Raw genomic sequence first — 135078 nt, forward strand, 5'->3', positions numbered from 1 at the left:
ACAGTAAAGAGTATAAAGCTATACAATGAATATGCATAGCCGCTGAGATCATTTGATGATAAATATTTGAGTTCATATTGATGCCTTTTGATAACAGACTTTTATATTGACAATTCTGAACACAGTTTGAGACGTCGAGAAGCATGTGAGATTACTGGGGTCTTACATCAGTTTGCATTTCATTTTATTGCAGTCTATGAGAAACAACTGAGATATTAAAGCAATCTTGCACTTTTTCTTTTCGATGAAATGATTCAGCAAAATGCAGTAAAGGTCAATTTTATTTAAAGTATATGGGACTCTGTCAGTTTAGTCCACAAATGAAGCAGAGTTGATGCCTTTGACGGTTAAAAAGTCCAACTTTAAACATCAGTCACTTTAATCCTTAAATGAACAGCTTAGAGAATTATTGCAGACATTATTTGAAGCTAAAATTCACTAAAAGACATTTACACCGTCCCGAGACGGCACACTTAAATATGTCTGAATGTTAATGCATTAGAATATCAAAGCAAGTGTCATCAAATGCTGCTCAAGTGTTTCTCTATTCTGAGCCGGGCCATGAAAATGATTTGCTGTAGAAATCTAGTCTAAAAATCCCATCGGTTGAACATCTCAGCTGGCCTTTAGAAAATAGTTTATGGCTTGATTTTATGTGTGGGCTGCCCTGTCTGTTTGGAAACAGTTTACTGTGCGCTGAGTGTTGTATATTGTCAGGAAGGATGTTTAGAGTGGTTTTGTGGATGTGCATGAAGTTATCTGCAGAGTATCCTTCTGCTGTCTTGAATGGATCCCAAATCTCGACTACACAATCTGTACGATATTTTGCTCATCTGTTATGAAAGTGTCAGTAGCTTAGTATATTTAATTTGAATGTGGTGTAGCTGTGAAAGCTTATATGCTACTGCTTCACTCTATGCATATTGTGTGAAGCACAATGACTTACTGCATTTGCAGAAATGTGCAGTAACCACAGCAGTCTGTGTGAAATACTGTAGGCCTTTGGAAGGCATTGCATTTCCAAAGACGAATGAAGTGGAATTGACATCACCCGCAATTTTTTAACATAAACTGGATTTTAATCCAATTTTGTGTACCTATCTGTCAAGATTAATCTCATAAGATTAGTACAGTATGCTTATATGCAGTTCAGAATTCATGCATCTTCTTGACTCATTAGCCTATTTGATCAGAAGGTCTTTTCACAATTTAAATAATTAACACTGAAGAAGAAGAAACCCAGGGTAAACCGAATCCTGGATGATTTTGCTCATACTTTACCCAGGGTTAACAGTTAATAATTCATAAGATGATGTTTTGCACTGTATATGGATCCTTTTACATTTCTGGGGTTTTCAGAAGTGAAAGTAAATTTTTAGACAAGACAACAGGTTACTTCTGGTATGAAACATGGCCTCAGCTTTCAAATTTTGTCATTTAAAAAAAAATAAATCTAACAGTAAATACAGTTTTATGGCTTTTTAATGTGTTGTGAAAGATCGCTGATCAAGCGGCACGTGAACCAATCATCTCTTCCGCTTTACTAGTTATAGCACGAAATAAATGTGACTGAACATCAGAAGGTATTTTATAACCGAGGAAAGACATCAGTGCACACCATTTTTCAAGTTCAAGTCCACCGAAGTTAATTTACTCTCCTGTCTGGTTTGTTTGTCAGACAAGATAGTGGATTCGGCGTTATGATTGGTCAGAACGCATGTCAATCAAACTCCTGGTGAAGGGTCAATTACATGTACAATCATTTAGCAGACGCTTTTATCCAAAGCGACTTACAAATGAGGATAATAGAAGCAATCAAAACCAACAAAAGAGCAATGATATGTAAGTGCTGCTGTTAGGGTTAGTCCTGGTTAGTCTAACGCAGTCCACGAAGCAAGTTTAAAAAAATAAATAAGAAGAAAACAAGTAGATAGAACAGAAAAAGAACAGAAACGCTGGTTTTAGACGCTGGGTCAATTTCTTTCTTTCTTTTTTATAAATAAAAAATAAAACAAGTCAAAAGAATAAGCCTAGAAAAAGAATAGAGAACACTAGTATTAGTGTGTCATTTTTTTTTTAAATAAATAAAAAGAAAACAAGTAGATAGAACAGAAAAAGAATAGAAAAGGCAATTATGAGTGGGAAACACTGAAACAATGAGCTCAGAGTTTCCGAGTTGGGGGCGTTTGTGAGAAAACATGTTGGATGGAATGGATGTATGTATGCGTCCACATTTGTTGAAATTAATGAAATATTTTTTTGTCATTGACAATAAAGCTATTTAAGTATTGTTGTAATCAAAAGATGATAGTATTTGATTATTTGATGATTTACTACACTGTAAGTTGAATAAAAACAAAAAGCAAAAACCCGGTTAGCAGTGCTAACCCCACATCTAAATTATAAGCATGAAAAGTTCCTTTATCCAGGGTTAAAAGCAGGTTTAGGACAGCAATAACCAGGATTAAGCTTAATGTGAAAAATCATGACAATCATTCATTCATTCAAAAAAGTTGATAACTGAATATCACTTGATGAATTAAACAAGCATGTGACGTCAGCATAGCATGCTGTATTACTGATATATTATATAGCCTACTGTAAAAACAGAAGCCTATATACTGTGCAGTATGCAATAAGCAGTAAGATACTTTGCAAATCATACATTTTAAGGGTTTAAAAACAAAGCATTTTCAGTCTGGCATGGAAAGTGTCATATGGATCAGACTGACTATGGAGAATCCTGAGCACATGAGCACAGCCCACGTCTGAGAAGCTGGCATCGCTGGTTGATGATGGATGGATTTGTGCCCTGAGCAGCAGACTGCCTTACAAGGAGAACTGGACCTGTTTGTACACAGGTACATCGATCCAACATTGTCAGTGTAAATTTATGTCAGTGATCTTGACGGTATTTTTCCACTAATATAAACTGTGCATGTGCTAGTCTCCATGTCAAGAACATTTCCAGGGGCCACAATCACAAAGAAAAAAAAGTGCAATTCTTAAAAAAAAACCTCACTATATTCTCGTAAAAACATTTTTTTTCCCTTACAAAAATTACAAGCATTGGTGTTGCAAAATGCAAAATATTCTTAAAATTTTTCTTAAGTTCTTAAGTAGTTAAGGAAATACTTTTTTTCTTAATGAATTCATGCAGGTCATATTTTACAATATTTCTCATTTGCACATGATGGATGGATGGATTTTTTTCATTTTATATTTCTTTCCAAAAATATAAAATGAAATCTATTTTTATACATATGTGCATGTTGTGCAAATATATTCATAAATATGCACAATATATGTTGGCACAGTGACTGACAGGTTCAGTGTAAATCTGTGCTCTCTCTCCGTTCCACTCCACAGTTTCTCACTCTGGTCAGTTTACATTGTTGCCATGACATTGACGAGACACCAAAGGATTCCTCTGTCTCTCTGAGCGCTTTAACATTTACACTGAGAAGCAGAGAGTGATGTTCTCATAACACTCCTGTCCTTATTTCACCACTCAGCCCGGAGAGCTGCAGGACTTTAAAGGGCACTGGAGGCCACACTGGAAAATGAAACCGCGTTTATGAGCTAATGACTTTATACCAGGAACCACCGCACGCATCCCAGGACGTTTACAAAGATCGAATGAAAACAGCCAAGACCAAATATTTGAGGTGACACTCTCACCTAGCAATACAATACGGTGTTTTTAAAAATGCCATGGCACATGATTATGATTATCATATTCCGTACCACATAAAAGTACCATTGCACTACAATTGCTGTACCAGTACAGAGTTTCTGTGATGCTTTGGAAGGAGAATATAAATGTTTCTGAATGAGCTTCAGGGTTGCCTCAAGAGCAGAATTGCAAATATAATAACCCATATAAGCGAGAGTGAATTCGAGAAGAGCGACAGACTGCAGCTAAAAAAAGAAAAGAAGAGGAAAGTGGAACATGCTGCAACACAGCCTACAAATTGCCCGTCACAAATGACAAACGTCTTTCCAGTCCCACACAGCCAATCAGCAGCAATTACAGCAGAAGAGTTTCCAAGAGAGTGGAAAAAGATCAAAAACAATGCATTCACATTTACTGTCATTTCCTTTGAGCGCCATGGAGGTATCTGACACATGCATAAATATATATGGCGCTATCATTCAGTCCAAATGACGTATGATTGAGGCTTTCATAATGATCTGTCATAAAAACAGTTTCTATTTTTAAAAAATGCAATTTTTTTAAGTTTCTATTTTCTAATCCTGCAAAAGTATCAAGATTTCTGCAAACATATTGGCCAGCACAACTGTTTTTAACATTAATAATAATCAGAAATGTTTCTTGAGCAGCAAATCAGCATATTATAATGATTTCTGAAGGATCATGTGACACTGAAGACTGCAGTAATGATGCTGAAAATTCTGTTTGATCACAGAAATAAACTACATTTTAACAGATATTCAAATAGAAAGCAGCTATTTTAAATTATAATAATATTTCACAATTTTACTGTTTTTCTGATCAAATAAATGCAGCCTTGGTGAGCAGAAGCTAATATAGAGATGCATGAAATAAAAACAATTTAATATGTACATATGCAAGATGAAGCAAATGATATTATAACATATTAAATTTATTAATATTATTTATAATTTATTTATTTTTAAAAACAAAAGTACTGGACCATGACATCACATCTTGTTGCCCATATTCCTTCTAAAATATTTCTGTAATAATATTGCATGCTTATTATCTAGTGTGACCACTCTTTAATCAGTTGGTTAACCACATAACTAAATTTTTCACTCAACAACCCAGTCAATAACACAGTCTTACACCAATCATAATTCAGTACGCAAATTAATAAAAAAATAACAAAGACCAACTGCTATTCAGTTTGACATCAACAGTCATTTTCAGTGGTGAACAGTGTCAAAAGAACAGTTTCAATCTTAATTTTCTTACAAAGTATAAACTTTACAAAACCCACATACACAAGCACTCTCAAGACTGTAAAGATCTAGAAAATAAAGTTTCAATGGACTGAATTAATGGCAGTTTAACACTGAGAAAAACGAGGTTGAAAACAAATACACACCAGAATGTTTGCTGAGCACAAACACTGTGAATATCCACTATCTCTCATGTGGGAGATTCACAGGAGCTTTTTTTTTTGTCCTAGCACTGTTAACTGATAGCTTCAGGAGTGGAGACAAAGAGCCTCAGACGCAGACAAAGCAGAAAAAGGTCAGCCGATGCCCTTGAGGCGTCACTGAAGAGGAAAGTGCTTGTTCTGGGGGTCTCTTGGCCCTAATGCACAGCATTGAGTTTCAGCTCTACTTGTTCCGTGATGCAGCGTTGGAGGTGGAGAACGGAGGGCCGAGCTGTTAGCGGAGCTTCAAGACCAGGCCCAAGGCACAGATTCAACCTAAGCAAACCCTGACCTTCGTGTGACTCAGACTAACCCCTCTGTAGGGGTCAATGAGTCGAAATTTCATCAGATCGAGGGGCGGCCACACTAGAAACTAGCTTTCATTCATACTCATGTTATCACGGGGTGTGTGAGAATGGGATTAGGACTTTCATCTTTCTCAAATTGGGTGGGTTTGCAAAATAGACATTTACCAGTTAGGGACATTAATGGCACTGATTCACCTCCTGGCTGAACATCAAATGCTCATTTTCACATCAGTACATGTTTACAAGAATCTGAACTTGGACTAAAAGAGAAACTTTGATGTTAGCTTGACAAAGGTTAAAGGTCGTTACAAGCAGACTAGGTTTGCTCTGGTGTTGCTAGGGTATTTTAGGTGGTTTCCATAGCATTCTGGGTGGTTATGATGTTCAAAGTGGTGCTAGGACGTATCTAGGCAGTTGCTAAGATGTTCTAAGTGATTGCTACATTGTAGCTGTTGCTAGGGTGCTCCTGGTGTTTGTGTTTTAGGTAGTTGCTAGGGCATTTCTATGCAGTTGCTAGGATGCTCTTGGTCTTTGCTACTGTAGATTGTTGTAAGTAGTTGCTATGATGTTCAAAGCGGTTTCTAGGCTGTTTCTAGGATGTTCTTGGTCTATGCTACATAATATTGTTGAGGGTAGTTGCCAGGGCGTTTCTATACAGTTGCTATGTTGTTCTGGGTGGTTGCTACAATGTTCAAAGTGGTTTCTAGGCTGTTTCTAGACTGTTCTTGGTCTTCTTTGCTTCAGTAGATTGTTGTAGTTAGTTGCTATGGTGTTTCTATGCCGTTGCTAAGGTGATCTGGGTGGTTGTTACAATATTTAAAGTAGTTACTGAGTTGTTGCTAGGATGCATTTGGTGTTTGTTATTTAGGTATTTGCTAGGATGCTCTTGGTCTTTGCTAGAGTATATTGTTGTAGGTAGTTGCTAGGGCATTTCTATGCAGTTGCTAACTTGCCACAGTGGATGGTTGCTAAGATGTTTAAAGTGGTCTCTAGGCTGTTTCTAGGATGCTCTTGGTTTTTGTTAATATTTAAGGTAGTTGCCAGGGCGTTTCTATGCAGTTGCTAGGATGCTCTTACCTATTGGTCTTTGCTACAGTAGATTGTTGTAGGTAGTTGCTAGGGCATTTCTATGCAATTGTTGGGATATTCTTAGTCTTTGCAACAGCAGATCGTTTTAGGTAGTTGCTAAGGTGTTTCTATGCAAATAGGATCCTGTTGGTGTTTGCTTGTGTTTTAGGTAGTTGCTAGGGCATTTCTATACAACTGTTTGGATGTTCTTGGTCTTTGCTATAGCAGAATGTTTTAGGTAGATGCTAAGGCGTATCTATGCAGTTGCTAGGATGTTGTTGGTGTTTGCTAGTGTTTAAAGGCGTTTCTTGGGTATTTCTATGTAATTGCTTGGATGTTCTTGGTCTTTGCTACAGCAGATTGTTTTAGGTAGTTGCAAAGGCATTTCTATGCAGTTGCAAGGATGCTCTTGGTGTTTGTGTCTTATGTAGTTCCTAGGGCGTTCCTATGCTAAGATGTTCTTTGTCTTTGCAGCAGCAAATTGTGGTAGCTGCTATGCAGTTGCTTTGGTGTTTTGGGTGGTTGCTATGATGTTAAGGGTGATATAGGTAGTTTATGCAGCTGCTAGGATGTTCTAGATCTTTGTCACAGTAGATTGTTGTAGGTAGTTGCTAGGGTGTTTCTATGCAGTTGCTAGGATTCTCTTGATGTTTGTGCTTTAGGTCATTGCTAGAGTATTTCTATGTAGTTGCTAGGATGCTTTTGGTTTTTGCTACAGCAGAGGGTTTTATGTAGTTGCTAGGATGCTCTTGGTCTTTGCTACAGTAGATTGTTGGTAGGTAGTTGCTAGGGTGTTTCTGTGTAGTTGCTATGGTGTTCTGGGTGAACACTTATTTTTAAGCTGTTGCTAGGATGCGCTTGTGTTTCTAATTGTCATGGTACTTTGGTTGGTTGCTATGATGGTCAATGTGCTTCCTAGAATGTGAAGTGAAGTGACGTGTGGCCAAGTATGGTGACCCATACTCTGATTTTGTGCTCTGCATTTAACCCATCCAGGTGCACACACGTGTGAACACACACACACACACACCCGGAGCAGTGGGCGGCCCGGGGAACAGTTGAGGTTTTGGTGGCTTGCTAAAGGGTCTCACCTCAGTCGTGGTATTGAGGGTTATTCACTCCCCCCACCCCAGAGACTCGAACCCACAACCTTCGGGTTACAAATCCGACTCTCTAACCATTAGGTCACGACTGCCCCAATGTTGCTAGATAGTTGTAACAATTTTAAAGTTATTGCTACAGAACTGCTGATCAATTCCTAGAATGTTTCTAAACAGTTGTTAAGGAGTTCTGGATGGTTGTTCTAGGGTGTTACTAGGGTGTTGCTAGTTGGCTAAACAGATGTGTTAACCCAATACATGGGTAGTATTGTCATTGGACACTGGAGAAGATTATATATTTTAACATTAGAAATTAATTATTTAATAAAAAAATACTACTTATTCAAAAAACTATTTTTTCAAACATCATATATTCAAATCTAGTGTGACCGCCCATTGGATTAAAGTCAACCAGTTGATAATGGTTGACTAGTTAGCTTTTAGGGGGATGGGTTGGTCAGAGCTGGTAAACTCTGGATGGGATGGAGAACAAAACTGAATGGTACATACATTACAGCACAGAATCACAGATAAAACGTCATCTTTCACATTGTAACATGGGTTCAGCTCCTCCCATGTCTTGTAAAAAGAGAGTAGCACCAAACTCAGAAGAATCATGGTAGAAACGAGTTTCTTTAAACCCTGATCTGGAAGCAGAAGGTCTCTTTGGAGCTTGATGTAGAGTAATATAATCCTTCAATCTATCTCAGATGCTTGGATCTCGTCAGGTATCTCTTCTTGTTTCAATGATGAAACGTTCATAAATCCAACAAAATGTGCACCCAGCTGATATAAGAATGTGATTAGTGCAATTTTTGAGTAATTCACCCTGGCCGTTGACTCTGATTCAGTAGTTTTTTCCTCTGAGATTGTAGTTTCTCCTTCCAGGTGGTGCATAACATCACGGGACGCGTCCCAGCATTCATCAGTTGTCACCACGCCGTCCAGTTCGGCAGGGGACAACTGTACTGTCTTTGTCAATCCATCTCCAGCTCCATGAGTTTGTTGCGAGAGCGTGGAGTAGTTGTGGTGGTTTTACAGCAGCAGTGAGCACAGACCAGGCCCAGGACGAGAGAAACGACGCCTACAGTCACTGAAGCACAGACGCCGTACAGCAAAGGCAACTTCATTGAGTCCCACACTGAAAGAGAACAAAAATATACACATTTACACAAAAAGTTAGTGTTTATTCATAAAATAATTCAAAAATTATGGTATAAACTCTTTTTTAAAGTTTTAGAACAGAATTAATATAATCAATTATATAAATACCTAATAAAGAAATGATTATTTAAATGCATAAAGGCGTAAATAAGTAAAATAAGTAAATACATAAATAACTAATGCATTAATGTATATATAGTAAATGCATAAATAATACATGCATTAAGTAAATGCACAAATAAATGCATTAAAAATGACATATAATAAAGCATACATAAATAAATATGTAAATGCACAAATAAAAAAATGCATAAACAAATAAATATTTTGTACAGGCACAAAGAGGCACAAAGTTATTAAAGCACATTTCATAGCTTTGATAGACAGGACATTTTCTGTGAAAAATTACTTAATTTTCAGTCTTCTATCATATTTTCAGTCTTCATATTCATAAGACTTTAAAAAAGTCACATGGATTGAAGTTATGACTTATGGTGTTTTTTGGTCTTGTTGGAGCTTGACAGATTCACTATGCATTACTATAACGAGAACTGCGTGAACAATTTTCTTCTCCAATTTATCTTCTATGGAAGAAAGAAAATTCTACAGGTTTTGAAAGATTTCCTGAAAGATGACAATTACATATTTTGCTAGACTATTTCAAGCAAATGCACAAAATTTCTTAATATTATATATGCATGCTCCAACACGCATTGAGAAGTTTCGGATGAACGCAATTTTGTCGTGGGAACGACTGTCAAATGCTGGCAGCCTCCCATTAACGAATTAAAGCTTGTGAAACTTGCATGACTTGGTTTGAGGGAAACATTTAGCAATTCTGTGCACTTCTTTATTACTCACATGCAAACTTCACATTGAGGAAGACTCTCTGTGAGGAGACCTCCAGCACTTTGCTCCAGACCCCGGTGGCTGTCGAGCGGATCCAGGGCGTAGCGGTGCAGTAATAGTCACCAGCGTCACTGTCCTGTGTGCTGTGGACGTTCAGGGCAAATTTTCTGGGTCCCAGGCGCTCCAGGCTGCAGTCGCTGCTGTCGTTGCGAGGAGCCTTGTACACAACGCCCCAGCGGTCCATACTGGCTAGCAGGGACATGCTGTTTGAGCCCCTCAGACGACTCAGAAACCACTTCATCTCGTACGCTACATCATCTGATGGCAAGAAATCACAAAATTATGATTAATATGCAGTGCAAATAAAAGCAGTAAATCAAAAAGAAATAAATGCATAAATCATGCATTTAATAAACTCCTTTAAAAAAAATGCATGAATACGTAAATTAATTCATAAATAAAAAAAAATGTTTAAATGTGTAAATAAATGCATAAATAATGCATTTAATGCACTCTAATAAATGCATAGATAAATAAATGAGTAATCAAATGTGAAAATAAAGCAGAAATAAATACATGTATCAATGCATGAATGTATAAATATGTACATATGCATAAATGCGTAAATAAATGCATGCATAAATCCATGTATAAATGTATGTGTGAAGTGCATAAATAAATAAATGTATAAATGTGTAAATAAATGCATAAATAAACAAATGCATAAATAAAGCAAGCTTAACTTGCACTACTTTGTGTACAGGGAGTAGTGAACACTGCTTATGGACCCTGTGACTTTAGTTATGCTTTTTCCCCTCTCAATGTAATACAATAACAGTGTGTCATAAGAAGATATTAAGTTTCTAATCTACCTCCATATGGAGCATAAAAAGCACAGAAAAATGCCTCTACCAGTACCAATGAGGACATATTTTTAGGACTGCAAATCTCCAAAAAACCCTTTCCTTTGAGATGCATTTATTTAAAGATCCTCTACCACTTTTTTTCTAGCATAGCTTATTATTATGGAGGTCGTGCCAAGATCTCATCAAATTGCAAATCTTTCAGCTCCATTTCTTGCAGACGTCTTTTTCCCTCACTAACACACACTGGTTCAAAGAACTAAAGATCAATTAGAAGATGTGGCATGTCCTATAAAAATAACGCTTTCTGTCTCCCATCACTGGAACGGCAATGAAATGCACATCTATGCGCAGAGAAAGAGTGAAAGAGACGACTAGAAAGCCACGATGGTCCAAACTAGCAATTAGACTGACTGTACGACGACCCACTGCTGTCAAACCCACGCGCTGACTCAAAGACCTGAACACAACGGCCCTCTCCCCATTACACAGGCCGAGACAATGAATGTGGGGAAGAGGAGGAACACAGAGAAAATAAGAAAAAGCAACCAAAACATTGTAGGACATTAGCCTTGATGAAATCGTTATCGCTCTTTCATAGTTCAGGAAATCAAATAAACAAATAAATGGCCAAATTCAGAAATAAATGCATAAATACATAAATGCACAAATATAGAAATGAATGAATAAATGAGGGCACACATTTAGGTATAAATAAATGCACAAACAAATAGATAGATACAATATAAATAATTAAAGAGATCCATGTGTGCTTCTTTCAAAAATCAACTTCTCACACTGAAAAAAAAAGGTTTAATTGAATTTACTTTTTTTTTTTTTAAGGTAAGTGTTTGCTATCAATTTATTTTAGCTACATTTACATAAACAAACTTAGTTGACTAACTTTCAACAAAATTAGTTTATTAAAATGTAGCTAAAATAAATTGATTGCAACCACTTACCTTAATTTTATTTTTTTGTAAATTCAATTAATCTTTTTTTTTTTTTGTGCATGTATTTCTCCCTAACATAATAAAAAACAGACATAACTTATGTCAATAATGGACAAAGTAAGTATACAGAGCTTATAAAATGAATGCGAGTACTCTGAGGAGATATATACGATATGACTTGAGTCTTCAGAGAAGCAGGAGACTCTCCATTTAATCTCAGTGCTGTATGAGAGACAGAGGAGTTACTACAGACCTCACTGGGGATTTTTCAATCCGGTGGGGAAGATATAAAGAGAACAAAAGTGCACTGACCTGGAGCGCAATAGATTTGAGTCATATTTGATATGCAACTAATTACAGTTATTCTGTGGAGTCGTCAGAGGATTGTGGGTAATGTGGTTAATTATAAGCCCAGCGTTCATGTTTGAGCAGGCTGCTATTGTGCAAAAAGGAATCCTTGGATGCCAAACAGTCTCATTTATAGCGATGACCATTTTGCATGTTCAAATGATTTTTTTTTTGTGAAAATAATAAATCCGATAGTGTTTTTTGAGTGTGAACACTAGTAACAATGATGCTCGCATCTAATCTGTGGACAATATTGGTAATGGTAAAACGGTAATGGCAGTGCTTTATCTTCATGACGTATCGAGTCGTTTGAGATAGCGAGACGCTCTCAAGCAGAAATGATAAGGCTCTATTATTCCTCCCACAATCTCCTCGATCCCGTGTCCATCCTGAGCTAATGTGTGTGGAGCTTGACTTACAGTAATGAGGAAGGGTCAGGGGCTGGAGCGGAGCAGACCTCGTGAGATACGAGCTGACGGACGAGCACACATCTGGCCTGAGGGACGCAAAGCCATTCGATTTAATGTGCTTAACCCCAATGATTTGCGCAAGGGTCACGGATTTTAGTGGATCCCTTAAATACACATGGCAGTCCTCTGAGTGTAAAGGCCTATTCAAGCTCATTTCTGCTGTGACGCAATTTTGAAGTCAATGTGAAATGAACATTTTCATTATTCAGTTTGTCTTCGTAATCTTTATTAGGACGTGTTTTTTTTTTTTTTTTCCAGCTGAGGAGAAACAAAACTCACTGACCAATAGATAAATAGATTTTTTTAAATTACATAATATTAATAATACATATATAATATTTAGAAATATATAAACATTTATATATAAAATATAAAAAATATATATGAAATATACAAATAAATGTATAACAGGAAATGATGTATGTATGGGTGTAATAATATTAAATAATTACTGAATTTCTAAATAAATAATTATTATAAATTATGTTATTTGTGACCCTGGAGCACAAAACCAGTCTTAAGTCGCTGGGGTATATTTATAGCAATAGCCAAAAATACATTGTATGGGTCAGAATTATTGATTTTTCTTTTATGCCAAAAATCATTAGGATATTAAGTAAAGATCATGTTCCATGAAGATATTTAGTAAATTTCCTACCGTAAATATATCAAAACTTCATTTTTGATTAGTAATATGCATTGCTAAGAACTTCATTTGAACAACTTTAAAGGTGATTTTCTCAATATTTTGACTTTTTTGCACCCTCAGATTCCAGATTTTCAAATAGTTGTATCTCAGACAAATATTGTCATATCCTAACAAACCATACATCAATGATTATTTATTCAATTCAATTTCGAAAAATTGACATTTAAGACATTAAGACATTTAAGTCCAGGGTCACATTTTATAAATTAAATTATAATATTTTATTATTTTTATTATATTTAATTTTTATTATAAAAGATTATATAAAAAATATTAAAAACACAATATATTAATGTAAAATATTTAAAAAATATTTTAAGTATAAATATTGGAAATGTATGCAAATTTCATACATATTTACAGTTATTTATATAGCACTTTTTACAATGTAGAGTGTCAAAGCAGCTTTACAGTATTAAAAAAAATGGAAATAGTGTGTCGCAACAAACATTTGTTTGTATAAAACATACAACGATAAAATATATACAATTAAAATGAATTATACAACTAAAATATATGAATAAATAATAAAAAAAAAAGTAAAAAAAGTAAAAAAAGTTTTTTTTTACAATTTTAAAGTTACATTTTTATACTATAAAAAATACAATTACAATTTGAGGGGAAAAACCTGAAAAAGGTTGATTTTCAATACTTGAAGCCTGATAATCATGATCTCCAGCATGATTTGAGATCTTCCAAATAGCTTCTTGAGCCTCAACGTAAATCAGAAAATCTGTCCGACTGTACAAAGAGTCACATGATCAATAGAGAAAGTTCCAAATTGAAAGCTGATTTTGCACCTTTTATTTTCAGTGTGCTGTCAGACATTTAAACCGTATATCAGGAAGATGTCTGGAGGAAGAACTAAAGGCACATCAAGGTGATGCAGATGCAGAAGCTTGACTCGAACCTGCTCTTTTCTGGGACAACAGACATCCAGAACCTTACATAAAAGACAGAAGATGGTTATGAAGCGCCGCAGCCGAGGGGAAGTACATGCTGTTCATCCCCTGAGATTACAGTGTTACTGATGTGGCAAGACTTTGGCCTTAGGAGGAAATAAAGCAGCGGAGAATGAGATCTATTAGAGGAATGATAGATTACAACGAGCTAAAGCATCCGTACAGATAAAACAACACGGCAGGATCTGTCTCCAGGAAAAGTTGTTCATATTACAGCTGACACAATCTGATCTAATGCTGTAATACTCACAAACTCACAACTAAACACATACAAAGTTATAAACACACGGATTGAAAAGAAAACTCACAAATGAGTGTTGTTTTTGTTAACTAATTAAAAAATAATGCTGAAATAAAATAAAATACAAATATTAAACGAAAAACATTAAACTTACAAGATTAAAAACTAGATAAAATGTCAGAATTGAAAGTGAAAATTAGAAATTTTGTAAAAATGTGAGATAATTGCTTGAAAAATGTCAGAATTCCAAAGGAAAACAATTGCAAGGGGAAAATATGAATTATGAATTATGAGATAGAAATTTAGAATTGTTAGAAAAAAATTGCGAGATAAAACAGAATGTGATAAAAATGTCAGAATCACATGAAAAAGGTCAGAATTACAAAATTAAAGTAAAAACTAAGAATTTGAGAAAAGAGTCAGAACAGCATGAAAAGTCAGAATTGTGAGTTGTGTAAAAAAAAATAAAAAAGGAATAAAAGTCAATAAAAGATTGTATTTTAGTTTTTATTCTATACATAAATAAGCTTTTTGTTTTGTTACTGGCTTATGCAAACAGAATGCTTGTGATATTAATCTAAACTAGGAGCTGCGTATATTTTGAAAGGATCTTATGAAGCGACCTAAACTAAGACTCATAAATAAGAAGTTATGCAGAAGTATAAACACACCTGAGGCGAAGCGCTGAAATAAATGGCTTGTGTTTGTGCACGTTACCTTGTGCGGTTCTCAAACAGTTTTAATCAAACAACAGAAATCACATAATACAGTATATTGAGCTGCGTCTACATTATAAATGATAATACATGACGGCTTGATCTTGACATGTTGCTGCACGCTGAAAAACACACACAGCGTGACCCAGTTTCACATGACATCAGTTTATGAAGTATTTTCCCAACATTAGACATTCATTTCCATGTTTGTGCTGCAATGAAGGCAAGCGCAGACACATCTGAACCCAAGTGCACCAACATCCTCCTAAAGACTCGTTTATTGCCTCATTCTGACCAACATTTAACTTCGAACAGGTTATATTTCCAGAGAAAACCGTCATCTTAAAGGTGAACATAAAGACTCTATTTTTATTTAAAACCTATATTTTGTTTTTAATAAAAAATAAATAAATATCAATTATATACAACAAAATATATAAAATAAATGTAAAAATAAAAACTAATCATTTAAAAAAAAATTATAATAATGAGTAAAAGACAATGTGCAACCAACTACAAAACAAATGCTTAAGGACCCGGAATGAATGAGTTTAATTTGCAACAATGAAGTACAGTATTTTATTGACATTTGCAAAGGTAACGTCTCAAAACAGCCCTATTTGATATTCAATTGCATTTATGCACTGACCTGTGAGCGACAGCGGCAGATGGTATAAATGGATCAAATTAAACATGTCACAAGTTCATTAAAGTACGTGAATTAGTGAAGTCGAATGACTGCTCACAAATCACTGTGAAATACAATAAAGACTTCATATTTCAGTATGTCATAAAATGAAAACTTATGCTTTTGAAATTGTTTAAATTATTTTTGGATATCACCATGCTATCATTTCAGTTTTGGCTAATATAATGTATATTATCTAATCAATTATATATATATATATACAGCTGTTTGGACTCTCATTCTGGCGGCACCCATTCACTGCAGAGCATCCATTGCCGAGACATTAATGCAATGCTACATTTCTCCAAATCTGATGAAGAAACAAACTCATCTACATCTTGAATGGTTTTAGGGTGAAGACATTTTTAGCAAACTTTCATTGTTTTTGGTGAACTATTTCTTAAAAAAAAAGATCAATTTACCTAAAAAGCTAAATTAAATAAGATGAAAATAATGTGAATCTTGAATTTTTTTTTATTTTCATTTTCTTATGTTTTAAACATGAATCTAACATGATTTACTTTACTGATAAATAAAACTGATAAATAACTTGCACCAGCAGTTTAAAGTTATTCATAATTAGCATTCATCTGTGTTGTTTATTTCATTTGTGTGTTGATCAGAAAGAAAGGTGTAACTCGCCTGTAGTTGGAGACGTGCCGCTAACACTGACGTCACACTCCATCTTCACAGTTTCCCAGGGGAAAACACTCGCTGTGTCTGAACTGATGGACACATCAAACGTGGGTCCTTGTAAGAAATGATAAAACAGGACAAAAATAACATCATTTAAGTCTTAAAAGATAGACATTAAAGCATACTGTATATTGAGCATTGTGTGTATTATTTGCACTACTGTTCAAAAGCTTATAAGATTTGTTTTTGGAAGAAGTCTCTTCTGTTCATCAAGGCAGCATTTATATGATCAAAAATAAGAGTAACAAATTTGAAATATTATTACAATTTAAAATAACTCTTTTCTATTTACATTTACATTTATTCATTTAGCTGACGCTTTTATCCAAAGCGACTTACAATTGCTATATATGTCAGAGGTCGCACGCCTCTGGAGCAACTAGGGGTTAAGTGTCTTGCTCAGGGACACATTGGTGTCTCACAGTGGATTCGAACCCGGGTCTCTCACACCAAAGGCATGTGTTTTATCCACTGCGCCATCACCACCCCCTATTCTATGTGAATATATTTTAAAAAGCTGAATTTTAAGTATCATTACTCCAGTCTTCAGTGTCACATGATCCTTCAGAAATCATGAACTGTAATCGTGAACTGTACAGCGCCATCAGCGAACAACAGACAAATAACCCTGACGGCTTTTTCCTCATAGCCGGTGACTTCAACCATGCAAACCTAAAGACAGTTTTACCAAAGTTCTACCAACATGTGAACTTTGCAACAAGGGGAAACAACACACTGGACTTTGTTTATACAACAGTAAAGAACTCTTACAAAGCTGAACCCCGTCCCCACCTCGGGTACTCGGACCACATCTCTGTTATGCTAATACCAGCATATAGACCACTTCTCAAACTCGCCAAACCGGTTGAAAAGCAGATCACAGTATGGCCAGACAATGCCACCTCAGCACTGCAGGACAGCTTCCAGGACACAGACTGGAACATGTTTAAAGAGGCAGCCACTTACAACAACCACACAGACCTGAATGAGTACACCGAAACTGTGACTGCTTACATCAAAAAGTGCATAGATTATGTGACAGTCACCAAGACCATTACCACACGTGCCAACCAGAAGCAATGGATGACAGCAGAGGTTCGTGGGCTGCTAAAGACCAGAGATGAAGCATTCAGATCAGGAGATAAAGCAGCCCTCAAAACAGCAAGAGCCAATCTGTCTCATGGCATAAAGAAGGCAAAACATCAATATGCTAAAAAAAAACTGCCAATGTTTTCATCTTTCTTTTTAAAATATAACTGGAATTCATTTAAAAGCTCTTCAGCCTCACAACATACAAAGAAGAAAATAAAACAGAGTCAGGGCTTGGTATCGCCAACTACCTCACAATATGATTTACTTTCAGGGTAAAATCTGATATAAATAATAATTTTACTAATAACAGTAGCCATAATAATAATATTAATAATAAATAATGTCATTATTATTATTATTATTAATGATTTTAATTTGTAAAAGCACTTTTCCCAAGCCCAAAGTACTATAAGCCAAATAAACGGCAAAAAATAAAATAAAATAGAATAAAATACAATATAAAATAAAATACAATATAAAATATAAAATAAAATAAATACAATAAAATAATAAGATAAAATAAAAAAAATACATTAATAAAATGAATTAAAAAAACAAACAAACAATTTAACTGATTTTTTTATTTCGTCACAAAATGTGAACTACATTATTGCCCTGCTCTCCATTTTCTGTAAATAATAACAACAATACAAATAATAATAATATCAGTATTACTGGTAATATTATTTTATTATTAACAGCAATTTTAATAATTTTATCTAATAATAATAACAACAACAACAATAATAATAATACTGGGATTATTATTCGTAGTATTTTATTATTAACAATATTAATTTTAATAATTTTATTTGTAAATGCACTTTTCTCAAACCCAAAGTGCTACAAGCAAAATAAACATGAAATACTAACACAAAATAAAATTCAATAAAATAACAAACACAGGTTATATAAACAACAACAAATTCTAATCGAAAAATATTTCTAGACATGTTTTTGTGAGATTCCTCCAAATATATCTTGCATTCTGTACCTTTGTGTATGAAATCGATCTGAACCTTATTGGACACTCCCTTGGCCATCTCAACCCAGTCTTCCCCAGGCAGCTTCGTCCAGGCCTTCATCTCACACCAGTAAAAGCCACGATCGGTCACCTGCACTGTCGGGATCCGGAACTGGAACTCCCTCTTCCCGGTCTTCACCAGCATCAGGTCCCGGTCTTGCTCCAGCTGCAGAACCATCTCAGGGCCCAGAGAGGCCAGTTTGCGGCTGGGTGACCCAACAGCCTCCTCGGACAAGACGAGGATGGAGAAGGTGGTTCCTGGCGGGAGGTTCTGGACGTGAGCCTGGCAGCTCATCTCAAACTTGGAGCCGGCAGCCACAGCTTCACGGAGACGCCGGGCCGCGACACTGAGAACAGGACCTGAGGGAGACACACGAGGAGAACAAAACGCATCTCTATTAATAGTGTCTTTAAGACAGCAGTGAGAATGCTAAAAGCACATAGCTTAATTACAAAATAAAACAAATAAGTAAAATGATTTTAATCTAACATAAAATGTTCATATTTTTTATTTATTTCATATTTGTATTTGTATTATTTAATATTTAATATAATATTCATATTCAAATATACAAATATTAATAAAAATGTAGTATTATGTAATATTAAAACACTGAAATTATTGCAATCTCAGCCGCTATCCTCATTATATTGAATATAATAACAACAACAATAATAAATGCTTCAATAAATGCACCTTTGTCTCTGCGTTTATTTCTCCTAATTAATTTTCAGCTACAGATAAATGTAAAACTTAAATAAAACATAGCTGAGAACTCTGAATGATCGACATCAAAATATTATGCAGAAATATAGTCATGATGCAACACACTGCATTAAATTTTTATGCAGCTACAGAGAGCCAAGTCTTCTCTCTGAAAGTTATTGGTCTTGAATTGCATAAGACAATGGATTGGCAAGTCTCTTGGAATATTAAAAAAAAGTGTCCCAATATAAGAGCCACAATATTAGATAATGGCAAAATTATGCCAAATGTTTTTAGATGTCATTATAGCTGCAATTGCAGCTGTGTAACTTGATGCAGCAACAGTTTTGAACACAAGCGTTCAGCACGTCAGAATAAACTGCACCCTGTGGAGAAATGCATCAGTCCAGCAGCTCACAAAACACATCAGAATATAATACAAATGCATCATTTATACTTCCTCGTGAAACGGAGAATTCCCCATTACAGAGATGGCACTGGTTGAAGTCAACCGGTGCAAATGCTTCCATGCATATGGTTATTCCATTTAGGTAATTATAGAAATGATGCTAGAAATCAATGAGCTGAGATGTCATGTGTCAGACCAGAATAGAAGCGTGAACATTTGAGCTGCAGTACTCACAGGTGTCTGAAACACACTAGACACCTTTGATATTTCACATACAGTGCAAACTAAACAGGGAAATGTAGTTTACTAGTCTTGCTTAAACTTGTTGCATGGTCTTGTAATTTTCTTCTTTGGGTGAACTAACTTTCTAAGATTACGTAGTCATCCAAATGCATACTTACACTACTTCAGAATACGACTGGTTTCAGTTTTAACCTTTTGATTGTGGAAAAATGGCTGATTATAGTAATATTAATACTGTGATTATTAATAATAATACATTTGTATTATATAGACCAAAATGCAACAAACAGACACACACACACACATACACACACACATATATATATATATATATATATATATATATATATATATATAGATAGATAGATAGATAGATATCAACACAAAATAAAATAATTACTAAAAATAAAATTAATAATAAAAATATAAAACTAAACTAAATAAAAATACGTAACCTTCAAAATACTTTAATTACCTCACAATATGATTTGATTCACGTTTGTCCTTTTGATTTTGAAAAAACAACAATAACAATAATATGATTTTTACATTATTAATAGCGTTATTATTATTATTAATAGCATTATTATTATTATTATTACTACTACTACTACTACTATCATCATCATCATTAGTGTTGTTGTTCTTCTTTATGTCATTGTTGTTAATACCTTTTGAATAAAAAAAAGTTAAATAAAAATTATAATAATAAAATAAAATACTATTTCCAAGTGCATACTATACGTACCTCATTATATTATTTGATTCACTTTTGCCCTTTGGATTTTGGAATAAAATATAGTTTATATTGATATAATAATATAATATTTATACAAGCAAAATAAACATAAAATACTGCAATTCAATGATACACCAAACACAATAAAATAAAAAGGTTAAATAAACAATAAACTAACCGTAAAAAAATTACCATCTAAATGGATGCACACTTACGCTTGTTAGCAAAGCTGACTTTCAGCGCTGGGGTCACATGCTCAGCAACCTTTGTCCAGTTCCCATGTCGCAACGGTACCCATGCGGTTACAGCACACGTGTATTCACCGGCGTCGGTGTCCGTCGTGCGAAGGAGGCGGAGCTTGAACACGGAAGGTTCTGTTCGTGTCACTGTAATAAGCCCCGCCTCCACACGGCTCTTGTATGTCTTGCCTGGCACAAGGTACCCGTTCTCATCCAGTGAGGCGATAGTGTGAGTGGATACCGGGACGTCACCGGGCTGAACGTTTCTGTACAGCCACGACACTCCCAGCCGCCCGCTACGAAGGTTCGACACGTTTGTGACTTTGCATTCCAGCTCCGTCGGGTCACCGGAGAACTTTGCATTCACAGATGAACTCAGAACAACAGTGTAGTCTGGATCTGAGAGAGAAAGAAAAAATACTCAAAGTTAAACTACATTTTTGTGTTGCACATCTATTTCAGATAAATAAAAAACACAAATAAGGAATGAATAAATAAGCTTTCTTTTCTTGCGCTTTTAAGGAATGCTGTGCATTTTAGGTATTAATTCAAGTTTTGTTCTAAAGTTTTGTGTCCACATTGTGTTCTAATTTTGGTAATTTTCATGATTAGAAGTCAACATTCAAGCCCATTTTTGACTGGCGAAACAACTCAAACCATGTATGTTCAGGAAAAAACAAACAAACAAAAAAAACATCAGAACTCACAAAACAAAAAAATAAGCAAAATTCTGAACAAAATAAAACATAAAAACAAACCTAAAAAGAAATAATAAAACACACAAAGTTAGCAAAAAAGAAAAACAAAGCAAAACAAAGACAAAACACACAAAAAAACCTAAGAAGGCCCTGAAAAAAAAAAAAACATAAAAATCTAAAAAGCAAAATAAAAAACAAAACATTAACAAGTTAACAAAAATGACAAAAAAATTAAGCAAAAAACAAAGAAACAAATAACATCAAAACACACAAAACAAAAAGCAAAGCAAGGGCAACCAGACAAAACAAAACACACAAAAGCCTTAACAAAAATAACACAAAAAAGATGAAAAGCAAAAAAGGCCATAAACAAACTCAAATAAAAAGCCCTAATTAATCACACAAAACAAAAAAAAGCTAAAAAAAAAACAAACTAAAAACAAAATACTTAAAAATTACACAAAACAAGAATAAAAATCAAACAAACAATAACAAAGGCTACAAAATAAAATAAAGCAGAACACACATATAAAAATAAAAAGCCCTAAATCACACAAAGCAAAAATGTGAAAAAGTGAGAAAAAACAAACAAAAAAACCCATAAAAAAGCTAAAAAGCAAAACAAACAGAAAATACAAAACACAAAAAATTCCTAACAAACTAAAACAGCAAACCAAATAAAAACAAAAACACACAAGAAATAAAAAGCCTTAAAAAACACACAAAACAAAACTAAAACCCCTAACATAAATCTCACAAAACAAAAAGCAAAATAAAGTTAAAGTTAAAATGCAAAAACAAACAAGCTTAAAAGCCCTAACAAAACAAATCACACACACAACAAACTAGAACTAAAAACAAAACACAAAAGAAAACAAAAAGCCCTAACAAAACAATTCACGCAAAACAAAAGTAAAAATCAAAACAAATAAAAACAAAACACACAAAAGAAAACAAAAATCCATAGAAAATCCCACAAAACAAAAAAACTAAAGTATAAAACAAACAAAAACAAAACTAAAAAGCCCTAACAAAAAGCAAAACAAACTAAAAACACAAAACTATAACCATAACAAATCCAATCAAATCAAATCACACAGAACAAAAGGAAATTGGAAAGAAGCCAAAGTGACTGTTTGTTGAACAAAAGAAAGCTGGGTAATTCATTAACTATGATGTCAACTGATTCTTCGCTACCAAAAATACATTAGAAATGTGGGACAGTATAAGTGTTCCTCCCAGTCCTCCAAACATCGGGTCACGTGCACAATCACACACTCATAAAGGTGCACGCTGACCCTGTTTCCAGGCTCTCGGCTCACCAGTGTCAAGTGTTTCTGGGCTTCGCGCCCGGTGGGCAGTGAACGACTCCCTGCGTCGCTTCCTATACAGCTGGGACCTTCATGCATGGGTGAGCAGTACTAGAGACTCACAAAGAAAATGCCGTTCTCCCACATATACAACCTCCAAATACTCTCAGAACGCAAATAGCTCGGAAAAACACATGGAAGAGGAGCAGGACTAATGAAAATCATCCAGACGCTCACTCACAAACACAGCTGACTTGAGCCTCACATGTGGTGGTGGGTTTTGCGTTAAGCTTTTGGACGTCACGCCGACTGAGTCACTGGGACCATCTGCGCTTTGTGGCTCTCATCCGCATCACTTCCTGTTCGATAGGCTCCTCCCACTTATTTGTGGAATAATACACTGACATTCTTCATATGCATCAAGGGTTCATTCGCTTGACGTCTTGTTGACTCTGATAAAGCCTCATCTTGTTTTGAAATATGGAGACAAAATATTCTAAAAGGTCCTAAAATAGGTGCTCAAATGGGATAGTTCACTTAAAAATTTAAATTCTGTTATCATTTACTCACCCTCATGTTGTTCCAAACCCGTATGAGTTTCTTTCTTCTGTTGAACACAAAAGAATATGTTTTAGAGAATGTTGGTAACCAAGTGGTTGATGGTAGCTATTGACTTCCATAGAATGGAAAACAAAATACAATGTTAGTCAATGGCTGCCGTCTGCTGTTTGGTTACCAGCATTCATCACAATATAAGTTTCTGTGTAGAAGCAAGAAACTCATAGAGGTTTGGAGCAAGTGGAGGGTGAGTAAATGATTACAATTTTTATTTTTGGGTGAACTGTGCCTTTAAAAGGGCAGATAGCCTAGTTCAGTTCAAACTTACATGGCCCTTAAAACCGTCTTAGTTCTGGTTACCAGTGTAAGGTAAGTTTTGGGCACCAAAATGCTCAAAAACCAAAAATATTGCTCAAAATGTTTAAGTTCTTATTAAAATCTTTGACTTTCAATAGCAGACTTTGCTGTTTTGGCAAATCTGAGCACAGTTTGAGACATAACTGAGGTCTATATTAAAATAACCGGGGTCTTTTTTTCCTGAAAAATAGATGAATTAAGCAAAAATCTCTATTTGATTGCTGCTTAGGAGAAGCAACGAAGACATTCATAGTTAACAAGTCAACAATTACCCATTTAACCTGATTGTAGAAAAAACTGGCATTGTCCATCTGAAGTCATGGACATCAGTATATATATATATATATATATATAAAAATAAAAGAAGGTTCAAACCAACATTGTCATTATAAAAAAAAAAAAATCTGTAATTGAGATAAAGCTTTGATGTAATAAAATATTAGATGAAAAACTTAAACTTATAAAACAAAATAGAATTGTTGCTTTGGCAACTGAAATAAATAGCTTGAAGTTGAAGTACTAAAATGACAAAAACTGAAATAAAAATAACTATAACAAATTAAAAGCTAAATAGAAATATTAAATAATATTGTTTATATGAATAATAATAATGCATATTATTAATAAATAATATTAAAATTAACTGGAATAATGTAAACTATAAATCACATACTTTTATTATTTAGTTGTTTGATTTAGAATTTACTTGATGTACTAAAATAAAACTAAAGGTGAAATAATAATTAATTAAAGCTATTTAGACATAATTATAATAATAAAAAATCCAACCCTACCCAAAAAAAGACAAAACAACAAAATTACCAAAATTAAAGTTACAATGAAAACGTCTGGGCGAGACGTCACGGGCAGGGTGACGTAGAGACCTGCGGTGGAACCGGCATCAGCTTCTAGGAATGAAGCAAGCGCTCGCAGGGATGCCGGAAGTGTGGCCCCAAGTCGTTCCCTCGAGGAACTAGGGTTAGATACGTAACCTTGAAACGTGCCTCTTGAGGAACTCGAGCTGCGTGGAGTGGGTTAACCCTGCGGAGAAACGGGCCTGCACGAACTCCAGAACTGTACCAATTGGGCAGTTGACTGGGTCGAGCTGGCGACCTCCTCACCTTGAAGTGAGTCTTTCACTTAAGGGCGTACAGTTTCCTCGTGCTCCGGCGAGCGGAGGCTTCTAAACCTTTCTGAACGAGAGGAGGCCTGACGACACTCGCCAAAACATTCGAGCTCTTGGAGCGGAGACCTCTGCATGACGGCTCTCTGGATCGAGAGGAGGCCTGCTACACTCTGTACACTGGGCATCCTCCTAGCGCAGCTCTGGCGAGCGGAGGCCTCTAAAACTCTCAAAGCGAGAGGAGGCCTGACGATACTGGGCATTTTGTGAGGAGGCTCACCTGGGGCCTACCACTCACAGACTGTCCCAGCGGAGCTCTAGCAATGACCATTTCGAGAGGAAGAACCGATACTGGTATGCTTTGCCCCCAAAGCAAACCTCACGGATCCCCTGATAAGGGAACCAGTCTCTCGAAACTGGTCTCTGGTGTGCTTAGAGCTGCTAGCTCGGTTCCCTGAATTGGAGGACCGGCAGGGGACGGCCGATCCAGCTGCTCTAAAGACCTCCGAAGAGGTGCATTGGTCTGATTACACACGTGATTCAGGGAGTGGTCACGCTGAAGGTGTTCCCGAAGTGTTTAGACACAACTCGATTTCCTGAAGAGGAACTGAATATAAATATATATATATATATATATATATATATATATATATATATATATATATATATATATATATATATATATATATATATATATAATTATAGTCTAGAATATAGATAATACTAAAATAGCATTGGTTAAAACTGGCTTCTTTTTTTCCAAGAGGGGCGACTACTTTTCTGAGTTAGCTAATTACTTTTAAAAGTTAGTTACTTAGTTTGTTCCTCCTGCAGAAGACCTTCATTATTCTGAGCACAGTTTGGTTATGTGACTTTTTGGGATGGAGTGAGGAAAAGCAATTAGCAAGCCAGAGAGAGTTCTAGTTAAGGAAAGATAAATAGAGACAGGATGAGAGCAGGTCGACAGTGAGTTTCTTTACCCGGACAAACAGAGCCGATGAGATGAATGTCCCACAGGAGCTCTAAAGCCGGTCTCTATGGACGGGAACCGAGTGTCCTGGGAACGGAATAAGGGCCGAGAGAGTGACTGTCAATCAGCTTAAACAAGAGCCTCTCCACTGCACACATTCACTCCACATGATCAGATTTATCTCTTTGTGCTCCGTCTTCTTCCCTCGGTTTCATTCTCTCATGCTTTCTTTAGTTTGCTGCACAGCTGTGCAGAGAATGAGCTGCAGTGCTGGTATGTTATCAGGCTGGAGCAGCAGATCGGTCCTCGTCTGTTTGGTTTATTTGTTAATTAAATACAGAGAGGCTGATGCAGTGAAAGGTGAGTTTAGGTTACAGGTCACCTGATCCCACTCTCTGTACATCAGCATTAAACAATGGAAATCAATACTAAGATGCTGAATGACACCAGATAATCTCCCATATACTGAGAATAGAATAGAATGGAATATTACTTTATACAGTAAATGACAATATAACTATAAATCTGTACAAACTAGAATAATCAGAAACAGAACTGACTAAAATCACTTATAAACAATTAAAATAATTAAATGTTATTAAAATCAGTAAGAACAAAAATCAGAATGAAAGTTCAGAAATCAGAACAAAATACTAAATAATTTAATAAAAATATATTCCATTTAATTTTATAGTAATAATAATAATAATAATAATTAATAATTAGGATAATAAAATAATAATTATTAAAAAGAGAATAGAAAAATGTATCAAAATACAAATTTAGAAATCAGAATAAAATATATATTAATTTGATCAATTAAAAGATTCAATAAAATGTTTTTTTTTTATTATTATCAGAATATAATAAACTGGCAAAAGAGACACTTAAAAGTAGAATAATTATTTTATCAAATACAAAAGAACAATTCATCAGAAAATACATTACAAATTAGAATATAATAGGAAATCATTTAATAAACTAAAATATTCAACAACAATTTGTAATTACATTTGTTAAGTAATTAATTTTATGAATCAGAATAAAAATAACAAAAAAACACTAAAATTATAATAATAATTAAATAAAATATAATAATTAATCAAATAGAACAATTAATCAAAATATACATTTATAAATAAATATGAAATAATATATGAAAATAAATAATTTTGAAATAAGAATAAATCAAAATGATCAACTAAAAAAGAAACAATTTTATGAATAAGAATAAAAATATAACTAAAGAAAACACCATCAATAGGATAATCATTTTAAACAGGACAAATATCAAATATAATAATTATTCAAATTATATTTAAAAATCTGAATGAAATAGATAACGGAGAATAATTTAATAAAGCAAAAGATTCACTAATGATAATAATATTATTAATCACAGAGTAGAGCAGAACTGACTAAAGAAATCCCTTCTTTAGAAATTAGAACAGAATAGAGAAACTCTTCTTTAAGGAGATACAAATATTTAAAAAAAATATATATATATATTTTTAAATCATCAAGATTAAAATTAAACAAATATTATATTTATTATATAAATGATAAAATAAAAGGAAAAACTAAATAAAACGAGAACGTTTTTTAAAAAGACTCATGATATGCTATATGTACACAACGATAAAACAAGCAGGCCAAACATGACACTATACAGAATTAACATGGTTTTTGGTTGCTGGGCTCACCGGGTCTCATTAACGCTAATGAGTTTGAGCAGCACAAATCATCCATCAGTGCATGACTAGATGAAAAACAGCTACTGAAATCTTCAGCTGTTTCCCCAACAATTGAGCCGGCGTTGCTTCATACGATCTCGGAGCATATGGCATGGGTTCAGGCACTACAGTATGTCAGCGTGGTGTTAGTGCACTTCACTGCTTTGACCGAATGCTGCGCAGACGACAGCAAACACGCCGTTCTTCAAAACCGGCTGATAACGGAGCAAACTACTCCATGCAAAGTGTGCAAGACTACTTACAGCGCTTATCAGAAAACCACCGCCTCCAACACGACTTCATCATCAACACCTGAAGACACTGCTGATCTTACAGCACAAAAACAAGCCACACACACACAGAGCAGAACTAAAGTCATCTGGATCACCGTGTATTAAAGAGCTCAATGATGAGATTGAATTATAAGAGCAATCACAGCAAGACAAATAAACACGAGCGACAACTGAGTCATTGGGAGAATGTTGGCAGGAGTTTGTTTATACAAATATGAAAAGCCGAGGAGCAGATATTTCATACTAGGAAATGCATTCATTGTGTATTCTGCCGAGGTGTAAATTGTCTCAATTAGTTTTGCCATTTATAAAGAATTTCATATTTTTATTAATCAAGGATGCGTTAAGGTGATCAAATGTGACAGTAAAGACATTTATAATGTTACAAATATTTATATTTCAAATAAATGCTGATCTTTTGAAGTTTTTATTCATCAAAGAATCCTGAAAAATAAATTGCATCCCAGTTTCCACAAAAATATTGTGCAGCACAACTGTTTTCAACATTGATAATAATCAGAAATGTTTGTTGAGCAGTAAATCAGTATATTAGAATGATTTCTGAAGATCATGTGACACTGAAGACTGGAGTAATGATGCTGAAAATACAGATTTGATCACAGAAATAAATTATATTTTAACAGATATTCACATAGAAAGAGTTATTGTAAATTGTAATAATATCTCACAATTTTACTGATATTACTGCATTTTTAATCAAATAAATGCCGCCTTGGTGAGCAAATGTTATGTTAGTATCATTGATATACTTTTATCGTCTAATAATTACGTTATTACGATTTTATTTTGTGTTTTCAGTTTAATTTTAGTTACTTTTTTGTCATTTAAAAAAATATGTATGAATGTGTATGAATTTTAATTAATTAATTAAGTTTTTTAGCACTTGAAGTTAAACTAATGCCGGATTGCCAATTAGTTAAACTAAGCATATGGTGAGTATATATAAAAAATAAAAATAAAACATAACTTTTGAACAATAGTGTATATGTGATGCTCCCAGTTTGAGGGAAAAGACCCATCAGTATAATGATGCTGCATACTGTTTGAACAGATTTGGATCAAGAGTGTCTCAAAGCATCCAAAGCAAAGGAGGGAAAAACAATACTTTTCGGCGTCCCACACAAAAACACGTTCTCAAGTTCAGACATTAGCAGTTGCACAGGTCAGGTGTTTTTCTGCAGTGTTTCATGCGTTTAACGATTGAGAGCCAAAACTTTCAAGGTTGTTCTGTGGAAACGAAAGAGGGTCTAACATAACGAGATTCTCTTTAACGTTAAGAGATGTGACTGTAGAGCGCAGCGGGGTGGTGCTGGGATACTGGAAACCAATAATAACATTCAATTAACGCAGGTTAAAGAGGTTGTGTAAGTATGTGAGTGAGGTGTCGATTTACTGTACCACACAGACTCAATGTCTTCATTGGCTCTAGTTTTACAAATAAACCTCCACCAGCAAAAACTCATGCTCTTCAAGTTATTATTTTAATGCAAAGTCAAGAGTCCTGCGAATCTTCTTTATAGATTTAACTTGATTTTAAACCTGCTTTTGTGCTCTAGAGAGTCCTTTTAGTTTCCAGATGTATATTTAAAAAGATGTTTATCATCACATCTGGCCTTGAAAACACAACCCAGGCCACTTCAGGAAGCCACAGACAATATGTGATGTTTTCTGAAACTTTTTTTTATGGTTCAGAAAGTTGCTGGTCTAAAGTGCTGGTGGGAATTTCCTGCATTAAATATTAAAACCCCGTATGACATCCCAAATGCTGCTGTAGGAAATCTGTCAAGGGCCGCTTGTCTTTCCTTGCACTAAAGGAAAGTGCTTGGACAGCATTTGATCTGTGCACATCTTCATCCTGTTACATTTACATTTATACATTTAGCAGACACTTATCCAAAGCGAATTACAAATGAAGACAACAGAAGATAGTTTGTCAGAAAACAGCGTGACACTAGATTACATCTAAATTAGGAAATCTGACATCAGCAGTGTTATTTTAAATGTATTTATTAATCATTTTTATTATAATATTTTTAAATTAGTGTAGTATTATTTTGAATTAGCTTTTATTTAATTTTTCATTTAATTTTTCGTTAATTTTGCTGTGTATTTTAACAGTTTTATTTATCTTAATTTTAATTTCAGTTTTAGTAATTATTATACTTTATATTAAACTTAATTTATTTCAGTTAGGCAATATTTCTCGAGTTTCCTTTAGATATTATATTATATATTGCATTATATTATTATAGTTTTCATTTAGCTTTATTTCAGTTTAGTTTAATTATTTTTAAATAAGGCATTATTTCAAATTGTTCAAATTAGTTGAAGTTTTTCCATATAATACTTAATAAATTTATTTCAATGAAAAAATAAATGTTTTAAATAATTTTATCTTTAGTTAACATAAAACTATCTGATTTACAAGCAAGCATCCAAAACATATACTGTATAGAAACCTATTAATCTCAAACCTGGCACAGCAAATCTTACTATTTAAGAGCTGTTAGAGCAAAGGTTTTCAGTGAATAAAGGCTTCATTTTCTGTCTGGACCTCAAACAATGTGCACAACCAAATACGGTAAGTTTTGCTGTCACTGAACCAGTCGTATGAGCCAGTTTTATGTTGTTTTCTGTATTTTTGGAGCTGAAACAAAATCCTACGCATTTCAGACTCATTGAGATGAGGAAACAACACCAGAGTTTGCCTTTTAAGGTGAGCGACGCCTTCTCTTTCTCTGTGGTTCCTCACAGAATAAACAGGTTGAAGCTCTTCCCTGTGAATCACGCTGACGACGAGATCCCAAATGACTAACACTGACTTCTAACATGAGCAAGGGTCTTTTAGCCTGTAAATCTAGGCAGCAGTCCTCCATCAGGAAGACCACCCACAGCCTTCATGCATTAGCTGGTGACAGAGCAGATCTTCAGAAACACGACACAAACACATGCATCTCATGCCTGAAGCTTGCTTATTAACACGACAGAGTTAAACTATTACAAACAGACCGCAAATCTAACGAATGCAGCCTTTCTACTTTCACTTCTAGATAACTGACATTGATGGACGGGTTAAGAACTAACCAGTCTGGTAGTGATGGTAAAATAACATGCTTAGTCTGGCATGCATGCTTGATTTTATCTGTGGTTTTACACTTACGGTTCTAAGGACTGAACGATATTTTGAATATCGCCTATATGCAGCTTAAGAATGATTATTTTAGCTATATTATCCAGCCATAACTGAAATTAATCCACATTAGTCTGATAAAACGTGATCTGTGAATCATCTTCTAACAGAAAACCCAAGGCCATGGCTTGAAAGATATTTTCCAGTGCACTAATATAAACGGCATATCATGTCATTTAAATACCAAATAATCAACATCAAATTAATATTTTATGGATGAGGGAAGCAGAACACATTTATATGCAGCTGTAAAGAGCTTCAGATGGCATTTTCTCAAAATGTCAGACTTTGCCACAAAACGTGAGATGCTGCAGGGTGTTTATGTTAAGAGTCATGATATTATGAATGATACTTCAGAAACTCAAATGAAAATGAAGCAACGTACTTACTTTGTTTAATAACGTGAACGCGTACGGGGTCCGAAATCTTCTCCGAGGCCCGGTACCATCGTCCACCGTCACGCTGAACCCACGCACTCGCTTTACACGCATAGAGTCCTGCGTCAGACAGCTCCACGCCGTGAACCTTGAGCTGGAAATCCCACTTTCCCAGCCGCCTCACATTCACTGCATTAGACGCGTTGGTCAGCACGCCGTCACGACTCAGACGGGCCAGAACACGTGTGCCGTTCATCAGCCACGCCACCTCCAGATCCACCGAGGCTTCGGCAGAGACCGAGCAGGTGAGGAGCAGCGTCTCTCCGGTGGACAATGTGCTGTCGTCCTGAACCTGGACGCTGAGGGAGCTCGCTGATGATTTCAAGAGAAAGAGAAACAGAAAATATGCAGGTATTAGAGATGGAACTGAAATAAGTCAGATCTTAATGATGCAAACTAAATAAACAAATACAGTAAGAGCAACAGTGCAACCTCGTGTTGTTCCAAACCACTAAAATTACTAAAAATGATTTTCATTCATTGAATAAAACCTGAAATCAAATATAATAAAAATAGTAGATTAAATACAGCCTTGGCAACTTATTGAAATAACATGTTACTAAAACTGAAATAACAAAGCTAAAAATAATAATAAAATTAACATAAAATTACTAAGACTAAAATTGAAAAGGAAACTGAAGAGAAAAAAATAAAAGCTAATTTAAAATATGAATAAATACTATGATAATTTAAAAATAGTAAAAGCACATAACAAAATAAATACATAAAATTATAAATAAAATAATAAAATATACTTTTATTATATGGAAAAGAGCAGCATGCTCTTCTGAATGTCTGCTGAATTTCTTTTGTTTTCCACAGAAAAAAAAAATAAAACTACTTATACGGGTTTGCCATAAGATAAGTAAACGATGCCTGAATTGTCATTTACAGTTGAACTATTCCTTTAATTTCTCGTTTCTCCTGGGGATCTGTGATATTCAGCACATCATGTTTAGACGACACACTCTGCTTCTGTGCTTTATATTCTCTAAACATCTTCTAGTTACAATCTCATGCAACATAAAGACTCTGAGAGTTTGTGTTTGTGTAATGTCTGCTGGATGGTTCTCCGGACACCCACAGTCTTCCCAATTTTAATTAAAACTCTGCAGTAACATTGACAGTATATATAGTAACCAGGCAGGAATTTCACTGGCAACGAGAATTCAAACAGCCTGGTTTGTGAGAAAGGTCTGAAGATGTTAAACAAGATAAAACCGGTCAAAAGAGCATATCTACTCGTCTTGAGGGAGGAGCTGCATACTTAAACAACCGTAATCAAATCTCTTTCATTCTCTTTTTCCTGCAAATGCAACTTATTTATTCATTTGATCACAATAGTTGTTTAAAGATCATCTGAGCAAATTGCATATCATTGATTCATTGTAAGTATTTTTATCCAATCAAATTGGATTATTTCATGGCATCATGATCAGGACAGTTTCATAGGCGGGCACAATTGTGATTGTGACTAAAATTGACAATATTAAGCAAATACACAACAGTATAAAGCCATAATGGAATTTTTTACATAATTGAAATTACATTTAATGCATAATTTTGTTTACATAATTAAAAGTATATAATTTAATTTCACTGACTGCATAATAAAATTAAAAAACACACACATATATATATATATACAGATATATACAGATATATATATATATATATATATATATATATATATATATATATATATATATCTCATTTCATTTAATGCAAAATACAAAATATATATAAATTATAATTTAATTTACATAATTTTAAAAAATACTATAAAATTTGTAATTTAAATTCACTGAATGGATATTTTAATTAATATTATTTATAAAAAATTAAAAACTAATATAATTTATAATTCATCATTTAATTTACCAAATGCATAATGTACACAATTTAAAAAACGATATAATGCGTAACTTAATTTACACATTAAAACAAACTAACAATGTATAATTCAATTTGATTGAATGCATTATTAAAAATTAACTAAATTAATGATTTCATTTCAATGAATGCATTATTTAATTTACACAATTTAAAAGCAAAAACTAATATAATTCATAATTTCATTTTATTGCATGTACAATTGAAATATTAATACTTATAATTTAATTTGCATAATATACACAAACATTTTCATTTATAATGTAATTAAACGCATAATTAAATGTACATAAACTAATGATATTTATAATTTATTTGAATGCATAATTGAATTTACATAATTAAAAACTAACAAAATGACAAAAGAACAAACTAAGGTGAAAACAGACAATATAAAAAAGTAGCAGCCAATTCAAAATCTGAATTACTACTATAAATAGTATAAAAATAATACTAAAATACAAAAATCTAGATGCATTATCTATGCAAATAGAAGAATTTTAGTGTGACGGTTTCACAAAAATTCTCATAAAAATGTCTGAAAATATGAAAAATGCAAATTAACACAAGTGAATCTTACATAATTTCTACTAATATATTTGAATTGTATTAATGCCACTGTGTTGTGGCTTTATTATTTTTTTGTGTTGTTCTAGAGAGTAACTAACCTGTAGGGGTGACAGTCACTTCTCCCATCTCTATGGTCTTCTCCTGAATGCGGTTCCAGGCTCCCTGCTCTCTCGTCCACAATCTGGCCGTGCAGACGTACATGCCCTGATCAGCCGGCATCGCTCCGGAGAGCACGAGACTGTGCGAGACGCCGTTTCCCATCTCTAGCCGCATCCCGCCATCTGTGTAGCGCAGCATGTAATCGTCGCCAACCGTCACGCCCAAATCTGGACCAAAGGTCAGCAGGTCCTCTAGCAGAGATGAGCCCTTCTTGACTGACCAGGTAAGAGACAGGTAAATTCCCTCCATGAAGTTGCGGGAGATGTTGCACAGGAGTCTGATGGATCCACCCTCGCGAACCACAGGGTTTGGGGCATCAGGAGCCACAATCAGACTGTTGGGAACAACTGAAATAGACGAGAAAAGAAGAGTTTTAGAGAAGAGGTACAAGCACAAACACACCGATAAACCGATATATCGGCCAGGCTGATTTATCTGTTGACTGTAGCATCCAAAACCTCCCAAAAGCCAATAAATAAACTGTCATTTTTATATTGCAGTATGTTTAACAATCTGAAAATACTAAAATATTAAACATGTCATTTTTTTTAAAAAAATTGTACACTACCGTTTAAAAGTTTGGGGTCAGTATTTTTTTTTTATATTTCTGAAAGAAGTCTCTTCTGCTCACCAAGTAGAGAAAAATACAGAAAAAAGGCAGTAATGTTATGAAATGTTATTACAATTAAAAATAGCTGTTTTTTTATGTGATTATATTGTAAAATGTCATTTCTGTGATGCGCAGCTGTATTTTCAGCCTCATTACTCCAGTCTTCAGTGTCACATGATCCTTCAGAAATCATTCTAATATACTGATTTACTGCTCAACAAACATTTCTGATTATTATCAATGTTGAAAACAGCTGTGCTGCACAATATTTTTGTGGAAACCGTGATACATTTTATTTTTCAGTATTCTTTTCAATAGACAGTTAAAAAAGAACAGCATTTATTTGAAATAGATATCTTTTGTAACATTTTCTTTATTACACATTGTTACTGTCAATTTTAATCAATTTACTGCATCATTGATGAATAAAAGTATTATTTCTTTTAAGTATTATTTGTCAGTCTGCTCTATCGGTGCCAGACAATGAAAATCCCGCTTTACAGTTTTTCTCAGAGGCTTTGGTGAATTTCTCAGAACAGAAATTACATTTTCAAAACTATTTGTTCAGCCTCCACATCATCTAGTCACTTGTGCACATCATAAAAGCAGTTTCTCATTCTTTTGAACAAGTTGCGATTGCTTTGGTACATTCATGCAACTGATTATGTACATTTGTCTGCTGTTTCCTACATTATCAGTTGCTATTGTCATGTTGCTCAAAATGTATTAAATAGTTCTCTGTGCTATAGTCTTACCCCTCAAAACATCTAGTCATTAGTTCAACGTGTAAGTCATTAAATGCAAAATGGTTAATCTAGTTGTCATAAACTGTCAAGCATATTTTCTACACATCTCTATTAGACTTTTTGTAAATATGCCATGAATTGTGCAAGTGAATCTTGACTTTCACTAATGAAGAGAATATAGATCAACCAATGAAGAACCAGTTCTCTGAAATAGCTCAAAGGTGCATCTCATGAATCTTCAGTTGGAAAGCATATATAGACAGAGGACAATACAAGAGTTACAAATTCTGACGATGGATGAACATCCAGAAAACGATCAGAGACAACAACCGAGAGGAAGAAGAGGAGTAAGGATGCATGGAAGTGTACAGAGGCCAAACAGAGGAAGAGGAAGAAGAGGCCAAGGACAGAGGTGCATATCAGATGAAATAATGTTGTCAATCATGGCTTACAATGACTGAAGGGTGCAGCTAAAAATTGGGAGATTGACCATATCCTCAATAATTCAAACATTTTGAAACAGTCTCTTTCAATCAATATCGCACATACAGTAATGAGTAAATTTGTACTTTTGAAAGGAAATATGGCATACATAAGAAGTGCAGCCTTATGCATTTCAGTACAGTAACTGTCATCCAAACTGCTGCCATAGTTTACATCAGATAATACTACAGTAACAGAGAGCACTGTTACACTTCACACTACTTTACATGCAATACATTCATACACAAATAAATGTATAAATACAAATGTTCATGTACTTTTTTTTTCTATGTACTGTTGACCCTTCTCAACAAATATCAGATTTTTTTTAATAAAACCTTAATTTCCATGGTTGACTGTCATGGTGAAAAAACAACTGAACATTTTGACCAGTGTGGCTCAGATGATGACAAAAATACTTTATATTTTGGTGGCCTTCGCCAAATTACTGACACGATAACTAGGTTTTGAAGCATGAATGAAATGTTTTGGGTGACATTTACGCATTTAGCAGACGATTTTATCCAAAGCGACTTACATTGCATTCAAGTTACAGTTTTTACATTATCAGCTCTTGCTTTCCCTGGGAATCGAACCCATGACCTTGGCGTTGCTAGTGCCATGCGCTACCATTTGAGCTACATTGTGAGTAACTACATTTTGCAGACATGCAATAAAGTTCTGAGTTCCAGCAAACAGTTATGACATTTGCACTCACAGTTTAGAGAAGGTTAAGACTGTTTCGGAAAACGAGCCAAAGCAATTGAGAAAAAACTGTAAATTAGATCACTACATTAGTATTTCAAAGAAGCACATTTATAATTTTTGTTTCTTTAGCATTAAAAATTAGGCAAAGTCTACAGAACATGACATTTGGATTTTCAGTATAAGTTTGTCTCTTGTATATTTAAGAGAGGATATTTCACTTTATTTTAATACTGCACTTTACTTTATTACTTCCCTCTCCTTAATTTTAATAAAACTAAGTTTAAAAAAGCTGGTAAAATTTTACATGCAAAAAATGCAGTTAAATTCTAATTCAAACGCAACCAATAATTATTACTGAATGACAAAGACATGAAGAATAAAAAGAAAATAGCATGTGTTTGCTTTAACACACCTTACTGTCAATGAATTACAGTAATAATAGGGCAGGAAATGCCATTGTACACCGTCATCCAACCAGTGAACTTAGATTATATATAGACGCACAGAGCATTACTGAAAAGAATCAATGTTTGTCTGACACAATAAAAGCAGACTTTGTGTCTGTCGGGTCTGCTCATGAACGTCATGACAGAACCAGATCGACCAGTTTGACCATCAGACGTGAACTCATGTGGAAACAGGTGCTATTAAAGTAGTAAACTCTCTAAACACTTTCAAAAGTCTTTACTTGCTCTGTCACAATCAACTATGAACCGAACCGCTGGCCCAAAGGAAAGTTTCTGCTGTCAGTGAGGTTGAACCACTAACCCAAGTGATGCTTCGATTTTGTTTTAGTTACACTACGGTCAAAAGCTTGGAATAATTATGATTTTTTTATGCATTTTAAATACGTTTTCAACTGTTTTCAACATTGATAATAATCAGAAATGTTTATTGAGCAGTAAATCAGTATATTAGAATGATTTCTGAAGGATCATGTGATACTGAAGACTGGAGTAATGATGCTGAAAATACAGCTGCGCATCACAGGAATCACATTTTAACATACATTCACTTAGAAAACAGTTATTTGAAATATTTCATAATTTACTGTATTTTTTCTCAAATAAATGCAGCTTGGTTAGTCGAAAGAAGTATTTTCTGCTCGGGTCTTATTTACAAGAAACATCTGAAAAGCAGCAACAATCTCCATTTGCATTTTATTGCTGTCAGGAGAAACAATTGAGATGTTTTACATGGCCTGTGGGTTCTTACACAAATCTGCAGCGGTTACTCTAATTTTCAGCATGTTCAGTCAGTGCTCATAAACTAAAGATAATGATAATATCATTAACTCTGTGAATTTTGCATAATGAACGCTGCTGGCGTTCAGAGTTTAGGCTTGTTCACAGACGAAAACACTGAAGAGTTTAGTGTTTTTAAACACATCACACATAAGCTGTAATTAATGCATTGCACTGCATGCCCAACTCTTACTAATAATGTTCTTTTTAAATGTGAGTTTGTATTTAACACACTTTTCCTGAGTTTAATTGTTGAAAGGTTGTTTTTACATTGCAGAAATTTGTATTACATTTTTAGCTAAAGATACATTTTCTTGAGATGCAACATAACTTGTTTACTGAAAAATGTAGTCAAGTGAGTTTATGCTTAGAACAAGAAAAAGTATCTGCCAGAGAGGTATTTGTTTTATAGATCAACTCATTTAATTTGGATGATTTGTCCCCAAAAACAAGGTTTAATATTTTAGTAATTTTGCTTCCGAAGTAAATATATTTTGACTTAAGAAGTTATTTATATATATATATATATATATATATATATATATATATATATATATATATATATATATATATGTGTGTGTGTGTGTGTGTATATGTGCTTATTTAAAAAATTGTACAAATATATATTTTCTGAAGTTTCACGTGCTCACTCATGACACCACCGTTTTCACAAATTTGCGTTTTACTAGTTCACACATAGACGACAATGATATCTGTGAAACCCATTCTCACAGTCATGTAAATGAATGGCTGAAGTGAAAAATGTTTTTTCCATTTTAAGTTGAAAACGATGTAAACACCCTGAAATATACACTGTTTGAGGTCTAGACTTTCTGGTTAAAATGTGGATTCAGTAACTTGGGAAACAATACTGCAACGTCTCATATTAAACCTCATTTTATGCACAATCATTAGCGACTTTCTACTATGTAAAACAGCACATACTGACCTTGCAGCTGGACGTCTGACTTATAGTTTCCACTGATGACCGAGTCTGTGCTCGGAGTACTGCAGCGGTAGGTGGCGCTGTCACTAACTCGAGCCTCCTGGATTCTCAGCTCAACGGCGTTATCCTCTAGTCGTGACAGACTGATGTCGCCGCTCCGTATGCGGTCCTGAAGAGAGCGGTCTGTGAAACGATCATCAAACGTCGAGATCACGTTGATGGTTTCTGTTCCTCGTGTTACTGTCCATTCAAAGTCCTGCTCCCTCGGGCCCTCGTACTCCGATACATCGCAGCGAATGGCCAGCGGCTGGCCCTCCACCCGGAGCAGGGGGCCCCTGGACACCGTCACCGACCTGCAGTGGCATAGAGCTGTGAAACAAACACAACACTGCTTTATTGATTGCTCTTTATTTTGTAGTTACCTTCAAAGGCAGACCATTTAATGTCTGGATTTCTGTATAAAACAGAACAATTAACTTTTATATTTTGGTTTATTATGATTTTATACACACGATAAAAAGTGGTAATCTGAAATTTCTTCCTCAAAAAGCTTTTTCTACCTGATTTAACCCATAAAAACTTTATAACCAAAAAAAAAAGTTATGTTTTTTAGGTGATTTAGCTATATTCAATAATAATTGTGACATGAATAAAAACAGTTAATTTAGATCCAGTTAATTTAGAGTTGCCTAAACTTTTTAATAAAAAGGGCAAAAAAAAAAAAAAGACTTCATTGAAGGCTGTGGTGGGCCAAAAGTACATTTTAAATTAATGTATTGAATCAATTAATATTAATTTAACATTAATTTAAATGAGTTAAATTGAATTTAAATTAACTTAATTTACATTCATTTCAATTATTATTAATGTACAGTAACGTAAACAATTTTAAAACAACTACACAAATTAAAATAATTTTTTGAACTTTTTTTCAATTTATTATTAATAAAATTCACTGTTATTGTTTAAAAAAATTTAAATGGAAAAATAAAATAAATATATATAAAAAAAAATTAAATACATGTGTATACACACACACACACAATTTAATTAAATTTTTTAAAGTAGATTCACATGCATTGTTTTTAAGATTACAAAATGCAGAAATAAAACCAAAAAAGTTAAACCAAAATTAAAAATTATATACAATAAAATTACATTAATTATAATATAACAAACAGATATATAATATCAACTAAAAGTCAAGTTTGGTCATCTCTGATTCACATGTTATCACTGCATCTGAAATTGAATGGATGGTAATAAGTGAGGAAGCATCACTATTTATGTGACATAACTTTACCACAACATCTGAATATTTAACCTGGTTCCTGGTGTCATAAGCACACAGGTGCTGACTATAGTTTGGCATATGGCACTTTACAATGGGATTATTAGGATTATCTTCAAAGCATGCAGCACCTTCATAAAAAAAAGACCACAAATGCAAATGAAGCAGCATGCTAATGATAACTCTGTCACTCTCACGCCACTAGATTTGCAAATGACACTAAAGAAAAAAGACTATCCTAAAATATTCATTTTTTTACAGGAAAGCTCCTGTAACACAGACTGACACGCTTTCGGCTGTAGGCGCCTACTGAGCAACTTCAAAACTGGGGAAGACACAGGAGAAATGTGTGCTTTAAAGCATTGTTATTTTCACCATATACTCATTTATTCTCTTTTGCACCATATTTAAAGCAAATCAAGTCCATTGGGAATCTTGTCAGCGTTGGAAAATCACAAATTCTTCATTTTTTTTTAGCTTTGAAGTTGATTACAGGAGTGTTTAACAGACCGATCTGAGATAAATGAATACAGAATAGCAAGAAAAGGGAGGAGGGGTGATATATTCTGGTCTGGTTTGAAGTTTGTTTATGTGCACAGGTGCACATGAGAATATGCAAATACATGCATGCATAAAACCCAAACATGTCACCAGCTCACACTGTACGAAATCATGAATTGAAAATGCTACCGGATCAACGATTTTGACCATGTAAACCTGACACTTTTAATCAAGAACATTTCTATAATAATGTAGATGTTTATTTAAGTCTCATGTACTTTATGTTTCTGTAAAAGTAATTGCAGTAATATTTTAGGACCACATTTTGTTTTAATCAAAAACGAACTATATGGCTCTTTAAAGATTAAAAGTTCTTGGTGTTTCTTTACAGGTTCTTGGCTTCTGGCACCAGTACATTGAGGTTTTCTATAGAACTAGTGAATAAAATGATTCAAATGATTCTTTTTTATTTAAATTACAACAATTGTTTTTGGAGAGTATAAGTTGACATGTCATTCATGTCATAGTGTAGGGTAACTATAGTTAAAACTAAAACTATAAAAAACATGTCTATTACTTTAACTGAAATATATAAATAATATATGAAAAGAAAATAATAATAATAATAATAATAATAATTTATTTCCATTATAGTTGCCAAGGAATTAGTTCTCATTTTATCTTAAAAACTAAATTTAAAATAAAAAATATAAAACATTAAAATAAAAATTAATAAGAACTACAAAATAACTATTTACAAAAATTACAAAAACAAAATTTAAAATGAAAAAGGAAAATATAAAAATTAAAACAAATTCAATAAAAAAAACTATAATAATAATGATTGTAGAATAGCATGTCCAACTTGATTTTTTTGTCATATCTTGTCATTTAATTTATCAATATCAGTTATTTAATTTTATGAAATCTTCCATTTCCGTAGACTACAATACAATACTTTGTTTTAGGTATTTACAGTAAATTTTAACCATTCTCTGATAATAGTAAGAAATCAAGGCAGAAAAATTATATAATGATATAGGATGTAGATAAATCTAATTTCATGCCTTTTGATGTATTTACTGTAAATTTTGACAATTTAAAAATAGTCAGAAATCAAGGCAGAATAATTATATAATGTTATAGTGAGAGTTAATTTAATAAGCAAATCTAAACTACACTTCATATGCATATACTTAACTTTCTTTGAGGTATAGTTACTGGAAATTTTGACCATGCAAATCTTAATAAAATTAAATTACAGCAGAAAAATCCTATAATGATCGGGAGGTTATTAAGATCTCATTAAGTGTGCAAAGCAGCAATGGTTAACGCTGTAAACAGAGCAAACACTATAATCGCATGCAGCAGGTTCATATTAAATCATATTTCGACAGAAAGAAAAGCAGCTAATTCAGATGTCAGCACGTGAAACACATTTTCGGTCACCTGGCAAAACGCATGTTTGTGACTCTTTGCCTCGACAGGAACGCTGTCACTTGTCAATGCAACAGACGCGCGCCGTACGCGGAGGGTTTGTCATTTCTTTGCTCATTTGTAGTTGAGTTGTTCCCGCAGGAAACTCACCGACAGCGGCGCACAGCAGGAGCAGCGCTCGAGTCTTTCCCATGTCGCTGGTCCCGCCGCCTTATATTCCCGACACGAGCCGAAGAGCGACTGACTGCTGGAGAGACCGACGGGTCCGGGATACACCTGAGAACCGGAGAGACCCTGGCTGCGATGACGTCACGGCCTCCGTTTGAGCGCGAGCGGGAGATGAGTGACGGACGCGTCCACCGCGCGCGCGCGCCCGTGATTGATTCACTCTCGTGGAGGTTTGACTACAGAATGACGGAAGAGACACGGGATTCCCTGCGAGACACACACTGGATAGATAGATAGATAGATAGATAGATAGATAGATAGATAGATAGATAGATAGATAGATAGATAGATAGATAGATAGATAGATAGATAGATAGATAGATAGATAGATAGATAGACAGGCATTCATTCATTCATTCATTCACAGACAGACAGGCAGACAGACAGACAGACAGACAGGCAGGCAGACAGACTGATTGATTGATTGACAGACAGACAGACAGACAGGCATTCATTCATTCATTCATTCATTCACAGACAGACAGGCAGGCAGGCAGGCAGACAGACAGACAGACAGGCATGCAGGCAGGCAGGCAGACAGACAGGCTGATTGATTGATTGACAGACAGACAGACAGACAGACAGACAGACAGACAGACAGACAGGCATTCATTCATTCATTCATTCATTCACAGACAGACAGGCAGGCAGACAGACAGACAGACAGACAGACAGGCATGCAGGCAGGCAGGCAGGCAGACAGGCAGACAGACAGGCAGGCAGACTGATTGATTGATTGACAGACAGACAGACAGACAGACAGACAGACAGACAGACAGACAGGCATTCATTCATTCATTCATTCATTCACAGACAGACAGGCATGCAGGCAGGCAGGCAGACAGACAGGCAGACAGACTGATTGATTGATTGACAGACAGACAGACAGACAGACAGACAGACAGGCATTCATTCATTCATTCATTCATTCACAGACAGACAGGCATGCAGGCAGGCAGGCAGACAGACAGACAGGCAGACAGACTGATTGATTGATTGACAGACAGACAGACAGGCAGACAGACAGGCAGACAGACTGATTGATTGATTGACAGACAGACAGACAGACAGGCATTCATTCACAGACAGACAGACAGACAGACAGACAGGCAGGCAGGCAGACAGACAGACAGACAGGCAGGCAGGCAGGCAGGCAGACAGACAGACAGGCAGGCAGATAGACTGATTGATTGATTGACAGACAGACAGGCAGACAGACAGGCAGACAGACTGATTGATTGATTGACAGACAGACAGACAGACAGACAGACAGGCATTCATTCACAGACAGACAGACAGACAGGCAGGCAGACAGACAGACAGACAGACAGACAGACAGGCAGGCAGGCAGGCAGGCAGACAGACAGGCAGGCAGATAGACTGATTGATTGATTGATTGACAGACAGACAGACAGACAGACAGACAGACAGACAGACAGGCATTCATTCATTCATTCATTCATTCATTCACAGACAGACAGGCAGGCAGGCAGGCAGGCAGGCAGGCAGGCAGACAGACAGGCAGACAGACATTTTTAAACTTCATTTAAAAATGACAATAAATAAATAAATAGATAGATTAACACACTTTTCCTTATTATAAGTAGCTTAAACTAGCCTAAGATGGTTTACTAGTCTTGGCCGGTCTAAACCTATTCGTTCTGGTCTGTTGGCTGGTTTTAAAGGAGTCATTCTTCATTTGTGGTGGCAACATTTACAACATTTGAAATAAACTTTAAATACCGATAAATCATAAAATGTTTGCATGTTTGTATTCTGTAGGGTAAACACAATTTGTGCACTGTTAATAGTTAATTTTTTTTTTGTTTTTGTTTTTAATACATATTTAATTGAGTTTTGGAGATTGCATTTGTAAAAAAATATGGATGTTCCCGCCATGCCTTAGAGAGGTATCATGGAATGTAATTGCAACAATATAAATTTTTTAACACAAATAGTGGTTATATTGAGAATATAGGTTTTATTTAACATGTACAATTTTATTAAATTTATTTTAAAATAAATCTGAGGGGTGCATGTGGAGTGCATTCTTTCTTATTAATTTTCTTAAATTTAGCTAAACTTCTGACAATTTCATGTGTCACACTTTAATAGTGTCTGTGGTGTTATGCTGATCTGACATATTTTAATCAAACTTTTGATAAATACCTAATTAGTAATATTTCCAAAATGTCCCCTGATCTTGAAATCATCATCATGGCAGTCTCCATTTGAGAAAAGTCTGGATTTAGGCTGATTTGTCTGTGGTGTTACGGCCTTTTCTGGTAACACCACAGAGCCTGTGGTGTAACAATATGAAGTCTGTGGTGTTACTTCAAAATGACATAAGAACATTTAGATTTTTAAATAATGTCTAAGGCGGTTTCACAGACAAAGCTTAAGCCTAGTCCCAGACTAAAATGTAAATCTGAGCTGTTTCAACTGAAATAAACTTGCACTGACTGATCTTAAAATATACCAGTGCCTTTGTTTTGTCTCAAGATGCACACCAGTAATGTTTTTTATAAGGCATGTTAATAAAAATGACTTAAATGTCATAATTGAACTATGGCCTAATCCTGGCTTAGTCTAAGCCCTGTCTGTGAAACCGGGCCACAGCATATTAAACTAATTTTAAATGCTTAGCACTACATTTTATTATAAAAAAAAACAACAAACAAGCATTTTTACAAATTCTGCCTCTCATTTGCCACCCCAATTGAACAATGACCCAAAGGCTTTTTTTCCATCTGGTCAGCTTCATTATTATAATCAGCTAAAACCACCGAACCAACACTGACTAGCAAAGCGAAATATTAATGTAGCTATGTTTTAGCCTAAATTTTTAATTTAGAAAAAGTCACTTGTACAGATAGATAGATAGATAACTATTTATAATTCTGCATTATTGCAATTTAGATCTGTGATGAGTTTCAGCTCCATTCTAGAATCATAACTGTAATCTGTTTAGTAGCAAAATGACTTTTAAATCGAGTTAACATTCTCTCAGCAGCAGATCAGAAGCGCATAATGCCATCTAGTGTTGAGAAACAGTTGCATAACCTACAGTCATGAAGTGACTAAGTAGCCTTCAGAGACCCGCAGTGACACTGACATCACGCTTTACGACTCATTTCTTGGTGGGTTTGAACCAACAGCCTTCTGGCTGTCAGCCTTAAACCACTGCACTGCTTTATATCATCTTAAATGGCTAATTTTATTATTGTGCTGCAATCTTGAGTCTATACTGAGCTAATTGAGTTTGTGGTGCATCTTTAGTAGCAAAAGTCAGTGTTGATGTGCAACTATCATGGTATAGACTAGGTCTTTGTGGTTTCAGTTCAAAATAAAAATAGAGAAGTGAGAATACACTTTTAAATCAATGCCAAATTTCCTTCTGCTTACTGGACGTCAAATATAATAAACTGCAGAGTTTTGGTCAAGAATACAGTATATAATGGTTTCAGTGCTGATTGTAAGGGACATCTTTTTTCTTTTTAGTAAAGATTAAAGGCCTTTTCAATGCACTTTTTTTTAGTACCTCAAATAGTGTTTCTTTTTTAATAACTATAGTACTGATTAATTACTACACATAATGAAGCATGCAACCCTAATATATTACTTAATCTTTGATGCATGTGTCAAGTTATTATTTGCTAGTTGTCCCCAACTGCTTTGTAGTCATGCTTCTGATGTATCTAAGAACATGATAAACACTTATTTTAGTCACTTCCTGCGTGGACAGCCAAAAACAGGAAACACCTACATAGAACGGCATGTAATGGTAGTGATGGGAGCCTTTCAGACAAACTTGCATGGTGTGCTTACTGGCCTCAAATGAGATTAAAGCATCTCTTATTTCCATGATGACAAATTTCTGACCCAAACCAAGATTAGAGCACACTGATCACACTGATCACAACTGTGGAAAAAAATCTTATGATTAATTGGAAAAAGTGTCATGATGCACATCACTACATTTTCTGGCTTTACTAGTCTAAATACTGCGAAAAAGGACAGAGTACATTCTTATTTAATAAACCAATTTTAATGCATTCAGCCTTTCAGCTATTTAAACATGGTTTGGGCTGTAAAGTCGAAAATAAGTAAAATGTCAACAAGTCTAAATGCATTTATGCAAAGATGAAAAGTTTTGATGATTTATCTTTCTTGATGATAAATCTTTGTATAAATGTATTTAGAATTGCTGGCATTTTACTTATGTTAGGCATTACAGCCAAAACCATCTTTTGCACGTTTAGCACAATACAGCAGGATGTTGAAATAGAAACATAAAACAAATATTCTAAATATGTATATATATGCAAAATGTATGCATGAATGTAAGATAATATATATTTTTATTGAGTGCTAAAAGAACAAATGTCTTAGAAAAAATCTCAGTTTACCACATGACTGGACCCCATTATTGCTCACACCTATTGCTCGTTTCTATTATTAATTTTTACCACCAAGAACAAGCTATGGAGCAATATTCACAGCATGAATGGGATTAATAATCTTTCAAAATATTTAGGGAAACAAGTTGATGTTTTGTCTTAGGTTTGTGTTTTGTGCAGCCTTCGCAGGCCGTATCATCTCATCATCTCCCACGCAACAGGAAAACAGCAAACAATACAAGAAAAAGCTGACATGTCAGTGGGTGAAATGAGATGCAGTTAACCACATCCCTGAGGCCCTCACACTAGTTAGACGTCGATTTTAGTGAGAAAACGTCACCACAGAGCACAAGAAATGAAACGTGTCTTGCATAACAGAAGCATGCTTTCCATTTGCATGATTCTGTGCAATTGAGAGTATTGTCAAAATGAAAGAACACATTCACACCTACTCTATTGTCTCTTTTATAGTCTAAAATATGTTCTGAGAAGACCTTAATGGGGAAGTAATGCAAACGAATGAACTGAAAACTTTGAACTGAAAAATGTTTTAAACGATAGGTGCACAAACATTCAAATATATAAATGTCTTTATTTTTCCCTTTTATGGTATCATAAAACACACACACACAAGGAACAAATTACTCTATAAAATACTGTTTCATTCATTTCTTTTGTTTTGTACTTAAAGGTGCACTAAATTAATTGTACCTCTAAAAGTGACAACCCAAATATATTTACATCAATGTATTCATGCAGACAAACATAAGCACAATTCTAAACGTCAAGTTAATAAATAAAAACACAATGCATTCATATCTACAGGTGTGCCAGTATAATGATCAAGATATCTTTAGATGTTTAAAGACACAAATAAGACCTGGGAGAAAGTAGGCTATTAGTGCACCTGAAAAATAATGAAAACTCTTAATATAGTCAAGTTCACCTCACAAACAGACTTAAATTTAAATCGTTATTCTCTGTATTCTATTATTTGGAAGCTAGACAACTCTAGAGGCTGACGTTGACTTGTAGAGTGACATTGTTTTGATCACTTGAGTTGTGCTTCGGCTGATTCTGTCATTCAGAATCGTGAGATAAAAAGGCGCAATTTCCTTTCTTATTTTTTATTTTTTTATTCAGTGGTGGAAATGGGCTTCCATAACACACAGATCAAAGTAGTAACTGCTTTAGAGATTGGTATTGTTACCAACATAAACATTGTTTTGTGATCCTAGCCACTGCACAGCAAATGTGAATCTATGTCAAGTATATTGATTCTTGTTTTATTACGGATACTTTAGCTTTCCCTTTTTGCTTTTTGGTTCAATATTCAGTTGTTACTTCTTCAAGCTATATTCACTTATTAATATAGTAATATTCTGACTTCTGCTTGCTTTCCTTTATTTACGAATATGACGTACAGTAAACAGACACAGCATAATGAAAGGATCAAAAGTATGCAGTTTCCCTGGAAATCCGCCCCGACAACTTTAAAATAGAAATAATTATTAGAGGCGTACACTGATTTAGACTAAGGCAGAACACAGTTTGGAAGATGTACTCGCTCATTATGTACGTTTTCTGGATTTCAAACCAAAAAAAAGTGTATCTTTTGATTGTCAATATTTTGCGGTGTAAATCATTACATAAATCGTCCTCAGAATACTTTGAGTATAGCGCACAAGTCTTAAGGACTATGTTTATGGAGCTTAAGTATAAATCATCTCTTTTCCCTGTATGGACAAGAACCACTTTGACTTTCTGCCTAAGACCTCCTTTGCTGTTTGAAGAAAATGAAGAAAACTATACAAGTTTGGAAAAACATGAGGGTCATTACATGACAAAATTCATTCATGAAAATTATTCCGTTAAGACCCCATATTTCTGTCTTTCGGTGAAAATACAAGTGTCTCATTCCATTGGTCGGTACGGCTCTTCATGTCTCTTGCGCTGTTGTTTATTCCTCGGCTGAGGTAAGGGAGGAGGATATTCCTCTTCATCCTCAGGCGGTGGTGGAGGTCGACCACGGATCTGGGCTTTGGGCTGAGTCTGGGTTTGAGTTGGGGTTTGTGGCGATGGGTCTTCTTGCGGGACGGGGGGCGCTGGTTGCCCCCTAGCAGTGTGCTTGGATCTGGCTGTACCATTTAGGTTTTGATCTTGTAAAATCCTCAGCCTGAGCTCATCTTCATCTGGAAAATATCAAAGATGTTCATAAAATGTAATTTTTTGTAAGTAAATGTGCAATTTTATTCTATTTTTTGATACCAGTATCTGATGACTGATATATATATATATATATGATATCACATACTGCAATATGTATATTGACTGCATCCTTAAAAAAACAACTTTCCTCTCTCTTTCTTTAATACCTCCCTTTCATACTAATCTGAACAATGTCGAGCATCTGCTCAATGAATAAATCTAAATGTAAATATGTGTTATGTATATGCAGTAACACATACATAAATAGCACATACCGCAATTCAATTTATATTAATTTCCATAATATTTATCTACTAAATTCTAAATAATTCTAAATTCTAAATAAAATCATTTGAAAAGGAATCTATCTGCCAGATTTATTCAAAACAAGAAACCAAGTAAACACTGTTAGCAGCAGTGCACTTATTGATATTTTAAGTTTGTGTGCTGCAATCATATTTTCTCAAATAAAGACCAATAATGCAAACACAATCTACACAATCAGTATCAGCCTTGGTGATATATTCAGTGCTTGAAGTGGAAAAAAAAAGTACCGGTACCCCGATACTTATAAATATAAATAAAATAAATAAGTATTTTTTAATAATTCACAATGTATGTATAGTGCCACAATCAATCAATCAATAATTAAATAAAAGTTTTCAATACAAATTAGCACAAGTCAGGCTGCGATACCAAACAGGACCACAGGGAGACGCCAAACTAAATCGCCTGCCTTTAATAAATGGATCCATTCAGAACGACTAAATCTCAGACCACCGCATAATCAGCGTTCATTATAAAACACTCTAGCTTTTAAGCCAAATACACGCTGAAAAGAATGATTTTACTGACATCTCTATTCACTATTCTCTCTGTAATCGCTGATGAAATCGGCCGTGTTTTCTCTGCATTAGCGCTGTTTTGAGCTTACTGGACTCTCCAGGAGTTTACGGTTTAAAGTGATGTGATTGCAAAAAGTCTGCCTCTTTTGATTTTAAGATATGATTTTCGTTATAAAGTACTGATTCAATTAGTAATCAATAATTAATTATATTATATAATTAATTAATTATTTATTCTACTACTCCCCTGACGTGCTCTCGCGCACCACACAATGAAGTAGACCGACTCTGCTTGTGTTCATTCACGTGATTGGTCGAGATGAGAGATGATCCCGCCTGGGTAGTGTGATTTACATAGTTTCTACACTGTACAAAAAAAAAAAAAAGAGTTGAGCCAACTTAAAATTCTTAAGGCAACAGCTTCAGCAGATTTTTGAGTACTCTCAACTTATTTTTGTAGGAGATTCTCAACTTTTTGTTGTATAAACTTAAAACAACAAGTTGAGAAAACTCAAAAATCTGCTGAAGCTGGTTGCCATAAAATTTGGCTCAACTTTTTTGTTTGTTGTTTAGTCATATATGGGATCATATAGCCTAATCACCCAGACCCTGACGATTTTACTCTGAGTACCGGCAACATGTCAGAAGTGCCAATAGACACAAAAAGTGCAGGTACTCTAAAGACTAAAATATAGAAGTGCGTAACGACCCACTTCAAGCACTGGATATATTGGATAACCACTTATAAACTATTCTACTTATTTTTGAAGGTGACTCTTATAGAACCTGTAAAGTGCTGATTGTGTGGATTCTTAGAAAACCTTTAGTGCTGATTGGTCTTTATAACGCTTCAGAAAACCACATAAAACATCCGTATACAGGATATTTAGCAGAGCTTGTTAGATCTTGTTTCTAGATTTGTCTGGTGCCACCTAAACAAAGAGATTTGGCAAATGAATTATCTAACTGTGGCTTAACATAGTCAAAATAAAAGAAAACAAAAAATATTTATATATTACAGTATATTCAGTGTATTATCATATAATAGAGCCTCTAACCTGAATCAAATGCATATGACACTACATACTGGTTAAGTACAATGAATAACAGTTTTTGAGAAGATATCTTCATAAGTTCATTCAGTAATCTATTTTTTTATTTCTATGACTATATTTACGATTTGGCATTTAAAACACTGATTAAAGCTTAACAAGAGCATTTACAGCATCATAATTCGAAGTTTTTTCCTTTTTGAGGTGATGAAGAAGTCTCTTACCTTGTTCGTGCTTCTTTTTGTTACAGCTTCGACATGCACAGATGATGAGAACACATATCAGCAGCAGCAGAAGGGCTCCTCCGCCTGCTAAAATGCTCACCATGATCCAGAAATCAAAGCCAAAGAGTGTACGAGGAACTGAGCCATCCCCTTTAGCACCTGTACCTGCAAGCAAATGCCATGAAATCAGTAACAAAAAAGTGGATCATTAAAAAAAAAAAACTCGATTTTAAAGCACTTTAAAATCCTAAAAAAGACAAAGTTCAATGTTCAATCACGAGACAGTCCTTAAAATGCACAGCATAAGTCAATGCTTTGGACACACTCCTAATCATCTTAATTAACTTTTGATTTAAAAACTTCTGTTTAAATGCTTGGAATTCATTTAGGCAAATATAACTGTGTAAATCATGTATACATTTAATTTTATTGACTACTGTGAATGACGTAAAAGCATCAATAAGTTTGCAGCATCTGTGTTCCTCATTCAATAAATGTTTAAAATACATCCCAAGATGCTCTTCATGGAGTTGATCGAGGGCAGGAATTTACAGCATGACTCAATACAGTACCAAACAATACCCTTTTAATCTATTCTGGGATGAATCTTAATTTACTTTGCATGTCTTTGAAAGTCAGGCATGTTGGCAAACCCAGATACATTGACAAATACATTGACTCAAGTAAATGGACACTTGACCTTTGACATGAACAAGAAAGCGATTTCTTCTTCCTTTCGAAAGGTTTTAATTTTTTCCGTCACTAAATAACTTCCAGACAAACATTTGTGTTAGTTTTGATGGCTTTGATGTGAAATAAAGCAAAAAACACTGCTAAAAATATTGCCTCAACTTAAAGTACATTTGAATTTTATTCAACTTGAAATCTGAAGCCGTATTAAGCAACAAGTGGTATATTTGAGTTATCTCAACAAATTTAATCCAGGTGAGTTCTAATGCAAAATTAAGTTGTGACAGCTAATTGCAATAATTTTTTTATTTATATGTTTTTACAGCGAAAAAGATTTTTTGACTGGTAAAATTGATTGAGACATCTTCAGTAAGTACACAGTTTAACACCATTCTGTATAAACGTGTTGTTGGAAAATACTGTTGTTTTTTTTGGTTATTGTTTCGGGATTGTATGTCAACAGTAAAAACAGGAAACGACCAGACAACAACAAAAAAACAAGTGTGTATTTCATGCAATCATTGGATATGCCTTTAATTCTGCTAGAGCAGGACCTCTTAATTTTTTACATCAGTATTTAAGTTCAGGCTTGTTCAAAACCCTGAAAAATCATGATTTAAATATTGTCTTTAAGACAGAATAAAACACAAGCATTTAAAAATATATAATAATAATAATTAATGCGAAGCATGTGAAATAACATGAGACTTACATGATACTGGAACGCTGTCACTTTGATCATTGCTGACAGGATTTCTTACACTGCATGAGTACGGTTTACCCTCCTGTACTTGAGTAGATGTCAAGAGCAGTTTTGTGTTTTTTTCATTCTGGATGATTTTGCCTTCTTTATACCAGGATACAGTCAGATCTGTACGGTCTCCAATGTCACAGGTGAGTGTAGCAACACCATCTTTGCAGTCGATTGTCACAGTAGGTTTAGGAGCCTTTGCTGAGACAGAAACATGGTGGTTATTTCCTACAACTGGAACTACTGTAGAAATATACACTCTTATTTTGTAATTATGGTGGTATGAATATTTGTCCTCTTACCATAAACATTAATTTCCTTTGCTCCAGCACTAATCTGTGTTCCTTCAGCATTAAAAACACTGTATGTATATTTGCCGGTGTTCTTCAGACTAACACGTTCAAATTTGAATGATCCATCTTCTTCCATTTTTAGACCTGGAGTGATTTTCTTCATCTTCCCATTTTTCCTGTGAATGTAGTCACCACTAGAGAGATGGACCCATTTGATCTCATTAGATTTATCAATGTTTTTTGTTGGCATCTCCATGATGCAGGACGTTCCCTCTAGTAGTTCTGTTTTACATTTCTCTGAAACTATAACAAATAAAATCATATTAGCATTGAATAAAACTCAACAGGATTCATGCACTCCTGTGGTTTAATATGAGGAACAAACATAAACATTATAAAGAATAAATATCTTTCAGGATGGGTTTCTTTTTCAAAGTCAAGAGACGCTAACCTTAGACAAATCTTAGTTCAAAATTATATTCTGCCATTATTGTTCATTTATGGGATATCGTTATTTATAAATGACACTAAGAAAATTGTATTTAAAATACAATATTAATGTTCAGCCAACACAAAAAATATTTTAGTGATGTCAAATGACATCCCCTTCATCCAGTAAAATTTTTATTTATTTACCATGGGCTTCACATTTTTGGTAACAAAGTAGTAAAGAAGGAAATTGGGGCTTGAAAACGAAAAAAAAAGTCAATCGGTATTATTGTATTATTACCGTTCCTCTGTATTATTACCGTTCGTTCCTCTGTATTATTACCGTTCCTCTGTATTATTACCGTTTCTCTGTATTATTACCGTTTCTCTGTATTATTACCGTTCCTTCCTCTGTATTATTACCGTTCGTTCCTCTGTATTATTACCGTTTCTCTGTATTATTACCGTTTCTCTGTATTATTACCGTTCCTTCCTCTGTATTATTACCGTTCGTTCCTCTGTATTATTACCGTTCCTTCCTCTGTATTATTACCGTTCCTTCCTCTGTATTATTACCGTTCCTTCCTCTGTATTATTACCGTTCGTTCCTCTGTATTATTACCGTTCCTCTGTATTATTACCGTTCCTGTGTATTATTACTGTTCCTCTGTATTATTACCTTTCGTTCCTCTGTATTATTACCTTTCGTTCCTGTGTATTATTACCGTTCGTTCCTCTGTATTATTACCGTTCCTCTGTATTATTACCGTTCATTCCTTTGTAGTATTACCGTTCGTTCCTCTGTATTATTACCGTTCCTCTGTATTATTACCGTTCGTTCATCTGTATTATTACCGTTCCTCTGTATTATTACCGTTCGTTCCTCTGTATTATTACCGTTCCTCTGTATTATTACCGTTCCTCTGTATTATTACCGTTTCTCTGTATTATTACCGTTCGTTCCTCTGTATTATTACCGTTCCTCTGTATTATTACCGTTTGTTCCTCTGTATTATTACCGTTTCTCTGTATTATTACTGTCGCTCTGTATTATTACCGTTCCGAAACTGCTTCGAGTACAAAAAATAACGCGTAATACCATTATTACGGGGGGGGGGGGGGGGGGGGGGTGCATTCTGAGTGCATCAGAAAATCAGGTTGTAGTCATAAAAGAAGTTGATGAGGAAGTCAGGCATTTGGGTACATTATTGTATGCCGTTTTGAAAGATGTGATCCATACAACAACCAGAGCTCAGTAAAGAGTGGCAATACAATACTGACAGGCAGCGATGCTCCTATGATGACTGCACAAGTTAGCATCTACTTACGTGTGAGATGTGTGGGGTACACTGAAAAAGAAGAGTCTTGTTGACTTTCACTTGTGCTACGATAATTGATTCAAAATTCAAAGATGAAGCACAATGTTAAATTTGTTTTAATGCTTTTAAGACATGTTTTAGGCAGTGAAATGGCATCTGAATTTGTGTCAAGTTTTAGACATTTTCATGCACGAGTTCCAAATCAAATATAGCAGCACAAGAAGAAAAAAAAAGAATGTTCATAAAGATTTTCAAGATTTAAAGACCTTTTCACTTCTTTTCAGATAGTGAAGAAGCATGTGTGAAGTTTCAAACAATTTGGCAAAAATAATTTACCCTAATGGGACAAAGTCAGTTATAAATGATGCAACTCTAAAAAAAAAAAAGGTTTAAGTCGGATGTAAAAAAAGAAAAAAATAAGAAAAGAAAATGATTTTACTCCTAAATATATGTAAAATAAAAAGTCAAATATTTTTTTCAAGCTGTGAATTTTAAATTAGTCCTATAAAAATGTTACGGGTCATTTAACACACTGACTCCTATAACAATAGGGTGCGTTATCAAACTGAATGGGGTATGTTGTCACTAATTACAGAGCATATTACAGTCTTTTCATTAGAATATAAACAGTAAGACAATTGAGGAAACGGCAAAAAGGTAACACAAAACTCAAAGCTAACTGCCCAACAGAAAATATAAAAGTATAAAAATAAATCTAAACTGTGTAAAATTGCATGTCCTGATTTGACATTTATATGAAAAAAGGCCCTGTCCTGAGAATACAGTATATGATTAGTTCAAATCTGCCTTTGCTAGATAGTGACTCGTGTCTTATGTTAGTCTTTATTGCGTTCACCTATTTATTCAACAGATATATAAAAAATAATATGATGACAGGAATTTGATAAAAAAATTTCCATTTAAAAAAAAGTTTTGAACCTGATGTTTGAAACCAACAAATTGGTGCCTAATAAAATTAGCATTTGTTAAATTTTGACTCGAACCTTTTAGTAACTGAAATCTTAGTTACTCTTTAATAATTTAGCTACTCTACGCTGACCTCTCCATGAGACAAAAATAAAGGTTTCAACTAAACCCCCCTAAAGGTTTCAAAGGGGGGTCTTGCGGAGATGCAATTTTTACCATTTTTACATCTTCAAAGAGCCTTTCAGTCAAAAGTTCTTAAAAGAACCTCTTTTTTCCCTTAGTTTGAAAAACATTTGAATGATCTAAAGAGGCATTTTATTACTATAAAGAATCTTTTGTGGAATGCATGGATGGTAAATGTTCTCAGAAAAAAGAATCAGAACCAGAACCAGAAGGCATGGTCTCCCCTAGAATTGTACTACTTATGCGTACTTATCTCTGTGTAACAAACAATGAAAAATTATGAAAGTTCAGTTCTCAGTGAAAACAAAATGAAATCAAACACAACTTGCAAAAAGTTGTTTGGACATGTTTTTGGACATTTACCATGATAGCACTGTGGTATTTTTGGAAGTACCTGGGATTACTATGTTAATTTCTACATGGAACTGTTTTTTGCAAGTAAAACCATTAAAGTACAAGCATTAAAGTAAAAATACAATGGTTAATTTTCATTCAATATTCCACTTTCTGTAAGTGTTTCTGTTAAAGGTAGATGCAAACAATCTTTCATTGCAGTGGTTTGCATGTAAACGTCACTAGATTTGCATTAAAAAATTGCCAAAAATGACTGTTTAAGTTCAGTTGTATAATGCCCACTGCAAAAGGGCATGCGTTGCCTTTAGGAGATTTTCTACCTGATCAGACTATTGAATAACAAGTGAATTTAGATGTTCATATATAAAGTACATTTTAAGTTAACTGAATACAAATATTTTCACAATATTTTAAGTCATTATTTTGATATTAAATAGCACAATATGCATGAGACAAAAGGATAATGTGGATTACTATCCTTAATATGTTACATCATAACGTTTGATCTCAACAACAAAATATATTAAGGTCAACAGTTACATCCTTAAAATTAAGGAAAAAAACAGCCAATTCACTTTAGTATACTAAAACACACACATATATATATAAAATGTAATCACATCTTACCAGTGAGTGCAGCAAAGCCACAGAGGAATAAAAATAACAGACTGTATTTGCAGTTCATCGCTCTTCTGAAAACAGCAAATGTTCCAGAACCTTTTCACAATCAACTGGAGGAAACAGAAAGAATTTCCTGTTCGCGATTAGAGTTGGCGGTTACGCAGACAGAACCATGAACTGAAGATGTCAGTTGTGTAGACGGAGGCATTTTGACATTGTGCATCACAGGTGTGGAATGTGCTGCATTATCAAGCAGGTGTTTCTGTCTAACAAATACAGAAAAATGGATCTGATATTTTGTGAACTTGGCTAGCTATTTTTATCTCAATCCTGTGGACTAGAAAGCTGGCAAGCACTGATTTAAAATGTATTTTACATGATTTAGGTAGATAGAAAAAGCATACAGAAAGGCTTGCTCTGAGTGTGATGCATATGTAATCTTATACTGGAGCAAACTAGGACAGTGTTTCTCAACTGGTGGGTCACGACCTAAAAATGGGGTTTGTTTGAACCGTGGGAGGAAACATCAGTGGCCGTGTGTCTGACAAACTCCCAACACAACCTCATGTGAATTAGGTAGATAGAAAGGGAAAGCTGCTCTGAGTTGATTACATATAGTATATTTTGGTGCAAAACAATCTGTCATTTTGCAAAATGGCAAATTGCAAAAGCACAGTATTTAGCCTAATGTGTATATTTCATATTCTGATCCGATACATCACACTTTCTATGTTTTGCTATTGATTTGACATATTTCTGGACATTCAAGGCAAAATAAAGGAACAAAACAGTAAATAAATAGCCTTAAAAGTATAATAAAAACCTTGCCATTTATATACCAGTGACCTTGTGATTATTTTAACATAAACAACTGCATGACAATTTAATTTTCATCCAATACTGCCATCTTCTGGACAACTTCCCTTTTATTGTAAAATAACTTTCTTCCATTGACATCAACAGTAAAGAGCAGGAACAATTTCCTGCTTTGATTGTTATGGGTGAATTGATATTTATTATTAAATTGAATGAAAATTAACCATTGTATTTTTACTTTAATTGTTGTACTTTAAAGGTTTTATTTAGCCTCACTTGCAAAAAACAGTTCCATGTAGAACATTTGTGTCAGATTCTAATCTGGTGCTTTTCTGAAATTCATGCACCATGTTATTAACATAGTAATTCAAGGTAAATGTCCAAAAACATGTCCAAACAACTTTTTTCAAGTTGTGTTTGATTTCATTTTGTTTTCACTGAGAACTGAACTTTCATAATTTTTCATTGTTTATTACAGAGCGGGTCCCCAAACCTGTGATAAAAACAAGGAAGATTAATGTCAACCCTGATACCGTGCATTTAAGATGAGTACAGTTTAAAAAACATATATATGTAATTATTCTGTTAAATGCCCTATGCAGGATATAAAGAGGTCTTCCAGATCTGTCTGGTGCCTTCTGAACAAAGAGATTTGGAAAATGCTGCATCTAACAGTGGCTTAAACAGTCAAAAAACATATATTATGTATTAAATGTGTTTATGTTTCAGTTTATTATCACAACCTGCCTCTAACTCAACATGTTGAATCTAATGCATATGAGACAACAGGAAACTGAAGCGTTGCACTGGTTACAACAAATGACCTGCTTTTGAGAAAATACCTTACAGGTTCATTCAATTATTTATAATTGTATTTATATGACTGTTTTGTTTTTTTTGTTTTTTTTTTTACTATTAATGCAATTTTTCTTTGGATAAAAGCATCTGCTAAATTAATGCATGTATATTTAAGTTTTGGCATTTTATTACTTTGATAATTGTAAAGGATTGTGGCGTGAACTTTTCAAGCTTCATAGTTTAATCAGTTTCTTTTGGTTGAAAATACAAATGTATTGCATAATTTTAGAGGTTATGAAGATGTCTCTCTTACCTTGTCTGCAATGCCACGTGAAGTTTGCATTTCCATTAGATTGGCCGTCGAATGTGACGGTAGGTTTAGGAGCCTTTACTGTGACAGAAACATGGTGGTTATTTTCTACTGCTGGAACTCATTTAGAAATATACAGTCTTAATTTATTATTGACATTGTGTTGAAAGGGTACAAATATTTGTTTTCTTACCATAACAGTGACTATGCAATGCTATTTTACATTTGATTATTCGGTTTCTGTACCTGAAACATGAAAAAACTTAAAAATTTGTATCTTTGTTCTGTTTATTTATTTGTGCTATTTACACAATTTCAAACAGGGCCCATGGCTCCAACCTGCACAGGGGCCCCGTAAACCCCAGCTATGGCCCTGTTTGTACTGTCACGGTTCATGAATTCACTGGTTTCTTCATGTCTCGTGTATTGTTGTTCTCTGTGTGTGTGTGTGTGTATGTGTGAGTGGGCGTCACCGCTCTCTGCTCATCAGCGTGCCAGCTGATCTCATTCCCCGCACCAGCTGCTGCCAATCCACTCTACTATAAAGTCTCACAGCACTCTCCTCTCATTGTCAGATTGTTGGTTGATGTCCTCAGTGTGCTCGTCGTGTGTCGTCTGCTGCCTGGTCCTTGGTCCTTGTCCCGTCTTCGTGGTTCGTCTCACCTGGATGTACACCGCTACTGGATTCACCAACACCATTCATCACCTGCACGCTGTCTGTCGAGTCCCTGCGTCACCTGCCCACCCGAGAGACTGTGATACAGTGTGTTTGTCCTCTGACCAATAAATTGATTAGCTTGCATCCTTGCTTCCTCCTGGTTATTCATGACATGTACAGGTAAAATAACTGGAAGCGAATGAGACCAGATGCATCGCACTTAGAAAACATAAAAATGGCAGCACCGCTTATACGTTAAAAATAAAGAGGACTGGTCAGTTTTCAACTTCAGAGATCCATAGCAGTGTAGAAGGTCTGATTGAAAACTAATAAGATTGCTGGATCATTCTCACAGAAATTCAAATAATTCTGGGAAAGAAAGAATCACAAACCAATTTCCCGAATGTATAAATGTTTGTCACATGACATAAACATGAGGTTCTTAATAATTCTTCTGAATTTGAAGCTCATTTCAGTTTCAAACCTCCTTTGTTCCACAAGAGAGCACAAACAGACACGATCCCCCAGCTCAACCTACAGACTCGAGACAATAGCGCACTGTTCAGTGTTCAGCAAACTCACAGTTGCCTCGGGAGATTATTATAGAGAACCAAGGAGAAGAAAGCAGTAAGATGATGTTCTTCAGACAATGCCATTTTATATGGATCTTGATCATCTGCGAATCTGTTTCAGGTAGGCTACTCTAAAAAAAAAAAAAAAAAAAAAAAAAAACTAGGGCAAGATATACTGTATAATTCTAAGGATTTTTTTCATTTTTTACAGCTGTTTTACCAGTATTTAGAATTATACACTTCATTGCATTGTGTTTTAGACTAAACAGAAATGTCTGTAAAATTAATGGATAATGTAGTGTGTAAAGATACTTGTGGAACTTTAATGAAGTTATTTTACAGATTTATTTTTACAAATTAAACTGTTTGTATAAATGCATAGTTATTTTATGCTTATATACTTGGTGCTGAATGAATATTTGGTATTTACATAATAGCCTTCTCCAAGTGCATGGCACCACCATGCCAAGCATTGTTAGCCTAGTTAGTCGTTTTTAGTAAGAAGTCGTTGTAAAAGAAACTCAAACCACTAAATTGTAATTTCACGTTTAATTTGGTGCTTTAAGGGCTTTGAGTAAAATCAAAGTGGTTCTAAAACAGATTTTGAACCATGTAACTGAATATATTAAATCATAAAATCGAGTACAAAATATAAAATTAAACTGTTAAAACGATGCAAATATTTTGAACTCAGATTCCAAGTACTTTAACGTTGTTTTGGAAATAATGTAGGCTAATGTAGGATACAATGAAATAAGTTTTCTGCTGTCATTATAATTTCTATAACGAATCACTGTATGATGTCTTATTTACAGGAGATGATGTGACTAAAGCAGTGAATAGTGAAACTACGTTTGCTCCAGTGACTGGACTGGTTGCTCCTAGTACCACCAGCATTATATGGAAACACAGAGACAATAATGGAGTTGTTGTGAAGGTCATTGAATGGGATCGGGAGGATGACAGCACTGACATTCCCAACGCCAACTTCAAATCCCACGCAACTCTGGACAAAAGCACTGGGAATCTTAACTTAAAATATCTGCAGCTGAAACACAGCGGGATTTATACCTTGGACATTAACAGCAAAGAGCAAAGAAAACAATTCACCCTGACTGTTAAAGGTGAGGTAATGCATTGAAGCACATTTCATATTCATTATCGCATTACTACAGTGGCCGAGAGAGCTCAACATGCTGCAAATAGAAAAAAACACACATGCAAATTAAGAAAACAACAGTACTTGCGCTGCAAATAAGTCTCACAACACAACCAAATAAAGAAATGCCCTGCAAATAAAATTATTTTTTTGGTTGTGTTGTGAGCATTTGCAGCACCTGCTGTTAAATTGATGAGGATGTTTTTTTTTATTTGCTTTAGCTTTTTCTATTGGCATGTGTTTTCTGAAGTTGCAGCGCGTTGAGCTCTCTTGGCCACCGTTCATTACAGTATTTACATATCTGTGTCAGAAATAATTGAGAGATAATTTCAACGTTTTTATTATTTTATTTCATTGTAATAATATTGATTAATTTGTTTTCATTCCCAATTTATTAGAAATAATAATGATAGACAAAATGTGTAGACAATTACATAAATGTAATATTATTAATAATCGCTTAAAACAATATTATTATTATTACTTAATATTGAATATATATTTTGAATATTTTCTAAAAATGTTTATTGATCCTAATTCATAGAGCCTGTCAGCAAACCTTATATTGTAAAAGAATGCGTACTGGAAGATGTTAGTGGATGTTTCTTGAGCTGTGAGGGTGAAGCCTCTTCTGAAAGTACAGTCCTTTGGAAACACTGGTATGGAGAGAAGCTTCACGAACAGCATCCTATGAGGACATTAACAGTGACCAACAGCAGTAACCCAGACAGCCACTACACCTGCACACTGAAGAACTCAGTGAGTGAGGAAACCAGTGATCCAGTCTATGTGAGAGATCTGTTTCATGGTAAGACAGCGGCATGAGCAGCATAACATTATTTCTTGGATAGGAAATGGCTAGTTGTGTGTGTGTGTGTGTGTGTTCACTATACTCACTGCTGTGTGTGTGCACTTGGATGGGTTAAATGCAGAGCACAAATTCCAAGTATGGGTTACCATACTTGGCTGTCCCGTCACTCACTTTTAATAGCCTTTTTTATCTTTATCTTTATTAGATTCAAACAAAAAATCTGCCATTGCAATCATTTCTTTGATTGTTTTGATCATTGTGCTCCTTGTGATCGCTGTGGTTGCTGTCATAATTTTCCCAAAAAGATGTCAAATATGTGGTAAGACTATCATTAAATCTTTTCAAAACTTTGAAACGTGTTTCTTTTATCTGTGCTTATCGTTTGCTCAAAATGCAGCATTTTAACCACTGTCCAAAACTTGAGGTGACTTGTCATTTGCAAACTTTCTACTCCCATAATGTCATATTTCAGTGTGAAATCAGATAAAAAAATATATAGAGTGGTAAATAAATTACCAGAATAGAGCCAGACTTTAATTTTGAGTTTGCTAAAACAATGCCTAAATTGTTATTAGGCTATTGGTTAACATTATCCAGTAGCATGCTACCTGACTGATAACATCGGGAGAAAACGGGCCCTCATAGTAAATTGGGTTGATTATGTTTACTGCAAATGACTGGAGTCTGTCACTGTTGTTCTTTAAGGTCATAATACTACTCGCCGTGGGAAACAAAAGATTTCCAGGGTAAGTTTACTTACTTGTGGAAAATGCAGTATCACAGACAAATTAAATCAATCTTGGTTGATGTTGTGTGCAATGATAACAGCTGATAAACATCCGTTTAACCATTAAAAAACAAAAACAACTAGAATATTAAAATTACATTTATGAAGCAGACATGAAACTGATGAGACTGATGCTGTTACCTGTCACATCATGGACCAATTTTGTCCCTTCAGATGCAAAGCGACACATGGATCTTGCCCCGTTGGTCTATTCATCGGCTCTAAATCCCAGCTTTACTAAAGCAACTGGAGCATCTAACCATCTGTGCCTTCTTTGACTGTTGCTGTTGGACCTCTCTGTCTCCTGGATCTTGTTGATGTTGTTGGAACTTCATAATTTGGTTCTGAATAAATGCAAATAGCCTACTTAGTTTTCAAGGAGGGACAATAATAATCTCTTACTGGCACCAAGCAGAGAATTTTGCAGGCATGGATGATTGTGTAGAAATAAATACCTACTAAAAATGTGTATTATATTAAGAAAAACATAAAACATCAACATTAAATAGTATACATGACAACCAAGGCAAAGAGATTTGTGTCTTCGGGGAAATATTAACAGCAACACTTGCATATGAAAAATCTAAGCTTTAAGCTAATTTTACATCTCTGTTCTATATAACAGAATACAACCTGGATTCTGGAAATGTTGGGATGGTTTTTTTTTTTTTTTATTTGAATAAAATGAAAGAGACTTTCAAATCACATGAGCCAATATTTTATTCACAGCAGAACATAGAGAACATAACAAATGTTTAAACGGAAAAATTTGATACTTTTATTCACTAAATGAGCTCATTTCAAATTTGATGCCTGCTGGAGATCTCAAAAATGTTGGCACGGGGACAACAAAGAGCTGAAAAATCAAAACATTTTGAAAAGATTCAGCTGGGAGAACATCTAGCAACTAATTAAGTTAATTGACATCAGATCTGTAACATAAAAGGATTTTGTAATTGATTTGGCCATATTACAGAAATATTATGTGCTAACTAGTATCATAGGCCTATCTTAATTATTATCTGATTAGTAACCATGGTAATTTTAGTCAGATGAAGTCATTGTTTACAAATAAACTCTCGATGACAGCACGTCCTGGTTCTTCAGGCTGAATAGTGCTTCATTCATATTTCCTTGAGGATCGGCAGGCCGCGGGTCAGCACTAAATTGGGATTTTATACGCAAATTATGATAATTTACTGTATTTTAGAAATGGACAAACACGAACATAAGCGGCTGATTTTAAGTTTTAAAGCACAACTGTTTTTTGTTGTTGTTTAAAGAGATGAGTTATAGCTGTTGCTCAATGCGTCACAAACCTGTAGGTTATAAAGTGCTAATAAAATGTTTCATGGCAAGCTCAATGCTATAGGTGGCAGTATATAACCACTGAACGCTTCGTGAACGCGCTTTAGTTTCAGTTTCGTTTCGGCGGTTGCCAAGTGCGCGGTTTTTCCAGCGCATTGTTCTACTTTAACACCGTTTCCATGGGTTGAAACAACCCCAAATAACATGATATTTAGTCCCTGAAATGCGGGAGGGATTTTACCAGGGGAAATCTGACAAAACAACGTGCGTTTTATCCCCTGGAACGTAGCAACTGGGCGGGGTTTTGTGTGAAAACCTGGCAACCCTGACTTCTTCTCGAGCGCTTTATACTCTAATGACGGCGACTCGGACGTGTTTCTCAAACACGTACTGTTATAAAAATACTAAAGAAAGGGGCAAAAAGCTGTACTTTGTATGAAAATGCCTCTCCTAAGATATTCAGCAGCCGTTATTTGCGCGGTGTTTATCCTCACAGGAGCTGTTTCAGGTAAATTATGTGTTTGTTATGATCGTCTCGAAGATAAAGGCGCGGCGTTTGCTTCTCGACTAATTTAAGGTCGGTTAGTTTGAAAAGATAGTATTGTATTGTGGCCTAATTGTGGAGTATTTTATATGATTATGTTAACGACAGACTCTGTCGTGGCCTATTTTTTCATGTTAGTATTTTAAGTTATTATCCTCACTCCTAGGCCTAAGTTACCCTTGCCAATGGCCTGTAACGTTAACGTGTTTATTTATTATGCTGTTTACTATGTATTTTATGTACATCTCGTATTTAGATATAATACTATGGCTGGATATAATATCTGGCATATAAATTAGTACATTATACTTGTAGGGACTTTTTGTTGAGTAACGTTACCGTGCTATCCGGCAGCTGTTCATAACTACAGAAATTATTGAATGTTGATTAACTCTCATATTTTATACATTAGGTGAACATGTGAAGAAAGCAGTGGGTGGTACAGTTTCTTTTCGTCCAGCCAAATTAGATCCTCCTGTCACCAGCATCACATGGAAACACAAAACCATTCCTGCTGTAAAGGCGATTGAATGGGATTTTGAAGATGGTTTATTAATCCCGAATCAGAGATTCAAAGACATCACAACTCTTGATGAGAAAACTGGAGAAATCACTATAACTAAGTTAAGAATCGATCATAGTGGAAATTATACCATTGACATCAACAGTAAAGAGCAGGAACAAAGATTCAGCTTGGAAGTTATTGGTGAGTGGATATTATTATATTAGTTACTATTAAAGCATCATATAATCTTGGTTGTTTTTACAAACAAACAGAAAAACAGCACCGTGGTGCAGTAATTGGATCAGATTGTAATACCATGGTATTTTGATAAATACCATGATCCTGTAATTCATGCACCAATGTATTTACATACATACACGTGTGTGTGTGTGTGTGTGTTAATTATGACATGGGTAAAATATTACATTTAATAACTATATTTAAGTAGAACAGTAATACACCATTAAACTGTTACCATTTAAATAAAATCAGTACCAACAAAATCCATTGAGCCTCTGCACAGAAGCACCTGGTTAAAAAAAACAAACATACTGAAATATGAAGTAGGCTAATTAAAAAAGGAAATATATGTTCAAATATGAATCTAAAACCACCAGTAAGTGACGGCAATCCATTCAGCTGACTCATTCAAATAACTGATTCATTCCTTCTCGACTAATTTGAAGCCGTTAGTTTAAAAACATAGTATTGTATTTAGGGCTGCACGATATTTTGCATGCGATAATCATGCGCATCGTCAGTAAATATGATTCTGTGATGAGCGCTAAATCTCCATCCCGTTTTCAAATGGAGCTGTATTTAATACACAGAGCTGTAGTTCACCGATTTTTGGCATTAATGAAAAACTGATAATTTTGACCCATACAATGTATTTTTGGCTATTGCTACAAATATACCCCAGCGACTTAAGACTGGTTTTGTGCTCCAGGATCACATATGATTGTGGAGTATTTTAGATTATAACGACATACTCTATTGTGGCCTAATTTTTCAAGTTAAGTATTATCCTCACTCCTACGGCCTACCCTTGCCAATGGCATGTAATTAGAGGTGTGCGATATGACGATTTCTGCTTTTGAAGAAATATGGTAGTATCGTGCTACAGCGCACATTATGTCAAATACTGTTCTCGCGCCGCCGTCTCTATATACTGTACAACACGACATACAGCAGTAGAGTTACTCTGACACGACACTGCACTTATTCACGATCGCAAAAGTACATTATTTGCATACAAGCCTTGCTGGTTAAATGTTTAATTCGCGCGCTGGTCTGACGTGCGCTTTTTCTGAGCGCATTCACCTGAAGCACGGACACTAAAAAGCCTGTCTAATAGCGCCTGATTAGTCAACTAAGTTTTCTTTTGCGCTAATACTATCAAAACACAAGGTTTATATACAGACTCAGTTGGTTATCTCTAAAATGAAAGTAAATAGTTGAGAGAAGCGGATGCGTGCCTGTATATTAGATGCATGCAGGTCTTAAAGGGACAGGACACTAAACATGCTGTCGACTGTCATTAAAAGGATAGTTCACCCTAAAATTTAATTTCTGTCATTATTTACTCACTCACATCTTTCCCAAACCTCTATTAATTTCTTGTGCTGAACCCAAAAGAAGATATTTTGAAGAATGAGGGTAACCAAACAGTTGCTGGTCTACATTGACTTTGATGGCAGGAAAGAAAAATCCTATGGAAGTCACTGAGGACCAGCAACTGTTTGGTTTTCCACTTTCTTCAAAATAGCGTTTATGTTCAGCAGAAGAAAGAAACTCATTCAGGTTTAAAACAACTTTTGAAGAAATGATGGTATAAAAATGAAACATTATGACAGAATTGAGAGACAGATGACAGAATATTTATTTTTGGGGGAACCATTCATTTAACGTTAACAAAACAACAAAACACAAAGAGAAAAATCAATCACTATTCTTGACTGAAAAACTTTAATACAGTTGCTTTAGGAATCAGTCTATGTAGTGTTTTATTTTTATATTTGTTCATTCAATTTCATTGAATGCTCTGCTAAATACACCTATTGCACCTGAAAATAAAGCAATGTTTGTTTTATTTGTATATTATGTGTATTTGTAATGTGTATCTTTGTTCTTATTTAATAAGAAATATAAAATAATGACAGATTTTTTTATCTTTTTAAATATCTGCCATGTCTTTTTTTTGTTTTTTGTTACCTTGAAAGGCTTTGTCTTTCTAGTTTGGCTGTAATGCTCAGCCAACTTGTAAAACCAAAATGACAAAGAATCGTGATAAAATCGTTAATTGTGATATTTCTAAAAAAAAAAAAACGTGATGTGATATTTTTTCCATATCGCCCACCCCTACATGTAATGTTAAGTTAGTCTGATTCAGATGATTGTACAGTAGTTATAATATATATATAATCATCATGTTTATTTCTGCATCCTGATAAGCTGCATCACACAATGAATGCTTGGACTTTCAAAGCGTATTTTAGTCGAGTGTTTGCAGAAGTGAGTGACGTACTCAATTATTTTAGCTCGCACATCGTCGAAACAACAATTATGATATTATTGTAGATGAGACATATAGCACACTCTGAATATCACAATATTACTCTCTGATACCATTATTGTACCATGGTAGTGTCAGATCTCTTTTTGCATGGCTATTGTAGTTGTGTTTGATTTCATTTTGCTTTCTCAGTGGAGTGGAAGACCATACATTTTTCATTGTTTCTTTCACAGAGCGGGTCCCAAAACCTAAGATAACTATAGAGAAGAGCGGTAACCCTGATGTTGTGTATGTAAGATGTGCATACAGTGGAACAATCATCTGGAAGAATTCTACTGGAGAAACACTGAAGGGCACGAAGAACCATACGCCAGGAGAGTTTATCACAGTCCATAACACAAGAAATCCAGAAAACTACTATAACTGCACACTCAAGAATGCTGTGAGTGAGGAGACCAGTGATCGGATCTATGAGAGTGAATTATTTGTGGCAGGTAAGACAGCAAATTACTTCAGTATTAAATTCCAAAGAAGAAAATCATATCGAATCACTTTTTAATATTTAGGTGCAAAGTTGTGTTGCTATTCTATTTAGAAATTGCATTTACATTAAGCAAATATCTGACAACAGTCACACTAAAAATATATGAATGTCATTGTGTTAGACAGCTCTTTTTCACCCAAAGAGGATATCAGTGTGGGAAATATTGATTAATGTTTGTTTTTCACCTTTGTTTGTTTTTACCCTTTAATGTATCAAACATACATTAAAAATTAAATGGGGTAAACTAGGGCTGGGCGACGTGGCAAAAATAAAATCTAGATTTTTTTTTCAGCACGTTTAACCAATTCTCGAATTTTACTATTTTTAAATGGTCAACTTGAAAATGTAACTGATTAAAGTAACTTTAGTTAAATAAAATTTGTCTTCCAAGTGCACCACACATGAAGCTGTCAACATGATGTGAAACAAATCACTTGTTAGATACAGTATCTTTGCAGAAATGATGCATGAACTACAACTACATCTTGTACAAACTTGTCTTATACATATATGTTCAGAAATAATACAAGGACAATGTTTTTAAAAATTCTCAAAAGTCAAGGTAATTCAAATTCAAAATGACTAAAGGTATAACACCAGTAGGGTCCTACGTTTATTTTTCTTTTTAGGAGTACTTGTTCTCCTAATTTAAACATTTAAGAGCACAGTCAAAAAAAATTCAGGAGCACCTTCTGATCTTTTATTTAAACCTTTGTAATGTAATCTAATTTTAGCGAAACCAATCAATTTTACAAATTTATATGTATAGGCTTTTGAAAACAAGTAGAATACGAACAATAAGTTACCGATCATATGAAATCAGTATTAACAAAATTAATTTGACTACAAATGTGGCACAGAAGAACATAAAATTGGCTTGTATGTGTAATTTAAGATTTTTAATGAGGCTCAGAGGCGGCATGAGTTCAAGTAAATTAACCGCAGAGGCTGCGATTACACTCTGTCACGTGACATGCGAGAGTAAAGAGGTGTGTTCGACTTGAAGATCGATCGGTGTATGACATCAAAGTACGGCGAGAGAAAGCATAAGGAGACGTCCGCTCTCTTATAGCTCTCGCAGTATTTGATGACACACAGCGATCGGCCTAGCTGCTTCAAGTCGAACACATCTAAGCAGTCTTCAGAGGAAGCATCAAGTTGCCACGCTATGTTGCCAAGTCCGCAGTTTGCAATCTTACATGCCATGCATAATCAACGTGCTACATGTAAATTATATCCTTTGTTGTATTTTCCTGTCAAAATAACGGAGTTCCTTTTGGAATTCTTCAGCTTTTAAGAAATGCGCAAACAACAATCTCATTGGCTGGCGCTCACCTATTATCCTCCCTGTTTTGATTTCAGCGAATCAGTTCGAGCGAACGCAGACAACCTGATTAATATTCATGAACCCAGCAGCTCAATAATCCTTAGTGCGTTTTATATTGTTCTTACTAGTAGTAGAACTCATAGTAGTTTTATCTTATCAGTATTATTTGTAGTGTCTATTATCATAATATCATATAATGTTTGACTGACTGATTCTAAGTGAGATATTTAAAGAAAAACTGTACCATTTTCCAAACATAAGCTTTATATATATATATATATATATATATATATATATATATATATATATATATATATCAATCAGGTAATTAATATTCGTCTGGTGAGTTATATATATATTAATCAGATAATTAATATTCGTCTGGTGAGTAAACAAAAAACAAATTAAAAGCAAATGGAGATTCTATTGCCAAGGTGTCTATAGAGGGTTGATAATATTTACAATAATCAATTGAATTTGATAGGTGCCTCACATTATCCCACAGAAACATTAAAATAGTGTAGATTAGTGTACAATGTTTTATAATAATAATTTATTCTATTTAGTGACCATTTCATTCATTTAACATATTCAATATTGGGGGTATCCAAGTTATTTGACATTTAATTTTTTTTTTTTAAAAGTAACAATAGTTACTTTCCCTGGTAATTAGTTTATTTTATAATGATGTAACTCAGTTACTGTTTGTGAGAAATAACTAGTAATATAACTAATTACTTTTTTTTTTTTTAGAGAAACGTGCCCAACACTGCATACTATACAATGATTTATTACTTGTCTTTGTTGAATAATACAGACTATAAAAAGCTTTAAAAAAATAATCGCATATTAAATCTCAATATTGGTAAAAAAAGAAATCGCAATTACATTATTTTCCAAAATCGTTCAGCCCTATTCCTGAGCACCACTGACAAGCATCTGATCTTGTAAAATGTGTGGTACTCCATAATATGAACATGGTTCGTGCGATCGCGTATCTTGAAAGTGAAACTATAACGCGATCGACCGATCGTTCAAAAGCAGTTTCAATGCCTCGCGTATTAATAACGGCTCCCTGATGCCTGCGTTTTATATACAGTATAATTACCCGACGATATAACTATGATGAGCTGTACTGTGAAATAGCCAATCAGAGCAGATTCCATTATTATTCATGACCCTGCCAAATAAGCCAATAACAGACCGTTTCATTCTAGGGAGAAATCCTAGGGTTGTAAATGGACATGTAAAATCGTTTCTGGAGATTTTTTTTGCCCCCACCTAAGCCTTCTATGTAGATATCAGAGAACAATTTAAAATACAGTATCAGTGCATTCTATGGCACCTTTAAATATAATATTTTGAATATAGAAATATTAAATGATTTAATAAAAAAAAAAAAAAAAGGTACTTTAAAAAAAATTACTGAGACGGCAAGTAGGTGTCACTGATTTTTATCACAGAATCATTCATTCAGTTGATTTGTTCAAATGGCTGATTCGTTCAGGAATGAAGCAAATGTTTTTATAACAAGAGGATTCGTAAACTTGCCTTCTACACTTCCCTGATCGCAAACACAAAAATGCTGATCGAGTCAGTAAATATTTTTTTTTAGTCGCTGTAGTTTTCAGTCGCAAATGTGACTGAAATGGTCGCACTGTAGAGCCCTGATTAACCATAAACGTTCTGTAGAAACAATGAACCGCAGCTTTCAGCCTGTCACCATGATGCAAACATGGATTATCAGACATACAGTAATTACAGTTTTTTTATTAATTTGTGCTGCTTTTCCATTGTTTTTTCTACCTAAACATGGATGCATTTGACTGTTGCGTTTGTGCGTCTTGCAGTATCTCACTCATTAAACGCCATTCTGAAAATGAGACGCTCAAGTTAAAAGAAGTTCAACTCCTGTCTTGCATTTTTTCCTGTTCCACTGCCGGCGTCACATCTTTGTCAACACACAAGCGCATTCTGTGTGAATGGCACCTAGCAATATATTCCTTCTCACAGCGCATGTGAGCGGTTAATCACGTGCACCGACATATGGTTGCATCATTCTTTTCTCTTTACTGTTATCATTGGCATATTGTCAAAGTGTGCAATTCTAACATTGGGTAATATTTCTATTCAAAATCGTGATTCCTCGATTTATAAAAAATCTAATTCTAATTAATCAATAAAATCGTAAAAATCGCCCAGCCCTAGAGAAAACTTTGATTTCATGTTGAATTCATGAAAATCAAAGGGCACATTAATTGCAGAATATCAAACATTTGAAGTTCTGTGGTTGCTGATACTATTAACCAAGAAATCAGTCGTCTTAAGTTAGTAGTATTATGCTTTCTAGCAGTGCGTTTGCTTTATGAAACCGATGTTCTCTTTCTTAAGAATTAAATGCAGGACTGATCGCTGGGATGATTGCTTTCATCCTCATCCTCATCATCATCGGCTTGATTGGCATCTATCTACTCAAAGAGTCTGTTTACAGTAAGTTTCATATTGTGCTTTTATCTCTTTTTTTAAGGAGTGTTAAATATGATTTGTGTCTATGAATTCAACTACTTTTCTCCAACCTCTATGTAGACTTTAGTATATTTTTGTTATTACGGTTTTTAAGTTTTACATTAGGGCCTGGTTTCACAGACAGGGCTTAGGCCATGGTTCAGTTAGGATATTTAAGTAGTTTTTATAAACGTGCCTTAGAAAAAAAAAACATTACTGGTGAGCATCTTGAGAAAAACAAAACAAGGGCAATCAATGCAGGTTTATTTCAGTTGATACAGCTCAGACTTATATTTTAGTCCGGGACTAGGTTTAAGCCTTGTCTGTGAAACCCCGAGGGTAAGTCCATTAAGCATGTGTTCATCTTTAATTTTAGCCTGGCATTCTCTAGTAACTTTAGCCCTGTGTGTTGGTTAAAAATTAGCAACGATAGCAAAAATTTTGTCTGCATTTAGCAACAATTGTATTTTACTCTGATAATTGCTTTAAATTATATATATGTTTTTCTACACCAGAAAGTGTTAATGAACGCTGTCCATGTATAAAAAGTAAGTTTGTTTGTTTGAATTATTTTCTTCCAAAAAATGCTTGATATGGGTCATTCAGTGGACATTTAATGACTGTTTTTCTCCTCAGGTGTGTTAAGCTGCGTGGATTGTTGCGAAAAGAAGAGTATGTCATTTTCATTTGTGTTTATTACTTACCCTAAACTCTGCAAAAAATATTACATTTTAATTATATTCTTAAAAATAATTGTGAACAACATTGTTTCAGTTTCAGTCAATTAAATGACAGTGATATCAGATATTCGATGGACATTTAATTTCTTTAAACAGTTATTTGTCCATTTCAAAATACCACAACAAGCACCATTGTTAGTTCAAAACTCTAGTTGTTGCAGTTCTCATACTACATATGAATATTTGATCTAATCATCAGTAACTATTGCTTCCTTTGAATAGACTTGATGAACATTTTAGGTTGTCCTGCTCTATATGTCTGTATAACTCCTGGATCTTCTTTCTTTTTCACAAATGACACTGAAGGAGAGCAATATAATCCAGCGTCAAAGAGTAAGTATGTAATAACCCTAACCCCAAGTTGTAATAAACTGTCATCTCTTAATACAAATATTTAAACTATCTATGGTTTGTTCTCACTAAAGCTAATGTGATCATGTTTTGTTCTCAAAGCTACTTTTAAAACAGTTACTCTTTAATAAATCATTACTAACTAAACCGTATCTGCTACACTGATATGTGTATCTAGGTGGTTGACATTACAGAATCATTGTGGCTAGTTAAGCAACCCAGTTCACTTCTAACTTGTATGACTTTCAATATAATATAAAAAAAAGTTTAATTTCATTTTATGGCTAATTGTTTACTATTTAGTTAATTTTCAAGATGACGAGATGAACAGAAGCACAGGCAAGATATATTTTTTTTTAAATTGGTTTATCGTAGACAGTGTTGGGCAGTTACTAGTAACTTACACTACTAGTTACTGCAAAAAGTATTATTACAGTAAGTAATTACTAATAAGATGTCAGTAATATTACAGTTACCATCCATAAAACAGCTTAGTTACATCCCTCTGATCAGCATGTGGTACATTATATTCCTACCATTAAAAATCTTTTTGGAAAATTAAACCGTTTCTTACAAACTTATGTGATTTGATAAAATACATAATGAAATATAATCGTATATGGGGTAACGGAGAAATTATAATTAGCTTCAAGCTACACATGACAATTAATACAACACTTCTACTTGAATGTCACAGTGTTTGTAATAACTTCTGACTGCGTTTCAATGTGGATTTTGTTAGTAACATTCTAGAAGAATTTTATGTGAAAGATACACAAGAAAAGTAATGTAACTAGTACTGTAACTAATTACCGTTGCCAGAAAGTAATAAGTAAAATAACAATAATACTTTTGAAAGAAGTAACTAGTAATGAGTAATATATTACATTCTTTGAGTAACTAGCCCAACATTGATCAATTACATCAATGTTCCTTTACAAAGAGGAAGATTGAACAATTTTACTTAAGTTATATTTGAAGAGTTCATTTGCAAAAACCGATAACTCCATATTATTATTTTTTTATTATTATTTTAATTTTTTCAGAAACATTCATGTTTTTTTTTTTTTTTTTATTGTGCATTCATTGTGCAAGTAATATAGTAAATCAAACTGCAGTTGGGTTGTTTTGATTAAGTAATAAAATCTTTAAAAAATACAGGTAATTTACTAAATTAAAAGTATGTTTTTTTTAATACATATTAAAAGTTTGTTTTATAGCAACAGCAGATAACTCCACATTTCATGTTTTAGAGTTTAAAAAAAACACTCGTTTAATCTTTGTAAACAAGTTTAATCTTGACAAACGTTGTTGTTTTTGTGATCATAGATTAGGGATGTGATTACACACAATACACAGAACTTTTCCCTCACCATTGTAACACGCTGCTTTTGCAAGGCTCCATGAAAACGTTTCAGCTTTTATTTTCCTTTTTCGCAGTGAAGAAGATATCACAGGTTCATCAAGTTTGTCGAAATTATCCATCCTCGATCACTTTTAGTCTGCTTTGACGAAACTCATCTTAGCTGACACGTCTTTTCAAAGTGAAAGTAGCCTTGTCACCTGACCTGAATACAGCGCGCTGATTCGCTAAAATGGACTTATCGGCTTCTGTTCAAAAACAACAACGGTGCTTGTCGGCTTCTGCAATAAAACGTGAACTCGTGATGCCTTGAAAGTGAACAATACTGGCTTTTTTTACGAAAGGTGTTTAGGGTTCAGATCGTGAACGTGGAGAATAATGTGCGGCAATCTGCTCTTTTTTTTTTTTTTTAAAGTGCCATTTATCGGTTTTTGCAAATTAACTCTTCATTTACAGTGGACTGTCAATTACAGTTCTCCTGCATGCTCTTTTAAAGTGAATAATTTTACTTTATGGCTGCATTTACACTGCAGGTCTTGATGACCAATTCCGATTTTGTTTCTATATCCGGGTTTTTTTGGATAACGTGCTTACATTTCTTTTAAAAGTGACCCGTGTCCGATGTGTGCATTTTACACTGCACTTGGTGAAACAAGCCAAAAATAGCAAATGACATCACAAATCAATTTTATAGTACATTGAGTTTAATTTATCGCCATGGAATTCATATAGAAATGTTTTAAATGCAATCGTTACATCTATGCATCAGAATAATTATATAGCCCCTTACAAATTCTTCAGGACAGTGATGATCTTCAGCTCTACTGAGAGCTTGCGAGTGGAATAACACTCAGGTGGTAGATAATGTTGAGCATGTCACATCGTCGGTTTTTTTAGTAATTAAATTAAAACCAAATGTGTTCATCGGTGATTGGTTATCAAAGGCAGGGACATGTTTCGCCATCAAAAGCAACACATTTCAGCGTCAGATCACCTTTTATTTAACACATAATAAATTAATACTCTGCTGCTCAACTAGAGAGGTTTCATTTGTTACAGGTATGTCTGTATTGTGAAATGTTTAAAAAAACACGCTTTTCGATGGCGTAGGAGTCGCATTTACGGTGGAAGATCCGATCTGTCAGCGTACACGGCAGGCACCGATCCACGTATCCGATTCATATCTGATTTATTTCCTCATGAATGAGGCCTGAAACCATTGGAATCCATGCAATTTCTTTCTTTTTTCCCCTGCTTACAACAGTCGTGGGCCATATCCGATCTGTGCCACATGGGAGGAAAAAATTGGAATTGGGACAGTTGAACCCTGCAGTGTAAATGACTGTCAACATAAGATATAATGTTGAATTGCATTGTGTGATTAATTGTTTATTTGGTTAATTATCAAGGTGGCGAGATGAAAGAAGGTGCGGTCAGCACAGGTAAAATGATTAAAAATATATATAATTTTGGGTTTATCATAGACAAATAATCACATCAATAGGCCTTTACAAAGATGAAGATTTTATTTAACAATTTTACTTAAGGTATATCAGTGGACTGTCAATTTCTGCATACTCTTTTAAAGTTATGATTGTCATATTAAGTCATCAGATAAAGAAACTGGAAAAAAAAGACTTTATAATACTTTGCATTCTCTGAATATGTTGTTGTTGTTGTTGTTGTTGTTGTTGTTTTTAACACTCTTAGTCATTAGCAGTCCTGTCTGTCAATATTAGTGATTTTATAGTCAGTATGTCTCTGATTACAGACCAGAATAACGTAACAAAAGAATCATGGTTCAGAAGCAACACAGAGTCATAATCAGTGATGGTAAGATAATTGCACATCAATGAGTTTCTGGACTGAAACTTCTCTCGTTCATAATCAAAGTTGAGCATTAGTAATCTGATTAAGATCAAAACCTAGCTCTTATTAGGTCAGCATGTTTCTCTTATTCAGTACATTGTTCCTGTTTTTGCCTGTTTTTTAAATGCAAAACCTTCTTATTTAACTTCCTAGGAAATTACAGCTCTGCTTCTCTGAAAATGTCAGCAGAATGTGGTGGAGAAACAATAGCAAAGCAGCTGAATGAGGATTTTTCTTCTTATTGGCTTACAAAATTTATTTTACAAGGACAATCTGTTTTTCAGAAATGGGCAGTGAGCTTCGTAGGATTGAAATCATTATTTATTAAATTGATTAAATATGGCTAGTTTGAAACTTTTCAAAATTATTTGCGTATTTTCATAAATCAGTGTTCACACTACAGGGGATTTTTCCCCCTCCCAAATCTGATTGTCCACACTACTTTTTGCAAATCGCATGGATCCATGTGTCGTTTGTGACTTTTTCAGCAATCTGTATTGTCTTTTTTTTTTTTTTTTTTAGTGATGGCATATTCTTGGCATTGCATTTTAACACAATTTAGGCCAAATGCTTTGTGAAGCAAACTGGAGAACTGTGTGTTAAGGTAGCATGTCGCATCTGAGAACCCTCCATACTATGTTGTAGGTAAAAAAAAAAAAAAAAAAAGTATGTGAGCTAAGTAGTATGTTCATAGTATCCACAAAACAGTAGGCAAAAAGTACCCAGATGACTTGCTAATTCCGGCGAGGTCTGAAATGCACATCTGATAAGGGATACTGACAACGTAGGTCACATGACATTGTCAACATGGCAGAAGGAGAACATCCGAATTTCATTCATACTATATAAGACATACTTTTTTTGTAGCTGTGAAGTAAATTGCAAATCATATGTAGTACTATAATTATAGTATACCTACTATAATTGCGCAATTTTGTAAGCAGTGAAACAGACACGGTATGGAGGCATATTTTCTATCACACCATACTACATATTGAATAACTAATTGAATGTTAAAAGACAACTGAATATGAATATATTCAAAGATCAGAAGAGGTGACATAAGTTATATTGATTCTCACAACCTACATGGGACTGTTTGTGACTGAATTACATAGTTTTTTTGCAGAATGTTGCCATTAAATAGAATGCAGCAGCTATTTACACCTTTGCCGCTTTTCTCTTTGCTTAACCGTTCCATCCTGTGCCGGTTTCATTTTTCACTGTGGTGCTGATAACGGAGCTCTTTGGAATGTAATACAAATGCGTCGATCATTGCCATTGTAACACAAGTGTAATGTAAATCACAATGTTGATCCAGGAACATGTCGCACTTGGTAAAATCAGGTTCTGCATTGTCGCATGTCATTTGTTCTGTTGTCAGAAATGGGGCATCCAAATGGGTGTATTACTGTTTGTACCAAGTAGAAATAGAAACAAGTAGCACTTAGTGCAGACAGTAATGTAATTACACAATGTGTGATTAGAGGTAAAATGCTGTTTGTTATAAAGATGAAAATTGAGCACTGGAGAGCAGAGTTACTAAAAATACTAATGCGTTTGCACTTGGTGGGGCACTTTGCTACTGAGAAATAAAATGATCAAATAAAAAAATGCTGGTCGGAATGGTTAAATTGAATGATCAGCTGTGTGTTTTTTTTTTTTTTTCAATGTGAAAAATAATAATAATAATGTAATGTAATGTTGGAGGATAGAAAATCAAATTGGAGGATAGAGTTTCAGTAATGTATAATAAGATAAAACACTACATTTTCTTAAAGGCATTTCATTATTGAATTCAGAGATGTCATTGTCTAGCTCAGTTTAAATAGTATCTGTGAAATCAAATTGATGATAATCACTAGAAATGAAGTGTCCCCAACTGAGCAAGCCAGAGGCGACAACAGCAATGCTAAACCTTGCTGATGGCTCATATTCTTACTTGTGCTTCCAGACTATAACAATTCATTTTTTGCTACTCTTGAGAAAACATCTGTTTTTTTTTTTTCTCTTATATTTCCGTGTTTCAATGTCAATAGTATTTTGTGCGCATTTCATTCTGGTGTTTTAAGAGCGTTCAATGTCTCTGGAACGGCAATAAATGTCCCCATTTCAGGGCCTCAGCTTCTTAGAGCCAAATGAGAAACTCCCACATTGCTTGGACTTTGGCTTTAGTATTAAGGGTGCGGTTATGATTCACTCATAGCTCACTGATGTTGTCATAGTTTCATTTTTGATTTTGTTTGATATGTTCTTATATTGTATATTATCACTGCTTCATGCAAACTTTGTATCACTAATTTATATCTGATTTTATTCAGCTTTTTTTTTTCATAATACAAGCACCGTCTACGCATGTCTTTTTAATGTTAGTTGTTTTTGAAACCTACAATAGCTCACTTTCTCTGGGGTGACATTACTAACTTTTATTCACCAGAATCTAAAAGTGCCCCAATAACTTATCACATTGACCCTGATGAGCTCAGTTTGAAGGATGGAAATATGTATTTTACCATAGGAGCGTGTGTAGACTTCCTCTTTGTGGTTTTTGTAAGAAGCATGCGTTCTGAGAATTGTATTTCAATGTATAAAAATTGCTTGAGCTTTATCCCCAAGTGTTGTTAAACATTTGTTGCTGTCCATTTCAAAACAGGAACCGGGGAGAAACACTAACCCAGCAACTGTTGCTTAAATTGGGATTAAAATGGAATTAAGGAAGTTCTCGGGTCACCATAATGCTCTATTGTGACAGTGAATATATACATGAACTCCTGGAAACTGCTTCTGCAAGTGTCCTTTGCATCATAAAGATAGCTTGTAGCAGATATAGTTTGCAGTGAATATGTAGTTTAGTTATTTAGTAAATTATTTTACTATATTCTTTCAATGTATTTAGAAGTAAATGCTTTTGCCATTATTTTATTTTTTTATTTTGCTAATGTAAATTCCTGTTCATATCTTCATATTATGCAATATTCAGTTATTGCAATGTCTGATGACTATGAAATGCATAAATGTCTATTGAGTTTGAATAAAGTTGCCATTTAAGAAATGGTGGCAAAAGCAATTAATTGTTGCATGTTTTGTTTTACGTTGTATTATTGTGTGTCTGTTAATACATTTTACATTTAATCAAAATAAAAATTCTGTTATTTACTCACCTTCATGTATGAGAAGTTAGTCAATGTGGTCCATTGCTATTTGGACTCTTATCAGTCAAGACAAGTAATAAAGGTTAGAAACAACACCTGGGTGAGTAAATGATTGGGGGAACTATGCCTTTAAAGAAAAAACAAAGTTGCTCTTATGTGAAGCCTCACAAAACAAAGCCTAATGATGTGGGGGTTTTATGTATGTTCTGCAACATCTAGACAGACCAGGGCTTATGTGAGGATCCTGTTTGTAGACTTCAGCTCGGCCTTTAACACTATCATCCCAAACCGCCTCCTGCCCAAATTAACTTCGCTCTCCATGCCCACCTTCGTCTGTCAGTGGATCGACAGCTTCCTGACAGACAGACAGCAGTTAGTAAAGCTTGGTAAATCCACATCCAGCACCCTCACCATCAGCACTGGAGCTTCTCAGGGCTGCGTTCTCTCCCCACTGCTCTTCTCCCTCTACACCAACGACTGCACATCTAAAGACCCCTCTGTCAAGCTCCTGAAATTTGCAGACGACACCACACTGATACAAACAGGAGGTTGAGCAGCTGGTTGTCTGGTGCAGTCTTAACAACCTGGAGCTGAACACGCTCAAAACTGTGGAGATGATCGTGGACTTCAGTAGAAACCCCCCTGCTCTCCCTGCACTCACCATCATGAACAGCACTGTGACGACAGTGGAGTCATTCAGATTCCTGGGCACCACCATCTCCCAAGACCTGAAGTGGGACATTCACATTGACTCTATTGTGAAAAAGGCCCAGCAGAGGTTCTACTTCCTTCGCCAGCTGAGGAAGTTCATTCTGCCACAGGACTTGATGAAACAGTTCTACTCTTCCATCATTGAGTCCGTACTCTGCACTTCAATAACTGTCTGGTTCAGCTCAGCTACCAAATCTGACCTCAGAAGACTACGGAGGGTAGTCCGGACTGCTGAGTGAATCATTGGTACAACCCTCCCCACTCTCCAAGAACTGTACTTATCCAGAGTGAGCAAAAGGGCTGGTAAAATCACTCTGGACCCCTCACATCCAGCACACTCCCTCTTTGAACTGTTACTGTCTGGTCGACGCTACAGAGCTCTGTGCACCAGAACGACCAGACACAGAAACAGTTTCTTTCCTCAGGCAATCCATCTCATGAACACTTGACAATAATTATGGAACGCACACTATTTATTCACTTATGCACTTATTTATCTAACACACATACTTAGTCTACATTTCAGTTGCACATAATATACCTGTACATACAACTGTCTATTGTTATATACAGCATCTCACAAAAGTGAGTACACCCCTCACATTTCGCCAACCAATTTAGTATACCTTCTCAAGGGACAATACTATAGAAATTAAACTTGGATACATTTTAGAGTAGTCAATGTGCAACTTGTGTAGCAGTAAAGATTTACTGTCCTCTGAAAATAACTCAACATACAGCCATTATTGTCAAAAAAGCATGTCCTATTCATCACGTTCATGCTTTTGTCTGCTTGACAGGACTATACAAATTTGGGTATCTTGTATTTGAGCAGTTAATATTTGGTACTTTGAGTACAATTTTCTCATACTGACCACTGGATGTTCAACATGGCACCTCATGGCAAAGAACTCTCTGATTATTTCAGAATTAGAATTGTTGCTCTCCACATAGATGGCCGAGGCTATAAGAAAATCAGTAACAACCTAAACCTGAGTTACAGTTCACTGGCCACTGTCATACAGAGGTTTTCCAAGACTGTTTTCACTTGGAACAGGCTTCACAAGGGTTGATCAAAGAAGTTAGGTCCTCTTGCTGTGAGTCAGGTGCAGAAACTGGCTTCAAAAAACAGACGCATGACTGCTGCCAGCATTGCTTTAGAGGTTGCAGAAGTGAAAGGTCAGCTTGTCAGCGCTCAGACCATACGCCACACACTGCAACAAGTCAGTTTGCACGCCCATCGTCCCAGAAGGAAGCCTCTTCTGAAGCTGGCTCACAAGAAAGCCTGCAAACAGTTTGCTGAAGACAATCTGTCCAAGAGTATGAATTACTAGAACCATGTCCTCTGGTCTGATGAGATTAAGGTAAACTTGTTTGGCTCTGATGGTGTCCAGCATGTGTGGCGACGCCCTGGTGAGGAGTACCAAGAAAATTGTATCTTACCTACAGTCAAGCATTGTGGTGGTAGCAACATGGTCCGGGGCTGCATAAGTGCTGCTTGTACTGGGTAGCTGCGGTTCATTGAAGGAAACATGGATTCCAACATGTACTGAGACATTCTGAAGCAGAAGATGATGCCCTCCCTTCAGAAACTGGGTCGAACGGCAGTTTTCCAACATAATAATGACCCCAAACACACCACCAAAATGACAACTGCCTTGCTGATGAAGCTGAAGGTGATGGAGTGGCCAAGTATGTCTCCAGACCTGAACCCTATTGATTGTGGTCACCACTCCTTGTTGTCATCTGATATTGTCATAAAAAGTATGGAAAATTGATATTTTGAATATTGCTGTCATCTGTGTTAGTTTTTACTCAAGGGTTTATTGAAGCCTATATTCTTAGGATGTCTTGTCTTATGGGATGTTGCTTAATGCAACTACGGTACATATACTTTTGTGCACTGACTTTTTTTGTGCCACTTGGATCCTTGTTTTAATCTGTCTAGTTTCATAAAAAAAACAAAAAAAAAAAACAAATTCAGCTCATTTAATGACATTTATTTATTTACTTAAATAGACATTGTATCATTTTCAAAATGATACAATGTCTATTTAATGACATTTATTTATTTACTTAAATAGACATTGTATCATTTTGAAAATATCAGAATTAATGTCTCCTCACAGATATTCCCAATAGAAATTTGTGGTTTTAGTAGTATGTTTCTAGTTCCACCCAGCCTAAAACAAAACAGCACAAATATTAGTTCATTTTTGATCGCTAAAAGGAATGAAATACAACAAAAAATTTAATTTTAAGTCATATCTGTTATTAAAATCCAACTTTCTGCTTGAGAAACAGATATGCTAGATGTACAGTGAAAGTGCATATTACCTCCTGGGTTCTGCCTAAGAATGTATTTTCTAACTTCATCATAGATGAAAATGAGCAGTGAATATGGCATAGCACAAAACCACCACAATGGTCTAAATGAAAAAAGAAAACCGTTAATTCGTAAAAAAAAAAAAAAAAAAAACCTTCTTAAAATGTATGACCTTTTCAAGGTTGGGTAAACAAGTTTAATTTAAACTTTCAGTTTCCACCTACTTCATTGGATACATTCTGACAGCAACATCCATGCCTGGACAATAGGACAAGAACGCTGCCAGAGCAGTTTCCTCAATCAAACCAAAGATAAGTACTTTGTTCCTTTGAAAGAAAAAAAATACTAATTATAATCCATATAATTGGCCAAACTGGGCTTTTAGAGGTACAATGAGCATCTGGAACTGAACAAACAATTCAATCTGATATCAGGCCAGTATTTTATGCCTTGTTTAATGAGTACATACTTCATTCCCTGCTGAAAGATGGAAAGCCTCCTGGTCTTGCAGATGAGCAAGTCAGTCCACTGCACAATCACAATACTGGTGAAGAAGGCTGTGTGGCATGTGTACTCCACAATCTTTCTGCGCTCATAGGTCTACAACAGTCAAGTACAGGAGCATTATTTAAAGAACTGATATTTCTATAAAAATGTTGGTTCACATCTGTCAAGTTTGGTAGAGCTGTGATACCTACCCATTGCTGGCCATAGCTATCTTCCAGGTCATTAAGATATCTGTCTTCCCAACCAATTCGAATTCCTACCAGATCCCAGGGTAAGAATCCATTCTCAGCAAGAATTACAAAGTAGGTAAAGAACCCGCCGACAGCTTGCATCATGCCTAACATTTACAAATGAAGACACGTAAGAAACAAACAGCAGTGAACACCTAGAGTGCTCTGTAAAGAATAGTAAGCTCTTACCAATTTGACCATAGCTCATACTGATGAGCCTCTCATTCACCAGCCTGTCTGTTTCAGCATTTCTGGGTTGTCTCTTCATGATGTCGCTTTCAGCGGTTTCATAGGCCAGTGAGATAGCAGGAACCTATGGTGATAAACAGAGGAATACATTAATGCAGGCACAGTTTACAGTTTTATACAACGAAATTCAGTTCTTTCCCATACCATGTCAGTGCCCAAGTCAATGCAGAGAATGGTGACGGTGCCCAAAGGTAGAGGAATACCAACAAGGACAAAAAAGAGGAAGGGTGACATCTCAGGGATCTTACTCGTCAGCGTGTAGGCAATAGACTTCTTCAAGTTGTCAAAGATCAGACGGCCTGAAGTGGAAGATACATTTGAAAAATAAGTGTCAAAGTAACCTTGATAATTCTTCAGTCAATTAAGTTCAATAAAATGCCATACCTTCTTCTACTCCAGTGACAATTGAGGCAAAGTTGTCGTCCAGAAGGATCATGTCAGCAGCCTGTTTGGATACATCAGATCCAGCGATACCCATAGCCACACCAATGTCAGCCTTCTTCAGAGCAGGAGAATCATTGACTCCATCACCAGTTACAGCTACAATGGCACCCTGTTAGGAGGAAAAAAATGCATTAAAATGGTACCATCTGGGTAACGTTGTCTAGTATCAGTAGGATTGGATGGATAACTCCCTAACGGCACCTGTCGCTGACAACCTTCCACAATGATCAGCTTTTGTTGTGGCGAAGTTCTGGCAAACACAATTTCTGTATGGTGTTTCAGGACATCATCCAGCTCTTCTGAGGTCATATTCTTCAGTTCTCCACCATGGACAACAATGGCCTTAGCATCTCTGGAGATACACTTTGTATTAGCAGAGATCTAGAGCAAAATTTTTGTTTGCTGAATTTTGGAAAGGAATATCAGAAGGAACAAGTGTACCTTCGATTAACCTCTCCAACTGGGATTTTCAGCCGAGATGCAATATCTTCCACAGTCTCATTGCCTTCGGAGATGATGCCAACACCTTTTGCAATAGCTTTAGCTGTGATTGGATGGTCACCAGTAACCATGATAACCTGTAATAGAATATTCAGATATATAATTTAATGATTTAATCTTCACAGCATACCAAAGCAGTAGATCTTCGATGATGACAAGACCTTGATTCCAGCACTCCGGCATTTGGCCACAGCATCTGGTACAGCTGCACGAGGAGGATCGATCATGGACATGAGGCCAACAAAACACATGTTCTCAGTTGGGAAGTTCACTTCATCAGCATCAAATGCAAAGCCCTCTGGAAACTGGTCATCAGGGAGGCTAAAGTGGCAGAAACCTGTGAGAGAGATCAAAGAGTTGTTCATAATTCTGTAATTTACCATTCTCTGTACCATATTCTTCTGCAATCATAATTTAAGTGTTTTCACATGGTGAACTTCATAAGATGGCATTACCCAGCACTCTTTCTCCAAGACCTCCGAGTTCTAAATAAGCATTTTGGAATGAATCTTTCATTTCATCGTCCAAAGGCTGCTCTTTTCCTTGAATCAAAATAGTAGAGCATCGATCGAAGATCCTCTCAGGGGCTCCCTTCATCACCAGCAGGTGCTTAGACTCTGAGGAATTGGGATTCTTGTGGATTGAGAGCTAGAAAAGGCATATGAAGAGCTGTTAGGATTACCAGTCAAATCCACATCATCTGCAAAGTACACCTCAACAAAAATACCTGATACTTGTTAGTAGAGTTGAAAGGGATTTCAGCAATCTTTGGGTACTTCTCTCTCATTTCAGTGACTGGACCACAGCACAGCTCAATACACTTCAACAGGGCAGACTCTGAGGCATCACCAGCTGTCTCTCGCTACAAAACAGATTTTATTGATCAGATAAAGCTACCACTGTCAATAACATTAGTAAGAATGTATATTCACAGGTAAAACTCTAGATATTAAAATTTGACACCTTAAGGACTGGAAGATGGCTCTGATTCGATTGGAAGACGGCACGATTGCAAAGGCCAGCAACACGTGCAAGAGCAGACCAAGTAGCAGAGCTCTTTTCAAATGAGGTTCCAGTTTGGTTCTCTGTGGTGTCTGCTATATGAATATGGCTGTCAAACCACATGTGAGCGACGGTCATTCGGTTCTGGGTCAAAGTTCCGGTCTTGTCAGAGCAGATAGTGGAGGTCGAGCCAAGAGTTTCCACGGCTTCAAGATTCTTCACCAGGCAGTTTTTCTTCGCCATACGTTTGGCGGTCAGAGTTAGACACACCTATGCGAGTAAACACACATTTAGCAATCATTGGAATTTGGAAATGTGTGTGAAATATCTGAATATACTGTTACTCTGACTTACAGTTACAGTGGCAGGGAGACCTTCAGGTACATTAGCGACAATGATACCAATCAGGAAGATGACACCTTCCAACCAATTGTAGCCAAGAATCAGGGAGAGGATTAAGAAGGTTACTCCCAGGAAGACGGCTACACCAGTGATGATGTGGATGAAGTGCTCGATCTCTTTAGAGATTGGTGTCTGTCCACCTTCCAGGTTGGAGGCAAGAGTGGCGATACGACCCATGACAGTACGGTCACCAGTGTTGATGACAACCCCTCTGGCAGTACCTATTGGACATTGTTGTGTTCAAACATCATTTAAGGCATTTAGTCATTCATTTTCTCCACACCTGTTGAAAAAATATCTGTATTTTGTACCGTCAACACAGTTGGTAGAAAAAAATGCAATGTTTCTTGTCTCCAAAGGGTTTTCACTAGAGAAGTCAGGACTACGAGTCTGGGGCTCGGATTCACCAGTGAGGGAAGAGTTGTCCACCTGGAAAGGAATGCAAGAAGTGATGTTTCATGAAAACTCATTTACTGCAGTATGCATAATACTTCATTTTTTTCTTCATGAAATTCAATTTGTACCTTGCATCCCTGTGCAGAGATCACACGAATATCAGCTGGGATTCTGTCTCCACTTTTGACCTCCACAAGATCCCCTGCAACTACTTCCTCAGCGTCAATTATCTTTTTTTCTCCATCACGTATAACCAGGGCTTTCTATATGACAATAAACTAAAATTAATATCCTTTAGCATTATGAAACCATTTTTTTTATATATAAAGTGAATTTACATTTTTATACCTGAGGAACGAGGTTCTTAAAAGAATCCATGATCCTAGAGCTCTTGGCCTCTTGATAGTATGAGAAGCATCCATTGATTGTGACAACAAAAGCCAGCACAAGACCCAGATACAGCTGCAAGAAAATCCCATAAATAATCGTTAATTATATTCACAGCTCACTCGATAGGAGAATAATCCTTCTGGAGAAACCTTATATTAAGTGCACTGCTCAAGAGCATGATTTTTAATGAATAAAACACTTTTATCAAAAGTGGTCAGAGTTTCTGAAAATAATAATGATGTTACTAGGTTTACTGACAAATTAACTATTTATGCCAGTGTAGAAATGAAGACAAAACACTTTCTCTCATACATTGTCATTTGCTGGTTCATCTTCTGAGGCAGCCTGGATCGAATATGCAAAGAAGCAAAGAAATGCACCAATCCACAGCAGTGTCTGGAATCCACCAAACAGCTGTCTGCAGAACTTGACCCATTCTGGAGTCGTAACAGGTGGAGTCAAGGCATTTGGTCCATCGCGGGCTAAGATTTCCTTTGCTCGGAAAATGGACAAACCCTGCCACAAGTTACAAAAATGGAGCAATTAAAGGCATTCAGAAAACAGATGCTCATAAATAACAATATTACATGCATGTGGATGCATTATTACTCTAACTAAAAGATAAGTCATTCTCCACAAAATGTAATCATTTGTTTCACACAAATGATTCAAAATAGAAATAATGCTTCATTTTTTTCCTAAAGTGTCATTAAACTTATTCTCACCTTGGTCAGATCAGTGCTGTATTTTCGGTTAAGCTCTTCAAAGGTCAGTTTGTGGTCATCCTGCAGAAGAGTAAAGAAGTTTGAAATCTCATTTTCAGACGAGTTAAAACCATAAGCCTCTGAGCAGTTGTTCATAATAATATTAGTTTCAAGTCATATATTTTAAAGCAAGGTTAGAATTTGACTTTTTTTGTCATGGACATTTATTATATACTCAGATAAATGTAAATTTCATGTCAAAACACGGTCAGAGTTTGCTCTGGCAGTAGCACGCTTGACCATAGTAGCGAGCGCACACAGAATTAAGCACGCTTTTCTCAAGAATAAGTGAATCACTTATAAGAATCATTAGATGGCTTTAAAGTGTTCCGTGTTGGTTTATATTATTAGGAGAACTTGTGCGTAACTGCATATTAGACCTCGCTTACAGAGCAATAATGACAACTTGTTTTAAATTGTCTCCGTTTATATTACCAAGTCGACCACTTGTGCACAGCGTCCTGTAACAGTGCGCTTAAGAGTGCATAATGTATTGAACAAAAATAAATTTAAATTCAACAAAAGTTATTTTTATTTATATTTATTTTTTTATTTGAATTTAAATATGAATATGAATTTGATGAAGGAAATGTTGCGCCAAGTTTAAAAATACAAGGAATACAATGAAGGTCCCAACATAAATCCAACCAAAAAGTCACAAAGTTGAAAAAAAAATGTGTGAATGAATGTATGAATTTTCAAAAAAAATCATACCAGCTCCACTTCTTTCTTCAGTTCCTCCATGTCCTTTTTGTTCTTTTTCCCTCTTTTGGGCTTTTTGACTCCATCTTCTGACGTTGCTGCCAATTTGTACTCATCATTCCCCGTCTGTCACACATAAAACAATATATAACACTATATATAAAACACATACAACCAGATCTCCCAAATAAATCTGCTTAAATAAATGAAATGCATGTGCAATGAATCCAGCAGTATAGCTTTAGTTCATTTACCCCGAGCCCCATTTTCTTTACTGATGTCCTCTCAAATACCAGTGGATTCAGGAGTCTGGTCTTGGAGCAAATTTGAGACAGAAGTGCCTGTGTGTACAAACCAGGTTCACAGATTTATACCCTGCCATCTCATCTCACCTGTTTAATGGGGAGGTGTTCTGGGAAGATTAGGGAGGAGTTTGTCAGGTGTCATTTAGTTTTAACATTAATTTAACCTTCATTTATACAGGTAGGTCATTTCTGTGACACCCAGGTGAAGGACTGGTCTATTAACTGTTGTCTTATCAACAGATCTATGGCTTGTTAATAATAACTCACGACAAATAACTTCCTTTAAATGTTCATTCAAGCCCTTATTTCTTTAGTTTTCGGTATTTATTTGCTCTTTTATAAAATATTTATATGGAATAGTTCTATATTTCTATCTTATTTTTATTTTATTTTAATATATTATTTTTTCATTTACATGGGAAGCAAATAATAACTGTGTAAATTGTGTTCTGTGGCCTCCAATATCTGATTAATCGAACTGCTTGAGTTCATGGACAGAATCTGCCATTGAGTTCAAATTTGCAAAATGCTGGAAAAGTTTACTATCTGTGAACGAGTTTGTGTATGTCCCACACATAAATAATGAATTAATAATAATAATGAATAATAAAAGAAATACAAATAAAAAACCTTATTGAGAAATGCAAAGAATTTTGTGATCAAATGGGCCATTATGATGGATAAACCGATGACCAAGATTGTCAAAATATGGCTATCATGCATAAACTTTTATATTCCCTTTGATTGACTTGTTAATCTCTGCAATGCATTTGAAATATTAATATAATCTGTTGTAGTATTTATTCTAGGATTTGTTGAACTAAATGTTAAAATGGGATGTACAATGTTTTATATTGGGTTTGTTTCATTTAATGTATACTGTAAAAAAAAAAAAAAGTGTGTGTGTATATATATATGTGTGTGTGTGTGTGTGTGTGTGTGTGTGTGTGTATTTAAAGACTATTAGAGTAGGATTTACAACAAAATACTCGTTCAGTCTTTCAACTTCAACTTGTGAATTTATTAGCAATTTATGAGTAAAAATATTTTAGAGTAAATCCTACACCATTTTTTTTCTCTCAGCGTATATTGACCTATTAATCCCATTGTTGAAAGCAAACATGCTGTTAGAATATAAATATTAGACAGTAATTATGGATTATATGTTTATTTACCATATTACTAAACTATCCATCTATATTCCTGTTCATGGCTAAAATGTATTTGGTTTCTATTTCCACCTCTATTTAGTGTTCAAACAAATTTCTACTTCAATTGGTCATATTGCTGAAAATGACCAGATTCTGTAACATTCTGAAAGTATACAGGATATTTAGTAAATATGAAATGTTTTGAAACTGAAGTTATCTGTCATTTACAATGCAACTTTGTTGAGGTTATAAACAAAGTCTGTTCACACCTGTAAGATGGTATTACATCCTGAGTATTTTCATGCATTGTTTTCTCATGGGTTTGGGTAGATAGGGTTCAAATTTAACTACATTGCCTAAATATAGGTATCTATTTAAAAAGAAAAAGACAATGAAAAGGAAGAGTTCTTTAACTTATGCCACAGAGTTAAGAGAGTCTCACGGCCCCCATGTTTCATCCACACATATTGTCCCATCATTAGGCAGCTCACCGGAACCATCAGTTTGCATTTGAATACAGTTTGAACATTTATATGTATTGTAACCTGGATCTCAGGACAGGGTGTAACATAAATAAACCTTTCCAAGAGGTATTCTCAAGGGTAAAGGGATAGCTCACCCAATAATGAAAAGCCTGTCATCATTTACTCAACCTTCAGTTGTTCTAAACCTGTACGAGTTTCTTACTTCTGTTCAACATAAAAGGAGATATTATGAAGAATATCGGTAACCAAACAGTTTATGGTCCTCATAGCATTTTTTGGAATAACTTTTTTTGGAATCACTGTTGATCACAACAATAATAACACAAATGACAAGAGCAACAACCCTGTATCATGAGGCAGGAATTAGTGTTTATTCTTTTTGCTGTTGTTGTATATAAAGATAAATCATTGCTATTATAGTGCCAAATTTAAGTTTTTGCTTAGAATGAAAACGAGGCTGTGAGGGACTGAAGTACAGTGTGTTCAGTAGTTTGTACTGGTATCTAACAACAAACTGATTGTTCAGCTGATGAAACGTCTTTTTGAAAAAAAAAAAACTTTAGATAGACAAAAACTCCATTATACCGTTTTGAAAACATGATCTAGCACCTTTATACAGTGTGTGCCATTGTAAAGATTGTCTATTGATAATTCATTATGGTTTCAAACAAAACTAAAGTATAGTAATTTTCAATCTTTCCCTTATGAATTGAGCAACATCTCTATCACAATTGATGCATTTTGCTTAGTGTTTCTGTGCCATATATGATAAATTATTTTACACTTTTTAAAAAATATTTTAAGTTGTTCTATGTTTTTAAATGGGTTAAGACACACTGCCTGTTTTCTCTCAAGATCGATGAACAACCATCTGTTAGAACAAGGCACTTGTCTTTTATTTGGAACGACAAACAGTCTTTCTTAAAACTGGTTATTCAACTCTTGAGCCCACACTGAAAACCCTAATAAGTTTACTGAACTAAATTGATTGAGTAAACTCGTTGCCTCAATTCAATTGAGTAATGGAGTCTCCCAAAACTTGCATATTAAAGTTTATTTAACTTGGCGGTTTTGTAGACTATACTTAAATTGTTCAGTTCACCAAATTTGGTGCTTATTTAATGTACTTACACGATTACGTTCACTTAACTTGGTATTAATTTTAAGTGTACTTATACATTTAAGTTAACTCAACATGGAAATGTAACAAACTGTTGAATGATGTTCTTATTTTTTACTGCAAGCTCTGTGCACACCGAATTTAAATAAAACAAATGAACAGCATATTTAATCTTTGACTTTTTATTGACAAAATGTCACAATATTAAAGTACAGTAAACACTATACTGTAATGGATATGGGTCATAGCTACACTGTAAAGGTTGTAACAAAATTAACTAGTGCAGTACATCAATTGTACAACTCTACACATATATACTTCACTCAAGTATCACAATTATGTTAATGTAAACATAGCTATTACTTTTGACTGTTTGAGCTTTGTGCAAACATGGCGAACTAAAAACATACTCAGTGTCTCTCACCAAAATTTCACAGTATTACAATACAAACTATACTGTAGTTGAAATTTACTGGGTCACAACCACACTGTAAAAGTGGTAACAACAGTAAAAATGTCCAACATAAGTGCACTTACATCAATTGCACAACTCTGTGCACTTAATAATTACACTTTTTACTCCTCACAATTGTTAATGTACTAAACATGTATGCTAAGTATAATAATTACTTTCTTACTACATTTCAATGTTTAAGCTTTGTGCAAAGACTGCAAACTAAAATAAAACATACTGAACATGTTCAGTGCCTTTGGCCCAAATGTCACAATATCACAGTCCAAACTATACTGTAATGAACATATTACTGGGTCACAACCACACTACAGAGGTGTAACAATGGTAACAAGTAACTACTGTAACGAGTTACCCAAAGTAACTACTGCACATCAGTTGTAGAACTCTGCATTTAACAATTTAAACATACTTTTTATTCTTCATAAATGGATAATGGAGATAACTGGATAATTAGATTAATGGATAACTTTGTTTAAAACCCCAAACAAAGAGTGGTGTTAAAGTATCTGTGGCGTTTCTTAAGCAAATAGCTGGTTTGACAGAGACTGCACTCTAGGCTTGAGAGCATTCTGTCCCATTGACATTAGTACACGCTGGATGAAATCAAACGTGTTGGCCAGTGATTTTGGGTAATTCAGGTCTAGTGCGTAAATCAGACCAAAGAGAAGACAGATTGCCTGTGGGAGGTCCTGCATTTTGTCCATCACCACTTGGCCTTCAAGAATTATTCCAATCGAAGAAGTCAAATGCAAGGAGTTGGGGGGCTGAAGATCAGTGTCCTCGAATAAGATCCCCACTGGCACATCAAGGATAGTGTTGCGATTATCAGTCACCTAGTGAAAAAACAGGTATAAACATAGTATTGTGATCAGGAATCAAAGGTTTATCATCAATGCATGTTTATCAGAATGTGCATTAAGTTTCAAATCACTAACCCTAATCCAACATTATACTGACATGTATACACTTGAATTTATGCAAATGTAGATGCTTCCTGCAAAGAATTTGGTATACACTTTTTAAAGTATGCATTATAAATGATATTTAATAAAAAAAAAAGTTGGCCACATTTGTATATTAAAGGAATACTTCACCCAAAATTAAAATATACTCACACTCAGGCCTTTCAATAAAGTAAAATATCCAGCTTCCGGTGGACCATATTCAATTTACAATAAAAGTGCAAGTAATGTGATGTATGATGTAGGATGTACCTTAAGTGTTTTGAACTACGAGAGGTGTTACTGTTACAGTTTCACTTTATATAGTTTTAAATATGGATATTTTCTTACACAAACACATTGATTCATTTCACAACGCATTTATTAACCCCCTGAAGCCATGTGGAGCGGTTTTATGATGGATGGATGGAATTTTTTGAGCTTCAAAATCTCATCCCCCATTCACTCCCATTATAAAGCTTGGAACAGCCAGGATATATTTTATTATAACTCTGATTGGGTGGCTTGAGGGTCAGTAAACCATGGTGTAATCATTTGTGGGTGAACTATTCCTTTTAAGAACATATGTACTTACTAAACATGACTTGAAGAAAGAAGAGTCATCATCTCCAAGCATGATAGGCAGTCCTCGAAGAACAAGGGTTTGGACCTCAGTTGGCTGTGCTGACTTTAGAGGAAAACATGAAATTCTATTAATGCCAGAAAAACTCACTATCAATCTATTTTAGGCATTGTAATGAGAATATATGATTTAAATTAAATATTGGATTATCTATTATACATAACAGATTACTGATATGAAAATAAGAAATAAATTACATGTTGACAAAATTTAAAACGTTGTCGTTTCAATAAAATTTTAAAATCACAAAATCATTAAGAAAATGTCGTTAACTAATGGCAAGGTTGGAAAATTTGAACGGGGGGAACAACGTTAATTTATCTCAGAAGTGGCTGCCAAGTTCTTTCCCACAGAAATACACGTTTACACTACGATTAAGTGTATAACTAATATGGTTCAGTATTACAAATCAAATAAACAACAATCTGATATCTCAGTTATCATACCATCACAGATCCATATCGTTACTTGATGGCTACGCTGGCAAAGTTTGACCGGGAAATATTGTAATTATGGCTGCGTTGTCTTTTATTATAGAAACATACCACAAGGATTTAAACAAGCATATTTCACTTAAAATAACTATATCTATATAATTTTACTTACCGAACATAGAAGAAAACTTCGTCTTGAAACGTGGTGTCAAAAAGGGCAAAAGGACCAATTTTGAAATCCACCAATCATTGCATTAGTTCTCTTGTTGCTAGGCAGAACTCGTTGCATGGCCAATCACAAGGAAGAATAGCGTAAGCATGATATGTGAGCGTCAGAACGTAAGCGCCGGCGCTTATGTAGACAACATCAGAAGAAGAAGAAGAAGAAAAAAAGCACTTCTGCTAATACTAGTTGTATTGTGATTCCGTAGTTTTGCGTTTACTGTGTAGATTTTACTGGCTAGTTTACTATAGGGACCACAGAAAGACTGTTTAGTGTAGTAATTTTGGATACATTGTGTAGTTGTTTGGAGTTGTCAGTGTGACCATCAAATATACTGTTTTTACTGTTTTTAAAGAACTTCTTTCTCCTTATATATGCACACACACAAACACACAATTGAAATATCAAAATGCAGTTTATTTAGATTTTTTTTTTCCCCCATTGAAAATGATACGGTTTAGTAATGCTATGTAAATAATCGTCAATTTGTCACTTTTTCAAAACTGATTGAACAAATGGAAAACATTCTGAATAGGGGTGTCAAACAATTAATTGCATCCAAAATAAATAGTTAAATTTTATATATCAGTGTCACAAAAACACTTGTATATATACTGAAGTTCATTTATCAACTTTTTTCCTAAATAAAAATAAATAGTCTAAATGTATTCCCATTATGGTCAATAATTGTAATTGAAGCCATTTGTTTTCTGATAAAAAATAGAAAAGACCTTGCACTTAAAGGATACACACGGTATTAGAATTGTACAGTCAAGAAAACTACATTTGTGAAAATGACAATGACCTATTAATCGTGATTTTGAGCTCACAATACTTGAAATCTTAAGTTTATGCATTTTGAAGGTAAATAAGTTAAATTAACTCATATTTTTAAGCAACAGGTTCAAAATGCAAAATTTTAAGTAATGTTTAGTCAACATTACTTGATTGTTTAAGTAAAGACAATATTAGGGTTTACAGTGCAGCAGAACCAACAAACTGCTCTCGTCTTTTAAACTGCATGACACCAAAAAGACAAAGCATGAGTCAAAGCATGTTTTTTGCTGAGACTGACGTATATAATCACTGTAATACGGCCAACCATCCACCGAGCCATCATATAACTTTGTGAGGAAAGCTATGCTTTTTAAACCTTGAAGGCTAAAGGTTAGTTTTAGGAAGGTGTAGATTTAGAGAGATGAGAGAAAACTTTTCAAATAAATGATAGAAATCTTAACAAGGTCACGTTGGTTGAAGGCAGTTGCAGCAACAAGCATCGTTACAGAACATCACCTTAACCTCCTTCAAGCATCTTTTAATGCTTCATCATGCGCTTCTTATGCAAAGTGTCAGTTTGTGCTCCTCAGACTTTTGCTTCATCATAGATGCTTTAGTCAGAAATAGACCTTTGCCTTCCTCCACAAATTGATATCTGTCTGTATATCAGGTTACTGGGAAAATCCACAGGAAGCAATGTCAAACAAAGTCACTGCCTGACAGCAGCTGGGTGAAGCAGGTTCCCTCACAACCAGAGTTTTATTCTATAAAATGTTCCCTTATCTCTGACATTTTTCAAAAATTATTGACTAAATTGATAGAGATGAATTTTAATTTTGTCTCTCAATTTTTCTAGAAGACTAAAGAGAGGTGAATATATAAGCTATTCTAGCCAAACAGATATACAGTATATGAAAAAAAAAAAAAAAAAAAAAAAGGATTTGTAAAACAAGATAAGATAAAACATTTTATAATTTCTATTGTGTGTTGGCTGTAAAACAATTTACTCAAGGATTTGTTGACTACATAAAAGTTGTTTCATACTGCAGGGTGTTTTAGCCAAAGACTATCCAGAGAGAATGACGGTCCGCAGATCCGCCTTCTGCTAGAAGCCTTTGGCCTGGTAGCGCAACTCTGACTCCAATATTATGGGGAGTTCGAGAACTGATGCTCCCTAAATGAGGAGCTGGAACACGGTTGGGTGTTGATCACCTCAACCTCCTCAGAGGAAGAGAGGTAAAGCATCGTGCTCTCACTCCAGAAATGTCCCAAGAGGCTCCTACACACATATGTATATTTATACATATATACACATCTAACTTCTCTTAGTTAGATGAAATACATCATTTAATTAGTCAAAATTAAATGCAGAAACACGACCAGACGAGTGCACATGGTCTGATATGAAAAGGATTCATAATAAGAATGAGAATGACGTAATGCCTCGGCAACGCGCGCTGCAACAGCGAGCTCTCACTCAAAGGGGAAGAACCGCACCGCGTGCTTGCAGCCCCGAGCGAGAGTGCTAGATCTGGGGAATGCAGGAGGAGACAGAGCGATCCCGTCTCCATTCCCTCCACCTGCTCCATGTGCGATTCCCACAGCCGCCGCTCCGCCTTTTTTTCTCGTTCTTCGGCAGAAGCGGGACCGGTACCGCGAGGAACGCTAGTGAAAGCTCACTCCTCAAATAAAGCCTTCTGAGAGAAAGCAGTGACAAACGCACACAAAGCGGGCAGTCAGCTCCCTCGAGAACGGACTCTCAAGCAGACCGCACACAGACTGTGTGTATCCCCAGCAGTGATATAACGTGTGCAGAGAGGAACATACAGCCTGTAATGCGATCCGCTCTGGCACAAGTGCTTGCACACATTGTGGAGCTTATTTCAAGTGATTGTAAGGGACAAACAACACTAAATAAGACTCACAACACAGATTGACACACACACATATAGAGTAGCGGTTGCTGAATGACAAACAGCTGATGCCGGCTCCGCCGCACGTGCTTTTATGCGTCCTGGTCGATTACGTCACCCGCGTGATATCTCGCCCTTCCATTGGACAGATTACACACGTGGTTCAGAGCGCGGTCACGCTGGAGGCGTTCCCAGGGGCGTAGATAACGCGGGGGACGTGTCCCCCCCCACTTTTTATAAAAAGTAAATTCGTCCCCCGCACTTTTTCATTGGACAGTTGTGTTCTCGACATGTTGAGGTTTTAATGGAGCAATGTATATAAATGCAGAATGATTTAAAATTAAAAAAGACAAGATAATTTATACATGACGTTTACGTTTCCATGGCAATCAGTCACTCAGTTTGTCACTTCACGACATGCCCAGACTCGCGCCCGCGGTCCCGCGTTGTATCCATCATTCATTAGAGGTCGAGATGAGTTCAAAGCGGCAAGAAACTCTTCACTCCTCTTTTACGAAGAAGTCAAGCAGCGTAAGTTGGCATGTGGGATCCGAATAGTGTTGCACAATGTTGAGTGACTCTGCCTATTGCTCTTGTTGAATAATTAGCCAGTTTTGATGTTCATTATATGGAGGGGAAAAAAGCTGCCTGGACAAACATGCACTTATTTATTTTCAGTGTATTTTTCCGTAACTCTTTTGTAACGTCTTTTATTTTAACACGTATGTATGTTATCAGAACCCTTCAAATAAGAATAAAGATAATGTTGAACTGAGATTTTACAGCGTTTGCAGCATTGTGACACTCTGCCAATTCTACATGATGTATTTCAATCAAGTATGCAAGCACTGATCTGATATAGGACCGATCTTCATTTAGGGGTGCTCTGTCATTATTGCATCTTTACGTTTTTATTTGTTGTCAAGAACGAACAAGAAACAGTCAGCCTAGGTTTGTTAGCAGAATCAGGACGACACGCAAGAAAAACAAACTTCACAGCTGAGAAGAACTGATACTGAGTAAGAGAATAACTGATAGAGTGGCTTTTAACACCTGGCTGTTTTTACATTGTATAACGTCTATAATACACAAGCGTTTGTAGGATTATATATGGACCAATCATAGAAAACACATAATTAGTAAAATATAGAAAAATAACATTAGTATGATGAACAATTTCTCAGCTATCATTTTTAACAGTAGGTAATTATTAGCTTGCATATTGGTTGTTTATTAGCACTTAAGCACATATTCATTCTGTATTCTTCATGACCATATTCTGCATCCCATAATTATACCTAATACCCAGTGTTGGGGGTAACGCATTACAAGTAACGCGAGTTACGTAATAATATTACTTTTTTCAAGTAACTAGTAAAGTAACGCATTACTTTTTAATTTACAAGAAAATATCTGAGTTACTTTTTCAAAAAAGTAACGCCAGTTACTTTTTGGCAGCGGCTATTTGCACTGTATATTTTTTAAAGATATGCTATTTACACTAAGTGCAAATAGCTATAGATTCTATTTACACTGTTAAAATAGCAACATTTTCTGCTATTTATACTACTTATTGCAAATAGTGGCAATTATCTGCACCTCAGTATTGTAGTACATTATAAAACAGTACGCAATAATAACGTACTGAGTGTAAATTATCATTTTAATTCAAATTTATTAATTGGATGTCACCTTATTGGGACAATAAAGCCCACCCTACACCTACCCTAACCCTACCTGATACTTTATTTTCAACTTTTTGATTATTTCCTTAATTTTTATTGAAAATAAATTCCTTTCTGATGCGATATGACATTTGAAAAGGGAGAAAAAAATGTTTGGCAAAAGGTGGGATCGAACTCGGGTCGATCGTGTCAAAAAGCGTGTGCCTTACCATCTACGCCACTGAAAATGATGTTGAACTAACTTCTTTTTTTATTGTTTACTAACCCAATCACATGTTAGTGGGCGGAGTTAGTGTAAATAGCCTTTGCCAACAAGATGGGCTATTTGCACTTAGTGTAAATAGACACTCCGTTACTTTTTCCCCATTTATTGACTGACAGTGCGCTGTGTGAGCATGCTGTTTCTATAGATCTAAATGTGAATGTGCATGAATTCATCCCACTCGCAAAAAACAGATTTAGTATTCATCAAAATGAATTAAAACAGTGAAATGCAAACTCAGAATATGACGCAAACTGCAATAATTAAATATGTTAAACAACACAAATGTATCTAATCCCATTTTATTAGCCAATGTCTTTGCTGCTGACCTTTGATGATCCAGTTCAAACATGCTAATAAGCAAAAATGACTTTAGATAAACTAACAATTGTACTTCATTGTTTTTTTATTGCCGAAGAGTGTTAAACCTTCTTATCCTGAGTTTTACTTTACAGACGTGAATTTACTTTTCCTTCACAAGATACAGGGCTTTTACATTTGTATTAATGTAATTTCTTGTATTAAAAACAATCAAGCCCTGCTCATATTTAAAAGGTAACGCAAAAGTAACGTAATGCATTACTTTCCATAAAAAGTAACTAAGTAACGCAATTAGTTACTTTTTTAGGGAGTAACGCAATATTGTAATGCATTACTTTTAAAAGTAACTTTCCCCAACACTGCTAATACCTAAACTTAACAACTACAACGACTACCTTACAAGCTATTAATAAGCAGTAAATGAAGAGTTTATTGAGGCAAAAGTCATAGTTAATAGTGAATATGTGTTCCCCATTCTAAGGTGTTAAAAAATAATTTAGGATACAAATGATTGGTTATTGTCCAGCAGTGTACTTAATGTGTTATTTTCTTCTGTATGCCACTATTCCCTGTATGTACATGTTTCAAACACTGCTTTATTTGCTATAGACAGAGACAGAAGTGAATACAGTTGAGAGTGAATGAGGCAGACAGTTTCAGTGAGGCTTCAGAGGTAAAGATTATTTACAGCAGTGTCTATGATAAGATATGTCTTTTAACATAGACTAATCAGACTAATGTATAATAGAACAGAACAGAATAAAGAAGCATGTGAATGTGCAAGTATCCATTACTGTGTGCCATGTACTCTACATACAACACACACAAAATACAATCTGAAATATGTAAACAATAGTAGCCTTATAAGGACATCTTTGTAACTTATACTCAAAAAGGTGCACATTAGTACCTTAGAATACCAATATGTACCGTAATGACTTTTGTACCGTTTGACTTATATTTCACTGCTGGTTATACTCTGTATAAAGGTGTATTTGACGAATAAAAATCTTGAATCTAATGTACAACTATGAAACGTTTTGGGGTAAATAAGGTACAAAGATGTCCTTTTAAGGGTACTGTCCCCGTGACAAGCTGTTGTATTTCTTTCTTTCTTTTTCTTTTTTCTCTCTTTCTTTCCTTCTGTTTTATAATCATATATAATCATAAAGCATATTAAGCAAAAAGGTATTAAAAATAAAACCTGTCGATTAGACAAGGGTTAACTGAAAAAAAAAAAAACGGTATAACACTAGACATTCCGTCCCCCCCACTTTTGAAATGATGGCTACGCCCCTGGGCGTTCCCCTAGCGTTTCGACGCAGCTCGAGTTCCTGGAAGGGAACTTGATTGATGGCCATCCTCTGCTCTAGCATCCTGTCAATCATTTGATCATGTTTGGAGTCCCAGCGAGCACAGTCCTCAGGGAGAAAATAAATACATTATTATTATTATCATTATTATTAATATTATTGTAACGTAATAAAAAACACTATTAATATGTAATTTAAAGAAATAGTTTAATTTAGCTCAAAGGGAATCATTTTATGATTTTATAGGGATTTGAACAGAATCAGTGTTACGGCGATTCACTAAACGAGCCGTATAACAAACTCTGCACTGGATATTAAAATCCAAAATATAGTTTAAACACTATTAAATAGCACAGTAACAAGATCGACAGATTAAGACATTAACTTGGATTAACCTCTCCAACCGGGATTTTCAGCCTTGCTGCAATATCATCCACAGTCTCACTCCCCTCAGAGATGATGCCAACACCTTTTGCAATAGCCTTTGCTGTGATTGGATGGTCACCAGTAACCATAATAACCTGGAAAAGAAGATTCATATTTATCATTTGATCACTAAATGCGATACATTCTCAGCATATTCAAGCAATGGATGTCAAATGACAACAACACCTTGATTGCAGCACTCCGGCATTTGGCCACAGCATCTGGTACAGCTGCACGAGGAGGATCGATCATGGACATGAGGCCAACAAAACACAGGTTCTCAGTGGGGAAGTTCACTTCATCAGTATCAAATGCAAAACCCTCTGGAAACTGGTCATCAAAGTGGCAGACGCCTGTGATATATAACACAGAATAATTGTGTTAGATTACCATTCTGCGTTTTCATATTCTTCTGTAGCTGTAAATTTAATGCTTTTCCAAAAAAGTACTTCATAAGGTGGCTTTACCCAGCACTCTTTCTCCAAGACCTCCAAGCTCTAAATAATTTGGAATGAATCTTTCATTTCATCGTCCAAAGGCTGCTCTTTTCCTTGAATCAAAATAGTAGAGCATCGATCCAGGATTCTCTCAGGGGCTCCCTTCAGATTATAAGAAGGCAAGAAAGAGACCGTTCTTTAACAAACATTTGACTGAATGGTTCTTTGTGGAACCAAAATGGTTCTTCTATGGCATCGCTTTGAAGAACCTTTTGAAGCACCTTTATTTTTAAGAGTGAGAGTTTTTGATTGTTTGGCTGCAAAACAGATTTAGAAGTTGACCACACACACCGAAATCAACTTAAGTTGAAATAATGATAAAGAAACTGTCATACCTCCCAGACTCACTGTCTGTTGTCTCTCAAGATTAATGAACAATCCATCAAAACAATGCACTTGTCTTTTATTTGAAATGACAAACACTCGTTCTTAAACTGGTTATTCAGCTCTTGACCCCAGCAGAACCAACAAACTGCTCTCGTCTTTTAAACTGCATGACACCAAAAGCCGAAGCATAAGTCAAAGCATGTTTTTTGTTCAGACTGGCTAATATGTAAACTAAATGTGTGATATTCAAAACAGTTATTTAGTTATTTTTGAATTATATAATAATTACAACAAATATTTGATATGACAGTATTCTTTATCTGACAGTATTGTTATTGATACAAATTTTGTGATAAAACGGAAGAAGCACGAGGATTGAAGCCAAAAATCTTAAAGTGACGATGGCACTTGGTAGATTTTTTTTTCTCAAACTGTAATTTTTTACATTTTCAAAATTCATAATTCAATAATCGAAATTGCATTTCACTTTCTACGTCACATACCAGCACGCCGGCACAGTACCCCCCAGTTAATGGGTACTTTTGAGTTGCTGTTGTTCAGGTATTTATTTTTATTATTATAAATTTTGTAATTTACTATTTTTTATTCAACTTTTAATATATTTTAGTGTTTTATTTTGATTCCAATAACTAAGTCAAATACAATTAATATTTTCCCTATTAGCAAAATACTAGCACTTTCACTTATGGAAGAAATTAATAATGGCAGACTGTGGGCCAAATATTTGAAACACTGGTAACCTAAAAACATCTCAGTTATAACCATTGTTCTCTGAAGGAGGGAACGGAGACATTATGTCGACATGACGTCTGCTCTCCCAAGTGAGACCCCTACATCGAACGTGACAGAAAGGGAACTATTGCTTTTACATGGTGCTGAATTAAGACTGCAGTACTTGCAGTTATTTCTGTAAGGGTTACCATTGTGTTGTGACATTGGTTAGTCAACAAGTACCCCTTATTCGTGTATGTGTGTGTGTGTGTGTGTGTGTGTGTGTTTGTGTAAAAAAAGATTAATTTATCTTTGTCTTGTTTAACAGCTACAAAAACAATTGTACTTCAAGTATACAGGAGGATTGTTGGACAGAATGGTACTTCAGCACCGGTTTTATTCAAGGTACATCCACTGGCCTGTTAATCAAAGGAAAGAAAAAATATTCAAAATAAGTTTTGAATAAATGTGACTGAATTATCTTTGTTGTATTAATTATAACAATTGTTAATTGTGCAAAATGAAACTATATGAAGAGCATCTTTTTTTTCTCTCTCTTTCTTCCGGTGATCTGACTCCAGATACGGTGGAGCATCTGAACCAGCAGATCTCCCTTTTAATCATGAATTGGTCTCATCTCTGCCAGCAGTTTCTCCAGTATCATCACCATCACCGTTCATGATTCTTCCACCAGCCCCTAAGTCAAGAAGGGATATTAAGTTGTACAGAGTTTTAATTTGACCTTTAATTCAAAAATTCAAGTTTTAACTAACCTTTTCCTTACAGTAAGTGAAAATTATACAATGTGACATTCAATATTTTTCATGTTCATCAGATATGCCAGGTCTCAGGAGCTGGACATTTTGACTCGAGGATCATCTACAACTAATTTTTATAACGTACAATAAACAAGGCTCAACATTAACGCTTAATTTTAAAAGAGAATTTTACTTGCCCGACCAGAAAAGCAGCCTGATTAAAACATGAATAGCAAAAATGAACAAGGGAAGCAGTGAAACTTTGGCGAGAATGATTCTGATTGTATTACATTGAGTATAATCGGTGACTGATATTGGATAATGCATTGACAGTAACAAGGTCACACCAGTTGAGGCTCACGCAAATCAAAACCAATGATGGCAACAGCACAAAGAAACAAACACAAACAAAAATACTGTTCAAAATTCAAAATGTTGAGTTTTTATGTTTCTAACATATGATAAGCAACACCAAGAGTGCTGTTTTCTCAAATTTCAGCACAATTGCAAATGTGACATTGATTTTATACAGCAGATCACTAAACAAGTAGTTAGTTCCAAACAAAGATTACAGCGGGACAGTGTGAGCAACACACAGTGAGGATTCACAGTTGTGGTTTAGTTTCATATGTAAAAGATTTCATATTTGTATATTAAAATGCTTATATGTGTAAGTAAGAGCAGATGGAAAACTGATGAGAATTACTTCAGAATAAATTATATTTTAAAAAATTCCCTTTTTTCCCAGACAAACGGGAAAAAAGGGAAGTTGGGTCTTTACAGAATCAGTTTAAAGTTCACCACTGTCCTGTCTGCTTTGGACAACCTTTGAGCAGTCAACATTTGAGCATGATACAGGAATTCCCATGACTGTGACTCCTATGTAAGCATATATTGTATGGATATGCTACCTTCCTCCTCGTTTAACCCCCAAGGACAAAAGTGAAACTATGCATAAAACATTGTATAAAACATTAAACTGCAACCTTACCTGACCCCATAAAAAGTAGAGCCAAAGGCAAAAATCTATACAACAAACAAAACATTATCAGAAGGTAAAAAAAGAAGAAAACCATTTGAAGAAACACACAGTCCAACAAAGACAGCCTACATCAAGTCCTGTGTTACTTATTTCAGTTCAAACTGTGGTACTTTGGATTCCAGGACACCACTCCATAGCCTCCTGCCAGACCCTCGGATACACAAATCCATGTGTGTGCAAACCAGTTTCACAAATCTGTACCCTGCCAACTCACCTACTGTACTTTATAGGTAGGAGTTTGGGAGGAGTTTGGCAGGTGTCATCTTTAACATTCATTTAACCTTCGTCATGTTTTTGTAACAGTTGAGTTTCTTCAACATTGTATGCTAATATTCAAATATCCTTTCCATGTTAATACATATGCACATATCTATCTGCAATTAAAAGTATTATGTATTTGGTCTGATATAATGAAAGAAATCTCAGTTGAAAATTAGATGCTCTCTTATTGTTTAACTAGAATTTTTGGACTTTTTGAAAAGCTGTCTATTTCAAAGGTAATTTAAGAATGACAAATTGTAATAAATGATAAACTACTACCAACAATTAAGCACAAATTTATGTTGGACCTTAGCCTTGTTTTGTGAACAATTTTTTGTTTTGTCAATCAACAGAGCCTCACAGCCCCCATGTCTGCCTCACTTCCTTAAAACGTTTAGTAATGGCACACATTTGTGGAATAATGTTATTATAATAGAATGACTAATGTTCAGCATGTTCTTCTGGTTTCACTGATATGTATAAACACATCTCACACAGCCTACATGCCACATGACCTTTATAATACCAAGAAGTGTTTTAACTCTCAGTATTATAGGTCATGGGTTCAATTCCCAGAGAAGGCAAATACTGATAAATATAGACTGATATGTAAACTGAATGCAGTAAGTGATGCAGCAGTGCATTTACAGTCACATTAAACTTTGCCGTTGTTGTCTTGTTTTCTGTCAACTGTGCATGAGAATCATCATTGAGCATGTGACCCTATGCTGCACCGAATAGGCATTTACTCATTCAAATGCTGACCGCTGGTTAGGCTAAGATTTGGTTGATTTATATTGTCTATCTGTAGACCCCTGCTGGTAGATGATGATGTAACTACACCATGACTTCTGACTTATTACAACCTTAAAAAAATCACTATAACACTTTGTTATACTTTCTGCATGTTCTGTTCTAGTTTAATAAAACACGCACACAAAAATCAGCTCAACAAAATTTGTCATTTATTTGCTGAAAAACACAGAACTGTATAATTTTGAGAAAATGTCTCAGAAAATAAATTTGCAATAGAACATCTTCTTGTTTTAATAGTATGTTTCTCGTTCCACCCAGCCTGAAAACAAAATAGCACTGATATTAGAGTTCATTCTTAATATCTTAAAGCAATAAAATACTGTAAGAAAAAATTTGTTATTACCTCCTGGATTCTGTCGTAGGAGGTATTTTCTAACTTCATCATAGATGAAGATGAGAAGTGAGTATGGGAAGGCAGTGAACCACCACAATGGTCTGCATGAAAGAACAAGTTTTTTATTATTTTTTTTTCTCATTGTTTCAATTCCTGATGCCATTGAAAGTGTTGCATTTGGACCAATCAGACACACATTTATTCATTATATTTAATGAATAATCCAGCAAACCCTCTCATTCAACAAACAATCTGTGAGGGTCTATGAACCCTTCCCCCCTGAAAGAGCACCCTAAAGGGCTCAGTTGCTAGGGCAGCCATCTGATAAGACTGTTTTATTGCTGAAAAGTATGTGACATGCCGTAAGAAGAGACCCTTCTAAAACCCACGCAATGCCCATACAAACAAAACTTCCTCCTTGTCACTCATAGACAAACCTTTCTACAGATAAACATGCATCCCAGGACAATGTGTGTACGATTTGAACTATCTTGTATGGTGTCTCTTGCCTTGTATTTTGTTTTATGCATGCTTTATGAGTGAAGTACTAGTTACTGTAACCCCACCTATATCGTGACTCCTACCAAATTAATGCTCATTTGATGACGCACACGTTGGTGTACACCACCTTCTCATAGAATGTCAGGTGTGTGTGTAATTTAATCAAAGTATAGACTGCCAGAGCCTTTTGAACCATGCTCTCAGACAAAGCCCCCCAATATTTCCAAACTCCTGCTTGGAAATTCTGCCTTTCTCATTGGTCAAGCCCATCCTGAAAGGTGTGACTCTTCCCTGACTTTAAAGGGCTCACACACAGGTCCACCTTTCTCTTCTGCTAAATCTTCCGATTGCTGCCCGTATGGTTGGACTCGTGGAGCACCTGAGCCGGTGTGGGTGTGCCTGGCAGGCCCCAACATAGAGCCTTGTGCAGTCTCCCCAGCCTGGGGAAATGCTCTTGACTACAAAGAGTCAGACTGATACCACTGGAGTTCATCTTCACTCAACCCTGGAATTCACCATCATGGAAATGCACTAAGACATTTCTCTCTCCCCGCTCCAGGCAATCTCTCCATCTTCATCTATGGATTGCGGCCTGCAGCTCCACTGCGGCCCACAGGGCCAACAGGCCCCATTTTACACCCAGCCATGTGCTTACTTAGGAAAGAGGACTCTCTCAACCCCAACAGAGTCAAGAACATCCTCAGAGTTTCAAGAGATTGCAACTTCGGCCATTGAATGGAACCATCCAGACCTTCTTCAGAAGCTTACGGGACTCTCGTTCTCGTTGCAAGTATCCAAATGCAAGTATCGTTCCTTGCACCTCACAGAGGTTTGTTGTAAGCTATCATATACTGTGCTTTGAATTAGAGACTGATGGTTCTTTCAGATGGAAGAACCATCAGCCTCCACCTCATTTCCCCTGTTTCTGTCCGGTTTCATTCATCCAGTCTCAGTTACCCTTCCCATGTGCCATGTATGTGTGATGTGTGTGTGTGTGTATATATATATATGCATGTGTTTGTTTAGTCTAGTTATGTGTTTGTGATTTAGTTAATAAAGCATTGTGCACAATACATATGAGTATTTGTTTCTGATTCCCTGCTTGCAACAAAGTCAATTTAACGATTTCGATCTTGTTACATGCTCTGAGTAGTACTGTACCTTAAACAAGGGTATTTCTCTTACCCTGTAAATTAAGGTTTCTTTGAATTCATAAGTAATCAATACTGAGCATTCACTAGACTACCTAGTCAATTGATTGTACTGTAAATTCAGCTTTATCAAGCTAATTCTATTAACTTATCCAAATATTATAATTAATTATAAAGAGTTAAGCTAATTCGCATCAAAAGTCAGCTAGACAAATGAAAAGATTTGAACATAAAGATCCCCAATTACATGTGTGCAAAAGTCTACATACGTCCACTTACCTTAGAGGATACATTCTCACGGCAACGTCCATGCCTGGGCAGTAAGACAAGAAAGCTGCCAGAGCAGCTTCCTCAAAAAAGGCAAAGATGAGGACTTTGTTTCTTGGAAAGAAGAAAAAAATAAATTGTGATAAGGCTTTAGGGTGGGCAGCCATGAGCTGCAACTGAACAAACAATCCACCAATACTTCATGGCTTCTTTGAAGCTTGTTTACATCCCTTTGTTTACATACTTCATTCCCTGCTGTAAGATGGAATTTCTTCTGGTCTTCACAATGATCAAGTCACCCCACTGCACAACTACAATACTGATGAAAAATGCTGTGTGGCATGTGGACTCTATAATCTTTCTGGCCTCATAGGTCTGCATCAGACAATTAAAACACAAGAACAAAGCAGTGTTTAGAAAAATATTTAAAAGACTGATTTTTATAATATAGAATCTTTTATGTTTCACAAGCTTTGACACTGACCCATTGTTGACCATAGCTATCTTCCAGGTCACTGATAGATCTGTCTTCCCAACCAACTCGAAGTCCTGGCAGATAACTGGGCCAGAAACCATTCTCACCCATAACCACAATGTATGTAAAGAACCCTGCAACTGCTTGGATCATACCTAAAAAGACAAATCATGACAGTAAAATTAATTGCTTGCCCATATTCATATATGATAAGACTAACAGTTTAATTGTTAAAGATCTTTAATAGATGCTATGTTAAAAAAATTCAGAGCTCTCTTTATAGAGCAAGAATGTCCTTACCGATTTGACCATATGCCATACTGATTAGCCTCGCGTTCACCAGCCTATCTGTTTGCGCATTTCTGGGTTGTCTCTTCATGATGTCATTTTCTGCATTTTCATAGGCTAATGAGATGGCAGGAATCTGTGGCAACAATTTAAAATGAATTAAAAACAGAATGCATAATTTAAAGTTTTCTAGTCGATTTTCTTACCAGGTCAGTGCCCAGGTCAATGCAGAGGATGGTGACGGTGCCCAAAGGTAGAGGAATACCAACAAGGACAAACAAGAGGAAGGGTGACATCTCAGGGATCTTACTAGTCAGCGTGTAGGCAATAGACTTCTTCAAGTTGTCAAAGATCAGACGGCCTGAAGTGGAACACATGTGTTTGAGAAATAAGGGGTCAATGACATGTATCCTACAAGTCACCTTTATTTATATAAAGCTGTATACAAAACAGATTGCGTCAAAGCAGCTTTACAGTATTAAACAGGAAAATATTGTGTCGATAATGCAAGAGGACAATAGTAAACACTCAGTTAAAGTCAGTTCATCATTGGTTCATTGATGTCATCGTCCAGCTCAGTTCAGTTCAAATAGTATTGGTGCAATCAAGTCGACAATATTGCCAGAAATGAACTGAATTAGGTATTAAAATTTCAACAGCTTTTTATACTGTACCTTCTTCTACTCCAGTAACAATTGAGGCAAAGTTGTCGTCCAGAAGGATCATGTCAGCAGCCTGTTTGGATACATCAGATCCAGCGATACCCATAGCCACACCAATGTCAGCCTTCTTCAGAGCAGGAGAATCATTGACTCCATCACCGGTTACGGCTACAATGGCACCCTGTTAGGAGGGAAAAATGCACCGGTGGGTGGTGGGAAAGAACAGAGTGCTTCACTGTCAGTCAATAAATGGGAAAATATTCCCATTTGTGATATTGTGAGTGTATTATTGACATGTCAAAGTCTAGACCCTGAATATAAGATGCCGCGTTTTTTCAGATGTATTTCCAAGAAAAAAAACATTGTCTTATATTCGGGTCAATACGGGTAATTATAATATGACCGCGTGGTTAACCTATGAACCTAACTCATATTTAAACATGCTATGTAGCCTACACATGCTGTGTACACATATCTATCCTTACAAGTACAATTTTGACTGTATTATTTGTGTGTCCCCCCCTACTGTTAGATGAAATTTACACCCTTGGATCAAATAGATAACTGTCTGATGGTACCTGTCGCTGACATCCTTCCACGATAATCAGCTTTTGTTGTGGAGAAGTTCTGGCGAACACAATTTCTGTATGGTATTTGAGGATATCATCCAGGTCGCTTTCATTCATAGTCTTCAGTTCTCCACCATGGACCACACAGGCCTTAGCATCTCTGGAGATACACTTTGCATTAACAGACATCTAGAGCAATTCCACATGCCACATCTGAAACTGGTTGAGATGATTGGTTTACCTCGGATTGACCTCTCCAACAGGGATGTTCAAACGAGCAGCAATGTCTTCCACAGTCTCATTGCCTTCAGAGATGATGCCAACACCTTTTGCAATAGCCTTAGCTGTAATTGGATGGTCTCCAGTAACCATGATAACCTGTATGGGAAGAGTCATTCATTTAAATTACTTTGAATGAATAACCTTAGCTGTAACTGAATGGTCACAAATAATTATTATCTGAATATGGGCACAGTGTCTTCAAGCAGTAGATCTTCAATGACAACAGCACCTTGATTCCAGCACTCCTGCACTTGCCCACAGCATCTGGTACAGCTGCACGAGGAGGATCAATCATGGACATGAGGCCAACAAAACACAGGTTCTCAGTGGGGAAGTTAACATCATCAGTATCAAATGGAAAACCCTCAGGAAACTGGTCATCAGGGAGGCTAAAGTGGCAGAAGCCTATGAGAAAGATCAAGGAATTATTTATGTGCTGTAATTTACCATTCTCTGTATTCATATTCTTCTGTAGCCATAAATTCAATGCTTATCCCAAGGAGAACTTCATAAAGTGGCTTTACCCAGCACTCTTTCTCCAAGACCTCCGAGTTCTACATAAGCATTTTGGAAAGCATCTTTCATTTCATCGTCCAAAGGCTGCTCTTTTCCTTGAATCAAAATAGTAGAGCATCGATCCAAGATCCTCTCAGGGGCTCCCTTCATCACCAGCAGGTGCTTAGACTCTGAGGAATTGGGATTCTTGTGGATTGAGAGCTAGAAAAGGCATATGAAGAGCTGTTAGGATGACTAGTTAAATCCACATCATGTCCAAAGAACACCTCAACATATAGAAAATACCTGATACTTGTTGGTGGAGTTGAAAGGGATCTCACACATCTTTTTGTACTTCTCTCTCATTTCAGTGACTGAACCACAGCACAGCTCAATACACTTCAACAGGGCAGACTCTGAGGCATCACCAGCTGTTTCTCGCTGCAGAACAGATTTGATTGAACAAAGTTTCACTCACAATAACAGTTAAATTGACTACCGGAATGGTAAAAGTTGCAAGTCCTCACGTAGCTCATATAGATATTAAGATGACTAGAGGGAAACTCACGCTAAGGATTGGGAGATGGCTCTGTTCAGCACGGAAGACGGCATGGTTGCAGAGACCGGCGACACGTGCGAGGGCCACCCAAGTAGCAGAGCTCTTGTCAAAGGAGGTTCCACTCTGGTTCTCTGTGGTGTCAGCGTCATGAATCTGGTTGTCAAACCACATGTGAGCAACAGTCATTCGGTTCTGGGTCAAAGTGCCAGTCTTGTCAGAGCAGATAGTGGAGGTCGAGCCAAGGGTCTCCACGGCTTCAAGATTCTTCACCAGGCAGTTTTTCTTCGCCATACGTTTGGCGGTCAGTGTTAGACACACCTACATAAGTAGACACAAGCTAAGTGATCACTTTTGGCTCAAACATACTGAAATATGACCAGGACTTATTGATTATACAAATTTTGAAACACTAATAATATGTTGTACAGATAAATTTGACTAAACAACCAAAGTATAACCAAAAAATCACTCTGACTTACAGTTACAGTGGCAGGAAGACCTTCAGGTACATTAGCAACAATGATCCCAATAAGGAAAACAACAGCTTCCAACCACCCATATCCAAGTATCAAGGACAGGATTAGGAAGGCCAAACCCAGGAAGACAGCTACACCAGAGATGATGTGGATGAAGTGCTCAATCTCTTTAGCAATTGGTGTTTGTCCACAATCCAGACTGGAGGCAAGTGATGCAATACGACCCATGACAGTACGGTCACCGGTGTTAATGACAATCCCTCTTCCATTACCTAGGGTTTTATTATGTTCAAGAAATTTAGTTGTTCAGTTTGTCCACAGCTGTTGTAAAATGCATCCAATGTATCCAACATACTACAGGAACTTTTTTGGTACCTTCAACACAGTTGCTAGAGAAAAACGCAATGTTTTTCGTCTCCAGGGGGTTTTCATGGGAGAAGTCAGGAGTACGAGACTGGGGCTCAGATTCACCAGTGAGGGAAGAGTTGTCCACCTGGAAAGGCAGAATGAAAGTTGAATGAATGAATGATGCATTTATATAGTGCTTTATTGTGTATTGCTGTACACCCAAAGTGCTTTACAATCATAAAGTTTCATAAAAAGGCATTGGTGGCATATATCACAATTACATTCACAAATGGTTTAGGTCTTACCTTGCATCCATGTGCAGAGATGATACGAATATCAGCTGGGATTCTGTCTCCACCTTTGACCTCCACAAGATCACCTGCAACTACCTCCTGAGCATTGATGACCTTTTTCTCTCCATCACGCACAACTAACGCTTGCTACATGACCAGAACAGAACATTAAGTACTTTTGTGGCACGGGAAAGCTACATTTGGGCATAAAAGTATTTATGAGAGGCCATACCTGAGGAATGAGGTTCCTAAAAGATTCCATGATCTTAGAGCTCTTGGATTCTTGATAGTATGAGAAGCATCCATTGACTATGACAACAAAAGCAAGCACAAGTCCCAGGTACAGCTGCAAAACCACAGTTAGGTTTTTAGAAAGGGACAAAGTGTATGATAATATAAAAATGAAGACAAAACATGTTCTCTCACATACATTGTCATTGGCTGGTTCTTCGTTAGAGGCAGCCTGAATTCCATATGCCGTGAAACAAAGTAATGCACCCAACCACAGCAGTGTCTGGAATCCACCAAAGAGCTGTGTGCAGAACTTCACCCATTCTGGAGTTGTTGGAGGTGGGGTCAGGGCATTTGGCCCATCACGGAGTAAGATCTCCTTTGCACGGGACGAAGTCAAGCCCTGCCATAGGGTATTGACATTGAGTAATGAAATGAATGCAGAAAAAAATAAATTAAATTAAAACAAATTTTAAAACAACTACACAAATTTCTGTGTAATTTCAAGACAGTAAAGTGTTGTATTTAAACAGGACAGGTATCTTAAGCTTAAAATAAAACATTTCAGTTTTATCAAAACTTTTTTTTATTTACATTTTTAAATTAAAAGAATGTGATCATTAACTAGTTTTTGTCTCCTTGTATTTAAAAATAGCAAAACACATAATTTCATACAGACAACATAAAATTTACTAAAATGTCAAAAACTCTCACTAAACCTCTGCTCACCTTGTTCAAGTCAGTGCCAAATTTGCGAGAAAGTTCCTCCAGTGTCAGCTTGTGGTCATCCTGCAGAAGAGCAAAAAAGCTTGAATCTCAGTTCCACAGAGAAAATCTGTAGTTGTATAGTTTTATGAGATGAGAAAGTATTGAACTTTTCTTGGTGGTTATAGTTTCAGATCATACCAGTATTAGGGTGGTCTAGCCCCCATGCCCTAGCAGACATGTTTATGTGATGTGTAATGTATATATGAATTTCTCACCAGCTCCACTTCTTTCTTCAATTCGTTCACATCCTTCTTCTTTTTTTTACCCTTTTTGAACTTTTTGATTTCATCCTCAGAAGTTGCCGTCAATGTGTAATCATCATTCCCTGTCTATAAAACATAAAAACAATATATATATATGTGTTTGACATAAAAGTATCACCTTACCTGACGGGAACAGAGCCAAAGATTAAATCTACACAACAAATGGAACATCAGCAGCCCAGACCAGAATCGCTACGGAAAGCACCAGCATACACCAGCATGAGTTTCCATACTGGCTTATGCTGGTTTGGTGCTAGTCTGTGATGCTGATCAACCAGCATGGTCTGGTAAAGCTTGTTGACCAAAGAAGGTTTGCTAGTTAAACTAAATAAGCATCCAGTTTGGGCCCACCAGCATCCAAAACACAACATATGCTGGTTGTTTCACAAGATATGTTCAAGATAACAATAGTCCACTCACGCCGAGCCCCATCTTCCCAATTTATTTCAACCAAAAATCTGGTGTTGTGGAGTTCAGAAGTCCAGTCAGCCTCTCTGGAGACACAAGTGCCTGTGTGACCAAGCCAAGTTCACAAAATTTATATTCTGCCAACTCACCTGTGTTTTGGGGAAGAAATATGAGAAATTCTGGGAGGGGTTTAGCACCTGTCATCCATATTTTAACCTTTCACTTGTTTAACCTTCATCCAGGTAAGTCATTTTGGTGACATCAATGAGAAGGACTAGCTTTGATGTTTTATTGATTGATAGAACTTTTAACTTGCCAATAGAAATTGATTCACTTACATCTATATATATATATATATATATATGTATGTATATATACTAAATAAGTAGATTTTTAACATTTTAAATTTAAATCGAACTCTCCATTGCTTTTGTGCAAAAAGTCCACTTAATTCATAGTAAACAATCTGAAAGCAGCGTGTTCATGCCTGGACAGAAGGAGAGGAAAGTTGCTGGAGCAGTTCAACGAACAGACCAAAAAGCACAGCTTAGTTTCTAAGAAATAAAGAAGATAAAATGATGATAACTTTCATTTTGTCCGTAGTAGCCTGTGGGGCCTTTGGAGGTGGAATGAGCAGCCATAAGCTGGAACTGAACAAACAGCCCACTCTGATAAATATCAGTCCAATGTTTTATGACTGCTTTGAAGTCGAAATATTTGTTTCACTTGCTGTAGGATAAAATTGTCAGTTTTATAGATGATCAAGTCAGCACTCACAGGGCACACAGGAGCAACAGATCAAATGTGAAGTCTGATTTAGTGTCTTTTGTGTATTTAGTTCGTCTAATTTTATGAATGATTTCTATGTTCCATTTTAACCAGACCAGCATGGCTGAACAGATTTCTGAATGCTGGTGTGCTGGTGCTTTCTTAACCAGGTTAACCAGCAAAGAACCAGAAAGAACATTCTGTGACCAGCATTACCTGCACCAGTATGGCTGGCAAGACCAGGACTAAACCACCATAAACCTGCATAGAACTTCATGCTGGTATTTCAAACACTCCACCAGTTTTGTCCATTTTTATATTTCATGACTGTCAAGTGTGCTTTTTGGCATCTGTAAGGAATCTGTAGATTCAAACTGATTCTATATGTGGGCAGAATCAAGTGCTAGAAATTGTGAATTTGTGATGGACTTTATCTGTGTTTTGTAAACCATTTTCTGTCTGTTATCAGTCAACAGAGCTCTCAGGCCTCATGTCCTTCACAATGCCTCAGAAGTTTAGTCCACACTTAGGCCTACAGATTTAAGACGTGTAGGTGGAACCGTGTTTTATGTTACTAATCCAGAATTATTTGGGTGAATTATGCGATTATTTAACAATATATTTTTAGCTAGTGGGAGCAAAAATGGCTGAAAGGCCATAATGATTTTTTTTTTGTGCCTTTTTTTGTTACAAATGATAGTTTTATCTTATGCAGTCTAAATATAAAACATTTTCTTCTTTTTTTTTAAATAAATAGCATCATAACAGAAATCTGCCATCAAAGAAAATGTTAAAAAATAAAAAATAATAATTTAATTTACACACTTAAAAAATGATTCACAAAATTTCACATCTGGTCAGTTTCGGGCTGATGAAATTTTATAACAAACTTTACAGTGCAATGCAAGAGCTGAAAACTGGTCATATCAATAATGTTTTTATTATTTAATCTGTTTGGCAGGAGTCCACTTCTGTTAGTTGGTTTTGCAGCTCAATTCATTTCTTCTTTTAGACTGAACAGCAAGTTCTGAAAGTTACAGTATTATTACACTGTAGAGCCCAGTCTCGTTTTAAATACATAAAAAAAATCATCATAATATGACACCTTTCAATCTACTCTTAACCTTTGACCCGATCTGCCTAAAACGGCTTCAAAGCAAGTTCTGCTTTTTATGCTTGGCCCCCATTAATGCAGCCATATTTAGATTTTTGTTTCTAATAAAAGTCACTTATTAACTTTATATCATGAAACAGATGTTTAGAGTAGCAGCATAACCTGTTTCAAGAATCAATGCGGTCTCCGAGAGGCAGCATTACAGTGAAATAGGCGTTGATTTAACAGAACAAACACTCTTGTAATACTCAGAATTCCACTGAATAATACCGAGTTTTTTTCTTGATGTTGCAAAGAACATGTACACTAGGTCTCTCCTTTTCCTCTGAAAACATAACAGCAATCAATGAACACATGATATGATGAACAAACAGCTAATAACAGATATTTCAATCATTACAATAGGATTTCTCAAAAGCAAGGCAATCAAAAACAATCTTAGTGGGTTTGACATTGCAATTAAGTTATTTCAATATAACTTTCTTATGTATTCAGATTTTATTTAAAATTGGTGCTTAAATAGCTACTTTATTGGCATCTATGGTTCCATTAATAACTTTTGAGATTCATAGAACCATCTCAATGCAAAAAAAGGTTCTTCATAGAGGAGAAAGATTTTTCAGATTATTAAATGTTCTTCACTGTTCTTCACAAAAAAAAAAAAAAAAAGTTTATTTAAAGAACAGTTGACTGATAGGTTCTTTGTGGAAAAACGTTTCTCCAATGCATCGCTGCTTTTGGAACCTTTATTTTTAAAGAGTATAGTGAACTGATCACGAGTCTGTGGACAACTAGAATCTGATAAAGACAGCTGCACACACTGTCACTTTAATAAAGCAAGATGTCTATCCTATAAAAATCCTACAAAATCTCATGTCATAAAATCTAATATTTCTTGAGAAGAAAGCAGAATGTATGAATCATCACATCAACATTTTGAAAAATAAAAAGGTGTTGTCACTGCTTTTATGAAAACATGAAACCTTAAAAGAACCTGTTTGGAAAACAATAATGAAATCTAATAGGTGAAGAGCTCAATTCCTAGTGACCTTGTATGAAATAAGGAAAATATTTTTTACTACAGCTAAATTTCATTTTGAAAAGTTTTTTATATGTGACCCTGGACCACAAAACCAGTCTTAAGTGTCAATTTTTCGAAACTGAGATTTATGCATCATCTGAAAGCTGAATAAATAATCTTTCCATTGATGTATGGTTTGTTAGGATAGGACAATATTTGTCTGAGATACAACTATTTGAAAATCTGGAATCTGAGGGTGCAAAAAAATCTAAATATTGAGAAAATCTCCTTTAAAGTTGTTCAAATGAAGTTCTTAGCAATGCATATTACTAATCAAAAATGAAGTTTTGATATATTTACGGTAGGACATTTACAAAATATCTTCATGGAACATGATCTTAACTTAATAGCCTAATGATTTTTGGCATAAAAGAAAAATTGATAATTTTGACCGATACAATGTATTGTTGGTTATTGCTACTAATATACCCCAGCGACTTAAAACTGGTTTTGTGCTCCAGGGTCACATATTAGCTATTTATTTTTGTATATTTTTTTAAATATATCATGTTTTCCCCCCATATGTGGTTTACTATAAGACCGTCAGAAGAAGGTTTTAAGTATAAGTCTTGCATGTTTGCAGATGCTATGGAATAACCAGAGGTCACAGCTCTGAAACGAGTATGATCTTTAATCCACAAGCTGTTTGATTTGTCTCTGAAAGTCTCGTAAGATTTCTCAGAATATCTGCCAGAGTTTGTTCTGAAGCAAACGCTAACATGAGATGTTCTGAGAAAGACGAGTTCTGATACATTTTGTGACGTTCCTTGATGATCTTCACCATCATTTGATGTCATCATCCTACTTCCTGTACATATTAAAGCATTGAAGAAGACCTTCATATTTTTTTATTTCATAAAAATATTGAATCTGAAAAATTTCCAAACTGGATATAAAAATAGGCCACATGCAAATGTATCGCAAGGCAACATGGATATCGAGTATGTCACATTATTTATTTGTTTATTCACCTAGATACAGCACACAAACTAAAAGATGAGCTATTTATTTTACATCATAATGTTTTCATCCTCAACTTGGTTTTAATCCGGCTCGATCTTAAAGTTCAGGGTGACCGGTGTGGAGGTCAAAGCAGATTTTGGATGACTAATTTGATTGACAGGCACAAGATCAGAGCAAGGACAAAACAACCAGATGATCCATGAGCGGTTTTTGTTCTGGATACAGAAGAAGGTCAAAGATCAGAGATTTCCGCTTAAAAAGGCTTAAAAACTACACCCGCAGCAGACAGAAGACTTTTACACAGAAACTGCATTATGAAGATCGCCAGCTAAAACCAGCCATGATTCAGAAACAATGAAATATTGTGGCACTAATACACAAAATGTCAAATTAGCTGTTGATGCAACAAAAATACTAAACATCTTCTGAAAGAAAATATTAAAAGGAATTGAAGATGATACTGAGAATTTATTTCCAGACCAAACAGACTCTTTATAGTTTCAAAATACTGAAACTATTTCTCGATGCTCAGAGAGGAATAACAGTTATTAGAAGTTTAGCTCACAGTAAATAGTAGAGAACTGGCCTTTAAAGGACTTGAACAAACACTGACTGTGTTACTGGTGGAGCAGATACAGAGAATCTTCTAGAATCTCTCAGCCGTATCAGTGTATCAATGTTCTGCTGATGTGAGGATGAACAGGACTGGACTCGAGTCACATTACTGCTGCAAACATCCACAACACACTCTGGACTGATGCTAACTGGAGCTGTTTGTTTGTGGTGCAATGCTTTCTCTGTCCACTGGGTGGCGTGTTGATTAGAAAATCAGTCTGTAGGAAGTCAGATGGCATCGGTACGGAAGCCTGAGAGGACAAGCATTTGCTTTTCTAAATTTTCTTGTGAGCTCAGCATAAAATGTTTTCCTAATAAGTGGATGAATTAATACATTTTAATGTTGTTTTGCCTTCTCTGAAGAGAGTGTATATTGCATGTAAAAAATGCATAAAATATTAATATTCACAAATTACAGACATACATTATAAATTATATATATACGGTATATATATATATATATATATATATATATATATATAAAATATTATATTGCATATTATCAACAAATACTCATGCAGGCATTGAGTCAGCAGAAAGGTATCCTCAGACCTGTAGAGCTCATTATTCACCTGATCTGAAGCCAAAAGCTCTTATTCATTAGGTCTCAGTTGAAGCCTTGCAGAATCTCTGGGATGGAGATGTGAAGAGGAGGTGCTTGAGGGCAGTTGGTGATATTAATGCATCAAAAGCTGGTTTGCCAAATGCTCTAAAACTCAGTAAGGTGCAGAAACCAATATCCTAATGGATTGGTTGAGCTCAGCCTGGAGGAAAGACAATGGAAAGAACGGCCAGATGAACAAATACTCAGCGTGTGATGCTGGTGGTCCTTACAGTTAAACAGTCATTTATGTGTATTAAACTGTTTTTGACCAAACAATTCAAATTCCAAAACAATCATGAAGCTTCGTAATCTTCATCGAAGAGACAGATGGCGCTGTTGAATTTATTTAAGTGCGTTTTTATTTCTAGCCACTAGATGGTGCTAAAGCGCTTTGTATTCAGGCTGAGAGCTGGAGGATCAAATGATGCAGGTCCTTCCACTGAAATCCATCATTCATCAGTTTACTGAAGAATAACTGCATTGTGTTGCTTCAGTCCATGACTGGCTCTGAATTAAAGGCTTATGCAACCAACAAATAACTTTTGGTTTGCTTCACTAATGCACTAATTATAGTCAGGTCAGGGCACCTGTATAAACAGGCATTGAAATGTGACCCCTGGACCACAAAACCAGTCATAAGGGTTAATTTATACATCACGTGAAAGCTGAATAAATGATCTTTCCATTGATGTATGTGTGTTCAGATAGGACATTAGTTGGCTGAGATACAACTATTTGAAAATCTGGAATCTGAGGGCAATGCATATTACTAATCAAAAATGAAGTTTTGATATATTTACAGTAGGAAATTGACTAAATATCTTCATGGAACATGATCTTTGTTTAATATCCTAATGATTTTTGGCATAAAAGAAAAAAGTATAATTTTGACCCATACAATGTATTGTTGGTTATTGCTACAAATATACCTGTGTTACTCATGACTGCTTTTGTGCTCCAGGGTCACAAATGTTAGTAAATCTCTAGTTACTATGTCAAACAGAGCCAGGATCAAAACGTTGTGTTTTTAGTTAATAAACAGATGAATATTGGTGATGGAACACTTGTCTGGTTCATTTATATTTCTGTTTGTGTGTCAGCGTGTTCATCCATCTGCTGTTTTATTATTTCTGTTGTACAGGAGCTCTATCTGTTCGGCTCAAATGAGCTAAATCATTTCAGCAGTATTTCCAGCGTGTGTCATGTGACTGTAGATTAGCTCAATCGCTGCTAGAATGTCATATTACAGGCATTGTTCTTCTGTACACTGATTTTAATAACCAGAAAATCCTCTCCTTGTGCTGTTGATAAAGAGTGTTTATGTGTGTAAATGGCTGTTCGCAGTATGGACTACATTTGGAGCGTGAGAATCATATTATTAAAAAACAAAAAATAAGCATGACCAATGTCCATTTCTGTAACAGAAAATGACTGTATGGAGATTTTTGTTGTTGTCTAAAAACAGAAAAGAGATAATGATATTTAATGCTACTTGCCCTTTTTGCTGCTCAAGAAATAATTCTGATTATTATCAATGTTGAAAACAGTTGTGCTGCTTAATTTTGTGTGTGTATATATAAACAGCAGTGCATATAGTTTATTTTCATTTATATTATTTAATTTTTATTCTCAATTTCTTAATTTGTTTTACTTATATTTTCCCCCGTTAATTCTCAAAATAAGATTTTCAAAGAGTTTGTCAAGAAAAAACTAGGAAAACTGAATGGAAAATTATGATTTTATCCTTTTTGCAGCTTGACAGATGTCAATGAACTGTTGCTGGTGGAAAAAGCTGTGACAATTTTTCTTGTTCCATGGAAAGAAACAGCAGCATACGGGTTTGGAGTAACATGAGGGTGAGCAAATAAATGACAGAATTGAATTTTTAATCAGAACTAATCCTAAATCAGTGTAAAAAACGAACGAAAGGAAACAAAAACGAACACAGCTGGGTTCCTCATTTAAGCTGGGCTGTCTGTAATGTAATCACATATCCTGACTCATGTTCCCGTCAGATAAATGTATATTACAGCCGGAGTTTGCACCGGCTCAAAGCTGCTGGATTGTGTAATAAACGGAATGTTTCGGAAGCTCTAAGAACTACTCCATTGTTCACAGCCATGTGAGAAGGAGTCAGAGGTCAACCACAGTGGCACACAAACAGAGAGAGAAGTGAGGACGAGTGCTACAAACACAAGGGCAAAAGGACAAAGCTAAAGCCATGTCTGTAGACAAGGTCACTGAAAACAGCTATTTAAAACTAGCCATGCATTGCTCATTTTTAGGAACAAGGAGTCTAAAATTCTACTTTATGTAATGCGTTTATAATCATGCGATGATGATGATTTAACAGTAAAGTAATTGTTTTGAAGGTTATGATTCAGAGCTGTGTTTATTTGCGATAGCGTTTCAGCTAGACTGAGTTTTCAGGATGGTGTGAATTATGACACACATTTCACACTCCATCCTGAAGATCCACAAACCCACAGCTGTTGCACAACTACTAAAAATGAGTTCAAAACGAAGAGAAAATGTATTCCTTCTCATAGGAAAGGAAAATCACTAGTGAGATTGCTTTAAAGGAATAGTTTACCCAGAATTTGAGCATTGCATCAGTGTCTCAGCAATGGATGCTCTGCAGTGAATGGGTGCCGTCAGAATGAGAGTCCAAACAGCTGATAAAAACATCACAATAATCCAGACCACTGCAGTCCATCAGTTAACATCTGGAGAAGACAAAAGCATCGTGTTTATAAGAAACAATTCCATCAAGATTTTTTTTTTTTTACATCAGACTGTTGCTCCCATCTAAAATACAAGTCCATTATCCATTCTGCCAGTGAAAAGGTCCATCTCCTGTTGTCTCTCACCTTGAAATCCAGTCACATATTTGTTTAGAGCTGTTTTGGCTTGTAAACGGTGCATGATTTGTGCAGATTTCTCTCCTGATTCAGACCAGAACACTTTTTGAACTGGAGGAAGCATCATTTTAGCCAGAAGTGATGGTTTAAAGTAAATTAATCTTGATGGATTTGTTTCTTACAAACAGCAGCTTTTGTCTTCTCCAGATGTTAACTGATGGACTGCAGTGGTGTGGATTATTGTGATGTTTTTATCAGCTGTTTGGACTCTCATTCTGACGGCACCCATTCACTGCAGAGCATCCATTGCTGAGACAGTGATGCAATGCTACATTTCTCCAAATCTGATGAAGAAACAAACTCAGCACAAATTTTCATTTTTAGGAGATCTATTGCTTTAAAATCTCAATTGTTTCTTCTAGACAGCAGAATAAAGAGAATAAAGTAAGCATAAGGATAATAAAATAAACATAAATAAAGAGACTTTTAAGAGAAACATCTCAGACACTGTTGATACTTCAGTGGAACGTATGAGCTATAAAAAAAGAATATATAAGCAATAAAACTTTCCATGACTTGAATTAACATTTTCCATGTACACTTGTGATGTAACTGCTTAAACATGCCGACAGAGTCGTTCACAATCAGTCAGTAACATCTGTCATGTCAGCTAAATAGACGCTTTTTGAAGTGTGCGAGATAAAAGTGGAAATTCTGTTGAATGACAAGTATTTTTTCATACAGTCAGGATTTTCAATGTTTGTCATGAATCAGGGCCAGTGTTTTTTACATTAGATGATGACGACATGTCAGGCCTTATTCTAAGCTGTTAATCTTTCGAGCTGAGGTTTACAGTTTCAGAACCAAATATAGTGTCAGTATAATTAACTCAAAACCATATCAATAAAAACTGTTATAAAAGTTCATTCAAAAGGCAGTTGAATAGAAAGCTGCAGTGCATGTCTTTCCTAGAAAGCGATCATGCTTCTGTATCACTGATCACTGCATGTGTAGGAAGCCATACTGTATATTTAAGACTTAACGCTGAGCCAAATCTGTAGTGAAGTAAGTAGATCTTTTAACATGTGTTCACATGTAAACACAACATGTATGTGTGCTTTATTCCTGGTGTTATTTTACACTAATATATACACTATTATATATATATAAATATATATATACCCTTGTAAGTATTTCATACTTTCCTTTAGCTTTTTTTTCTTAATTTTTCATCTTAACGTTTTAGTTTTGTGGTGTTTTGTCATTTTTCTTAGTTGTTTTTTAATGTTTTTTAATGCTTATTTAGCATTTGTTTGTGTTTATTTTAATTGTAATTAAATTTTAGTACTTCCGTTTCAACTTAATTATATTTCTGGTAGTTTTCAAGGAAACATTTCCGATTTTCGTTCAAGTTTTTCATCTAATATTTTATTTAATATCCACTCTATTTAACAAACAAAAAATATAATATTTAATAATTGTAGTTAACAATAACACCTGCTGATTCCACACAGACTGTTACTGGACATGGTACCATGGTAAAGAAGTGCTAAAAAAAAAAAAAAGTAAAAAGTGCTAAAAAACCTGTTTTTATTTTCTCTCTCTCTCTCTCTCTCTCTCTCTCTCTCTATATATATATATATATATACATGTTTATTTCAATTATTTCAAATTTTGACAAATCTCAGGCCGTCCCTTCATTTGCATTTATTTAAATAATATTCAGATTTAATTTCAACTTTATTGTAATTAATAATAATAATAATTAATAATAATTTGTTTACATTTATATAGCACTTTTCTGTGTACTCAAAGCGCTTTACATGGAGGGGGGGGGGGGGGGGTCTCCTCAACCACCACCAGTTGTAATGAGGTTTGCTCCCTTGGTAATATTATTAGAAAATACGGGATTAGTTTTCATTGTTATGCTGATGATACTCAATTATATATCTCAACAAGACCAGATGAAACTTCGAAACTATCTAAACTAATAGATTGTGTAAAAAATTTAAAAGATTGGGTGATCAATAATTTCCTCCTATTAAATTCAGATAAGACAGAGATATTACTTATTGGACCAAAAAACATTACACAGAATCTCTTGGATTACAATTTACATCTAGACGGATGCACTGTTACGTTCCTCTAAAGTCCAAAATCTGGGTGTTATATTAGACAGCAACTTATCCTTTGAAAATCATATTCCCCATGTTACAAAAACAGCATTCTTCCATCTTAGAAACATTGCCAAGCTTCGAAACATGCTCCCTGTTTCTGATGCAGAAAAGCTAGTTCATGCATTCATGACCTCTAGACTGGACTATTGTAATGCACTGCTAGTTGTCCTGCATCTTCAATAAACAAGCTACAGATAGTCCAAAATGCAGCGGCTAGAGTTCTTACCAGGTCAAGAAAATATGATCATATTACCCCAATTTTACAGTCTCTGCACTGGCTACCTATTCAGTTCCGTATCATTTACAAAATATTATTACTTGCCTATAAGGCCCTAAATGGTTTAGCTCCTGCGTACCTAACTTGTCTTCTACCACGCTACAATCCAACCCGCTCCCTAAGGTCGCAAAACTCTGGACTTTTGGTAGTACCTAGGATAGCAAAGCCCACTAAAGGAGGTAGAGCTTTTTCACATTTGACTCCCAAACTCTGGAATAGCCTTCCTGATAACGTTCGGGGTTCAGACACACTCTCTCTGTTTAAATCTAGATTAAAGACACATCTCTTTAGCCAAGCATTCACATAATGCATCTTATAATCTTGTACTGCAGTTATATCTGATCAAATGTACATTATTATTATTCTTTAGCTTGGGTTGAACAAATAATTGTTGCTTAGTTGGAACAGCAGCTACACTAATTATGTCTCTATTTGTTTCTATGTTTCTGGATTAACATCCCTAACTAGGAATGACAGAAGCTTCAGTCTGGATCCAACCCTTAAATGATCTGAGATGACCGAACACTTGAGAAGAGATGATGCCAACCCCTCAGAGGACCTCAGAGGATGCCAACGCTCAGACAACATACAGAATTACCAAATTTTGCCATAAGTTAAATATATTAAGTTTATGCAATATATAAATATATTGTGGAAACATAATTTCCTGTAGAGCTGCTTTGCAACGATTTGTATCGTAAAAAGCGCTTTACAAATAAACTTGAACTTGAACTCATTGAGAAGAAGCCAATACTAATAAATACTAATACTAAGCCTATACTAATATAAATTAGCCGATTCCAAAGCTTTCCTACAAATGTGATCCACTAGATGCCAGAACGCCCAGCGCAGTCAAGAGCTCTGAAGAACACGTCTGATTGGAGCAACTGCGGCTCCATTAGCTCCTGACTGATGATCCAGTGGGGCTGTTGCTGCTTTTATTGGCTCGTACATCACAGTTAGCGTGCACTACACTTCTGTCTGCAAACGGTTCCCCGGGGAGCGCAGATCTCGCTGCACCGGTCCATCGATGAGCACTAACGCCCTCCCCTCGACCGCCACTGCAGTGCAGTATAAAACAATGAGGGACCTGTCAGATATATGGCTTAATCTGCAATCAGCAGGATTTCTTTGCATTGCTAGATTCACTCTGTCTGGGCACTGAAAAGCTTTTAGCAAAATAAGCTAGATGATGCATTACGATGCAGTTTAATATGTTTTTTGACTTAATAAACAGAAAGCAAAGATGGTTTTAAGTTGTCTTTTACATGCATTTGCTTGCATGTGCAAAATTCATTATTGCATGCTGTCGCTAGGGTGTTTGTCTGGGTGGTTGCTAGGTGGTTTCTTCCTGTCTTCTGGTGCAATGTGCATCTGTGTAATTTTTTACACTGAACCATTGTATTTGTTGATTGCAGCACCAAGAGCACTAGTGATGATTGATTAAACACCATGAATGAATAGACAATAAAAATAGGTTGGTTTGACGCAGCACACAGAGACATGCCTTTCTCAAGCTCATCAAGTTAAAACAGGACTACTGTGACTTTCGTTTGTTCCTTGCACATCAGTAATTATTCCAGAACAAAACAGCCATCGGGTTAAGTACAACTATATTAGAGGTTTCTGCAAGGATCCAGTCTAAACATCTAAGTGTACATATGTGTTCAATGTGCCTGCTGAAAAACCAGCTTATATCAGCATAAACTTCCATGCAGGTTCAGACCACATTATGCTCATCTGGTGGTTTGCTAGCAGGTTTTAACTGGTAAAGTGGGTCGGTCAGCATGATTTTTGTGAAGCTGGTTGAGCAAAGTAGATTTGCTGTTTAAGCTAATTAAGCAGCCTAATGGGGGCAAACCAGCAGACCAACATCTACAACAAACACTGGTGGCTTTACTGGACTGTTCGGTTCTTTCACTAAATTATATAAAGCTCTAAAGGAGTAAGAGCCCAAGTAGAGGCCCAAACTAATAAGAAACACAAAACAAAACAAAAAAACACAGAAGATATGGGAGATCAAAAGAGGAAAATGTATTTTACCACACTACAGGGAAGAAATACAGATACTGAAAAGATTTAAGAGAAACAAATCTACTGATCTACAACAAGAGATTTCAAAGCTCCTCTACAGAAGCACACCTGTGATCGCTGAATGCTCATGTGTTTAATCAGCATGAAAAATTGATTAAAACATGTCGTCTCTAAAATTTAGAGTTGGGAAACAACAGAACAAAAATAAAACTTTTTAAAGAAAAAGTAATACAAGTGTAATTAAGGCAATTCAAAAACATGTTTCTTCAACGTGCTTTACATTGGCAGAGCCTATTTGAAGAAAAACGGGAAAAAAAATCTAAAAATCAACTTTGAAATTATTTAAAGACACAAATTGAAAAAGAGAAGATATACATATGAAAATAAAAAGGAACTAAGTGTTAAAAGGTAAAAATTATTTTGTTGATTTTATCATTAATTGATATTGTTGGTTCTGTGATTAATAGTTTTGTTCCTCAATTATCGCTTTGGAAGAAAAAAAAGAGTCAGCTAAATGAATAAATGTAAAAATAGATTTTAAAACACAGTGTAATAAAGATTCCTACAGCTAGTCTGAGCTTTTCATCAATGCCATGTTTCATTAGATGATTGTTCATAGCAGCTCTTCACATACATTCTCTAAATTCTCCATCAAACAACTGCGAAAACGATGCTTGTTTTCAAACAGGTTTCTCCAACACTTTCGTCTTCCAGTGGTTTGACAAACTCCGCCTCCAAACCCGCATGATTGGTTGGAATGTGTAACAATGACTGAATTTAAAATTCCACCATGGAAAGATTGCAAACGACTTTACTTTTGTTAAAATGATGGATGATTCACACAGAAAATAGCTGATAAAGGAATAGTTCACCATTATTTGAGCACAGAAAAAGGCATGTTGAATAATGTGGTTATCCAAACAGTTGTTTGACCGACGCTGTATTTTTTTCCATACTATGGAAGTCAGTGGCTACCATCGACTGTTTGGTTACCCTCGTTCTTCAAAGTATCTTCTCTTGTGTTCAGCAGAAGAAAGAAACACACATGAGGGTGAGTAAACGATGACAGAATTTTCTCCTTCAGGTGAACTATCCTTTTAAGAAGTGCACTGAATGGACCTTAATAAAGCAAACATAACTCTTATGTTCTATTATTCTCTCATTTTCACACAGACCTGTTTACCGACACGTCTGCTGTCCTCTTATAATTCATGGCCTGCTGTTTCTGTGGCCCTGCTGGATGGGAACATCGATTGCATTGACCACACAATCACCTTTCATTTCCGAGGGATTGAGTGATTGAAGGAGGTGTTGCAGCTCATCTCCAGGCAAACAAACATATGTTCTAAGAATCCTTTGCTAATATTTCCATTAAGTTATGGACGCTATTTCTGAACATCCAATTTTTGAAATATTTAAAAAAATGTTTTAATGTTAATGGAACATTCGAACATTCCATTTTGCAAACATTATGGAAATGTTACTTTTGAATGTTCTCTGAAAATCATGTAACAATTAGTAATATACAAAAAAAATGTTCCAACTAAAACATTCCACGAAAAATGTTTTTGTTTGAACATTTTGAGAAAATTATTAAAAGACCAGATAACTTTGAACAAATGTTCTATCAACATCATTAGAAGAAGCATTCTGAGAACATCTCCTGTTAGATGGACTGTTGATGCAGATGAGAAAAACCATCTTTAGGATAGAAAACTCAATGAGACTTGTTTAACATCTCAATTGTTCCTCCTAAACCCCCATGAGATTAAATGGAGCACAGATTGAGAACATAGCTAGCTTTCTCTTGCTTCTCAGTTTTCAATATGATCTCAAACATTTCTCACCCAAAGACATCTTAGACAGAGTTGATATTTAAATAAACTAACTGTGGACTCCAGAGTTATGAAAGAGCAACCTGAGCAATAAACTCCTCGTCGGGGAGCATCTTGCAGTCATTAATCCACTCCACACTATTGTACCTGGCAGCATGGCAGGTTTCCGGCTTGTCTCTCTGGGATCCGTCTGTTTTCGCCTGCAGGCAGAGATGAAAGAGACATTCGGCTGCATAAGGAAAGATGCTTATTTGTTTAGTTGCACATATGATGTTCTATTATAGGCGGTCGTGGGATATGCTCCATGTATTTCATAGAAAAACTGATTATGGTGGCACTGCAGCAGCTGCTCTTGCTCATGGATTGCATCATGATCATTTCAACCTTCTCGTTTTTTATATTTGCAACATGACTGGTGATTTTCTAGGATGCACATTATACGATCTGAAAGATGCTTTAGTCAAGACAGAAACACATTTGTGTGTAATATAGCAACACGCACAAGAGGTGGTGCCTTACAATGCCAGCATCTGTTTTATAAATATAAACACATTAACACATGTTTACCCTGGCTGTCATTACTATAAATGTCATGTGTGATTGTGGGAGGAGAAACCTCCGGCTCGAAATGAGCTTGTGGATGGAGACCAGCTGCTGTGCAGCATTGTATCATGAGAAACTGTACACCACGTTATTGTTAATGACGTCCATCAAGGATAATAATAATATCATCAGGAAATTGATCGTTTCCCAGCAATAAATTGAATAAAGCTGAATTCAAGGGAGCGTAACACCAGCTCCACCACAGAAATGAGGAGTTTCAGGCTAGCATTATGCAATATTCACATTTTCTGTATGCATAAAAATTCTAAAAATGCAATAACTAACCAACCCTTATTAGGGTTATGTTAGGTTTTATGGTTAACACCAAAACGTTGACTTCACCTTTAGGAGATGCTTTTTTATTTTTCTTGAGCATTCACTATTGGCAAAGCCTTTCAGACCAAAGGCGTGCTTGTACTAAAAATCACAAGATGCACAGTTTTTCATGATGTGATTTTATCCGGGGGTTTTTTAACTTTACATGGTGTACAACAGGGCTGTCCAAACTCGGTCCTGGAGGGCCGGTGTCCTGCAGAGTTTAGCTCAAACCCTAACTAAACACACCTGAAGCAGCTAATCAAGCGCTTAAAATTCTAAATTATAAATAATATAAACTTACAACTGCTTACTTACAATTATTTTATTTTTTATCCTGTGGAACTGGGCTTCCATAGTCTTAGTATTAGAGATTTAATCTTTTGGCAAAGGCTCTTTAAATTGCTAGGCTAACACGTCAGGAACACGTCTCTATTACTCAGTAGTCAGTGTATGGGTGGTGCATATCTGCAAGAGACATCTGTTGTACAAAAGCAGAACAATAGGCCGATATGTATAATACATGGGTTAATATAATGACAGTGCTGACTACAGATCACAACACTGTCATAATGTTGACACAATATTTTCATGACAGCAGCAGCGTTTCAATAGTGCAGGGATATAGTGTAGTGTTTATGGAGGAAGGGACGTTCATGAAACCAAAGAGTATTATCCTAGATTGCTCCATTTCCAGCTGGAACACGTGACGGCTCGTGGCACATGCACAACAGGCGGCCAACACAAATCGCAATATTACGAGTAATGATCCAACCCACAGAGAAAACTTAATAAACCAACTGATGATAAACAACGACATTTAAAGAAAAGCGTTTAAATTCACAGCTGGTGAATCACAAAATGATGTCTGTCTAATCGGACACAACAAACAGGATTTAATAGAACTCAACAAAATCCCACCTGCTGGATGATCACATTAACCAGTGCTATTCATTCACGCTTCTTTGTCTTTCTATTCTTTTCCCAAGGCAATAATCACATCCTTTAGAATAATGCTGAGAAAGAACATTTCAAATTTCACAGTATGCTAATTATTTCTATTCTTGTGCAGACTGCTGTATTAGGGATCGAATAATATCCCTGTTAATTCAAGGATTTTACAAAGCATCATTGCACATCCATTTCTCAAAGGAATTGGCACACAGGCGTTGCAAGCACCTCAACCCAATATCTACAAGCCGTTGTTGTGGCATGATGGATTTGTGGGCGGGTGTTGACAGGAATGGTCCGGTGCACGCTGGTACCCGCTGTCCAGGTCCTGCCGAGATGCCAGGCTTAATGCCAGTGACTCACACACAGCCATAGGGCAGGACACACGAAATAGAGCGCATATGCTCTGCTCTGGCAAATCTGGGGTTTAGAGGAGTTCAAGTTTATTTGTATAGCGCTTTTTACGATACAAATCGTTGCAAAGCAGCTCTACAGGAAATTAAGTTTCCACAATATATTTATATATTGCAGAAACTTAATATATTTAACTTATGGATAAATTTGGTAATTCTGTACGGACTATTAGGATGCAATAAAGCTGTGGCTTTTGGTGCTGATATACTTTTTCATCTTGGAATTTTAATGCATTGAGATAAACAATCAATAGTGCTTATTCCACTTAAAATGTTCAATTAATACTTTTATCGATTTTATTTATGAAAGAATTCTTAAAAACAAAATGTACCAGCTTCCACAAAAACATGAAGGATTTTTCAACATTGATAATAATCAGAAATGTTTCTTGATCATAAATGAGTATATTAGAATGATATCTGAAGATCATGTGACACTGTAGACTGGAGTAATGATGCTGAAAATACAGATTTGATCACAGAAATAAATTACATTTTACAATATATTCACAAAGAAAACTGTTATTTTAAATTATAATGATATACCACACTTTTACTGTTTTTACTGTATTTTTTCTGTATATTTATTCTGCAAATAAATGCAGCATTGGTGAGCAGAAGAGACTTCTTTTAAAAACATTTAAAAATCTTAAATGTATAATTCACTCAAAAGAAAATTCTCATCATTTACTCATTCTTTGTTCCAAACCTTTATGAGCTTCTTTGAGCTGTGGAGCACAAAAGAAGATATTATGAAGGATGGTGGTAACCAAACTTCCATAGTAAAGCAAAAGATATGATGGAAGTCAATGGTTACATCAGCTGTTTGGCTACCAGCATTCTTCTAAATATCTTCTTTTGTGTTCAACAGAACAAACTCATACAGGTTCGGAAGTACAAGTAAATAATGAAATAATTGTTATTTTTGGGGGAACTATTCATTTAACATCTCCACACATTTGAATGGCATAATGAAGAAACGCACAGAAGCACATGTTTATGTGTGAGTGTTTGTATTTGTGTGTGGTCTCATGTGGGCTGCTCATTTATATCTAATCATACCCGACCTACAGAGCAGAAGCCCTACAAGCTTCCCCAGGGAGATGATTGGTCTAAAAATAGCCACTCTCTGGAATGTGCAAATGTTTCTCCACTCGAGACTCCTGGTTTGGCCAAGATATTCCCAACACCTTGTCATATGTTCGGTGGCAGATGGTGAGTGGGATAATTACTGAACACAAACTGAAGGGGTGATTCTCAAAGGTACGATGAAAGGCAACAGACATGTGCCATGCATAAGCTACAAGAAAAAAATTGACAGAACAGTAAATCCTCAAATCCGAAATATATCAGAAAAAAATCAAATAAAATTACATCCTTATATATATTTACATATATGTACATAAAGATGCGTTTGGTGCTTGCTAACGTACGCATCGTAATTTTTATTGTAATATCTTGGGTTAGGGATTTAAGAAAATTCTCAACCTTAAGTATCAAACTCATAACTCACATGACATTGTTTGCTCTACAAACATGACTGATTCCTAGCAACACCCTAGCAACCATCCAGCAACATCCTGGCTATCACTCAAAACATAACAACCCCCTAATAACACCCAAGCAACCACCCAAAACAGCCTAGAGTTAACCCTACAATGCCCAACAACCTAGAAACCATCCAAAGCAGCATAACAACTACCTAGCAACACGCTAGAAATGGCCAAGCAATGCCCAACCTCCTAGAAACATCCTAGCAATGACCCCAAACCTCATAACTGCTACCTATCAACACCCTAGCAACCACAAAACACCCTAAAAACAATCTAGCATTGCACAACCACTTAGAAATATACTAGAAACCATCCAAAACACCCTAGCAACCACCTAGCAATGCCAACTGCCTAGCAACACCCTAGAAAATACCCAAAACCTCATAAAAAATACCAAAACACCCTAGAAACTACCAAGCAATGACCAGTCACCTAGCAATCTTCAAAAAGACCCTCGAAACCACCTAGCAATGCCCTACCACTTATCGATATCTTAAACTACACATTTCACCATAGTAACCGCTTAGCAACCACTTAGAAATGCACTAGCAACCCTTTAGAACATCCTATCTTTCTCCTGTTGTCTTCTCACAGATCCTCTCAGTACAATCATACACAATATAATGGCTAAATGGGAATGTATTCTCCTCTATTCTAACCTAATATTGCCTAAGCTCCACACAAATAACCCAGTTTGTCAGAGCTGAATTGTGGCATCTGGTGGGTATCTCGAGCTCTTAGCATCTGCCTTCTGTTTGTCTGTGAGAAATGAACATCACAGCATATAGCCGCAGGGGACACGTATACCTGTCTACTGCATCGCTCATCTGCCATTATCAGCCAATATTCACATGCAGCCATCCTTCACTGTCTCCCTTTAATTGTGTGCGTGCGTTTCAAGTGTTTGTGTGCGGTGTGTTTGTCAGAGCTCTGGCTGTTGTCTCATCACATGCATGCGGCTCATGGATCAGTAAGGCTGGGGGTATTTTAATAAAATATCAGTGCCACACATTGCCTCATGTATTATTCATTTGCACTGATATTCTGTACTGCAGAATCGTCCCTTAAGCTTTGACAACACCAGAAACGGAGAAGAAAAAGCATCACTCATCTATTCAAACACATTTTCAGTGTGCATTTGCATGGTAAATCATTCTCGTGTCAACTCCTGATCGATTAACAGAGCCCACGTCACTTCACCTTGATTTGCTTTAGATTTATGAATCTGGGGACTGTGTGAAAACCAAATCAAATCAGGTGTTTTCAACTTCAACCTTCTCATAATTTACCAAAGATTCCAGAGAAAGTTCAGGGCAGCACTGATTTGTTCTCTGGTTCTCTGGGTTTATTGCTCACCGGCTCACATACTCACCTTTATTTCAAAGGTTTATGAGTTTAAAACTAGCCTGAAGCAAAGAGTGAATACCATCAGACCAAGAAGAGCAATCCTGGCTTAAATAACACCCTGAGCACCCAACCATTATCACCCACAATACATTTTTTTGGTGATGTACATGTTTAAGCCTTGCAAAAACCTAGTGAGTTTGTCCTCTCACCGTAGGCATGGACAGTTAGAAAGTCATACCTACAAACTCCAAAGCGGGGATTTATTTTTTTTTTTCTTCTGTCCTGGAATAAAATGTCTTGGAATCAGCACTTTAAATGGTTTGGAAAATTCTGATATTATAAACCACCTTATTTTGCATCGCAGAAATAATTTTATTTGAATGTGTGAGACTTCTGATTCATTAGCCGCTACAGATAAATAACTAAAGGAAAGGAAAGAAGAAACAAAGTGCAAGTGCAGCAGAACTATTTTCACTACAAACCAGTGCGTTATGATAATGAGCTAAAATAATATGAACACTTACCAGTTTGCAATATCGAGCAGCATAACGGACTGTTCCTGAACAGGTCAAATCCTTGGAAGCAATATACTGGAAGTTACAATTTGCAGCGCCTGCTCTTACGAAACAACACCAGCGTTTATGGTAACACACTAAACTGTAAATAACTGTGAAAACTCAAATAATACAGGTTTTTGACAAACCAAAAAGTTTTATATGATTATGAATCTCACATTTCAGCCTAATAAAGGATTGTGTGTTATATACAGGTGGACGGAGGACGGGCTGAATGAAAATGCAAATTCACTGTTCTCCAGTAGGTGGAGCTTGTGGAAAAGCAAACCCCCCCCCCCCCCCCCCCCAAAAAAAACAGGGTTACCTCATAAACAAACATAAACAAAACCCCTCATTGTTTTGGATTGAAAGAAATGTTGGATTTTTTTTATTTATTTATTTTTGGTACATATTTTTGTAGTTTTGCAATGTCTGCTAATGGCAAATTCTAGCAGGTGGTATTTTAAATCAATCATTTTATTTAGGATGCTGCTTTAATATGTATATATATATATATATATATATATATTGAAAAATAAAATGTGTAAAAGAAGGCCTACTTAAAAGAAATTACAGTCCAATGTTCATCATGAAGTTCCAGGCCCTCAGATTCCATCTCTTTGCCTCACTGTCCCCAGCAGCTGCTGGAAGTGGTCCTAAAATCACATTTTCAATTGCGGAAAGGAAACTGATTCCAAGAGCGCCTTAAGAGGGTTCTCAGAAATTTCACTGGCCAAATTACAAAGACTGAGCCATCACGGTTTTGATTTGCCTCAGCGGGTCCTTTAGCAAGGAGAAATTAGCAAAGTATATCTGCTTGTGAATTAATTATTCAAACGTCTTGATAAATAAAACTTCTATGGATTTGCCGTTAGCGTTTTTGTTTGCCGGGTGAATTTCGCAAAAACATCTCCAGATCATATTGCACCCCAAAAACTAAATTTTGCATGAATTAAAAGAAGTAACGGCTTATTTATGATACAAATGATCCAATTTATTATTTTGTTCTTCTGAATTTAAAGTAAAATATGACTGCTTTTGTGAGATTTAGCCTACCAATTTTATTGGACTGCTCTCAGTTTTTTTTTTTTCTGACTCATGTTTAAAGCTTTATAATATAGCAGTCTTATTTTGTGCATTATTAAAACAATGCTGATGCTGGTAGAAGAAACATCATTCTTAAGTGTCTGTGTGTGTTTGTTTGGAATTAAATTGACTCCTTCACATGAAAGAAAGTGCTCATTGGAAATTCAAATGGGATGTGTGGGCTTAGTGATTAGTACTGGAGCAAGACCGCTCTAATTAAATCAAACCTCTTTCCTTCTCAATGACAGGAAGAGGCCAATGCTTCAGCTCATCTCTGCTTTATAGGTTGATAGTAGTTGTATATACCTTGAATATTTTGGACTTGCCTTATGATGTTATTAGCCTTTTTCGCTGTCTGAATCGCATCAGTGACATTTCCTGTTGCCAAGCACAAGAGATGGTTTGTGGAAGTCTGATGAGCATTGATTAAACGCCTCTTTCCTCACACATGTGGCTCTTTTGGGACAGATGATTGATAGTTTCAATAGAGGCTTTGCTTAGTCCAGGCTCAAAATGGCATGGTTAGTCTTGAGAAGTATGATGAAGTACTGCAGCTGAATACTTTGGATGAATTTTCACTTTATCAAAGAGAAACACTTTCATAGATCTTCTTTAAGCCCTGTTGTGACAGAGACTCATTTCCTAGAGGATTCACGTTGAGGAGCGAGTCTGATCAATAGAAAGTTCGCTTGAAAACAACACGGCCCTGTAATCATCATTGGGATCTATGGTGTGGGAATTAAATTGCTGCTTTTTAAAGTCACTGTTGTGGTTGTTGTTGTTGTTTTTCCAGATGTACTTGTTGGTGGAAAAATCCCAGATCCCTGTTGAAAGAAGAGACTTGATTCCATGTTAT

At 35.5% G+C, this 135078-nt stretch overlaps 6 protein-coding genes and 1 long non-coding RNA gene across 10 annotated transcripts; 2 read left to right on the forward strand and 5 right to left on the reverse strand.

Moving 5' to 3' along the window:
• Positions 1-8600: 8600 nt before the first annotated feature.
• LOC306873724 (prostaglandin F2 receptor negative regulator-like) lies at positions 8601-42266 on the reverse strand (the record flags this gene model as incomplete). Its single annotated transcript, XM_079423210.1, has 9 exons — positions 42163-42266; positions 38787-39152; positions 33986-34393; positions 31377-31736; positions 20711-21133; positions 18369-18758; positions 16229-16336; positions 9649-9954; positions 8601-8764 (listed from the first exon to the last, which is right to left on the reverse strand). Exons 1-9 carry the CDS (start codon positions 42203-42205, stop codon positions 8601-8603), a joined length of 2568 nt encoding a protein of 855 aa, XP_079279336.1. The 5' UTR covers positions 42206-42266.
• Positions 42267-47214: 4948 nt separating this feature from the next.
• Positions 47215-57027, reverse strand: LOC306873575 (T-cell surface antigen CD2-like). The gene is made up of 5 exons (XM_079422975.1): positions 56543-57027; positions 52713-53006; positions 52372-52611; positions 50970-51134; positions 47215-48832 (listed from the first exon to the last, which is right to left on the reverse strand). Exons 1-5 carry the CDS (start codon positions 56598-56600, stop codon positions 48555-48557), a joined length of 1035 nt encoding a protein of 344 aa, XP_079279101.1. The 5' UTR covers positions 56601-57027; the 3' UTR covers positions 47215-48554.
• Positions 57028-59654: 2627 nt separating this feature from the next.
• LOC306873728 (uncharacterized protein) lies at positions 59655-63151 on the forward strand. The gene is made up of 6 exons (XM_079423214.1): positions 59655-59811; positions 60506-60814; positions 61394-61657; positions 61866-61979; positions 62366-62406; positions 62622-63151. Exons 1-6 carry the CDS (start codon positions 59751-59753, stop codon positions 62670-62672), a joined length of 840 nt encoding a protein of 279 aa, XP_079279340.1. The 5' UTR covers positions 59655-59750; the 3' UTR covers positions 62673-63151.
• A 931-nt stretch (positions 63152-64082) lies between these two features.
• LOC306874256 (CD48 antigen-like) lies at positions 64083-79257 on the forward strand. Of its 2 annotated transcripts, XM_079424158.1 has the most exons (11): positions 64083-64263; positions 64712-65005; positions 67553-67813; positions 71582-71680; positions 72211-72243; positions 72332-72367; positions 72742-72768; positions 73090-73125; positions 75559-75591; positions 75921-75982; positions 76172-79257. In XM_079424158.1, the coding sequence occupies exons 1-10, from the start codon at positions 64191-64193 to the stop codon at positions 75971-75973; spliced, it is 945 nt and encodes a 314-aa protein (XP_079280284.1). In that variant the 5' UTR covers positions 64083-64190; the 3' UTR covers positions 75974-75982; positions 76172-79257. The 2 variants fall into 2 exon arrangements, with proteins under 2 accessions (XP_079280284.1, XP_079280285.1); XM_079424159.1 differs by lacking the exon at positions 73090-73125 and having other exon boundaries at positions 64087-64263; positions 76172-79179.
• A 2778-nt stretch (positions 79258-82035) lies between these two features.
• On the reverse strand, positions 82036-88060 carry LOC306874260 (sodium/potassium-transporting ATPase subunit alpha-1-like; the record flags this gene model as incomplete). The annotated part of the gene is made up of 22 exons (XM_079424164.1): positions 82036-82064; positions 82219-82310; positions 82432-82533; positions 82677-82807; positions 82906-83051; positions 83134-83257; positions 83338-83492; positions 83578-83746; positions 83839-83989; positions 84079-84215; positions 84300-84475; positions 84594-84786; positions 84866-85000; positions 85102-85410; positions 85495-85763; positions 85854-85971; positions 86067-86201; positions 86287-86400; positions 86641-86844; positions 87054-87113; positions 87807-87920; positions 88049-88060. The coding sequence occupies 22 exons, from the start codon at positions 88058-88060 to the stop codon at positions 82036-82038; spliced, it is 3075 nt and encodes a 1024-aa protein (XP_079280290.1).
• Positions 88061-98940: 10880 nt separating this feature from the next.
• LOC306874261 lies at positions 98941-103823 on the reverse strand. Of its 2 annotated transcripts, XR_013784612.1 has the most exons (8): positions 103694-103823; positions 103574-103608; positions 102609-102709; positions 102171-102521; positions 100736-100867; positions 100455-100621; positions 100238-100363; positions 98941-99950 (listed from the first exon to the last, which is right to left on the reverse strand). It is a non-coding gene; the product is annotated as an uncharacterized lncRNA (long non-coding RNA). The 2 variants fall into 2 exon arrangements; XR_013784613.1 differs by lacking the exons at positions 102171-102521; positions 102609-102709; positions 103574-103608; positions 103694-103823 and having other exon boundaries at positions 100736-101774.
• Positions 103824-104779: 956 nt separating this feature from the next.
• LOC306874258 (sodium/potassium-transporting ATPase subunit alpha-1-like) lies at positions 104780-113213 on the reverse strand. 2 transcript variants are annotated; one of them, XM_079424161.1, is made up of 22 exons: positions 113084-113213; positions 112616-112729; positions 112362-112421; positions 111832-112035; positions 111634-111747; positions 111414-111548; positions 111136-111253; positions 110764-111032; positions 110294-110602; positions 110032-110166; positions 109755-109947; positions 109460-109635; positions 109190-109326; positions 108958-109108; positions 108392-108560; positions 107924-108078; positions 107730-107853; positions 107439-107584; positions 107199-107329; positions 106967-107068; positions 105045-105136; positions 104780-104960 (listed from the first exon to the last, which is right to left on the reverse strand). In XM_079424161.1, exons 1-22 carry the CDS (start codon positions 113093-113095, stop codon positions 104932-104934), a joined length of 3075 nt encoding a protein of 1024 aa, XP_079280287.1. In that variant the 5' UTR covers positions 113096-113213; the 3' UTR covers positions 104780-104931. The 2 variants fall into 2 exon arrangements, with proteins under 2 accessions (XP_079280287.1, XP_079280288.1); XM_079424162.1 differs by having other exon boundaries at positions 111634-111710; positions 111927-112035; positions 113084-113210.
• Between the last annotated feature and the right edge of the window lie 21865 nt (positions 113214-135078).

Source organism: Barbus barbus, assembly GCF_936440315.1.
Source record: "Barbus barbus genome assembly, chromosome: 8".
Classification (NCBI taxonomy): domain Eukaryota; kingdom Metazoa; phylum Chordata; class Actinopteri; order Cypriniformes; family Cyprinidae; genus Barbus; species Barbus barbus.

Bases quoted from the DNA above. Each gene is read 5' to 3' on its own strand.
- LOC306873575 (XM_079422975.1), bottom strand. From the start codon at position 56,600: ATGAACTGCAAATACAGTCTGTTATTTTTATTCCTCTGTGGCTTTGCT. The intron at 52,612-52,712 runs GTAAGAGGACAA...TTTCTGTCTCAG, and splicing joins AAAGGAAATTAATGTTTATG to CAAAGGCTCCTAAACCTACT. The intron at 51,135-52,371 runs GTAAGTCTCATG...ATTTGCTTGCAG, and splicing joins TGACAGCGTTCCAGTATCAT to GTACAGGTGCTAAAGGGGAT.
- LOC306874258 (XM_079424161.1), bottom strand. The intron at 111,748-111,831 runs GTATGTGAGAGA...GTGGTTTTGCAG, and splicing joins AAGAACCAGCCAATGACAAT to CTGTACCTGGGACTTGTGCT. The intron at 111,254-111,413 runs GTAAGACCTAAA...CTGCCTTTCCAG, and splicing joins TCTCTGCACATGGATGCAAG to GTGGACAACTCTTCCCTCAC.
- LOC306873728 (XM_079423214.1), top strand. From the start codon at position 59,751: ATGATGTTCTTCAGACAATGCCATTTTATATGGATCTTGATCATCTGC. The intron at 60,815-61,393 runs GTGAGGTAATGC...CCTAATTCATAG, and splicing joins ATTCACCCTGACTGTTAAAG to AGCCTGTCAGCAAACCTTAT. The intron at 61,658-61,865 runs GTAAGACAGCGG...TATCTTTATTAG, and splicing joins TGTGAGAGATCTGTTTCATG to ATTCAAACAAAAAATCTGCC.
- LOC306874256 (XM_079424158.1), top strand. From the start codon at position 64,191: ATGAAAATGCCTCTCCTAAGATATTCAGCAGCCGTTATTTGCGCGGTG. The intron at 72,368-72,741 runs GTATGTCATTTT...ATGACACTGAAG, and splicing joins GGATTGTTGCGAAAAGAAGA to GAGAGCAATATAATCCAGCG. The intron at 73,126-75,558 runs GCAAGATATATT...TTAATTATCAAG, and splicing joins CGAGATGAACAGAAGCACAG to GTGGCGAGATGAAAGAAGGT.